This window comes from Oryx dammah, unplaced genomic scaffold (assembly GCF_014754425.2).
Source record: "Oryx dammah isolate SB20612 unplaced genomic scaffold, SCBI_Odam_1.1 HiC_scaffold_2, whole genome shotgun sequence".
Taxonomy (NCBI): Eukaryota; Metazoa; Chordata; class Mammalia; order Artiodactyla; family Bovidae; genus Oryx; species Oryx dammah.
The window spans coordinates 17,261,188-17,398,625 of NW_024070186.1; the positions used below are offsets into that span (position 1 = coordinate 17,261,188).

Sequence of the window (137,438 nt, forward strand, 5' to 3'; positions counted from 1 at the left end):
GGTTGCATTTTGGATGCCTGAATTTGAGGACTGAGACATGCTTTCTGCAAAACCTTGAATACTAACATGGCAAATTCTACATCTTCATTCAGGAAAGTTAGAAAATATTCTTTGTAATAAGTCATGGTGTTTTTTAGCCTAGAGTCAATATACTCACAGAGAGCACTCAAGTCCAATAATGATAGGGATATATTCTATTGTGTGTTTTCACTTTGATGCTAACTCTTAAAGCATTAAACATAAGCTGAGATTTTAAATATTCAGGTTTGGCTCTTGATCTCCAATATTATTAGACCAGGCTGCAATCAAATAAGGCAGGAGGTTCCTGAAGAAAGAGAACCAAATGTGGCTTTCTTGACATTAGAGAAGTCATTTCTGGTCTAAGCTATTTTTTGATCTAAGTCTGGTCACAGTGCTTGCCCTTGAACAAGTCTCAGTAATTCATGAACAACAAAATGGAGGAATAAACTACTATTATAAGGCAAGCAAAGTAACAATAGCAAAGATAACATATCAGTTGTAAAGACTCCCAGTTCTGTTTCAATGGTAAAGATTAGCCTTGAGCTCAACCACAAGATCAAGTGGAAACAAAACAATGATGGTGCTGACCTTGTCTGACAGTCTTAACTTCAGTCAACTAAGGCTTGGACTCTGTTGACTGCTAAAACCCCCTCATGAGTATGCACATGACCTTAGCTTAAACATTCCCCAATTTTGATGTTCTGGGAGACACGGCTTTGGGGAAGTTTCCCCTTATTCTCCTTATTTGTTGCAAGTAATAAATCCTTCCTTCTCCCACCTTTGGCTTGGTTGTGTCTTTGGCTTGACCCTACTGAGAAAAGAACCAGTTTTCAGGTGTTAACTACAAATTGACACTTGCCAAGAGCATTGCCAACGACTGAACAACAAAGGCATTTGCCATCTGCCTGTGTGGAGACTGAACCCTGTGGTGCTGCAGCTGTTGACCGTCTGCACCTCCCCAGGTACTGCAGGGTGGAAAGAGGTACTCTGTAACGCCTCCTCAGACAACCATTAGCCTTTTTGCATTTCTTTTTCTTGGGGATGATTTTGATCAGCACCTCCTGTACAAAGTCACGAACTTCCATTCATAGTTCTTCAGGCACTCTGGCTATCAGATCTAATCCCTTGAATCTCTTTGCCACTTCCACTGTATAATTGTAAGGGATTTTATTTAGGTCATACCTGAAAGATCTAGTGATTTTCCCTACTTTCTTCAATTTAAGTCTGAATTTAGCAATGAGTTCACCATCTGAGCCACAGTCAGCTCCCAATCTTGTTTTTGCTGACTGTATAAACTTTTCCATTTTCAGCTGCAGAGAATACAATCAATATGATTTCAGTATCGACCATCTGGTGATGTCCATGTGTAGAGTTGTCTCCTGTGTTGTTGGAAGAGGGTGTTTGCTATGACCAGTGTATTCTCTTGGCAAAACTCTGTTAGCCTTTGCCCTGCTTCATTTTGTACTCCAAAACCAAATTTGCCTGTTACTTCAGGTATCTCTTGACTTCCTATTTTTGCATTCCAGTCCCCTATGATGAAAAGGACATCTTTTGGGGGTGTTAGTTCTAGAAGGTCTTGTAGCTCTTCATAGAACCATTCAACTTCAGCTTCTTTGGCATTAGTGGTTGGGATTACTGTAATATTGAATGGTTTGCCTTGGAAATGAATAGAGATCATTCTGTCTTTTTTTTTTTTTTTTTTAGATTACATCCAAGTACTGCATTCTGTACTCTTTTGTTGGCTATGAGGGCTACTCCAATTTTTCTAAGGGATTCTTGCCCACAGTAGTAGATATAATGGTCATCTGAACTAAATTCATCCATTCCAGTCCACTTTACTTCACTGATTTCTAAAACATCAGTGTTTACTCTTTCCATCTCCCATTGACCACTTCCAATTTAACTTGCTTCATGGACCAAATTTTCCAGGTTCCTATGCAATATGGTACTTTACAGCATCAATCTTTATTTCCATCATCAGTCACATCCACAACTGGGCATTGTTTTCGCTTTGGCTCCATCTCTTCATTCTTTCTGGAATTATTTCTCCACTTTTCTCCAATAGTATATTGGGCACCTACTGACCCAGGGAGTTCATCTTTCAGTGTCATATCTTTTTGCATTTTCATACTGTTCATGGGGTTCTCAAAGCAAGAATACTGAAGTTGTTTGCCATTCCCTTCTCCAGTGAACCACATTTTGTCCGAACTCTCCACCATGATCCATCCATCTTGGGTAGCCCTACATGGTATGTCTCGTGGTTTCACTGAGTTAGACAAGGCTGTGATCCATGTGATAAGTTTGGTTAGTTTCTGTGATTGTGGTTTTCATTCAGTCTACCCTCTGATGGATAAAGATAACAGGCTTGTGGAAGCTTCTTGAGGGGAGGGACTGGCTGTGGGGGAACGTGGGTCTTGTTCTGATGGGTGGGGCCATGCTCAGTAAATCTTTAATCTAATTTTATGTTGACGGGTGGAGCTGTGTTCCCTCCTTGTTGTTTGGCCTGAAGCCAAACTATGGTAGGGGTAATGGCAGTTCAGTTTAGCTCAGTCGCTCAGTCGTGTCTGACTCTTTGTGACCCCATGAATCGCACCACGCCAGGCCTCCCTGTCCATCACCAATACCCGGAGTTCACTCAGACTCACATCCATCGAGTCAGTGATGCTATCCAGCCATCTCATCCTCAATCGTCCCCTTCTCCTCCTGCCCCCAATCCCTCCCAGCATCAGAGTCTTTTCCAATGAGTCAACTCTTTGAATGAGGTGACCAAAGTACTGGAGTTTCAGCTTTAGCATCATTCCTTCCAAAGAAATCCCAGGGCTGATCTCCTTCAGAATGGACTGGTTGGATCTCCTTGCAGTCCAAGGGACTCTCAAGAGTCTTCTCCAACACCACAGTTCAAAAGCACCAATTCTTCGGTGCTCAGCCTTCTTCACAGTCCAACTCTCACATCCATACATGACCACAGGAAAAACCATAGCCTTGACTAGACGGACCTTTCTTGGCAAAGTAATATCTCTGCTTTTGAATATACTATCTAGGTTGATCATAACTTTCCTTCCAAGGAGTAAGCGTCTTTTAATTTCATGGCTGCAATCGCCATCTGCAGTGATAAGAACTTATGCCAGCACTGTTGTATTCAGTGCCCCTGACCTGCAGCAGGCCACTGTAGACTCACACCTCCACCAGAGACTCCTGGACAGTCACAGGCAAGTTTGGGTCAATCTCTTGTGGGTTCATTGCTCCTTTCTCCTGGGTCCTGGGGCCCAAAAGGTTTTGTTTGTGCCCTCCAAGAGTCTGTTTCCCCAGTCCTGTGGAAGTTCTGTGATCAAACCCCACTGACTTCTAAAGTCAAATTTTCTGATGGTACTCAGTCCCTTTGCCAGATCTCTGGGTTGGGAAATCTGTTGTGGGTCCTAGAATTCTCATAACAATGTGAGAATTTCTTTGGTATAATTGTTCTCCAGTTTGTGGGTTATCTGCTCAGGAGTTATATGGTGGGGCTAATGGGGACCTCCTCCAAGAGGACTTACACCACACGTCATGCTTCCCAGGTCTGCTGCAGCCAGAGCCCCTGCCCTGCAGCAGGTCACTGCTGACCCATGTCTTGGCAGGAGACACTCAAACACTCAAAGGCAGGTCTGGCTCAGTCTCTGTGGGGTTTCTGGGTCCTGGTCCACACAAGGTTCTTCTTGAGGCCTCCAAGCATCTCTAGAGGGTGTGGGGTTTGATTCTAAATGCAATTTTACCCCTCCAACCATCTTGTTGGGGCTTCTCCTTTGCCCTTGGATGTGGGGTATTTTTTTTTTTTTTTTTTTGGTGGGATCCAACGTTTTCCTGTCGATGGCTGTTCAACAGTAGATTACACTTTGGAGTTCTCACAGGAAAAGAGATGAGTTCACGTCCTTCTACTCAACCATCTTTGTCAATATACAAATGCAAAAAGGCAAAATTGTTGTCTGAGGAGGCCTTACAAATATCTAAAAAAGGAGAGAAGCAAAAGGTAAAGGAGAAAGGAAAGATATATCCATCTGAATGCAGAGTTCCAAAGAATACCAAGGAAAGATAAGAAAGACTTCCAAAATGATCAATACAAAGAAATAGAGGAAAGCAATAGAATGGGAAAGACTAGAGATCTTTTCAAGAAAATTAGAGATACCAATGGAACATTTCTTGCAAAGATGGGCACAATAAAGGATAGAAATGATATGGACCTAACAGAAGCAGAAGATATTAAGAAGAAGTAGCAAGAATACTCAGAAGAATTACACAAAAAAAGATCCTTATGACCCAGATAACCACAATGGTATGATCACTTGTCTAGAGCCAGATATCTTGGAGTGCAAAGTCAAGCAGGCCTTAGGAAACATAACTACAAACAAAGTTAGTGGAGGTGATGGAATTCCAGCTGAGCTATTTCAAACCCTAAAAGATGATGCTGTTAAAGTGCTGCACTCAATATACCAGCAAATTTGGAAAACTCAACAGTGGCCATAGGACTGGAAAAGATCAGTTTTCATTCCAATCTCAATGAAAGGCAATATCAAAGAATGTTCAAACTACTACACAATTGCACTCATCTCACATGATAGCAAAGTAATGCTCAAAATTCGCCAAGCCAGCCTTCAACAGTATGTGAATGATGAACTTCCAGATGTTCAAACTGGATATAGAAAAGCCAGAAGAACCAGAGAGATCAAGTTGCCAACATCTGTTGGATCATTGGAAAAGCAAGAGATTTCCAGAAAAACATCTACTTCTGGTGTAAGGCCTTTCTCACACCAAGGCCTCTGACTGTGTAGATCACAACAAAATGTGGAAAATTCTTCAGGAGATGGGAATACCAGACCACCTTACCTGTCTCCTGAGGAATCTGTATGCAGGTCAAGAAGCAACAGTTAGAATTGGACATGGAACAACAGACTGGTTCCAAATATGTAAAAGGTACATCAAGGCTATATATTGTCACTCTGCTTATTTAACTTATATGCAGAGTACATCATGAGAAATGCTGGGCTGGATGAAGCACAAGCTGGAGTCTAGGTTGCTGGGAGAAATATCAGTAACCTAAGATATGGTTTTTCCAGTAGTCATGTATGGATGTGAGAGTTGGACTGTGAAGAAGGCTAAGCACCAAAGAATTGATGCGTTTGAACTGTGGTGTTGGAGAAGACTCTTGAGAGTCCCTTGGACTGCAAGGAGATCCAACCAGTCCATTCTGAAGGAGATCAACCCTGGGATTTCTTTGGAAGGAATGATGCTAAAGCTGAAACTCCAGTACTTTGGCCACCTCATGTGAAGAGTTGACTCATTGGAAAAGACTTTGATGCTGGGAGGGATTGGGGGCAGGAGAAGAAGGGGACGACAGAGGATGAGACGGCTGGATGGTATCACTGACTTGATGGACGCGAGTCTGAGTGAACTCCGGGTATTGGTGATGGACAGGGAGGCCTGGCGTGGTGCGATTCATGGGGTTGCAAAGAGTCGGACATGACACGACTGAGCGAATGAACTGAACTGAACTGAACTGAAGATATGCAGATGACACCACACTTATTGCAGAAAATGAAGAGGAACTAAAGAGCCTCTTGATGAAAGTGAAAGAGGAGAGTGAAAAAGCTGCCTTAAAGCTCAACATTCAAAAAATTAAGATCATGGCATCTGGGCCATCACATCATGGCAAATAGATGGGGAAATAATGGAAACAGTGAAAGACTTTATTTTGGGGGCTCCAAAATCAATGCTGATGGTAATTGCAGCCATGAAATTAAAAGATGCTTACTCCTTGGAAGAAAAATTATAACAAACCTAGACAGCACAATCAAAAGCAGAGACATTACTTCACCAACAAAGGTCACCATAGTCAAAGCTATGGTTTTTCCAGTGGTCATGTATAGATGTGAGAGTTGGACTATAAAGAAAGTTGAGCACTGAAGAATTGGTGCTTTTGAACTGTGGTGTTAGAGAAGACTCTTTAGAGTCCCTTGAACTGCAAGGAGATCAAACCAGTCCATCCTAAAGGAAATCAGTCCTGAATATTCATTGGAAGGACTGATGCTGAAGCTGAAGCTCCAATACTTTGTCCACCTGATGTGAAGAACTGACTCATTAGAAAAGACCCTGATGTTGGGAAAGACTGAAGACAGGAAGAGAAAGGGACAACAGAGGATGAGATAGTTGAATGGCATCCTCGACTCAATGAACATGAGTTTGAGCAAGCTCTGGGAGATGGCCAAGGACAGGGAAGCCTGGCATGCTTCAGCCCACGAGATCACAAAGAGTTGGATGTGACTGAGCAACTGAACTGAACTGAGGCACTTTGTGCTCCAGGGAAACTGGTGGAACAAGTCTTTAGATAGTTGGGTGTTTTTAGGAACAGAATATATGATCCCAATCCTTGCATCTTCTCATATCTAGAAAAGCACTAAATCCCTTCAGGGTGACATCAGATCCTCATTAAGCAGAAAATCTTTTGTAAAGTGAGTGCTTAATGTTATTATAGTCCACCTTCACCAAAACCTTATATTTTGACCTTCTTCCCACTGCCTCTTTGGAGCAGTCTGTTAGAGCTATCTGAGGTGCTGCCTCCCAGGATGCAGTCCTCATTTTGCCCCAAATAAAACTTAACTCACAACTCTCAAGTTGTGCATCTTTTTTAGTCAATACATGTAACCACAGGAAAGTCAAACTGACATCATTTCACTTTTGTGTTTCTCTCAGGGATCCATACAAAGACTTTATCCCTTTCAAAGGGGTCTGCACAATACTTAAGTTTGAAACAGTCTTGTAAAGGAGAAGGTGGAGGAATTGGGTGGGAAGACTTGTTCTCAAGTCCTAGGTCCTTTATTCTCTTCCCTGACCAGTTTCCTCATCTCTGGTGATGGTTTTGAATATTATATCAACTAAAACACAAAATGCTATTGTTGCTCAGTTACTCAGTCATGTCCAGGTCTTTGTGACCCCGTAGACTGCAGCACACCAGGCTTCCCTGTCTTTCACCGTCTCCTGGAGTTTTCTGAAACTTATGTCCATTGAGTCAGTGATGCCATCCAACCATCCTATCCTCTGTTGTCCCCTTCTCCTCCTGCCCTCAATCCTTCCCATCATCAGGAAATTTTCCAATGAGTTGGCTCTTTGTATCAAGTGGCCAACTGTAAATTATAAGGCCCTGTAGAATTGCAATGTCCACTGAATTAATAATTCAGTGCCAGCACAGTAGAATTAAATGTTACAGAAGTTTTCATTTCAATTCGCTGTGTAGGTGAGTGTGTTTATGTGTGCAGTTTGAAAAGGAAAAATAGAACTAAATGTCTAACATTAAAACTATAACCATCAGAGGCCCTTTCATTTCTTATTGCAAAACAAACCAATGCCTATTTTGTCTATTGAAGACATGGTAGTTTGTATAAATTGGTACTGGTATTGAAACTGAGCAGGACCCTGTGAGGCTCCTGGGCACAGAAACCTTTCAAACAGTTGCTAATCAGGGAATCAACCCTGAATACTCATTGGAAGGATTGATCCTGAAGCTGAAGCTCCAGGACTTTGGCCACCTGATGCAAAGAGCCAACTCATTGGAAAAGACCCTGATGCTGGGAAAGATTGAAGGCAGGAGGAGAAGGGTATGCAGAGGATGAGATGTTTGGATGGTATTACCAGTTCAATGAACATGAGTGTGAGAAAACACCAGGAGACAGTGAAGGACAGGGAAGCCTGGCATGCTGCAGTCCAAGGGGTCCCAAAGGGTCGGACAGGACTGGCTGGCTGAACAACAACAATGGGGCGGGGGGTGTGCAGAGACAAGGGAGGAACAACCAAGAAACAATAGTGCAACACTGGGACAGGATCCTGGTTCTGCCTCAAAAGATACACATACCAATATCTCTGAGCTCTTCCCAGAACTACAACCCTCAAGAAATGGAAGTTGTCAGCATTCTTGGTTTCAGAGCTCATCAAAAGGCACCTGAGGCCAGATTAAAGGAGTGTCCTGCATACCCTGATGCTTGTCAGCAACCCCACTCTTAAACCGTTGCTGCAAAACTCCTCACCAAGTCCTCCCTAGTAGAGGGGACAGTTTTTTGGGGCATGAGTCCACTATGTCCCCCTTTGCCTGGCAAAGCAATAAGTTTATTCTTTTCTACTCTACCCCAAACTCCATCTCTTAGATTTGATTCAGCACTGGTGCACAGAGGCCAAGTTTTTGGCATCACTATTTTGGAAAAGACCATTTATTAATTTTGGAATCCAAATGAAAATGAGTTAAAAACAGCTGGTGGGGCTGGAGGGTGTGGATCAGGGCATCTATTATCTTTCTCTTTTTTTAAGAGCTTGATGCCTTTCTTACACCAGATCTTGATTCTGGATCATGGCCAAGGGCACTGAGTATGTCAGAGCCACTTGGGAGCAAGATGCTTACTCTATTAGTTGAGTACAAAGTCAATCAACAATCCACCATCAAAATATAGATGTAGCTTCTAAACATCATTTGGCTTCCCAATGATATGCTTGTGCTGGAAGCACAGAAAACCTCATCTAAATGCCTAGATGTTTCCTACCCAGAGGCAGAAAAGAGACACCATGATTTGAAGCAATACAAAAACTTTAAAGGGTCCTTCACAAGAAGGATGTTGAATGTTCTTCTTTTTCCTCAATCTTCTGAATATTCTAATCTTTCCTAATAGAGTAGAAATCATTGCCTCTTCACAAAGTATTTAAACACATTTTCAAAACAGGGTATGAATAAGACTATTGAAACTGAGCAAGACCCTGTGGGGCTCCTAGACATGAAAGCTTTTCTGTCCCTGGTTTCTTGTTTGTAGGGAACAGACTCCAGCCTTGATGACCTTCGCTGAGTCCCAGAGGGAAGATTTGAACAGTTGCTCATCAGGGAAGGGAGAGGATGCAGAGGCGAGGAAGGGACAACCAGGAAACAATAGTGGAGACTTGGGACAGGTTCTGGTCCCACCTCCAAGGACACACACGACCACATCATTAAGTTCTTCTACAAAACTAAAACCCCCAACAAATGGAAGACATCTTTTCCGTCTACCATCTTGGGCTTTTTGGCTGGAACCCTGAAAATTAGACTCATAAAAGATTAACAAGAGAAAAACAGAAGTTTATTGGTGCATGCAGCCTCCATATACAAGAGTGTGCGCTTAGTCGCTCACTCATGTCCAACTCTTTGTGACCCCGTGGACTGCAGCCTGCCAGGCTCCTTTGTCCATGGAGATTCTCCAGGCAAGAACACTGGAATGGTTTGCCATGCCCTCCTCACCAAATACAAGAGGTTGGTTAGAATTTGGGTGCGTATAGCATCTTAATGAAAGACCACACATTTTTATAGAAGTGATGAGACATAGAAAAAGGACTTTGAGCTTGTAGAGAAGGCAAATTCTGAGCAGATGAATATATGGGGGCAATAACAGAAGAAAAGGGCTACTTGGTAAAGTGAGTCACTTGTAGATTCCTCTAAGGCTAAATCTGGTCTGTTAAGCATCTGGAATTGTCTTTAAGGATTAACTTCATCCTAGTAGTGAGGGAAGGTGAGGGAGGGGCATCTTTACAAACTTATGTCCTGCTTTTAGGCAAATAGGGGGAGGGCAGAGAACTTTTCTTATATCTATTCTATCTTCAGCTCAAAACACAGCTTGTGCCAAAGTAGTGGATGGCATATTTTGCTGCCCTTCAGTGCAATAAGCCAAGTGTAACTATGCAGTGATATGCTTGATTTCTTTTTTATTTCAATATGTAAAAACAGAGGTGGCAGAGGATGAGATCATTAACATCACTAACACAATGGACATGAATTTGAGCAAACTCTGGGATATAGTGGAGGACAAAGGAGCCTGACATGCTGCAGTTCATGGGGTCACAAAGAGTCAGACACATATAAAAATGACATATATAAACAAAAATATATAGATATAAAAATTATGTTTTTATGGAAAAATATATATTAATTACATAGGTGCTGTGGTTGAGCAGGAAGATTTTAGAAGTATTTTTGTTGGAACTTATTTAGCAAATACTATAGGGCATCACCAGTCCACCAGAGGTTCTCAATTAGGTATCTATCATCAGATAACAAATGACACCAAACAGGAAGTTCAAATAATCCTTTGGTTTCTTCATCCTTCTAAAATGATGGGAAACAGCCTGGTACACACACACACACACACACACTCACACACACACACACACATTTTTCTGGATCAGGAGCCACAGAGGACCCAATTCATTAGCCATGAGAAACATACCTGCTATCCTGAGGCACCTTTCTGGTCCCTGAGGAATGTCCCAAAAAGAGCAGTTAGCCAACACAGCTTTCACGGGACTTCTGAGTCACTTAGAGAGGTCACCACGGAAACAAATAAATATACTTCTCCAGAAAAAGGGATAAATGCTCAGAGCAAATTGCTGTGGGAACCCCTAGGAGAGAGAGACTCAGGAGGAATCATATGAGAGTTCTTGAAACGCTGCTAGTATTTGAGCTGAACCATAGGAATGCATAAGCTTTTAGTAAACAAAGAGGAAATAAAGTATTACAGAATCTAGAAAATAAGCAAAGCAAGTGAGTGTATTTCACGAATTTCTTTCCTTCAGACACTTAACAGTCTTTTTATGAAGCCTGAGTTGATTTTTTTTTTCTCTTTTTTCTTCTTTATTTTTTAATCGGAGCAGAGTTGATTTACAATGTGGTGTTAGTTTCAGATGTTCAGCGAAATGATTCAGTTATACACACACATATAAATCTGTTCTTCAGATTCTTTTCCCTGATATGCATGTGCTTAGTTACTCAGTCACGTCCAACTATTTTCAACCCCATGAGGAGCCCATCAGGCTCCTCTGTCCATGGGGATTCTCCAGGCAAGAATATTGGAGTGGGTTGCCATGCCCTCCTCTAGGGGATCTTCCCAACCCAGGGATCGAACCCAGGTCTCCAGCATTGCAGGTGTATGCTTTACCATCTGAGCCACCAAGGAATAGCTTATTACAAGATATTAAATAAGTTCCCTGTACTATACAGTAGGCACTTTTTAGTTGTTAATAGATATTTACTGTGGAGAAGGAAATGGCAACCCACTCCAGTGTTCTTGCCTGAAGAATCCCAGGGATGGGGGAGCCTGATGGGCTGCCGTCTCTGGGATTGCACAGAGTCGGACATGACTGAAGCGACTTAGCAGCAGCAGCAGCAGCAGCAGCAGATATTTACTGAATGCATATAATGGGTCAAGCACTACAGGCCCACAGATCAGGAAAAAACACCACTACTGCCTGAAAGGTTCACAGTTTAGTACAGTTTCTCAGCACTAGAAACTGGCTTTGGGGCTGGAGAATTCATTGCTGAGGGGGGCCATCCTGTGTGTTATAAAATATTTAGCAATGTCCATGGTCTGTACTCACTAGATGCCATAAGCAGGGTCCTCAGAGTGAGCGCATAAAATGTTTCCAGACATTGTGAAATTCCCTTGGCTTCAGGGACTGGTACAACCCCCCACCAACTCCCCACCCCAGTTGAGAACTATAGCTCTAGGTAAAAAAAAAAAAAAAAGAGAGAGAGAGACAGCAGAGGATGTGATGGTGGTGGTGATGCCTGATGGAGACATGCAGACAAGCCCTCCCCCCACCTTGCCCCCTGCAGCCTGAAGGACCAGAGGTGGATACCACGTAGAAGGGTAGCAGGACCCGAGTCTTAAAGAATAAATGTATATCATGAAAATAAAATTTCAGAGAAGAATGTTGTTTTTAGAGTAGTAATGGCCTAGTCATATGGAGATACCTGGTAGGATCCTGAAAATTCTGGGGCCACATGAATAGAAGTGAATGTTGAAGCCCAAGGTTTTAGTGAAATTAGGAGAGAGCATCCAGAAAAAGGAGAAAAGAGCACAGCAAGTGGGGAAAGATGTGCCAGGAAAACGATCCCTCAAGAGAAACAGCAAAGAAGAGAAGAGAGGGGGAGCGTTTGTAGCAGTGAAAATGGCTAGATGTTTGGGTGTGGGGAAAACTAAGAAGAAGCCTCTGGGTTTTGTCAAGAGGTCACTTGAGGACCTTACAGGGAGCTTTCAGAAACCAGAATGTAAAGGACAAACATGGGAAAGAGGCTGGTGTGAAAGGGGATGGAGAGGGTGATTTTAAAAGGTTGTCAGATTTGAAAGAAAAAAATGGATTTGTTTAGAAGAGTGAATGCATAGAGTTGTTTGGAAACCAAAGAAACAGAACAGGAGCTAAGGGAGATTCCAAGGGAAGGGAACGCACTTCATGAGCAGGGCGTCCAAGGCCTCAGAAACAAGAGATCAAACAGAACTTTTCCTTTAAAAGGAAGAGTGTCTGCTTGTGCCTCAGGGTAGGATGTAGTCAGGCCAATGCTCCTGTGGCAACAGCCACAAAAAAAAGTGGATAAATTACAGAGTTATCTTTGCCAGGCATCACAAAACTGTGCTAGCGATAAGAACTAGAGGAACTGAGATTCCATGTATGGGAAAACAACCATTCGGAGGTGAAATGATGGTGGCCATCTATTTTCCTTTGGGCATGTTCTGTTCCTGGTGGGTGCTGAGGATAAGACAAGCAGAGGGCTTCTGCTGAAACAAAGAGAAGCAGCAAGGCATCCAAGGGCAAAAGAAGCTGCTGTAACAAACTGGAAATGAGAGGGGCAGTGGAGACAGGTCAAGATCTATAAACAATGAAGTGGCTTCACTTGTATTCTCTTGGGGCTTAAAAGACAAGGTCTTTCAGAGAGTCTGCCTCAAACACAAAGCTGATCTTTCTGGAAGATGTTGCCAGATTTTGAAAAATGTGCCTGGAGGTGCGGCAGTTAAAAACATGTTCAGAGATGCCCTGATATTCTTCCCTCAGTGGGGCAAATTCCCTTCAGTGACTTACTTCCAGGGAAGAGTATGTGGCAGACATGATGGAGTGTGACTTTCGAGACCAGGTATTAAAGACACAGTGATTTCCATCTTGCTTTCTCTCTTGAGTCACTCCTTCTGGGGAAAACCACCTGCCATGTCAGAAGGATACACAAATGCCCTATAAAGAGGCTATATGGTGAGGAAATGAACAACAGTCAGAGAGAAAAGAAGAGCCCAAGTCAACAGCCAAGTAACTAAATTTGTGAGGAACTCTTCCAGCTCCCGTCCAGTCTTCATCTTGAAGGAAGCTGAAGCCAATGCTTTTACTACAAATTTGTGAGACCTCCAGTCAAATGACTAAGCTAAACTGCTCCCAAATTCATGACATATAAACTGAGATAATAACTCTGATTGTTTTAAGCCTTTAAGTTTGGGATAATTAGTTATGCAGAAATAGATAACTAATACATAAGTAAACTTGTTCAGTTACTAAGTCGTATCCGACTTTTTGCAGCTCCATAGACTGCAGCACACCAGGCTCCTCTGTCCTCCACTATCTCCCCGAGTTTGCTCAAATTCATGTCCCTTGAGTCAGTGATGCTATCTAACTATCTCACCCTGTCACCCCCTTTTCCTTTTGCCTTCAATCTTTTCCAGCATCAGGGACTGCAAGGAGATCAAATCAGTTAATGTTAAAGGAAATCAACCCTGAATATTCATTGGAAGGACTGATGCTGAAACTGAAGCTCCTGATTCGAAGAGCCAACTCATTGGAAAAGACCCTGAATCTGGGAAAGGAAAGAGCTAAATTGAAAGCCTCTAAAGGGAAGAACTGAACTTTCTAGTCTTTCAGGGCTGAGATGAAGATTTGCTGGGCTCTTGATCAGAAGCCTGAAATAGTGGTGAAGCAGATCTAAGCTGAGTCTCACTAAAATTGCAGCTCAGCAGCTAACTCAACTCACTCTCAGTTAAGCTAAGGTGATCCATCTCTTCTCTGCCTAACAAAAAAGAAAAGCAAGTCATTTTTGTGAAAGACAACATCACCTAAATCTCTACTGTTCTTTAGCATGTAATATGTGTTTAAAAAATTAGATGTGCAAAGAGGAAAGGTCATATTGAGACAAGAGGGAAGGGGCAGGGCACAATCTTTTTCAAAAAAAAAAAAAAGGACATACCAATGAGGATAAAACATAAACAGGCTAGAACCAGCTAGATCAAAGATGGTGGAAAAATTGACTTCCAGTAGACTTTCAGCCTCATTATGTGCTCATTGTAAAACATAGGGCTTCCTAGGTGGTTCAAGTGATAAAGAATCTGCCTGCCAATGCAGGAAATATGAGCTCAACCCCTGGGTTGGGAAGATCCCCTGGAGAAGGGAACAGCTACCCACTCCAGTATTCTGGCCTGGAGAATTCCATGGACAGAGGAAGGAGCCTGGCAGGCTACAGTCCATGGGATTTGCAGAGTCAGAGAGGATTTAGGATTGAGCAGGTAATACATTAGCTAAATGGCACACCCACCAGCACCTCAGTACCAAGGCTCACCATAAAAGGCCAAAATGTAGGCAATGACCTCATTCCTGAAAATCGATGCCCCCTTCCTCAAAATAGTGGAATATTCCTCCCTCTCATTAACCTATGAAATCACACGGGAGTTCCATGGCAGTCCAGGGGCAGGATTCAGTGCTTTTACTGCCATGGCCCTGGCTCTAATCCCTAGTCAGGGAACCAGGATTCTCACAAGCTACATGGTGTGGCCAAAAAAAGAAAAATTACCCAGCCCATAAAAACCAACCACCCCATATTTCAAGGCCACTCTCACTTCTGAGACAGACTGCATTTTGTCTATGGGGTGTGTATCACTGTAAATAATCCTTTCACTTTTCTGTGGCTTGATTTTGAGTTCTTTCCTGTGTGAAGCCAAGGACCCTCACTCGACAGCCCATCCCAGGGACTCACCCAAACCTGGGACATGACCATGTTCTGGGCCCCATTTTCCTGCAACAATAAAACTAATAATCAGTAGGAAAAAAATCATTGAATGTAGAAACACAGATAAGCTGGATATTGGAAATTGCAAACAAGGATTTTAAAGTAATTGATATGTTTCTTTTGCTTTCCAATCCCCTATGATGAAAAGGACATCTTTTTTTGTTGTTCATTCTAGAAGGCCTTGTGGGTCTTCATAGAAATGTTCAACTTCAGCTTCTTTGGCATTAGTGGTTGGGACATAGACTTGGATTAGTGTGATACTGAATAGTTTGCCTTGGAAGTGAACAGAGATCATTCTGTCTTTTTGAGATTGCAACCAAGTACTGCTTTTTGGACTCTTTTGTTGACTATGAGGGCTACTTCATTTCTTCTAAGGGACTCTTGCCCACAGTAGTAGATATAATGGTCATCTGAGTTAAATTCACCCATCCCAGTTCATTTTAGTTCACTCATTCCTAAAATGTTGATGTTCACTCTTGCCATCTCATGTTTGACCACTTCCAATTTACCTTGACTCTTGGACCTAACATTCCAGGTTCCTATGCAATATTGTTCTTTACAGCATTGGACTTTTTTTTTCATCACCACACACATCCAAAATTGGGTGTTGTTTCCACTTTGGCTCAGCCTCTTCATTTCTTCTGGAGCTATTTCTTCACTCTTCTCCAGTAATATATTGGGCACCTACCGACCTGGGGAGTTCATCTTTCAGTGTCATATCTTTTTGCCTTTTCATACTCTTCATGGGGTTCTCAAGGCAACAATGCTGAAGTGGTTTGTCATCCCCTTTTCCAGTGAGCCACATTTTGTCAGAACTCTCCACCATGACCTGTCCATCTTGGGTGGCCCTACACAACATGGCTCATAGTTTCATTGAGTTAGACAAGGCTGTGGTCTGTGTGATCAGTTTGGTTAGTTTTCTGTGACTGAACTGTGCTTTTGAGCTTTTGAACTGTGGTTTTGGAGAAGACTCTTGAGAGTCCTTTGGATTGCAAGATCAAACCAGTTAATCCTAAAGGAAATCAATCCTGAATATTCACTGGAAGGACTGATGCTGAAGCTGAAACTCCAATACTTTGGCCACCTGATACAAAGAGCTGACTCATTGGAAAAGACCCTGATTCTGGGAAAGATTGAAGGCAGGAGGAGAAAGGGATGACAGAGGATGAGATGGCTGGATGGCATCACTGACTCAATGCACATGGGCTTGAGCAAACTCCAGAAGATGGTTTAAACAGGGAAACCTGGCATGCTGCCATCCATGGGCTCACAGAGTCAGACACTACTGTGCAACTGAACAAGATATGTTTCTTTAAATGAAGGAAAAGACTCATAATACAAGTCAAAAGGTGAAGAATTTTTCCAAGGAATTTAAATTCATAAAAAATCAAATGAACATCTAAAATTGAAAAAAAGATATAATAACTCAAGTTGAGAATAGGTTTAACAGTGGATTGTACACACAGAACCCAGTATTTGTAAGATGGAAGAAAAGCCAATGGTAATCATATGCATTACAAGAAGAAAAACAGTGGGAAAAACAAATAAGAGTATAAATTACATACAGGATACTCTCAGAAGGTCCAACATATGTATGTTGTAAAAAGGAGAAAGAAAGAGGGGAAATTGGGCAAAAGTAACAGAAATAATGGCTGAGAATTTTCCAGCAATGAAAAAGGAAGAGAGATATTTTATCTTCTGAAATATTGGTCAACAAAAGAGAAGAGAAGAGGAAGAGGAATTCTGATGTTGCAGTGTAAGAAGCTGTATCTTCTCAGTGAAGCAGGACACAGGTTCACCTTTAGAGAGTGAGGCAGTTTAAGGGAGTAAGTGTAAAACCTGGGAAGAACAGAAAAGGGTACATCAGCCACTGGAGACAATTCAGTAAGGAATTAACTAAAATAAACTACAAGAAATGTCAATTTGCAAGAAGGTTATATAAAATAATTTTGTGATGAGAACAATGAATATGACTGAGTGTCTTTTCTAATAGCATCTAAAGGCTCCACATTAAGACCATAAAAGCATGTGCATGCTCACAGGCATACACACACACACACACATATTTAATCAATGTTAGGCAGAAACAAAATTGGAGGTGAAGAAATGAAACAGGAATTGAAACTGAACCCTAGTAAGAGAAGAGTGACAGTGGAAGTGGTTGATCATCTAACCCATCCCAAGTGGGGAAACTAAGATAAAAAAAAGATTGATAAACTGGGAGAGCCAGGGCAGGTTGCAGGACTGCTGGCTTGATGGAGAAAAACAGGGACATTCAGAGTGAGACAGTGGAAGAGAACGAAGGTTCCACATGGTGAGGAATTTTCCTTCTTTGAAGGCAGGGTAAATCTTGGTGGTTATAAGACCCAGAAAGCAGCCATAAATAACATTTTTTGAAATGAAATGGACGTGAAGATTTTTAATGTCAAAACAATTGAAAAGCTATGAAGCTGAAAGTTGCTTCATTTCCCTAGACCTGAGGAAAGAGCCCAGGTGAAACTCCTGCACTCCCTGCATTTTATCGCACCCTGCAGTTTCTTACCTTGAGCCAAAACGTAGTGTTTTTACTGGAATTCTCAGCTACGTTTCAATTGTAAAGGAAAGTTTCATTCTGCAGGCTTCCTTGCTGACATGAAGCAGTCTTTTAAAATGTCTACTCAAACTGTTAAAAATAGAGAAATAGCATTCTTTAAAAAGTCACTCTGTTATAAATGCTTGCCTATTTTCCTTCTGAGCCCCAGCTAAAGATAACATGCAAACTTACAGAATTTGAACTTCCAAAAAAAAATCCACCCTGGCTCTTGAAATTTGAAGTGGCAAACATCAGGTCAGCACGTTTCGAAAAAAGAAGCAGGTAAGACCATCCTGCTCAACCTAACAGCTTAGCTTATCCATTAAACATCAGCACTGACAGAAGCAAATGGGCTTCTCAGGTGGTGCTAGTGGTAAAGTACTTGCCTACCAATGCAGGAGGCCAGGATTAGATCCCTGGGTCAGGAAGATTCCCTGGAGGAGGGCATGGCAACCCACTCCAGTATTCTTACCTGGAGAATTCCTTGCACAGAGGAGCCTGGCGGGCTACAGTCCACAGGGTCTCAAAGATTCGGACATGACTAAAGCAACTTAGCACACACGCACAGAAGCAAATAGTTGGAAAACATAGAGAAAAGATGACTTGGAAAATGCAACAATGATATCTGTGTCCACCACCCCACAGACTTTACTCTGACTTGACAGTTAATGCTCCCTCTCTCCTATGCCTTGTGGAGTTACTGGTGATACTTTGTGAAGCATTAGTGTGGAGATATTCTATGGACGTGTGGTGATTGTAAACCACTTGGAGCATCAGTTAACTCTCCAAGGCATGTTAGATGCCTCTCAAAAGGGATTTAACCACACATCTATAGAGATGTCTTAATCCTCCTACACTCAGTCGTTCAGTCATGTCTGACTCTACACAACCCCATGGATTGTAGCCCTGCAGCCAGAGGATCTTCCTGACCCAGGGATCAAACCCGTGCCTCCTGCATCCCCTGCCTTGCCAGGGGATTCTTTAACACCGAGCTCCTCAGATGAACTCAACTCTGAGACCCTCAGAAGTGTTACTTCTTTTCGTGGAACTTAGTTTCTTACCCTTGTTTCTTTAAATTGAGTGCTTATAGGCAAAATTGACCTTTCTCTCCCTCTTTTTATTGAATTATAGTTGATTTAAAATGTGTCAATTTCTGCTGTACATCAAAGTGATACAGTTATACATATATGTATGTGTTTTTTTTCTTATATTCTTTTCCATTATGGTTTCTCGTAGTATATTGAATATAGTTCTCTGTGCTACACAGTGAGACCTCGTTTTTTATCTATTCTATATATAAAAGCTTATTTAGTCTCCTAACCTTAACCTCCCACTCCATTCTGCTCCACCCACGTCCCCCTTGGCAACCACCAGACTATTCTTTCTGTCTGTGAAAACCTACCTTTAGAGCCAAGGACAGAGTCCATGGATGCACATAATTTTTTTAAAATATTACTTCTAACTTGTTTTATTTTTTCAGGTACCATAACTCCCCAAGGTCAGAACTTACTTTAAAAAATCAAAGCGGTGTTTATTGAGAGTGCTAAAACTAGAAAGAAACTAATTTTTCATAGGCTTCATTTCATTTCCATGACATTGGCCTGCACTTCTAAGTTTTAAAGACATTAGTAAGCTGCTAGAAATAGTTCCTTGAACAATAGCTGAGAGAACATGACCACCTTTTATCAGCAGGAAACCTGACTATCCTTACATACATTTTTTCTTTTGTACCATAATAAATTCATTTTACAAAATTCACCTTGGATTTAGGACTTTGGAACAGTGCTAAAGCAAATCCAATGGAAATTTATAAGGGCTTAGGTAAATATTTTCCTAACTTTGCACCAAAGTGACTAATACACAACCTTTAGTTTTCTTAAATCATTATCTCCCCATTGATAGGAGATAGATTGTTCTAGGCTCCCTTTAAGCTCTAACTTAGAGCCTTTGTGTGGCATAACTTCAACAATATTTAAAAACAGTCTCTCTTCTGCCCACTGCAAAGTCGCAATAAAGTCAGTGAGTACATCCCTAAGAAACCACCACCTACATTATTGATGGCTTTGCAAGCAAAGCTTTTCTTATGTGCCCTTCCCATATTAAAGGTTTCAACGGTAAGCCTGTAAGTTAAAATCTCACAGCATGTTAGCTTACTAACAATTCTGCCTTTTTTAGAAAATGTTGCAGGGTCTGTTACACTAGCCCATTGCATCTTGACAGCTTGCTTCTATTTTTAGCAATAAGAACTTCAAATTTTCTCTAAGATCATCCTCCATAGCTAAAGCGAGGAGAACTAAGTATTGACGCTTATATCTTTACGTCGTTTAAACGCCATGTTCATCACTTCCTCTGGATTTTATTTCTTTTTGGCTGTGCTGGGTCTTCCTTGCTGCAAGCAGACTTTTCTTTAGTCTTCCTTAGTTTTTCTAGTTGCAGTGTGTGGCCTTCTGTTTGTGGTGACTTCTCTTCTTCTGGAGCTCAGGCTCTAGGGCGTGCAGGCCTCAGCAGTTGCAGCTCCCAGGCTCTAAAGTGCAGGCTCAGTAGCTGTAGTACATGAGCTTTGTTACTCCATTGGCATGTGAGATATTCCTGGGTCAGCGATCAAACCTGTGTCTCCTGCACTGACAGGCAGATTCTTTACCACTGAGCCATCAGGGAAGCCCCTGAAAATCACAGTTTTAACACAGTTCCTTAGAGCTGTAGTCTGAGCCAAGCATGTTTAAGAATTATGGATGAGAACCCTGAATTCAAGCTTCAGAGGGAGTGGAAAATAAAGGAATAAAGCACCACATTCATCTTCTCTAAAGACTGATTATATTCCCTGAGGGATAATTTACAGTGTAACACTGGAGTAGAATAAACATTCATGTGAGTTTGGGGACCAGAACACCAGCTTTCAAACACATCTGGGCCTTCGGGCCAGTTGTGGCTTGGGCTGGACTTGACATTAAATTTAACTTAGAGTTTTCTATGATCTCAGAAACTAAGTCTAATCAGAACAGTCACTGAAGGACTTGAGTTTCAAAACAGATTTTCTCTATGATGCAAAACACCCCAAATTAAGATACCTGTGTAAAGTTCCAGAAAAGATAGGTTGCCCTGCAGTGGTCTTTGAATTCCATGCTTGGGGCTGCTTCTGTCCTATTACAAAAGTTTGGACACAGCTAATCCTCTCAGGCAGCATTCATTTGGCAAAACTCACTAGAGGCTTGCAAAGAGACAGGTATTAAGCTGTGCCCAGAGTACATCATGAGAAACGCTGGACTGGAAGAAACACAAGCTGCAATCAAGATTGCCGGGAGAAATATCAATAACCTCAGATATGCAGATGACACCACCCTTATGGCAAAAAGTGAACAGGAGCTAAAAAGCCTCTTGATGAAAGTGAAAGAGGAGAGCGAAAAAGTTGGCTTAAAGCTCAACATTCAGAAAACGAAGATCATGGCATCTGGTCCCATCACTTTATGGCAAATAGATGGGGAAACAGTGGAAACAGTGTCAAACTTTATTTTTGGGGGCTCCAAAATCACTGCAGATGGTGATGGCAGCCATGAAATTAAAAGACGCTTACTCCTTGGAAGAAAAGTTGTGACCAACCTAGACAGTATATTCAAAAGCAGAGACATTACTTTGCCAAGAAAGGTCCGTCTAGTCAAGGCTATAGTTTTTCCTGTGGTCATGTATGGATGTGAGAGTTGGACCATAAAGAAGGCTGAGTGCTGAAGAATTGATGCTTTTGAACTGTGGTGTTGGAGAAGACTCTTGAGAGCCCCTTGGACTGCAAGGAGATCCAACCAGTCCATTCTGAAGGAGATCAGCCCTGGGATTTCTTTGGAAGGAATGATGCTAAAGCTGAAACTCCAGTACTTTGGCCACCTCATGAGAAGAGTTGACTCATTGGAAAAGACTGTGATGCTGGGAGGGATTGGGGGCAGGAGGAGAAGGGGACGACCGAGGATGAGATGGCTGGATGGCATCACGGACTCGATGGATGTGAGTCTGAGTGAACTCAGAGATGGTGATGGACAGGGAGGCCTGGTGTGCTGCGATTCATGGGGTCGCAAAGAGTCGGACACGACTGAGTGACTGAACTGAACTGAACTGAACAGTTCCACCGCCCTCTCCCATGTCTTCGGTGTTGGCCCTCTGTCTTCAAATTCTGGAACATTTAGCCCCCTTTTGAGGCCCATTCGGGGATGCCCCATTCAATTCACATCTGAACCAGAAGAGTTGTTTTTTATTAACATTTAGGTCTAGTAATAATAGAAACAATAGAGGGGAACTGTAAATACATCCGTACCAGATAAGATCCTACTGTGGGCCAGTGCCAGACCTGGGTGTCTTGGAGGAAAGGCAGATAGCCTAGTTCTGGTCTTTAAAAAATTAGTTGTCCTCAGCATCCAGAAGTGTGTACCTGAGACAATAAATGAACAATATGAAAAAAATAAACAGAAAAAAAGTTGAATATGCCACAGTCTCTGCTGGATATGTACTAAGTATGGGCAAATTAGACAAGGTAACTCACACAGTGGTTGTTGCTATTGTTCAGTCGCTAAGTTGTGTCCAACTCTGCAACCATTTGGACTGCAGCACGCCAGGCTTCCCTGTTCTAAATCATCTCCCAGAGTTTGCTCAAATTCATTGGGTCGGTGATGCCATCCAACCGTCCCATCCTTTGTCACCCCCTTCTTCTCCTACCTTCAATCTTTCCCAGCATCAGGTTCTTTTCCAATAAATCAGCTCTTCGCATCAGGTGGCCAAAGTATAGGAGCTTTAGTTTCAGTATCAGTCCCTCCAGTGAATATTCAGGGTTGATTTCCTTTAGGATTGACTGGTTGGATCATCTTGCAGGCCAAGGGACTCTCAAGAGTCTTCTCCAGCCCCACATCCAAAAGCATCGATTCCTCGGTGCTCAGCCTGCTTTATGATCCAACTCTTACAGAGCAGTACATTTGTAGAATAGTCCAGACATTGACTATCAGGAGAAAACCATGACTCAGATCTCAACAAGGACATAGGATCCCAAGGTCCATGAGGAACAGCCAGTAGAAAGCACAGAACAGATGGAGAAAACAGAGGACACCAGTCAGGATACCCAAGTAGACCCACATCTGATTTTTTAGAGCAGAACCAGCCCAAGGCATAAAATTCAAAGATTTTTGCAGTGCAAACTGCCATTTCTGGAGCTTTTCATATGTATCTTATCCTTCCTTTTCCACCAGTTTTGGCCCCAGAAGTGACCTAGACTTGACAGGGTGTACTCCCTTGGGATGGCCCAGCTTTACTTCTTTGTGGCCCAATAATGTGAAGGTAACAGTAGTTTCCCAAAACACAAAAAATTCTTCAACCCCTGACCCTGGGATTTAAGTGCATTCCCAGGGATCAAAAGGAGAAGGAAATGGCAAGCCACTCCAGTATTCTTACCTGGGAAATTCCATGGATGGTGGAGCCTGACAGTCTGTAGTCCAGGGGGTGACAGAGTCAGACACGACCAAACACACACACAGCACACAGCAGCAGCCAGGGGTGAAGAGCACTAACAAGCCCCCAAAGTCTCTACGTGGTCTCTGTTTGGTACCCAGAGCACCATTGCTCTGGGACATTTCTGACTGGACACCCACCCTCGTTGGCCTGTCATATCCTGCATAACAAAGTGGCACATTTAATATGAATAGATTTTCTAGTTACCTCATTTGCTGCTTAATGACCTACTGCAGATAATCTTCAGAACTTTTAATATATCAGATTAGCTATACTCCATTGATTTCTAGCCTGTTCTTTCTGAGAAGCATTTTTACAGACTCATTAGTCAACCATCCAGTCTTTATGGAGGAAATGTATTATCAGAATCTCTCTCCTTTTTTCAAACTGGAGTATAGCTGATTTCCAATGTTGTGCTAAGTTTCTGGTATACAGCAAAGTGATTCAGTTATCTAGAGAGATAGAGATATTATTGTTGTTGTTGCTTAGGCACTAAGTCATGTCCAACTCTTTTGCGACCCCATGGACTGTAGCCTGCTAGCTTCCTCTGTCCATGGGATTCTCTAGGCAAGAATACTGGAGTGGGTTTCCATCTTCTGCTCCAGGGTATCTTCCTGACCCAGGGATTAAATGTGAATCTCCTGTTTGGCAAGTGGATTCTTTACTGTTGAGCCACCTGGGAAGCCTAGATATAAAGATCAACAGATACTCTTTTTCCATTGTGGTTTATTACAGGAAACTAAACAAAGATCATGGCATCTGGTCCCATCACTTCCTAGCAAATAGATGGAGAAACAGTGGAAACAGTAGCAGACTTTATTATTTTAGGCTCCAAAATCACTGCAGATGGTGACTGCAGCCATGGAATTAAAAGATGCTTGCTCCTTGGAAGAAAAGTTATGACCAGCCTAGACTACTGTCTAGGTTAAAAAGCAGAGATGTTACTTTACCAACAAAGGTCTATCTAGTCAGGACTATGGTTTTTCCAGTGGTCATGTATGGATGTGAGAGTTGGACTATAGTGAAAGCTGAGCACCAAAGAATTGATGCTTTTGAACTATGGTATTGGAGAAGACTCTTGAGAGTCCCTTGGACTGTAAGGAGATCCCACCAGTCCATCCTAAAGGAAATCAGGCCTGAATATTGGTTGGATGGACTGATGTTGAAGCTAAAACTCCAATACTTTGGCCACCTGATGCAAAGAACTGACTTATCTGAAAAGACCCTGATGCTGGGAAAGATTGAAGACAGGAGGAGAAGGGGATGACAAAGGATGAGATGGTTGGATGGCATCACTGACTCAGTGGACATGAGTTTGAGTAAACTCTGGGAGTTGGTGATGGACAGGGAGGCCTGGCATACTGCAGTCCATGGGGTCACAAAGAGCTGGACACAACTGAGCAACTGAACTGAACTGAATTTCCCTTTTGATAGGTATAAGAGACAAGAAACACCCACAATAGAAGAGCAGTGTTGGGGCAACTGTGTAAAATTCCAGTGGCTGCTGTAATCAATTTTTCTCTCACAATTCTGGAAAAGTAAAAAGATCAAGGTGTTGATAGAACCACATTCCCACTAGAAGCTCTAGTAGAATCCACTCCTTGCATCTTCTAGCTTCTGGTGGCTCCCAGAGCTCCCTGGTTTATGACAGGATAAATCCACATCATTCTGTCCCTATGACCACATGGCCTTCTCCTCTTCTATCTGTATAATCTCACTCAGCCTCATTCTCTTATGGACAATCAATTTCCTTCATTATTCAAACTATCTTCTGAAGTAGGGTTAGGGTTAGCTGGCTCAGTGTTAAAGAACCCACCTGCCAACACAGGAGATGCTGGTTTGACCCCTAGGTTGGAAAGATCCCCTAGAGAAGAAAATGGCAACTCACTCCAGTGTTCTTGCCTGGGAAATCCCATGGACAGAGGAGCCTGGCGGGCTGCAGTCCATGGGGTTGCAAAGAGTCAGACACAACTGAACAGGTGAGAAGACATACAAACACGTGAAGCAGGGCACACTATTCTTATGATTCACTATGACTCATGCTAGATAGACCTACTTATGTGTACCAAAGCAATTATACCACAGAACTGAATTCAAAACCTTTGACATGTGGCATGTAAAACATCTGGACTTCTCCTTTAAAATACAAGATTTTACTGATTTTCTATCATATAAATGCAATTGTATTCTGATTCTGAATTGTAATATTACCAAATTGTTGGTTCTTTTCTGGGTGGTTATGCTGTACTTCTTTTATTTTCTTGACACTATCTGGTCATTTTATCCTGTTTATATCATTTTTATGTCCTTAGAGAATGTAAAAATGGTGTCTTCATGTAAAAAAATTAATAAAGACCCTTATCACTGGCTTTGCCCCCCCCACTCAGATAATCCATCATGATCACCTTATCTCAGCAACTTTTACTTAATTATATCTACAAAGACAACTGACCAAAATAAGATCATTCACAGGTTCTAAGGATTAGGATGTGATATACCTTTATAGTGACCATCTGTCCCCATTTTCCTGAATTGGAAGGATTTTCTAAGACTTGGGACTTTCGGCACCAACATGGAGATTGGCCACTTACCCCACTCTGAGAGGCAGACTTCAGAAGATGAAAATCCTCAGGCAGAATGAGGCAGTGATTCTGCAAGTGTGGCCCCCACACCAACGTCATCATTATCATTCCTGGACTCCACCCCAGACCTATGGAATCATAAACTTTGAGGGTGAGGCTCAGAAATCTGTCTTAATAAGGCTTGAGGTTGATTTTAAGATACACTAATGTGGAAGAATCACTAGAGTAAGATTTGAGTCTTGGCCAAAATTTGGGCAAAGGAAAAAAGCTAACTGGAACTATGGCTGTCAGCTCTGGCAATACCTTTGAATCACATGAAAAGTACTGATGTAAAAACACTGATGCCCAAGCCCCATAATTGGTCCAGAGTGAAACCTGAACAATGGTGTTTTTCAGCAACTCCCCAGCTGATTACAGTGTGAGCAGGGGCCAAGAACCTCAGCCACAAGACTTAATCCAGAGGTAGCAATAATGAGTGTGTTGAGTGTGGGCTTCAAAGCAGGTTTGCCTGTAGCCTCTTTGTGCTCCAAGCCACAGAATAAACAAAACCCTGCTTTCCTTTTGAATATAAAAAGACTGAAAGACCATATTTCTTTGGTCTAGCTACAGATGGATGAAAAATGTAATTTCAGGGTAATTCAACATAAACAGGAGTATGTGAATAGTTTAGGCAGGAAAAGGGTCCCAAGTTAAGACAGAGTAAGGTAAGGATTTAAAGTGCAGGAATAGCAGAAATTCTGAATCTTTGGCCAGTACATGTGTGTCATATCCAACTCTGTGTGACCCCATGGACTGTAGCCCGCCAGGCTCCTGTGCCCATGGGATTCTCCAGGCAAGAATACTGGAGTGGTTTGCCATGCCCTTCACCAGGGGATCTTCCCAACCCAGGGACTGAACCTGAGTCTCTTATGTCTCTTGCACAGACAGGCAGGTTCTTTATGACTAGCGTCACCTGGGAAGCCCAACAATGAATCTATAGCAAGGGTGGAGACTATTTCCCATACTTGGTGATGTGAGCTCACTAGAGAATTACAGCCAGTGGACAGATGCTATCCTCTGCCCATGTGTCTCCAGCCAATGTAGCAGTATGTTGACAGCCATCTTCCCCCCACCCCCATAATCTAAAATCAAAGGATCATTCCACTCAGGTGTACCTTATATGGATGGAGCCTGAGCATTTAAAACCAGGAAGCTGGTGATGAAGATTTGGGAGCCAACTGAGAGATGCCCTGGATATAAAAAAAGATTATCCTGAAGCAATTCCTCCATTTTTTAGTGTGTGGGAGGAAAAGGAAGACTCAGGGGAGGAAGAGAAGAAATCAGCAGAAAGGAGGAACAGGGAAAAGGGGACAGAGGAGCATATATCTCCTCTGGGAATATCTCTGAGAGGACCCAAGCCAAGATCCTCATCAGTGACAGGAGGAGGGATGGGAGTGAGGGCTGGTTCACAAAGGTCAGGTGAGTAAGTGCTTTCAAAAAGTGTTGACAACTTTTACAAAGAACTATGACTGTGAAGGGACAGGTCTTAGGAAATACCAAGGTCATGATACTTTTAAAGACAGAGCAGATCTAATCATATTTTATACAGGAAAAGGGGACTATGACGAGGGAGAGACTGAGGGTTCAAAAAAGAGCAAGACATGAAAGCCATAAAAATGTCCATTGACAGATGGATGAATAAAGAAGATGTGGTACATATATACAGTGGCATACTACTCAACCATAAAAAAAAATTGAAATCACGCCATTTGCAGCAACAGGGATGGACCTAGAGATAATCATGGTCCAACTCTCACATCTGAACATGACTATTGGAAAGACCATAGCTTTGACTGTATGGACCACCGGAGGCCAGCGTGAGGAACTCCGCCCATGGCAAAGGTCATGAGGAAGGGGGCTTGGCATATGCAAAGGCGTGATCAAGCCTCAGGAAACCCCCTGCTCCCGAGCATCTACCCCCAAAACCAGAGTCTGTTTTATGCTCTCACCTACACCTCTGACTTTACGGGGGGCTCTCCCCCATAACCATTTCTCTCGGAGAAGGAGTTAACGTGCAGCTCCAAGTCAATAAAAATTCCTGGGCATGACAAGAGTGTTTCAACTTATGAACTCTTCTGAAGGTTATCTAGCCCGCCTGTATAGGTTTGTCCAGCCACATGTGATTGTTTACAGCCTCCCAACCTGAGAGGCACAAGATGTTTTAGACTTACTAAAGGCAAATTCTTTGGGGGAATTAGAAATTATTAGTATGGTGGGTTGGTTAGGAATTATATTGATGAAGGGTTTTTCATTTGTTATGCCAATAATTGCTGCTAATTCCCCACCCTGGGTGGGACAAGGGTGTCTCAGGTCAAACCTCTCTGCTGGCAGACTAGCTTGTGTGTCATACTCCTGCCATACACACATGATTGTTTACTACCTCTCAACCGTAAACAGCACAGAGAGTCTGAAGTATTTTGAAAGTCTTAATTAGCATAGGGCTTTTCTCATTGTTGAGTCAATGATTGCCACCAGGCCTCCATATCCTTAGGCACCTGGGAATATATTAATCAATGTATTTGGAATATAGAAAAGGAAATATAGTAGTTTTTAAGGTTAGCAATACTAGACTTTTTGAGTTAATGAATTTTCTCTTTTGTAATAGTTAACTGTACTTTGTTATAAATCACTATGTCCTTGCTATGTAAAACTGTAACTTTATCACTATCTTAAGACTAAATAGATCTTAAGGGGAACATTGGTGAAAGGATTTTCATTTGTTGGGCTGATGTTTGCTGCTAAATCTCCATATTCCCTGCCCTTATAATGAATATAACTAACATATAAGAGAAATAAGTATTACCCTTTAAGCATATAGGAGAAATAAGTATTAACTTTTAAGATTAATCATGTTAACCTTGGGTTAAATAAATTCCTTTCTTGATTGTAACTCACTATACCCACACCCCATAGGAATGCAATTTTATTTGGAAGGTGGTACCTGGTTTAAGAAAAAACACCCTTGGAAAAAATAAGTTTTTTGATTATCAGAAAGAAAGGGTCATAAAATGTCAGCAGGCCTCATAGCCAGAAGATGATGTAAAACCCCTAAGATCTTTTTTTTATGTAAGGCACCTGATTTTGATAAAGGTCAGGACAGCTGACCCCCGTGTGACTCTGTATTCATCCCTATGTGTAACAAAAGGTATATAAGCAAACCCAAAAATAAAGAAATTGGATCAGTTTCCGGAAAGACTGATTCCCCCATGTCGTTCTTTCTTGCTCCCCGTTTTTCTGGCTGAATTCCCATCTGGAGTGTGGGTGCTCGCCATGTCTACTTACTTGTCCCGGTTTTCAAGCCCACGCAAGAAGGAGCCCCTCCTTGGTCTCCTAGACAGCATATTAAAAAGCTGAGATATCACTTTGCCAACAAAGGTCCATTGCCGGGGTCCAGCCCCAGTGGATCCAGAGTGATTCGAAGGTGGGGATGGAGTCGGCATCCTTGGAAATAACTTATTTAATTACAGATAGAGAGGGATTAGAAAATTAGCAGAGAAAAAGAGGCTGAATAACTTGGTTTACATGGAATACCAATCACCACCTATGTAGGCCGCAGGCATCTTCCCGTTCTCCTGAAGGAGAGGAGGCACTGAGCACCACCACCACCCCCACCCCACCCCCAACCCCCGCCGGTCCGATTTTAGAAGCCCAGGCAAAATTAGCAGGCTTGGTGGGTACCCATGCACCAGATGGGAATTTGGCCAGAAAATAGTAGGAGAGAAAAAGATGCTGAATAACTTGGTTTATGTGGGATACCAATAAAATTCCAAGACAAGGAATTTGCACCATCTACGTTGGGCCATTTTGTCTAGGTTTTTCATAGTTTCCTTCCAAGGAGCAAGTGTCTTTGAATTTCATGGTTGTGGTCATCATCTGCATATGATTTAGGAGCCCAAGAAAATAAAATCTATCAGTGCTTCCACTTTTTCTTCTTTGTTTGCCATGAAGCTTATTCTATGGAGAGACTGAAGCAGAGAGTATATGGAGCTGAGGTCATAGTACAGACTGAATTACAGAAATTAATCAAAGTGACACACTGGCTGCTAAGACTGTGGCCTCCTTTCCCACCTTAGTTTTGAGAACATGGGCTGCCATGCTTAGACTCATCCTCACATTAAGGGGAATTTGAGGATTTTTCATCAGTTCTGACAAAGACCTACAGATAGCAATGATAAGAACCCCCCAAGTTTCTCTTAGTTGAATCCCCCAGTTAATGAGCTCTGCCCATGGATACTCTATTTATTTATTTATTTTTATTGAAGTATAGTTCAATTCCCTGGTGGCTCAGATGGTAAAGAATCTGTCTCCAGTGCAGGAGACCTGTCTGTGTTCAGTCCCTGGGTCAGGAAGATCCTCTGGAGAAGGAAATGGCAACCCACTCCAGTATTTCTGCCTGGAGAATTCCATGGACAGAGGATCCTGGCAGGCTATAGTCCATGGGGTCACAAAGAGTCAGACACAGCTGAGTGACTGTCACTCACTCACAAAATTGAATTACAATGCTGTGTTAATTTCTGCTATACAGTAAAATGACTCGTTATATATGTATGTGTGTGTGTATACACACACATTTGTTTCCATATTCATTTCCATTATGGTTTATCACAGGATATTGAATATAGTTCTCCATGCTTTACCGTAGGACCTTATTGTTTATCCATTGTATATACACTAGTTTGCATCTGCTAACCCCAAACTCCCAATCTATTCCCCCTCCTTCACAACCACATATCTGTTTTCTATGTCTCTGAGACTGTTTCTGTTTTATGGATAGGTTCATTTGTGTCATATAAGGGATATTATATGGTATTTATCTTTCTCTGTCTGACTTACTTCACTTAGTATGATCATCTTGAAGACTCTCCATGTTGCTGCAAATGGCATTAGTTCATTCTTTGTTATGGTTGAGCAGTATACCATTGTATATATGGACCATATAAAGATACTTTTTAATGAACTGCACTTCAAGTATGAACTGACAGCCAAAGATCAGGAGACATCTGACAGAAGCATCTAGCATCCAGCGTTTCTCACCCTCCACACTGCTGACATTTGAGGCCAGATAAGTTTTTGTTGTGGGGAAGGGTGTGGGCAGCCTATGCACTGTAGAATGCTTGGCAACATCCCTGACATCTACCGACTAGAGAGGGTAGCACCCCTACTCCAGTGGGAGCAACAAGAATATCTCCAGATGTTGCCAAATATCCCCTGAGGGTGAGGTCTTCCTCCTTCCAGCCCATCGGCTCAGTGGAGAGTCACTGACATAGTACAAAATAGGAAAGGCAAATCCTAAAACAAACAGGAAAAAGCAAACTAAGGTGAGGCAAGAAGGAAAATACATCTTTGGAAAGAAAAAAAACTGCAATTAACATCCTGATAAACACAGGTATGTACTGTTTCATAAAAACAAGAATAGTGTGATTAAAAGCAAGTACAGCAAGGCAACAAAAAAGCTAGGTCTCAGAAATTAAAGATATGAGATCAAAATGGAAAAGACAATAAAACTATTGAAAGACAAAGCAAAAATTCAGTATAAAAAGGAACAATTTGAGTCAGTTCTTAATGAGGCGGATGAACCTAGAAACTATTACACAGAATAAAGTAAGTCAAAAAGAGAAAAACAAATATTAGATATTAATGCATATACATGAAATCTAAAAAATGGTACTGAACCTATTTGAAGGGAAGGATGGAGACACAGATATAGAGAATGAAAGTGAAGAAAGTGAAAGTCGCTCGGTCATGTCCTACTCTTTGTGACCCCATGGACTTTACAGTCCATGGAATTCTCCAGGCTAGAATGCTGGAGTGGGTAGCTTTTCCCTACTCCAGGGGATCTTTCCAACCCGGGGATAGAATCCAGGTCTCCTGCATTGCAGATAGATTCTTTACCAGCTGAGCCACAAGGGAAGCTTGATATAGAGAATGAACTTGTGGAATTGAAGGGCATAAGACTCTAGTTGGGAGCTTAGTCATAAACATTCGGCCAAAACACCTCAAAGCATACCACTGTCAATTGTCAGAAAATGGCAATAAAGAGAGTCTCAAAAACAAAAATTGAAGAACAGACAAAAGTTTGGATATCATAATGGTATTTGATTTATTTTCAGCAACAAAGGAGCCAATAAAATAATAACACTTTTGAAAATTTTAAGAGACTACCAAATGTTAACAAAGATCTGGAATTATGAGAACTCCCATACATCGCTGATGGGAACTTGAAATATCACAGCCACTGTAGAGAGAAGTTTGGGGACTTCCCTGGTGACTCAGTGGTAAGGAATCTGCCTGCCAAGGCAGGAAACCCGGGTCTGATCCCTGATCCTGGGAAATCCCACCTGCTGAGGAGAAACTAAGCCCGTGTGCCACAACTACAGAGCCTGAACTCTAGAGCCTGGGATCCGCAACTCCATGCCGCTCGGAGCTCCCTTTGCATATTCTAAACTGAAAGAACTGTTATTATTCCCAACTGTGTCTTCCTGCCTCTGTGACTGCCCCCTTGGACTATCCTACCCCCTGTCTTCACATGTTCAGTTTCTGTGCTCTCTTCAAGACTTGTACTTCTCCATGAAGCTTTCTTTAGGTTGAAATGTATCTCAGTCCCTCGCTAATCTTCATCTGTCTGTCTGCCACAGAACATGCCACATTTACCTTCTTTGTGGGTATGTCCATATATCCATTAAAAAATCAAGCTCCTTGCAGACAGGTGGTCATGTCTTCATATTGTGTTTTATCAAAGCAGACCTGAAAGACTCATACCTAATTACATCATTCTCTCTGTGCCTGGAGAATTGATACAAAGCCTCCTGAGTAGCAGGTACAAAGTAAACTGGTGCCGACTCAGGCCCTCGGGTGTCCCCTTTCTCCATCCATGAATGGACCATGCACTCCAGCACCAAGGATGAGATCTACTGCATCTGCGCAACTGAGGAAAGATTTGCCAGAACTTTTAGCAAGAATGTCCCCTAACAATACCCTTGTCAGTGCTTCCCAGGTGGCTCAGTGGTAAAGAATCCTCCTGGTCAATGCATGAGACATTAGTTCGATCCCTGGGTCAGGAAGATCCACTGGAAGTGGAAATGGCAACCCACTCCAGTACTCTTGCCTGAAAAATTCCATGGACAGAGGAGCCTGAAGAGCTACAGTCCAGGAAGTCACTGAGCGCACACACACACATACACACATACATGCCCTTGTCAAGGGCGTGGGGAGAAATATTATCTCTTACATCAAAACCAAGCTAGAGGGAAGTTGTTTTCTTTCCTACTTGTACTTTTTTTTTCCTCTCAATTCCTGCCTCTCTCCATGTTTTCTCAGGTTCCTTTCCACCCCTCCCACCCCCCATCTTACCCTTCCTTCAATATCACTCTCTTCTGGACTTTATTTCCTTAAAAAAACATTTATTTATTTGTCTCAATGTGTACAAGACAGATCTGGATCAATAATCATAATGAAGTACAAAATTACACAAACTTGTTTTTCCTTCCTTGGACTTCTGCAAGCCAGCAGAAAATTTTCCAGGACAGAAGGGGCAGCAGGGAGAGAGAAAGCAACCCCAGTGCCCTTCTCCCCACAGGCTGTGAATCCAAGGCTTTCCTGCTTACAAACACTCTGCGTCACTCTATTCAGACAAGGTAGTTTGGATCCACTTCAGACAAGCTGCCAACTGATGTTTTGTAGCTTGATGTAGATGATGCTAGAGCTGCTAAAATGTAGTTCTGTGAGTGGTCAAAATAGAAATAAACTCAGAGTGTCCTCTCACCCAAAGTCAGTCATTGTGCTTGGGGGACGCATCACACTCCACAAGCCAGCCTGTCTTCTTCAGCAGATGAACATAACATTTACTTCAATCAACTTGGGGTATCTGCACTGTCATCCCTGTTGATTGGTGTCCTCTGATTACGGGCCTGGGAGGTAAGAATGTTGGCTGCTTCATCATTGTCCACTGAGTTGTCCTTGAACAAGTCATTTCAGGGAGAAGAAAGATGAAACCCTTTCCAGATTGAAGGAAAGTCACCCTGTAAGCACTTTGCTCCAGCCAGGTCAATGCCCAGTGATGAGTAAATTTCTGAGAATAGACTTGGGAACATCTTGGGGAGGGTAACAATTGTCCCCACAAATACCAGTAGCCAGGCATCAGGGCAGTTAGAGATTGCATCACACAGGAGCTAAAGGCACAGGTCCTGAAAACAGTCTGCTCAGATGCAAACAGTGGTTCCCCCATTTACAAATGATGTGGGTCATTGTTCAGAGGACTCTGTGCTTCTATTTACTTACCTGGAACTTGGATAACAAAGAGCTTTGACCTCATAAGTCCCTTGTGAGTATTAAAATGATCAAAATGAGGTTGTCCTTGCAAGGTCCTTAGCAAGACATCTGGCACAAAGGACACATTCCTTGAGTATTAGCTGATATCAGAGACTGGCCAGATGCCCACCACCTCTGTCTCCTCCCTCTGGGCAAACAGAATGACTGTATTTCCCAGGTTTCCTTGTAATCAGGGCTGTGCATACAATTAGTTCTGGGCAGTGAATGTGAGCGGGTTCATGAGCCACTTCTAGGCCTGATAATAAAACAAACCATGTACAGTGTGTTGAAGAGTGACTCCCAAAAAGACCAAAAGTCCCAACCCCCAGAACCCGTGATGGTGACCTTATCTGGGAAAAGTTGGTCTTTGCAGATGTAATGAAATCAAAGATCTTAAGAAGAGATAATCTGGAGTTTAGGGTAGGCTCTGAGTCAAATGACAGGTATTTCTAGAAGTAGAGAGAGAGAGGAACACAGATACACAGAGAAGAGGTCCAAGTGAAGATGCTGGCAGGGATTAGAGTTATGTGTCTACAAGCCAAGGAAACTCAAGAATTGTCAGAAGCACAGAATGCTAGGAGAGAAGCATGGAATGGATTCTCCTTCAGTTCCATAAGGAACCAACCCTGCCAATACCTTGATCTTGGAGCCTGGCCTTCAGAACCATGAGACAATAAAATTCTATTGTTTTAAGCCCCCAGTTTGTGTCAAATTTTTTAATGGAAGCCCTAGAATCCACCTGCAATGCAGAAGACCCCGGTTTGATTCCTGAGTTGGGAAGATCTGCTGGAGAAAGGAAAGGCTTCCCACTCCAGTATTCTTGGGCTTCCCTGGTGGTTCAGATGGTAAAGAATCTGCCTGCAATATGGGAGACCAGGGTTCGAGCCCAGAGTTAGGAAGGTTCCCTGGAGAAGGGAACAGCTACCCACTCCAGTATTCTGGCCTGGAAAATTCCATGGACTGTATAGTCCATGGGGTTGCAAAGAATCAAACACGACTGAGCAACTTTCACTGGGAAAATAAGACATCAGGGAATCACTCAAATTCTTTCTCTCACAAGCAAACGACCCAAGGAGAGCAGAGTTACCCATGACATGGAGCCAGAATCCTTGAGTCACCTGGTGGAGAGCTGCCCAAGAGAGCTGAAATGTTTGTTAGACTGTACAGGAGTGAGAAACATACTTCTTATGTACTGAACTGCTATGATGTGGGGTTGCTTGTTATAGCAAGCATTAACCAGCTAGCATTAACTATGCTGACTAATACAACCATTATGATGACAAGACCAAAAGTAGGAATCCAGGTGAGAGAGAAAGAAATCCTGAGAGCAGGAAAAAAAAAAAAAAAGTGAAAATAAAAAAAGGCAGTCAGTTCCTCCTCTTCACTTTTAATGGTGTATCAAGTCCAGGGTCTTAGGAATTCCACAGTGGTCCCAGTGGTCAGGACTCTGCATTTTCACTGACCAAAAAAAAAAAAAGATTCTCAGTCTTTCTCATACAGACACAAACAAAACCCTGCTGGTCCCTCATTATCCTCAAAACCTGCTGGAGCTACTGTTGGCTTAGAGACACAGTTAGACCACTTATTACACACCAGGGCTGTAAAATTCAAGACTCCCATGGAGAAGCACAGACATGATGCCCTGGGCAGACCTCACATGGAGAAGGAGTGTGGTCTCAGGCCAGAGTCAACCCAGGGGCACACCCAGGACTGAGTTAACCTAGCTCGGGAGTCCAGGTTAAAGTGAGAGAAAGATGGTACAGTATAATCTGTCTGGAAAACAACTCAGTTTGTCAGATCTCTTATTAAGAAAACTGAGGAGTCATAGCCTGGGACTTAGAAACTATAGGGGAGAAAAAGAGAGATGGAGTTTAGGAAATTCTGAGAAGTCACAGTGCAATCCATATCATCCCAAACAGAACAGATTTGAGCTGGAATAGTTTTTCAATGTCCTAGGACAGCATAGATTCAAGACTGGCTGTGCTCTGGGCATACTGGATGCCTAGAGTTTTTGTCCATCAGAGAAGTATCACTATAGGTATCAAGGACCCTCCTGGGAAGCAGCTACCCTCTGGCAGAGACCTTTGAGGGTGCAATACTGGACCAAACATGAGGGAGCAAAGACCATTTGGAGAACAGTCTGCCTTGAGGGTAGGAAAGCTGAGAGAGCCTCCACAGAAAAGCAAAGAAGCAAACATCTGGAAGGAACAGAGAAAGGGAGACCTGGGGAGTATCCCTGGGGGAAGGATGGATGTTCCTGTGCAGAGGGCACCATCCCTGCTCATCCTGAGATCCAGAAGCCAGCCCTAGACATCAGTGCATCCCAGAGACCTGAGCATCAAGTCACAACTAACCAATAAAGAAAGCAATGTCCCTGAAACAACCTGAAATTGCTACTCTCTGACCTGAAAAAGCTGAGGCGTGTTTGCAGGCAATTCCCAAGGACCAGAAGGAGGCTTTTTGGCTCAAGTTCTGGAGATGAAGCGGGTGAGGTTGCTCCAGAAACAAAAGTCAATTCTCCCCCCTTTTTAAATCTTAAGAAGCTGATTTCTTCAAGCAAGGAGGTTGTGACAAATATGATATAAACAAAACATATCGTCCATATGGTCCAGAATTCTTAAAACCTGGAGTTTTGGCTAAAAATGCCCACGTCTCCATTTCCATATGTCTTGGATTGGATTCACCCAGAAGCAAACTCTGAGACAAAGATTTGGATGAAAATGGTTTGTTGGGAAGGTTATCCAAGGGAGCGTGGGCAGGAAAGTGAGGACGTGAGGCAGGAAGGAAACAAAGCCAATAAAGAGAGTGTAGTTGAGCAGGTCACTACCTGCTATTTGGGATTCATCCCCACCAAGGTCTCCAAAAAGCAGGATGGTCCATTCTCCTAGTGATCCCACCTGAGGAGCAAGGAGATAGGCATAGTTGTCCCCCAAGCTCCATTGGGCATTGGCTGGGGACTGCCTTGGGCAGCAGTGACACCCCAGGGGCTACGTGTAGGCTGGGAGAAGCCCCTGGGGAGTCGCGGAGGCTTGTAGGAGGCCATCAGCATTAACTGAAGTGACCTGTGCGGGGAGACACAGGCAAGCACAGAGAGCATCGGTCTGGTCACATCAGTCCCACCTCCCCAGGCCACACACACCAAGGGAAGCAGACAAATGCCAACTGTCTGGGGAACTTGAGCCATAGCCTTGCCCGTCTCTTGTAGTTAGGTGATCCTTGTGGCAAGGACTGTCCGTCCTACATCTATCCTCCCAGTATCCTTCCTGGAACTGGAACACCATGGTGATCCATCTTAAACAGGAAGGAATAATGGCAGAACCTCGAGGTGGAGGCAAATGAGACAGAAGGAACGTGTTTCTGATGGCAGGAGCTATTCTCCCAGCCCCCCAGGAGGCTTCACCTAGACTGTCATGGCGAGACAGCCTCTGGTTGAAGCCACTGTTATTGGGGGTCTTGTTAAAGCAGCTGAGCTGAAATCCTGATTGCCACCCATCCTCCCTTCCGCTCTTCTGAGACCTGGACTAAAACAACAATGGAGTGGCCCCATAGTTGTTTGTTTCTGAGCTTTTATCTGCTTCCATCCCCAGGGAATTTTAGCAAAAGGTTGTGCAACCTGGCCAGCGAGGGGCCTCCTGAGGCCTGGCTGGTGAAAAGCACAGCCTCGTGTCTCTGATGAGGAGTTGAGCATGGGTTACATCATCCGTGTCTGGGGTGAAGCTTCATCAGGGGTCACACTGGCCCTGAAGGACTCTGGGCTGGGCCATGGGATCACAGATCAAAAACTCCGTGTCTTGGAATCTTTACTTTATTTGTTTATGAAATGCAGGGATAGTTGAGATCCCTGTGGAGGCTTGAAACATTGAATGCTCTCTGATTTACAAGCAGGAAGCCGTAGCTGGGCGTGGGAGGGCCAAGTAAGCAAGTGCTGGATTAAGAACCAGAGAGTTCATTTAGACTCAGACAGTCACAAAAACCGCTCCACAAACAGCTCCTTGGAGTCACCATCACACACCCACCTTGGAGGTTAGCAAATTCACAAAGGACCCTGATTCCTGCTGTCCCATCCACCATTCATCTCCACAAGGAGGATCCACTCAGAACTGACTGCAGTAGAGGTCAGCGAGGCTGAGGAAATAACAAATGCTGCAGAGTCTGCATCGACCCCTTCCCCACCTGCAGCTCTGCAGCCGCAAAGCCATTCCCTCAGCCGCTGTGTTCATCACCTTGGCTTGGTGCCCTGGTGCAGCAGAGGATGCTGGCTGGCTGGCAAACAGATCACACACAAAAGAGCATGGGTGACCCCTGAACCACCAGAAGATCCAAGTGACACCAGAGCTGGCGCTGGGCCAGCCTCTGCAGCAGGACATGGTTGGGTGTGGAGTATGTGCATAGCTGTGTGGGCATGCTAATGCCATGACACTCTCAGCTCACTTCAGCCAACATCTGCCCCCTGGAGGGGAGCCCAGGTGGATGTGGATGTGACGCTGCCATGCAGCTTCCATTCCAGAGACTGCCCTGGTGACATAATGATCTGCCAGTTGGCTCAATGGCCTCACCACTCGGTTCACAGTCTTGGACCTCAACAGATTTCTACTCGATGCTTTTATGTGTCTGCCCTGTCTTTCTGGTGAGTGTAAGCTCTGGTCTCCCTCTCCCTCTACCAAGAGATTCTCCATTAGCTGTTGCTGTGTTGTTCAGTCCCTGAGTTCTGGCCAACTCTCTGCGACACCACACTCCTCTGTCCTCCACTATCTCCCAGAGTCTGCTCAAATTCATGTCCACTGAGTCAGTGATGCTGTCTAACCATCTCATCCTCTGTCACCCACTTCTCCTCTTGCCCTCAATTTTTCCTAGCATCAGAGTCTTTCCCAATGAGTTGGTTCTTTGCATCAGGTGGCCAAAGTATTGTCATTTGAGCTTCAGCAACAGTCCTTCCAGTGAATATTCAGGGTTGATTTCCTTTAGGATTGACTACTTTGATCTCCTTGAAGTCCAAGGGACTCTCAAGAATCTTCTCCAACACCACAGTTCAAAAGCATCAGTTCTTCAGTGCTCAGTCATCTCCATTAGCTAGGGTGACAATAATTAACACATGCATAGTAGGTAAATTACAAGACCACACCAAGTGCTAAGGGTTGTAAGAAACAGCACAGAAAGCATCACTCTATGAGTTTCCTATGCTACTGTAACAAGATACCACAAACCAATACCTTGAAATAACAAAAATTTACTACTGCAGTTATGGATTTGGCCAGGGCTAAGTTCCTTTTTGAGGCCCTGGGGGAAGAGCTGTTTTCTTGACTTTTTCAGCTTCTAGACATGACCTCCATTCCTTGGCTCACAGCCGCTTCCTCCATCTTCAAAAGACATCACTCCAACTTCTCTACCATCTAAATTATGTCTTTTTTCTGATGTGATCCTCCTGCCTCCCTCTAATAAGGACCCTGTGATTATGCTGGGTTCACCCAGACAAACAGTATGATCTCCCTACCTCAAGACCCTTAACTTAATCTCTTCTGCAAAGGCTTTTTTGCCATGTCAGGTAACATATTTATATTTTCTGGGACAAGAACATGAACTTCTTTGGGAACAATTTTACTGACCATCCCTGTTGGAATTCAGAAGCAAAAGAGCCTCCTAAGGGATTGAATGGATAAGGGAGGCATCATGGGGACCCTTGAAGATTGTAGAACCCTAAGGCACACTATCTGGATAATAAATTGGTGTTCAATGCCTAGGGGATGCAGGTGTCAAAGACTGCAGGCTCTCATGTCAGACCCAGATGAGAAACTCCACTTCACTCCTCACTAGCTGCATGACCCTAAGCATTTCCTTACTTCTTTGAGCCTTAGTTTTCTCATCTGTAAAATGGAGATAGAGCACTTCTTTTACATTATTAAGATTAAATGATATTATCTATATTATATTAATATATATAATCTATGAATTATATATAGTGAAATTATATATAAGTGAAAGTGAAAGTCACTCAGTCTTGTCTGAAGTCACTACAGACTGGGGACTGTAGTCTGCCAAACTCTTCTGCCCATGGAATTCTCCAGGGCAGAATACTGGAGTGGGTAGCCATTCCCTTCTCCAGGGGATCTTTCCAACCCAGAGATCAAACCCAGGGTCTCCCATATTGCAGGGAGCCTTTACCAGCTGAGCCACCAGGGAAGCCCAAGAATACTGGAGTGGGTAGCCTATACCTTCTCCAGGGAATCTTTCCAACCCAGGGATGGAACCAGGGTCTCCTTCATTGAAGGCAGATTTTTTACCAGCTGAGCTACCAGCAAAATATAATCTATATTATAGATTAAGTGAAATTATATTATATATATATATATATATATATATATGTTAGTCTGTATAACCTATGGTATATAGATCAGTCAGTTCAGTTCGGTCACTCAGTCATGTCCAACGCTGTGTTACCCCATGGACGACAGCACACCAGGCTTCCCTGTCCATCACCAACTCCCGCAGCTTGCTCAAACTCAGTTCCATCAAGTCGGTGATACTATCCAGCCATCTCATCCTCTGTCGTCCCCTTCTCCTCTTGCCTTCAATCTTGCCCAGCACCAGGGTCTTTTCCATTGAGTCACTTCTTCACATCAGGTGGCCAAAATATTAGATCTTTAGCTTCAGCATCAGTCCTTCCAGTAAATACCCAAGACTGATTTCCTTTGGGATTGACTGGTTTGATCTCCTTGCAGTCCAAGGGACTCTCAAGAGTCTTTTCCAACACTACAGATCAAAAGCATCAATCCTTCAGCACTTAGCTTTCTTTATGGTCCAACTCTCACATCCATATATGACTACTGGAAAAACCATGGCTTTGACTAGACAGACCTTCATCTGCAAAGTAATGTCTCTGCTTTTTAATATGCTGGCTAGGTTTCTCATAGCTTTTCTTCCAAGGAGCAAGTGTCTTTTTTTTTAATTTTTATTTTTACTTTATTTTACTTTACAATACTGTATTGGTTTTGCCATACATTGACATGAATCTGCCATGGATGTACATGAGTTCCCAATCCTGAAGCCCCCTCCCACCTCCCACCCCATATCATCTCTCTGGATCATCCCCGTGCACCAGCCCCAAGCATCCTGTATCCTGTATCAAACATAGACTGGCAATTCGTTTCTTACATGATAGTATACATGTTTCAGTGCCATTCTCCCAAATCATCCCACCCTCTTCCTCTCCCTCAGAGTCCAAAAGTCTGTTCTATACATCTGTGTCTCTTTTGCTGTCTCGCATACAGGGTTATCATTACCATCTTTCTAAATTCCATGTATATGTGTTAGTATACTGTATTGGTGTTTTTCTTTCTGGCTTACTTCACTCTGTATAATCGGCTCCAGTTTCATCCATCTCATTAGAACTGATTCACATATATACTTTTTAATGGCTGAGTAATACTCCATTGTGTATATATACCACAGCTTTCTTATCCATTCATCTGCTGATGAACAACTAGGTTGTTTCCATGTCCTGGCTATTATAAACAGTGCTGCAATGAACAATGAGTATACTACCCAAAGCAATCTACAGATTCAATGCAATCCCTGTCAAGCTAACAGCGATATTTTTCACAGAACTAGAACAAATAATTTCAAGATTTGTATGGAAATACAAAAAGCCTCGAATAGCCAAAGCAATCTTGAGAAAGAAGAATGGTACTGGAGGAATCAACTTGCCTGACTTCAGGCTCTACTACAAAGCCACAGTCATCAAGACAGTATGGTACTGGCACAAAGACAGAAATATAGATCAATGGAACAAAATAGAAAGCCCAGAGATAAATCCACACACCTATGGACACCTTATCTTCGACAAAGGAGGCAAGAATATACAATGGAGTAAAGACAATCTCTTTAACAAGTGGTGCTGGGAAAACTGGTCAACCACTTGTAAAAGAATGAAACTAGATCACTTTCTAACACTACACACAAAAACAAATTCAAAATGGATTAAATATCTAAACGTAAGACCAGAAACTATAAAACTCCTAGAGGAGAACATAGGCAAACCACTCTCCGACATAAATCACAGCAGGATCCTCTATGATCCACCTCCCAGAATACTGGATATAAAAGCAAAGATAAACAAATGGGATCTAATTAAAATTAAAAGCTTCTGCACAACAAAGGAAACTATAAACAAGGTGAAAGACAGCCTTCTGAATGGGAGAAAATAATAGCGAATGAAGCAACTGACAAACAACTAATCTCAAAAATATACAAGCAACTCATGCAGCTCAATTCCAGAAAAATAAATGACCCAATCAAAAAATGGGCCAAAGAACTAAATAGACATTTCTCCAAAGAAGGCATATGGATGGCTAACAAACACATGAAAAGATGCTCAACATCACTCATTATTAGAGAAATGCAAATCAAGACCACAATGAGGCACCACTTCACACCAGTCAGAATGGCTGTGATCCAAAAGTCTGCAAGCAATAAATGCTGGAGAGGGTGTGGAGAAAAAGGAACCCTCTTACACTGTTGGCAGGAATGCAAACTAGTACAGCCACTATGGAGAACAGTGTGGAGATTCCTTAAAAAATTGCAAATACAACTGCCATATGACACAGCAATCCCACTGCTGGGCATACACACTGAGGAAACCAGAATTGAAAGAGACACATGCACTCCAATGTTCATAGCAAGTGTCTTTTAATTTCATGGCTGCATTCATCATCTGCAGTTATATAAATCTATATTATATACAATTATATATAATATATAATAATATAATCTCATTTAACTAATAAATTAATATATAATATAGATTATATAGGTTGATGTATAAAATATATGAAAGTGAAAGTATTAGTCACTCGGTCATGTCTGACTCTTTGCAACACCATGGACTGTAGCCCACAAGTTTCCTCTCTGTTCATGTGATTTTCCAAGCAAGAATACTGGAGTAGGTTGCCATTTCTTTTTCCAGTGGATCTTTCTGACCCATAGACTGAAACCACATCTCCTGTGTCTCCTGCATTGCAGGCAGATTCTTTACCTGCTGAGTCATCAGGTAATTATATATATATATATAATCTAATTTAATCTTAATGATCTTATAAATATATGATTATTATAAGATTATTGGGCTTCCCTGGTGACTCAGAGGTTAAAGCATCTGCCTCCAATGCGGGAAACCCGGGTTCGATCCCTGGGTCGGGAAGATCCTGATTATTATGATATATATGATTATTAATAAATGTATGGTATTATTATCTTATAAAAGATGATAATGTGAAAGTGCTGCACTCAATATGCCAGCAAATTTGGAAAACTCAGCAGTGGCCACAGGACTGGAAAAGCTCAGTTTTCATTCCAATCCCAAAGAAAGGCAATGCCAAAGAATGCTCAAACTACCACACAATTGCACTCATCTCACACACTAGTAAAATAATGTTCAAAATTCTCCAAGCCAGGCTTCAGCAATACGTGAACTGTGAACTTCCAGATGTTCAAGCTGGTTTTAGAAAAGGCAGAGGAACCAGAGATCAAATTGCCAACATCAGCTGGATCATGGAAAAAGCAAGAGAGTTCCAGAAAGACATCTATTTCTGCTTTATTGACTATGCCAAAGCCTTTGACTGTGTGGATCACAAGAAACTGTGGAAAATTCTGAAATAGGAGGGAATACCAGACCACCTGACCTGCCTCTTGAGAAACCTATATGCAGGTCAAGAAGCAACAGTTAGAACTGGACATGGAACAACAGACTGGTTCCAAATAGGAAAAGGAGTACGTCAAGGCTGTCTATTGTCACCCTGCTTATTTAACTTATATGCAGAGAACATCATGAGAAACGCTGGACTGGAAGAAGCACAGGCAGGAATCAAGATTGCCAGGAGAAATATCAATAACCTCACATATGCAGATGACATCACCCTTATGGCAGAAAGTGAAGAGGAACTAAAAAGCCTCTTGAAAGTGAAAGAGGAGAGTGAAAAATTTGGCTTAAAGCTCAACATTTAGAAAACTAAGATCTGGTCCCATCACTTCATGGCAAATAGATGGGGAAACAGTGGAAACAGTGTCAGACTTTATTTTGGGGGGCTCCAAAATCACTGCAGACGGTGACTGAAGTGAAGTGAAGTGAAGTCGCTCAGTCGTGTCCGACTCTTTGTGACCCCATAGGCTGTAGCCCACCAGGCTCCTCTGTCCATGGGATTTTCCAGGCAATAGTCCTGGAGTGGATTGCCATTTCCTTCTCCAGGGGATCTTCCCAACCCAGGGATTAAACCCAGGTCTCCAGCATTGTAGACAGACGCTTGCAGCCATGAAATTAAAAGACGCTACTCCTTAAAAGGAAAGTTATGACCAACCTAGATAGCATATTCAAAAGCAGAGACATTACTTTGCCAAGAAAGGTCCGTCTAGTCAAGGCTATGGTTTTTCCTGTGGTCATGTATGGATGTGAGAGTTGGACTGTGAAGAAAGCTGAGTGCCAAAGAATTGATGCTTTTGAACTGTGGTGTTGGAGAAGACTCTTGAGAGTCCCTTGGACTGCAAGGAGATCCAACCAGTCCATTCTGAAGGAGATCAGACCTGGGTGTCCTTTGGAAGGAATGATGCTAAAGCTGAAACTCCAGTACTCTGGCCACCTCATGCAAAGAGTTGACTCATTGGAAAAGACTCTGATGCTGGGAGGGACTGGGGGCAGGAGGAGAAGGGGATGACAGAGAACAAGATGGCTGGATGGCATCACCAACTCGATGGACATGTGTTTGAGTGAACTCTGAGAGTTGGTGATGGACAGGGGAGGCCTGGCGTGCTGCAATTCATGGGGTGGCAAAGAGTCAGACACAACTGAGTGACTGAACTGAACTGATAATATATAGACTACAGGCTTCCCTGGTGGCTCAGAGGTTAAAGCGTCTGCCTCCAATGCGGGAGACCTGGGTTTGATCCCTGGGTTGGGAAGATCCCCTGGAGAAGGAAATGGCAATCCACTCCAGTATTCTTGCCTGGGGAATCCCATGGATGGAGAAGCCTCGTAGGTTACAGTCCACGGGGTCGCAAAGAGTTGGACACGACTGAGTGACTTCACCATACCATATATACTATATGTATATAATCTCATTTAATGATAATCTTATAAAATAGATTATATATATATATATATAAAGTGCTCAGTGGCTTGCTTCAGCCTGACACACAGAAAGGTCTCTGTTCCCTCTCTGCCACTCTGGGGAGCTTATTAGACTCATTTTACAGAGGAGGAGATTGAGGTCAATGGAAGTTATGGTTCTTGCCCAGGATGGCATCAGTGGTAGTAACTGAGTTAGAGCCCAAGCCTGGCTCTCCTGACGACAGGTGCTCCTGGGAGGTTAAGTTGAAAGAAGGAACTTTGTTTCACATGGAAGAAAGGGCAAAAATATATGCTAAGCAGAATCCTGGATTTGCAGTGCTCAGACACCTGCTGTTCTTGTGTCCACCATGGGCTTGGGGATTTGTTTGCTTTTTTTGTTGTTAGGAAAGAGGTGGCCTACAAATGTACATGTCTTGATGCCCATCTGTCCTGATTCAATTGTATATCTATCCATTGCCAGCTGAAATGATTTAAAAAATCCACCAAACATCTTTCTAAAACCCTCTTTAAAAAGAAAAAATGGGCTGATTTTGAACTTTGACCAAATCAGGATCAGTCTTTCTTGGCTGTTGACTGAATGGGAACAGAAGATTTATTTATGTCTCTCCAATGTGGATGTCCATCAGATACAATAAGAGCTGATTTCTTCAGAGTGCTCACAACTTGAATACGTATTTATTCATTCACTCTCCTGACAAATATTTACTGAGCAACTGACCTGCCATCAAAGGGACGTCCCTGACCTCACAGAGCTGAGAGAAGATACCAATCACAGAAGCACATAAATGCATGTGAAATTGAAGCTGTACAAAGAACCCCCAAGAGTAGGACCTTGTAGAGGGGGTGGGGGTGCCGGGGTGGGGCTTGCAGCAGAAACGGAGGTGTGTGTCCTACACCCCCTGAGCACATGGGCGGACACACTTCCCGCTTCCCTGGAAAACAGGTGTGGCCACTTGCCTGTGTTCAGAGCAGAGGAACTTCTGTGAGTCACTTCTTGACCTGGCCCATTACACACCTTTGATGCCATCTTCCACATGAAAAACACTGGCGCAGAACACCTGCCTCAGGCTCTACAGTGAGTGAAAAATGATCTTCCCTCAAGTGCAGCCTCCACAATTGGAGGCTGAGCTCTTCCCGCAGTTAATTTTATCTCAATTGCTCCAGAAGGGAATGTGCCAGCTCAGAACTAAGGCATGATGGGAGGTGTGTGTGTATGTGTGTGTGTGTGTGTTAGTCACTAAGTCATGCTGACTTTTTGTTACCCCCCCTGACTGTAGCCCACCAGGCTCCACTGTCCATGGGATTTCCCAGGCAAGAATACTGGAGTGGGTTGCCATTCCCTTCTCCAGGAGATCTTCCTGACCTAGGGATGAAACCCAGGTCTCCTGCATTGCAGGCGGATTCTTTACCATCTGAGCCACCAGGGAAGCCCATACTAGGAGGTAACCAGATGCAAAGACTAAGGGGCACTGACATGGAAGGTGGGAAAGTATGTTTGAAGAACTGAAACATCCAGAAAACAAGGGGAGAGAGGGCAGGTCTCCCCAAGGCATATCAAGGAGATTGCCTTTCTCCTAAGAACACAATGAAGCCAGGGTAAGGTTTCAAGTGTGGGGACAGGGAGACAAGGTGACATGGTCAGATCCACATTTGTAAAAGAATACTCTGGCTGCTACAGGGGAACATTCTCGAGAGACGACTGTGGACACAAAGTGGAGGAATTGGAGGAACAAAGAGCTGATCCCAGCGCAGAGTGGTGTGGCTCCCTCACAATTAGCAGCTCGATCTAGCCCTTTGGACCAGCAGATCACTAGAGAGGGCGGCACAAGTCTCCTGTCTCAAGCTGGCCCTGCTCCGTGTGTGGCTTCCAGGGCACAGTGGACGGACAGAAGACTGGGACGTGGGTGGCCATGGCAGCAGAAGAGGGAAACCCGTGGTCAGGGTGATGTTTCCAGCATGAGTGGGAACCCAACGGTGGAGACTCTGCTCAGTCTAACTCAGCAATGTGTTTTCATCTCCATTCAGGCATCTCCATGCAGCAGTCCATCACACACGTCAATGACAACCTGGTTTGGGACAAGCCAGTTATCTTGTTGGAGCTCGGTAGTTCATCCCAGAGGTGAGCTAGGAGAAGATTCCTTAGTTGTTGTTCAGTCACTTAGACGTGTCCAACTCTTTGCAACCCCATGGACTGTAGCCTGACAGGTTCCTCTGTCCATGGGATTCCCCAGCCAAGAATACTGGAGTGAGTTGCCATTCCCTTCTCCAGGGAATCTTCCTGACCCAGGGATCGAACCCTCATCTTTTATGTCTCCTACATTGACAGGTGGATTCTTTACCAGTAGTGCCACCTGGGAAGCTCTCTTTAGTTGAGGGTCTATAAGATAAAAATCCTCACATGAAGCCCTGAAAGCACTAACAGAGAAACCTTCTCCATCCACTCACCCTTTGTGAGCAATCACAAGTCGTGTGATGACATCTTTCTAAACTCTTAGCAAGCCCCTGCAGCACTGGCACATGGAAATAAGGAGAGAAATCTCCATAGTCAGGTCTGATTTCACAGGGCAAGGAGCAGAAAGTGGGCAAGTTCAGTATCATGCTCTTGACTAGCCTCTGGTTGTTTTATCCATAAATCCTGATAAAGTCCCATTATTATCCCTGCCCTGTGGACCCCTGCTTCTCAGGAGGTCACATCAAGCAGAGCAGCCTTCATTCATATTGAGTTAAGCATCTGTTAGCAAAAGGACAGACTATTTGGAAAAGGGCAATGTGACAGCCTGTAGAGTCCAGTGCCATGGCCACAAGGAAAACATCAGAGCAGCAGCCAAGAAGAATCAGAGGTGATAAGGATACCTCAGAGCCCCGCAGTCGATCAGCGGGGTTGTGGAGCCAGTCCAGCGAGTCCTTCAGTCTGTTTACATTGCAGTAAAGGGCTTTCAGAACTGGTGAGCCCTGCTCCTGAGAAGGTGAACGCTGTAGACTGGATGTTTGTGTCCCACCAAGAATTCATAGGGTGAAACCCTAACTCCTAATGTAATGGAGTCTTTGGGAAGTAACTGCATTTAGAGCAGGTCATGAGGGTGGACCCCATGATGGGATCTGTGCTGTTTTTTTAAAAAAATAATTTATTTATTTAATGTTTGGTTGTCCTGGGTCTTTGTTGCTGCACGTGGGCTTTTCTCTAGTTGTGGCGAGCGGGGGCTACCCTCTCGTGGTGTGCAGTCTTCTCACTGCAATGTTTTCTCCAGTTGGGGAGCACAGGCTTTAGAGCACACAGGCCTCAGTAGCTGTGGCATGTGGGCTCAGCAGTTGTAGTTCCCAGGCTCTCTAGAGCACATGCTCAATAGTCATGGCACATGGGCTTAGTTACTCTGCAGCATATGGGATCTTCCCGGATCAGAGATCGAACCCATGTCTCCTGCACTGGTGGACAGTTTCTTTACCACTGAGCCACCAGGGAAGTCTGGGATCCATGCTCTTACAAAAAGAAGAAGAGACACTAGAGCTTTCTTCCCACCATGTGAGGACACAGCAAGGAGGAGGAGGCCTGCTTAGAGAACAGACTTGCAGTTGCCAAGGCAGGGGTGGGGGGTGGAGTGAGAGTTTGGGGTAGCAGATGCAAGCTATTATATACAGAATGAATAACAACACGGTGCTACTATATATCCCAGGAACTCTACTCAATACCTTGTGATAAACCACAATGGAAAAGAATATATGTTGTTGTGTTGTTCAATCACTCAGTCCTGTCTGACTTTTTGTGACCCCATGAACTGCAGCACACCAGGCTTCCCTGTCCTTCACTATCTCCCAGAGTTTGCGCAAATTCATGTCCATTGAGTTGATGATGTCATCCAACCATTTCATCCTCTGTCATCCCCTTCTCCTCCTGCCTTCAATCTTTCCCAGAATCAGGGTCTTTTCCAATCAGTCAGCTCTTTGCACCAGGTGGCCAAAGTATTGGAGCTTCAGCATCAGTCCTCCAATGAATATTCAGGGCTCATTTCCTTTAGGATTGCCTGGTTTGATCTCCTTGCTGTCCAAGTGACTCTCAAGAATATGTAAAAGAAAAATATATATGTGATTAATATATACATACATGACCTAAGGAGATGCTCACCTCATGCATGAGATGGTCTTTTTCTGTCACTTGAAATGGAAGAAATCCCTACACCTCCCTCAAAATGCAAGGATAGAGCATAAAGAAGACAAGAATAAGGAAAGGAGCTCAAAACACAGAATAGAAAGTTATTGTTATTTACAGATGATAGACAGGTCTGTCTACTTGGAAATCTTAACAAATCCACTGAAAAATGATCAGATATTACATATGATTTGACAGACTTTTTTTTTAGGGGGGGGGCTCCAAAATCACTGCAGATGGTGATTGCAGCCATAAAATTAAAAGATGCTTGCTCCTTGGAAGAAAAGGTATGACAAACCTAGACAGCACATTAAAAAGTGGAGACATTACTTGGCCAAAAAAGGTCCATCTAGTCAAAGCTATGGTTTTTCCAGTAGTCGTGTATGGATGTGATAGCTGAACTATAAAGAAAGCTGAACATCAAAAACTGAAGCTTTTGAACTGTGGTGTTGGAGAAGACTCTTGAGAGTCCCTTGGACTGCAAGGAGATCCAACCAGTCCATTCTGAAGGAGATCAGACCTGGGTGTCCTTTGGAAGGAATGATGCTAAAGCTGAAACTCCAGTACTCTGGCCACCTCAAGCAAAGAGTTGACTCATAGGAAAAGACTCTGATGCTGGGAGGGATTGGGGGCAGGAGGAGAAGGGGATGACCGAGGATGAGATGGCTGGATGGCATCACAGACTCGATGGACGTGAGTCTGAGTGAACTCCAGGAGATGGTGATGGACAGGGAGGCCTGGTGTGCTGCGATTCATGGGGTCGCAAAGAGTCAGACACGACTGAGTGACTGAACTGAACTGAACTTAACCAGCTTCAGCATTTATGCTCCTTCCCATTAACTGGCTCAGGTCCATGACTATTGGTTCCGACTCACAAGGATTGATGCTTTTGAACTGTGATGTTGGGGAAGATTCTTGAGAGTCCTTTGGACAGCAAGGAGATCAAACCAGTCCATCCTAAAAGAAGTCAGTCCTGAATATTCACTGGAAGGACTGATGCTGAAGCTGAAACTCCAATACTTTGGCCACCAAATGCAAAGAACTGACTTATTGAGAACTGACTTTCCCTGATGCAGGGAAAGATTGAAGGCAGGAAGAGAATGGGATGACAGAGGATGAGATGGTTGGATGGCATCACCGACTCAATGGACATGAGTTTGAGCAAGCTCTGGGAGTTGATGATGGACAGAGAGGCCTGGCACACTGCAGTCCATGGGGTCACAAAGAGTTGGACATAACTCAGCAACTGAACGGAACTGAACCTCTTGGGTCAAGCACACACCACCTATCCAAAAGGCTACAACTGAGAGCAGTCCCATGAATTAGGTTGAGTCAGGAAAAAAGGGTGTTGGTGATGGAGGCAATGACTGATTCTTTACCTTGTGGTCTGCCATTGGCTTCCCAGGTGGTGCTAGTGATAAAGAACCCACCTACCAATGCAGGAGGCAAAAGAGATACGGGTTCAATCCCTGGATCAGGAAGATCTCCTGGAGGAGGGCATTGAAACCCACTCCAGTATTCTTGCCTGGAGAATCCCATGGAAAGAGGAGCCTGGTGGGCTACAGTCCATAAGGTAGTACAGAGTCAGACACAGCTGAAATGACTTAGCATGCACACGTGCACTACCATTAACAATCTTCCACTTAGCAGACACCCACATGGAGACATTTTAAATTCCTAACATTTTCCCATACACCTTGCCAAGTAAATTTTATCATCACCTGAATGGTATGGAAACACGCTGCTCAAGGTAGAAAGCTTCTTTGTGGTTGCTTGGCTGACCTGTAGGTCAGAAATGAATCTAGTTCCAAGTCCTGCCTCCTGGCTTGCACAAGTTTGAGTACAAAGCATGCCCCTAGGCTCAAGTGTGCTAATCCAGTGAATCTTTGGGTCTGCAGAGCTCAGCACCTTCTCCTCCTAGGCCTTGCCCTGATTCTCCTGCACCTGCCTATCACCCACACTATTATGTGGTAAATACAGTAGCTCCCACTGTCTTTCTGATGACCACTGTAGGTAGCAATTCCTTAGGAAGACTTCAGTATGAGTCTCCAAGTTCAGATGAGCTGTCTCTCCTCTGGTCCACTGGAGCACAAATCTCTCCATTTTACTATCTACTTATTGGTGCCTCTTCCCCACCAGTCTGCCACCACCGTAACAGTGCCAAGTACATACATGTACTAGGAGTTCAGTAAACATGTGTGAAATAAAACTGACACCACATGTTGTCCCACTCGGACACACCCTGGGAAGGGAAAGTCCCCCTCCTCTCTGAGGTGAACACTGCAGCCTCAGGAGCAGAAAGGTCCCCAGAGACTGGAGCCACAAGCCTCTGCTCCTTCCTCTGGCTCTACGAAGCCATAGACAGCGCACCCAATCCCCATGCAGACGGGGCATTTTGGAGTCTCCCCATTGCTGTTGACTAGCATTTCAGACTCTCCTGAATCCACCTGGGAAGTAAATTAAATTCATTCCTGTTACTCATAGGAAGTCAGATACACCCTTGTCCTGTGATTGAACCAAGAAGGTGAATCAGAATTCTTGAGGGGCCTCTCCAGCCATCACAGCCCTCACCCCAGCCTCTTCCTTTTGCCTCTAGGGGCTTTGTCAGTGTGGAGGGAGTGATTCCGGTCCAGGAGTCCCTCCCTAGGACTCCCCACTGTGCATGGAGAATCCCCTCTAGGGGGAGCAGCCTCACTATAAAACCAGTTGTTTCTAGATTTCTTTTTTTATTGCATTTTATTTATTTATTTTTGGCCGTGCTGGGTCTTCACTGCTACACCAGCTTTTCTCCAGTTGCTGCCAGTGAAAGCTACTCTCTAGTTGTGGTGCTCGGGCTTCTCGTTACAGTGGGTTCTCTTATTGCACAGCATGGGCTCTAGATGGGCAGGCTTCAGTAGTTGCAGGCTGTGGGCTCTGTAGTTGTGGCTCCTGGGCTCTAGGGCCTGCAGGACTCAGTAGTTATGGGCACAATGGGCTTAGTAACTCTGTGGCATGTGGGGTCTTCCCAGACCAGGGAGGGAACCCATGTCTCCTGCATTGGTAGCAGATTCCTGTCCCATGCGCCAAGGAAGTCCTGTTTCTAGATTTCTCAGAGCCAGAGAGAGTGTTGGCCATCAAGTGCAGACTCATCTAGTAAGGGGAACCGCACTTCCTTTATGTGAAACATTCAGAGAATGAGGGCCAATGGGATTGCTGGGAGGACTGGATGTAGAGGGAATTCATGTGAATGACTTAAACACTTCTATTTGCTCCCAACTTTCTTCATGTTGGTGCTCCAGGTGACTCCAGAGAAGACAGGGTCCCATTCACAACCCACTGTCTTCATGATGCTTTCTATGGAGCGTCTGCTCAATCCACTGTCCTCGTCCCAGTGGGGACCACAGGTTGTCAGGAGCCCCGAGGAGCCCTGGCTGGTTGCTGGATGATTCACAATGATCCCAACTTGTGCTTCTCTAGTTGGAAACTCATCAGAGGAGCCAAAGTCTCCTGGACCGTAACAGGCCCAGAGGGTGTCCAGTAAAAGGGATTTGTGTACACAAGAGAATGAATACATTTGCAACTGAGTTTTTCAGACAGTCTTTCTCAGTCTGTACCTTGGAGACAGTGAATGGGGCCTTGACAGAAGAGCTATGAGTCATGGCCCTGCCCACTGCTTGCTCCCACCATGCTTTACACACACACACACACACTCCCAGGTGCACATATGTGAGAGGGCACGTACACACACTACACACACACACACACACACACCACGGTCCCTCCTCTCTCTAAGATTCACCACTCTCTGCCTCCATCCTTGGTTAATTGCTGGCAAAGGAAAGAAGCCGACTGGCCTATAGCAGTACCCTGTCCCAAGCATCTTGGGATGAAGACAAGATATAGCTTCCACATCAGGGTCTCACATGGCAAAGCCCAAACCACACCAGACTTGGGGGCTGGAGGTGCCTGCCTCCTGGGGCCCCAAGGCAAATACACACCTGGCTCTCAACTCGGAGGAATGTTCTCTGCACATGACAGCCCTCTCATTCCTGCCCACCCTTTGGGTGTGGGAAGCAATTTATCTATGAGGTTTGCAAGGGAAGAGATGGGGCATGAAAGAACCCACAGCTTCTCTCATTTGCAGGATGTGCTAAATAGTCTTAACAGGTGGCAAATTACTACCTGAGGAGTGTAAGGAGTTGGGGGGCAGGGGGCCACCTCGCCATAGAGCCCCACATGAGTGAGGAGAGGCAGGTGAGTGGTGGAAAGGCTCTCAGTAGTGGGGACATCCCCCCTAGGGCACTGGAATGTGCCTGCTGCCTAAACCTGGGTGACATGCCCAAATAGACCCATTGCCCTCCCCCTTCAAGTTCTTCTGCATGAGTCACAATTCCCCAGGAGCCCTCTGGTTCTTTGACTCTCCAGGATCCAGGGCTCTAACCCCATGGTAAGAAGGAAATACATTGCCCATTACCAGTCAGTGGTAAGAACTCTCCGAACTAGACAGGCACAGCTGAGCACACATCTCCCATTCTCAGCAGGAAAACTGCTCGCAGAAGGCACCGTGTTTCAGCTCTAACTCTTGGAGGGAGAGGAAAATGGGCATCTAGCCTGCAGTCACTTCTAACAGCAGTAACTTTCCAAGTTAATGTAAAAGGGGAGACAGAGGCAGACACTTTAATCACGCATCTTAACTCCATTTTATTACAACATCAAGGAAAATAATTAGTTGCAGGAGGAATGGTCCTAGAGATAAACAGAGATTAAGCTGCTCACAACTGCATTGTCTACACCTTCCTACAAGGGTATAAATATCACGGGTCTCTGTGCATGCATTGCGGGACTGCGGTGCACATGGGTATCATGTGATGAGGACTTCTCTTGAGGGCGCTGTTCCTTTTTAATTTCTTGGTGGATGATGGCTGAAGGTGGTGTCTCCTGGCAGACTAGGAAGGGACTCTCCCGCTAGGACTGGGACCCGGCCTTTTTCTTCTGGAATTTTCTGAACTGAGACTGGATGGCCACTGCCGCGCGTTCTGTCTCTGGCGCGTCCATGTCAATGTCGAATTCCTCTTGAACCTTCTTCTGCCCATCTGGAGCAAGAAAAACACAAACAGAAGGTGATCACTGAGCAGTGAGCAGGAAGATAGTGGCTCTGGATCAAGCCAGGCTCCAGGCGCCACGTGGCACCTCCCCCAGCACAAGACCTAATTTGCAAAGTACAAGCCAGTGGAGCATGTCCTGGGCTTCCTCGGAGCTCAGAAGCAGCCGTCTTCTGACTGCCTAGTCGCCTCCCCTGCCAGGGAGGGATGAGGAAAGTCAAAAACACAGTCTCAGCATTGTGGATACTTTCTGTACCAGTCTCTGTTCCTTGGGGCCCCAATTAACATCGGGATTAACATATACAGAATACTATATACAAAATAGGGTCTCCCTGGTAGCTCAGTTGGTAAAGACTTCACCAGCAATACAGGAGATCCAAGTTCTATCCCTGGGCCTGGAAGACTCCCTGGAGAAGGAAATGGCAAGCCACTCCAGTATTCTTGCCTGGAAAATCCCATGAACAGAGAAGCCTGGCGGGCTACAGTCCATGGGGTCTCAAGAGTCAAACACAACTTAGTGAGGAACCACCATATATAAAGTAAGTGACAAGGACCTACTATATAGCACAGGGAACTCCGCTCAACATCTCGCAATAACCTATAATGGAAAAGAATCTGAGAAAGAATATACATACATGTGTATGTGTTTGTACTTTGCTGTACACTGAAACAAGCATAGTATTGTAAATTAACCGTACTTCAATTTTAAAAAGCTTAAAACACCAACAGTGCTATTATTTTCCTCTGCTTTCTCATGTAGATACAATTTTTTTATATTTTTTACTGATTTGTATTTTTTTTATCTTTGGTAATATTTATTTTTAATTGATTGCTGAGTGCTTTACAACATTGGTTTGATTTCTGTCATATATCAACATGAGTTCGCCATAGGTGTACATTTGTTCCCCTCCTTCTTGAACCTCCCGAGATACAATTTAAATAGTGCTACAGCTAATGGATCCAGTGGTAGCTTTTGCTCAGAACAGCTCCAATTAACAGAGGCACTGAGCTTCTATGCACACACACGAGAGATTGACTGAATGAGGGCTTCTGTTTCTACCATTGTCACAGATGGATGATACCATCCGACCTTCACAATCAAGCTGGACTTGCACATCTTAACAATTTGTTTCAACGATGTAGGCTTCACATTTGTTTGCTGTGGCAGGGGGCTGAACTCATTCACAGTTAAGATCCTTGAAAATAAGATCTGTGCCACTGTGAAGTGATCACCTGTATTGAGTCTCCCTTTGTGCTGTGTACATTTCTAGCCAAATATAAGAAAAATAAATAAACAAACCCTCTAGTCACAGAAGGGAAGAATTGTTAATACTCCAGTTTAGTGGCAGCTGATCATCAGAATCATCAAAGGAACTATTTTTTAATAGAGTCATGAGGACCCACCCAGACTCAGGCTGCCTCTTCACAGCTACAGCGGAAGCACTCCTTCAAACAAGACCAAGTTAGAGTAATCAGCATCCCTGGACAGAGGGTCATACAGCCTTACTTTCTAAAAAACGCTCTCGGGTGATTTCCAGATGCAGCCAGGGTTGAGATCCAGCTACTTGGCTTAAGATGAAGTAACAAATAAGGTCCTGGGGTTAACTCCTGAAAGAACTGGAGGCAGAACCCCCCACTCAGCACCTGGGCTGAGAACATCCCTGCCATCCTGGGCTCGTACCTGGAGCAGAGGTCAGGACAGCGTGTGGAGCACATCCAGCTTGGGGATGGAGAACCGGGAGCACTGGAGACAGGACAGGAAGCCCACTGAGGGAGCACTGCCAGGGCTTTACTCCTTGACCTTATCACCAGCATCCTGAGTTCATCACTTAACCGGAGTGTGGTCCAGCCCTTCTCCATCTGTCTTACTTTGTGCCCTTGGATGACAGTATTCAGTCAGCATCCCCAGCACAGAGGATCAAGGACGCTGGGGTTATGTGCAAGTGACACAGGTTCCTTCTCTCCTACTTACTCTGTTCTGTTTTCTCTCTCTCATAGATAATGTTAGATGATAGTTTAGATAGATGGATAGATAGATAAATAGATATGATAGATTAAATAGACGTCTGTGTTCAGTCACTCAGTCATGTCCAACTCTTTGTAACCCCGTGGACTATAGCCCACCAGCCTCCTCTATCCATGGAATTCTCCAGGCAAGAATACTGGAGTGGGGTGCCATTTCTTCCTCCTGGGGATCTTCCCAAACCAGGGATCAAACCTTTGTCTCCTGGATTGGCAGGAATATTCTTTACTACTGCGCCACCTAGGAAGCCCATAGATTAGATAGATAGATAGCAATAGATAGAAAAAATAGGTAGATAGATGAAAGAGAGAGAGAGATGTGTCTGGTTGCATAACTTTTCCTTTGCAGATCCTTAAGCAGGCTCCCCTCAGTTTTCTCGGAGACCAAGCAGGTTGCGCCCGGAGCCCTCCAATCCCATCTCCATCTGGGAGGAGAAGATGCTGGCTTTGTAAGCCTTACTGGACTGATTGGTCCATGACCTAAATCAGTAAAATTGTTTCCCTCTGTCTCAGATTGACCACCGAGATTTTGAGCAGCCTGCTGTCCATGGATTATTTAGGAGTGATATTCTTTAACCCATGGGACCCCAGATGATACAGAAAATTGTAGGATTGTCTCTTACTGCATTGGGTAGCCATCTGCACTTTAATCCCCACTCCAAGTCCCTTTCTTCAGAGATTCTCTAAGGAGCAGAAACATTAGGAAGGACAGGAGTTTCCTGAGGCTCAAATTCATCCTTTAAAAACATTTTACCTAGGTTATCACAGGTTTCCCAGGTGGCTCAGTGGGAAGAAGCTGCCTCCCAATGTAGGAGATGTGGATTCCATCCCTGGATCGGGGAGATCCCCTGGAGAAGGGAATGGCTATCCACTCCAGCATTCTTGCCTGGGAAATCCCATGGACAGAGGAGCCTAGTGGGCTACAATTCTCAGGATTGCAAAAGAGTTGGACACGACTTAGCAACTAAACAAAAACAAAAATGATTATCACAAGAGCGTGTGACTGGAGCGCAAGCATCTATCAAACCAGCGCATGATGGCCCCAGCTCATCTGTCCTCAGCAGAGAGCAGAAGCAGTATCTTGTGCACTGAATCATCACCAGATGGTCTGGAGTCCCAGGTGCTTCTCCTCCCAGAGGATCCCTTGTATCTACTGTACCCTGATTGCAGAGGGGGAGAATGAGATCTGACTCAAAAGAAGATGGGAGATTTTCTCTTTCAGAGTTAAAATGCTGCGGCAGCCTGAAGCTTTTGAGCAGCCTGGTTCGCCTTTTACCTCTTACAATAATGGAAGAAAACAGCAATATTATTTTTTGACACATGATGAATGAAGATGTGGAAAATTATGTATATTTAGGGAATATGTAATGAGACAGTAAGGACGGGTCATAAAAGTGGATTTTGCAATTATATCTTCGACTAATATCTTCAGCCAAAGTGATTTATAGATTCCTCCTTCCTTTGAAAAATATTCCAGTTTTTTAAAAAGAAAACCACTGATGTTTCAGGAGTCTTTACTTTGTAGAGTCCAGCATTTCTTGAAGGTCTGCCATGGTTAGTGCTTCTGCTGAGCTGCCCAGGGATGTTCAAAGCAGGAGGAGGACTCAGATTGTGGTGAAAAAGAAACAATTAGAACTGTTGACATTGACACAGGGTTCAATGCAAATGATGTGAGGGCCTGGCAATGGGTCCATGTCATCCTGGGAGCTAGAAAAAAAAAGGAGCTCTAAGCACCCCACACTCAGCAGGAGTGAGGGAATGATGGAGAAGGGCAACTGAGGGACCACAGCCAGCGCCCAGTGCCCACGGCCCTGTGGACATCCCCTCACTGATGCCAAGGCTCCCTCCCATGACCTGGGTGATGGTGACAGTGGAGGGGTGCAGGAGGGCTATATGAAATCTCCCTTTGCCATCACTCCAGGGCAGAAGAGAGATGCCGACCAGCAGCATCAGCTGAAACCCAGAGGTAGGACCTTGGCCTTGCCTGCGGGGGAGAGGAAGGGCACTGGAGGGAATGGGTTCCCTCCAGGGCACACCCTATCCACTACCCCCACATTACTACTCTTCATGGGGCTGCCTCTGTCTTATTCTACTCCCTGCTCTACTTCCCATTTGGTGGTCCATTACCCCATCTGAGCTCCATAAGGCCAGGGACTTCATCCATCTGGCTCAGTGGCTCCCCCCATCAGCGGCTCACACAGCGCCCAGCACATAGCAGGTGTTCCACAAGTAACCAATGGTTGATTGCAAGTGAGTCCATTGATTGATAAGCCAGGCAGCTGTCCAGTGCAGGCCTTTCATTTCCATGCGGCAGGGAGTCCTCAGCCGCCTCTTCCACCCCAGTGCTCTTAAGGAGGGGTCTGGGCGGCAGGGCACAACAAAACCTCTATGGGGCACTGACTCACCCAGCAGCACGGTGAAAAAGAGGCAAGGTTTCTCTCCTGAATGGAAAATGTGCCAGAACAGTGCCTGTTCCTAGCACGAGTCCAGAGGAATAATAAAAGGAGGTCTCAGGCAGGCAGACAGCACCTCCAGCTTGCTGTGGGGTTGGGCTGACCCTCTCCCAGCCCTCAGACCCTCCCACCTCTGATAAGGCTGCCAGCAGAAGCAGGGGTGTAGGTCCAGACAAGAGTGGATTAGGGGTGTCTCTGCCTGCTCTGGGACCCTCAGGAAGGTTCCTAGCTTCTCTGAGTCTCAGTTTGCTCATCTCAAACATGGAGAGGTAAAACTGCTTTTTAAAGAGCCTGCCCTGGGAATTCAGTGTAGCCTAGTGGTTAGGATTCCCAGCCTTCATTGCCGTGGCCCAGGTTCCATCCCTGCTCCGGGGACCGATATCCTGCAAGCTGCGTGGCATGGCCAAATAAATAAATAAATAAAAACTCCAAGCCTGCTCCACCTAGTCACAAATGTCATGAGTAAATTCAAGGCTGTGGTGTAAATTAAACCGAGACCCACTGGTGTGGGGCAGAACTTGCTAAGTCAGCAGAGGATATGGGCAGTCATGTGGTTCTTGGCCGGGCCATCTGCTCAGTGGTGAGACTCACAGATGTTTGGGCCCCAACGCAAAGAGGGAGGGACTGCTTTCCATCAGGGCCAGCCACATGACCACCAAACACAGCCAGGCCAGAGCCCCAGGGCATCAGACCCCACCCAGTCTTTGGGGTGGCAGCTGGCGTTTGCTGGGCTTGTGTTGGGATGGTCCTCACTCAGCAGGGCAAGGCACATAGAGTCCTCCACCTAAAGATGACTTCTGGGTCCTGCAAATACACGCCCAGAATAGTACAAGAGAAAAATGCCACTAGGCCCCACAGCTGGGAGGCCCTGAGGGCCTCAGGCTCTGCACACTTCTCCACCAGAAGGGCCAGTAGATTCTGGCAAGCCACACAGGGGACCGATGCCACCCTCATTTCCAGACCTCCCTGCAGCCACCCTTCCTCCAGTGTCCTCCGCCTGCTGCCGCTCCATGAAGACCATCTGCCACTCACATCTGCACCGGGTGGGCTGCACCTGGCATTTCTGTGTAGAGTCCTGCTACCTGGAGTGGACAGCACACATCCCATCCGGCTCCTGACAGTAGCTTTTGAGCCTGGGCAGGCAGTATTTCACCAGAGCACCGTGTAAACTGCCCAGGACTGTGCAGTTCTTATCATTTGTTTCTCTCCGGGGTCCTAGAACTTTAGCATTTTTCTGTGTCCTCCAGGAAGGATTTCTGAAGCTGAATAGGAGAATGGTCAACAGATGATTCATTCAAATCCACTGGTTTGATAGAAAAAGATATTGATTGCCAACTCCCCTGGAGCATGAGAGAAAAACCACCTTCCTGACCGTGGAGCTCCAGAGGTATGAGCAGGACTCCCCACGAGCCCTTCAGACTTCACCCAAACACTGTCAGATCCATTACCTGGAGCACCGGGTCTCAGAGACATGAGCAAGTCTGAGGAGGTGAGGCTCACAGTCTATCAGGCAAGGCAGCGGCAGTCTCAACCACAGTATCTAACTATCTGCGTCATCTATCTGTCTGTGTTCCTATCCATCTTCTCTCTCAGAACGAAAAGCACAGCTGTAAAACCATCCCAAACAATTGTACTCTTTTCCCCAGGCAGAAACATCATCAACCAACCAAGGCACAACGCCGAGCACTGTTGATGGCCCAGCCTGATGAAGAACCAATGCTCCCTGCGGCTCAGACTTCCGTGACCTCCCCACCAGGAAGGAACCTCATTCTACTCAGACTTACTTTGCATGGCTCTAGACCTTCCCTGGTGGCTCAGTAGTAAAGAATCCGCCTGCCATTGCAGGAGACATGGGTTTGATCCTTGGGTCAGGAAGATCTCCTAGAGGAGGAAATGGCAACCCACTCCAGTATTTTTGCCTGGAAAATGCCATGGACAGGAAAGCCTGGCAACCTACAGACCATGGGGTCACAGAGTAGGACATGACTTGGCAACTGAAACAAGTAACAAGGTGTTTCTTACACTCTTTTCCTGAAATACAGCCTTCTTCTTGCAGAAACAGACAGGAATGGCCCTGCTGTTTTGCATTTTATTACACCATGAGAAAATTTTTAAGGAAGCCCTTCTTGAAAATAGCATTGTAATAAGAACCAGTCTTCACCAAGCATTACATGGATTCTCCCTCATAGACATAAGCGGATTTTCTTTTATAGATCATTTGACAGCAAATGGAAAATCGAGAATCATAAATATAAAAGGAAGGAACTGTTATCAGGTGAAGACAATCCCAAATAGATACTACAAGCCTCTGACATGGCCATGAAAATCCAGCAAATAGGAAAACTGTTTGAGAGACAAAAATTCCCTTTGTGTGAATTCATCTGGATAAAACACAGATCAGCCCTACAGCCCATTGAAGTTTCTTGGTAAGGAGCCGTATCAACCTGTAGTAGTGTGTTAGTCGCTCAGTCGTGTCTGACTTTGCAACTCCACGGACTGTAGCCGGCCAGGCTCCTCTGTCCACGGGATTCTCCAGGCAAGAATACTGGACTGGGTTGCTATTTGCTCTTCCAGGGGATCTTCCCAACCCAGGGATGGAACCCGAGGTTCCCATGTCTCCTGTATTCCAAGTGGATTCTTTACCTGCTGAGCCATTTTAGCTGCATCACCTCTATAAAGGGCCTGTATCTAAATACAGCCACATTCTGAGGGATGGTGTGGTGGGGGGCTAGGGGTTCAGGGCTTCAGCATCTGAATTTGGGGTCAGACACAATTCAACACATAACAGCACCTGATCTAACTTTGGGGCTCTCTAGTCTTTATTATTTCTTCTGTTACCTATCAATGGGTTGTGCTAGGGCTAAAGAATCCACCTGCCAATGCAAGAGACATAAGAGATGTGGGTTTGATCTCTGGGTCAGGAAGATCCCCTGGAGGAGGGCATGGCAACCCACTCCAGTATTCTTGCCTGGAAAATCCCATGGACAGAGAAGCGTGGTGGTCTAAAGTGCATGGGTCAAACAGAGTTGGACATGACTGAAGCAACTTAGCACGTACCTGTCAATAACTACTTAATTTTTTAATGAAACTATTTATTTTGCATTGGGGTATAACCAGTTAACAAACAAATGTTGAGACAGTTTCAAATGAACAGCAAAGGGACCCAGCTATACATACACGTGTCCTTTCTCCCCCAAATGCCTCTCCCATCCAGTGCTAGGTTTTAAAGTAGCTTCCTGTTGTATGCATTGTCTGGCTCCTTTGGCCAGTTATGAGAGCTGCAGGAAACGTCCATGGTCCTCACTTTACAAAGGCTCAGAGACCATAACCTGCCTCACTGGAGAGCCCCCGGTGAGTGCTGGCCATGGGCTGATTCAGAATCCAGGTCTTGCTCCAAATCTTCTTTTTATTCCCCCGTGTCTTGTCACCTTGAGTTCCCTAGAGTGAGACCAAGATGACAGCCTGCTGTATGGACCAGTTACTATTGCCCAGGGAGAAAAAGGAAGTCTCAAATAGTCCAAGTCTAAACACATGGTTGGGTCTACCAGTTCAGAAAATCTGTCTGTTTACCAGGCAGTCTGGGAGAATTCATATACCAAATTCAGTCATTTGATAAATGGCCCAGAAGGCCTCCTGCAGGCCTGTCCCTGTTCTAGGGGCTGGGAGAGAACAGAGGACAAAACCCTGCTCTTTTGGAGAAACAGATAATAAAAAGGTAAGTGTATAGATAAGCAATAGAGTTTCAGAAATTCCTCAAATAAAACAGGGTGCCGAGTGGGAGAAGGAATGTGAGTGCTTTAAGGTACCTGGTGGGCCTCCCAGGTGGCTCAGTGGTAAAGAACCTGCCTGCCAGTGCAGGAGACATGGGAGACTCCGGTTCGATCCCTGGGTCGGGAAGCTCCCCTGGAGTAAGAACAACCCAATCCAGTGCTCTTGCCTGGGAAATCCCATGTACAGAGGAGCCTGGTGCGCTACAGTGCACGGGGGGACAAAGAGTCAGACATAATTGAAACAACAACAACAAAGGCCTCTGGGAAGGGGACAGGGGAGGTCGTCCCCAAAGCTAGCCTCACACTCACTTGCCCAGACAAAAGGGGTGACAAATACCACACTTTTTGAAAAATTATTCTTCACTGCTTGAAAAAGTATTCATCCTCCCAGTCCCCATCCAAGTGGCAGACTTCTCTCAATTAGCATGAGTTCTTTCAAAATTAAAAGACACGCAGTCATCCAGGGCAAAACAGAGCTCTTCAGGGATCCTGCAACAGCTCTGGGTGTGATTTTAAGAGTTTGAAATTCATCCTCATCCCAAAATATATGAACCCCCATGCTTGATCAGAAGAGTTCTTATTTTTGTTTCTGAGTTTATGGTGATGCAAAGTCATTGCCTAGAGATACTGGCAGTGATTCATGAACACAGGGGCTTGTGTATACACACACACATGCACACACACACAGATGTAAAGTCTTTCGTTTACACATTTATAACCCTCCATATTTTTGGATTTATTTTATAGAAACAAATTACCTCCTAAGGCCTAATCCCCTAGATCAGAAATTTGCACATAAGCAGTAAATTGGGATATAATTGTCCTGAGTGGGAGTTTGCCTTGATTAGGAGGCAAAGCACAGAGCGTACTATAAAAGAACCTAAATTTTAGTATGCCATCAAGAAATAACAGTCATTTAACTTAAGTATGCCTTGCAAATGGGGTATTTTAATGCCAAGTTTCTTAGAATGTCCTACCTTCTTTCAAAGTGTAATGTTAACTGGGAAAGAATTAATATCTGTCAGTTGGGCTGCCCTTGATACACAGTTCCAGAGGCCTCTGAACTAGCCACTGACCCTCTCTAGCACCAGGGCTACAGAGTGACCCAGGACAGCTAAGGTGCCTTCCTTCATCAGGACCAAAACCCAGCCCTCCAGGCAGGGAAAACAGAGCCACAAATAAGAAAAGCAAGAATTGGGATTTTTATCCCTTAAGCCTCAAATTGGATCAAAATACACCCAGAGAACAAGGCAGCTAGTGTTAGAGAAAAGGTCAGCTCCTCCCGAGGAAAAAAAATAGTAATAAAAATAAATTAGTATACCTAGTTCATCACAATGCTGGCACAGAGCATCCTATGAAACGCTAGTAAAAACAAAGACAACACGTTCTTTTAAAAGCTGGAAATGAACACAAAGAGGCCCCAGCTCCCTCAGCCATTTTGCCCGAGTTAAAACAGAGTCTCCCTTGCTGGGCAGCAGCGTGGAATGCAGCAAGCCAGCTCCGAGCTTCGGGCCATTTCTTGCTTCTGCCTGCTGGCTCGGGATTTATTGAACAGGGGCTGCTGGCGCGGAGAATTGCAATTTTCCAGGTCTCTGCTAAGCAGCAGAGATTAATGAGCAGGGTCAGGCATTAGTGGCAGCAGGCAAGGGGGGTGCTTTCTGCATTCACCATGTTCCCTCTCGCATCAAATGAAAACACGGTTCTCATTCCTCCTAACTTTCCCGTTACCAAGTCAGCACCCTTCTGGTCCTTACAGCTTTTTGCAAGAGAAAGAAATTCTCTTTTGCCCTAAAATAGAGGCATTTTGAATCCCATAGTCTCCAACGCTCACCTCAGGCTTTGGTGGATACAAAGCTCCCCCAACTCCCTCCTTTCTCTCGATCTCATTATCTTATTTCTCTGACCCCTACCTGGATGCACCTTGCTCAAATAAGATTACTCCCAAGCTGTGGCATTTAGGTAATCAAATAAGTGCACATCTGTGGGACTCAATGGAAAAGAATAAGTACTGATGAGATCAAAAATTTCCCCAAACTCATTAAGTCTAGGAAGAGAAAAACAAAACAAAACAAAACAAAAATGATATAAATATTGTTGAAAACAGTTTTTCTATTGGAAAGGCAAACTCAGTTCCTATTTGCATTAGTCTGCTTAGGGCTGCCGTAACAAACTACCACAGTCAGAGCGGCTTAAATGGCAGACATTTATTTGTTCCCACTCCTGGAGGCTGGAAGTCCAAAGTCAAGGTATCCACAGGCTTGGGTCCTCTGAGCTCTCTGCCTGGCACACAGATGGCCGTCTTCTTCCCGGGTCTTCACATGCTCATCCCTCTGTGTATCTGTGTCTTGATTTCTTCTTATAAGGACAGCAGACATCTTGGATGAAGGCCCACCCTAATGACCTCATTTTACCTTAATTACCTCTTTAAAGGCCATATTTCTAAATATAGTCACATACTGAAGCACCAGGGCTTAGGGCTTCAACAGAGGCATTTGAGGAGGACACATAATTCAGCCCATGACGCTGGCCAGAATGCCTACATTTCCTAGCATAAATTAAAGAAAGGCTGATGAGTTACGGTGAGAAACAGCTTCACTAAAGAAGCCTCAGATTCAAATCCCAACTAACTCTGTGTGGTCAGATTTGCCTTTCTGGGATTCGCATCCTCCCCCGTGTTTGAAATGGAGATAATGATAAATGGAGGCTGTTTCTCTCGCAAGATATTTACCAGAGTGTACCGGGCTGCTTCATAATTTGCAAAGACAAATGCAGGGTTATTCCCTGGTGGTAATAGATGGGGGCCTGCAGACTGGCTCACCCAGCACCCCTCCTGCCACCTCCCCCCTCCACCGCAGGTGTCCTGGGAGTAGAATTCTGCTGCCCAGGTGTTGTGTTGTTATTTAGTCCAGGTGTGCAGGCGTGCATGCATGTGTGCTCAGTCATGTCCGACTCTTTGCGACCCCATAGACTGTAGCCCACCAGGCTTCTCTCTCCATGGAATTTTCCAGGCAAGTATACTGGAGTGGGTTGCCATTTCCTACTCCAGGGAATCTTCCAGACCCAGGGATTGAAACTACGTCTCCTGCACTGACAGGCAGATTCTTACCACTGTACCAGGTGGGAAGCCCTAAGTCCAGGTGTAAGGCCAGTCAAACAGATGCAGTGTGGCAAGATCTGAGAAAACAGAGGTGAGCACCAGGGGAAGCAACCAAATAAGGCAAGAGCCCCCTCCGCAGGCACAGAAGCAGAAACACCTAATGGGGCTTCCCGGGGCAGCCAGCAGACACCCCCTGTCCTGTGCCTGGACCCACAGACCAGGCAACAGCAACAGTTCTTGGAAGATCGTCTGCTGGAAGAACGTGCTGTGTGGCTGCGTGTTTCCGTGGGCATTATCCCTGGCTATGAATGGCCAGGACCAGTTTCCCTGCCTCCCAGAAATTCTGTAATACATAGATAACCTATAATAAACCTGTTTTGGCTAAATCTTGCAAGAGTGGTATCTGTGGTCCATGCTGCTATCTCCTGCAGTCATCCCTAGCTTACGTGGGGCTATGGGAAGAGAGGAGTGTTAGGTAATGAAAGAGATGATCCTGTGTGTCTGGGGATCAGATAGCAGACTTCCATTTCATTTGCATAGAAGATTCTTTAGTATGCACTGGAGAACAACTTGAATGAAAGTGGGTAAGTAACAAACCTCTGGGAGATGTGGATAACACATCAAATGTTCCTTTCCTCTTCAGAGCACATGGAAAGAATGAAAATTCCTTCCCAGGGATTAACACCTAACTTCCTTAACAGTGAACCACTTAGAAAAGCCACTGTTTGCCTTCCTTCACACTCTGAAGACTTTGAACTGACTGGGAAGATGGAGAACAAGAGTCATCTGACACCTTAGACCTGCTCTCCATGCAAGCCAGCCACATAGGTAAGGGCTCAAGAAACTCCATCAGCAGAAATGTGTTGTGGCCAAGTCTGTTTCTTGCCTCTATTTACCCCCTTTTTCTTAGTTATAAAACCCCTGACTTGGGGCTGAGCACATGACTACCCAGAACAAGATTTCCATGCTCCTTGAAATTGAGTGACCTAGGTTCTGGTCAATACAATATGGGAGAAAGAAATCTCATTAAAAGAAAGCTAACCTGGAAATTCCATAGCAGTCCAGTTGTTAGGACTCAGCACTTTCACTGCTAGGCCCAGGTTTGACCCTTGCTGAGGGAACTAAAATCCTAAGTAGCAGGGCCAAAAAAAGAGAAAGAAAGAAAGGAAAAAAGGAAAGAAGCTAACCCTTGGCCCTTTTTACTTACTGCTATCTGCTTTCTACTAGCTGGAATGCAGATGCTATGGCTGGTGCTCAGGCAGCCATTCTGGAGCATAAGTCTTATGCTAAGGATGACAAAGCAGTAATACAGATGCTTAATGCACCTTGAAATCATCTTGATTGTTATCAACTACCTATCTTCAGACTCCCTTTATACAAGTGAGGAATAGACATTATAGTTTAAGCTGTTGCTATTTTAAGGGTTTCAGCTTCTTACAGATAAACCTTATCTACTTACACATACATAATAATGTGTATAGCTCATTTGAAAACATTTTGTTTCAAGCTGATAATAAAAATTCAAATATACATCCCTGTGCATAGTTTGGCTTCACTTAACTATATGTTTTTTTTTTTGATATACACATCTGTTCAATTTCTGATATGGATGGCCATTTCTTTATAGCACTTAATACTTTTAAAAGCTCAGGTTTTATTTCTGCAGAAATATTGCCTGCATATGTGGTAACCTTTGCCAACCATCACTCTCAGGTGTCCCGGATTCATTTATTATTTTTCTCCTCCTGGGGCATCAGCTTCTTCCCTCCACTCCCTAAAAATTTAAGAAATGAACCTGAGTGAGGTGCAGCTTCTAGGCATGTGTACTCCCATCAGGGTTTAGCTCACTCCTTCCATTCTACTCCAGGCTCATTTTTTTCCTTCTTTTCAGAGTTTTGGAAAAATTTGAGTGCTTTCCTTTCTTTTATGTTACCTGGTTTTACCATTTCAGAAGGGAAGAATTTCCTCAGGCTCTTTTCCCCCAGCTTTTAAACTTCAAAATATTAGTTTTAAAGGATTAAACTGAAAATTTCACCATGATGGAGAATTCTCTAAAGTTCCCCAGTTTGAAATAGAGAGAAAAGTCAAATACAATCATAATCACAGTACATGTTCAAGTAGCCTCAAAATATTAGTTCATCCAATATTTAAAAGAAGAGACATCACTTTGCTGACAAAGTTCCATATAGTGAGAGCTACGGTTTTCCCAGTATTCATGTATGGATGGGTGGGCTGGACCATAAAGAAGGCTAAGCACCAAAGAATTAATGCTTTGGAGTTGTGTTGCTGGAGAAGACTCTTGAGAGTCCCCTGGACAACAAGGAAATCAAACCAGTCAATCCTAAAGGAAATCAACTCTGAATACTCATTGGAAGGATTGATGCTGATGCTGAAGCTCCAATACTTTGGCCACATGATGTGAACAGCCAACTTACTGGAAAAGACCCTGATGCTGGGAAAGAAAGGGGGCAAGAGGAGAAGGGGGCAACAGAAGGTGAGATGGTTAGAAGGCATCACCAACTCAAAGGACATGAGTTGGAGCAAATTCTGGGAGATGATGTATGACAGGGATGCCTGGTGTGCTGCAGTTCATGGGGTCACCAAGATTCGGACGTGTCTTAGCGACTGAAAAACAGCAATATTAAAAACTTCATTTGAGCCCATTGAGTATCTAACTTCCATTGCCCCATCATTCTAGACAGTTTGACTTTAAAAGAGAAAGGAAGGCGTTAAGGCAGATGGAATGCATTCTACTCTGTGCAGGAGGAAGAAGATTGAATAGGAGAAAGGCCAAGACAAGCCTTAGGGCTCTCATGGAATTAGGCAAGCTTTATGAAAAATGTGGAGAGCAAACAGCAACGTCGGTTGAAAAGTCATCATGCAGATGCCAGAAAGGATCGAAGCTGTTTCCAGGCTTTAGGACCGTGGTTCTCCTGCCCTCCCCTTTGCCCTCTGCACCAGGCACTGGCTGATTAGAGATGCCTTTCTCCAGCAGCGTGGCAGGCGTGTCTGCATCCTTCCTGGAGCTCCGCCAGCAGATGAGCAAGGAGCTGTGTTGTCTCCCCAGGAACATCCCACTTGGGCTCTTCAGCCCTGCACCTCTAATCCAGGTGGACAGCTGTTTTCCCAGGTGGATTTTCAAGGATTACAAGCTTTCTTAGATGCACAAGAGTATTGGACAGATGCGTCCACTGTGTATTCAGCATTTGGGTGCAAAGTTTTGAAACGGGGGTCTGTGAAGCCAAACCAGAGCCTGGATCCTAATGGGTCCAGCTGCAGCTGGACAGACATGTGTCCGTTTCTGCTCACCATCTCAAACCTGAGGTGCGATCAGCCTTGATTTCCCCATCTGGTCATGCTTCTTGTGCTTCCTGAGGGTCATAATGACAAGGACCAGCTCTTCACAGAGGTGTGTGTGTCTGTTCATAACTGTCTATATTTGTGTGTCATCAAAGACATGCATTCAGCTCCAGGAACTGCTGGCCCGAGGGTTTAAACTCCATACACTCTGTCTCCTGATCCCACAGCCTCAGTCTCTCTTTCTTTCTTTCTTCCTTTCTTCCTTCTGTAGGTTTTAGGCAAAACTATATCCCTTCTATTTGCTTTTTTAAAGTGATACTATCTTGAGAGCTCATGGCCAGGGACTTGCTGATTTGTTGGAAAGAGTGGTTTTAGAGGCATGCCATTTTAAGCTTTGGGCTTTGTTATCCTCCCTACCAGGAAGATAGATTCACATATTTGTAAAAAGAGAACAAAACTGAACACCCAAGGAAGGGTAAAGTGATGTGGTTTCTGGGTGAAGTAACTCAACCACATAGAGTATGTCAGATTCTCAAGGACTAGCTCTCCGTAGAGTCTGTTTAACTTTTAAGCATTATTTAGTAGCAATGTTCTGACAAGTAATCCCAAGAAGAAATAGAATAAGAAGGGCTTCTCAAGTAGGGGGGAAAGTGCTAAAGCTCCAGGCTCCTCTCCTCCTGGTTGAGGTGAAGAGCATCTGGGATGAATCCAGACGTGGGCTGTGCTTGGTCCCACGAGCCATCGTGAGTGTTTAACCAGGACCTTTATGCAGCACCGCGACAGGAAAGCAAAGCCTTGCACTTTCCACAGACAGACCAGCTGGCCCCTCCCCCTATCCAGAAGCAGAATATTTTTATTTCAAGAATTCCAAACTAGGCCTTCCCTGGTGGCTCAGTGAGAAAGAATTTGCCTGTCAATGCAGGAGACATTGCTGGTCTGGGAAGATCCCCCATGCCCCAGGGTAACAGAGCCTGTGCACCACAGCTCTCAAACCTGTGCTCTAGGACCCAGGAGCTGCAACTACTGAGCCCATGCGCCCCAGCTACTGAAGCCCGTGAGATCTAGAGCCCGTGCTCCACAACACTGACAAGCCCCTGCGCCACAACTAGAGAGTAGCCCCTCTCTCTGCAACTGGAGAAAAGCCTGCATAGGAGTGAAGATCCAGCAGAGCTAAAAATTAATTAATTAATTAATTAATTTAATTTACAAAAAAAAGAATTCCAAAAAGGAAATAATTTCCAGTGTCAGGCCACATGATCAAAAAGTAGTCAATTTTGAAATAAAATTTTTAACAAAACGTATTTCAAAAGATCAGCCCTGACCGATCATCACTTGAAGAATTCGAATCATCAACAGAGGTGGTAGAAGCATTACTGTCTAGATCACACATGGAAGCAGCGATAAAATATCCATTTTTGGTGGCAGCAGCTCAAGGGAGCATTAAATAGAGGCCGATGACAAGAAACTGAGGAAGGAAACCAATTTAGATAGAATGTTAGCGGGGGAAAAAAGGTCTAATGTCAGTCTGTTGGAGAACGGAAGTCGTCCCCAGAGCCACAGCATCTGACCTTTCGCTAAAGTCATTTCAAGCTGAACTGAGGACTGACACAGCAGGGACTTCTATTTTGCCAGCTGCAAATGGCCAGGGAGACCCAGCAGGCGGCTTACAGCCCAGATACCTAATTGGAAAGATTTGTTTTGTTTTGCTCACCTCTGCGATGTGTGAACAGGAAAAGACTGAACATTTTATCTGCAACTTGCTCCTAATGTCTTCAAAGATCCTATGCTAGTCTTCCTGACACTAATCTGGCTCATAATTTCAAAATTTGTTGCTGTTCAGTCACTAAATCATGCCTGACTCTTTGCTACCCCATGGACTACAGCACACCAGGCTCCCCTCTCCTTTATCATCTCCTAAAGTTTGCTCAGATTTATGTCCATTGAGTCAATGATGCTATCTAACCATCTCATCCTCTGCCACTTCCTTCTCCTTTTACCTTCAATCTTTCCCAGCAAGAATTGGAATTTTTATTAAATGATGCTTTGCTGTCATTTAAGATGTCAAGGCCTGGATGGATAGAAAATGCAAGTGAGGGACTTCCCTGTTGGTCTAGTGGTAAAGACATCCACCACAGGAGGCACAGATTCAATCCCTGGTTGGGGAAGTAAGATCCCACATGCCATGTAATGTGGCCAAAAGAAAAAGATATTTAAAACAAGAATGAAAATGCAAGTGAGACATTTTTCCAGAAGTAGCTGCAACTCAACATTCAATTGCCATGGCACCAGAGAGGATACCAGCTGACAACCTCAGGTTCCATCATCCCAAATATGCAGGGCACCAGAATGGAAAGGGTTACAAAGTTTCAAAAGGAAATCAGAATACTTTCTGGCTGCAACAGCACAGTAACAATTTAATTTTAGGGGGTAAAGAGGTGCTGACAGCAGCCTCTTTATGTGCACAGGTGTGCCCATTTCAACCTTAGGAGGCCACCCACCTGTCATGCATGGACTCGTTGTCTACACCTGTCCTCGCCTGGAGGCCGGTTCCCAGCCAGGCAGCCTCACCATCAGCCTGAATGCACACCACAGAAACATCCAGGGAAATAAGCCCTCTCTTGTTTGGCAGTCAGCTAGTTGGAAGTGCAGTTTGTCCAGATAAAAGGCTGAATTTTTCCGTTTTCACCCATTTTTTGGAAATAGTTACATTATTTGTTATCACAGGTTCACAGCCTGTGAGAATCCAATTCTAATTCTGTCCATTGTACCTACTTTCCCCTCTACTGTCTCCACCAAGAAATAGCATCCTTTTCTCCTTTGAACTCACAGGCAGCATTTCCTTGATATGAACAGAAAGTAAAATCAAGAGAAACCAAGCGTTCTGCAGTGTTCAGGGAGAGAGAGAGGATCAGAGAGTGTCCAGATTAGAGGAAGTGTCTGAAGACACCATTGTCCCACAAAGAGGACACTGGAACCCCAAGAGTGAAATGATTCACCACGAGTGACCCGCCAGCAAATGGCCAAACCATAGCACAGGGACTAGAAACTTTGGGGGTTCATCCTTCCCCTTGATGAAAAAGCTGAGACTCAGAGGGGTTTTCTGGGCAGACCAGACAGGTGAGGAGGCCCAGAGGTCCTGCAGTAAGAGGAATGGCTAAAATGTAAAGAACCTTCAAAGCAATCGACTAAGATGGAAAAGGGCTTCCCTTGTGGCTCAGATGATAAAGAATCTGCCTGCAATGCGGGAGGCCCACCTTTGATCCCTGGGTGGGGAAAATCCCCTGGAGAAGGGAATGGCATACCCACTCCAGTATTCTTGCCTAAAGAATCCTATGGACAGAGAAGCCTGGCAGGTTACAGTCCATGGGGTTGCAAAGAGTCAGACATAACAAAGCTCTCCAGAGGAGGCAGTGAGGTGTCAGCTCTTCCAAGGGTAGACCCAGTGAAAACTGGGTGCTAAACATTTCTCTATTCCTTTCAGAATTCCTAGGAAACAATTATCAAGTGTGACTACCTGGGAGGAACATTTAGAGCGCTTTTCGTGGCCAGGTAATGTATTATCATCTACAATAGGCATTTTCATGAGCTGTTTCTGACGACCCAGCCCATTTTTAAAGCTCGCTATAAAAACAAGGTCTTTATGGACTGGTGGGAAATGGAATTTTGGTGAGCACACATCAATTCAAGCTGGCAAAATGTTAATGTTTGCCTTGAAACCCTGAAACCCTGAAGCCTAAGAAAGGTTGGATGCAAGAAGCCTCATCTCACTGCAATGAACACAATTAGTAATCACTGTGCTGTGGGAAGTAGGTCCTGCATGTAGGATGCTTGGGTCTGAGCTGATTGTGATTGGGTGAGTCCAAAGGGAGAATGACTTCCCTCGCATTAGCACCAAAGCCATGAAAGCATCTCTCTGACATCTGAGGAGACTCTGCTCTCTAAATGAATGCCAGAGTGCTGTTCAATTTTCAATTATCTTCAGGGTCTGGGATGGGGGGAGAGTAGAGAGAGGAAAAGGTGCTTTGGAAATATTGAAGAAGCCAAGCACAAAAATAGCAGCAAGCTTTCATTTCACATAACCACAAATTACTGGAAGGAGTATTCCCATAAACACTGTGACTGAGCCCATCTCGTCCATTGTTTGTCCATTTCCCATCCTTCCCCTGCCCACCGCCCCCCCAACTGTCTGGCTCTATGGAATCAATACATATTTCAGCTGATTGTTGGTTGATTCAATTTCAGATCCCAACAGGCAAAAGGAAGGTGGCAGCTGGGACAGCACAGCTGTGGTAAGAACCCAAAAGAACACCTGAGGATTGACAAGAAGCATCTACTCCTCGGTTCACTTTTTGAGAGAAAGGGGTAGTCTTCAAGACAAACATAATTTTTTCATGTCTTATTGAATTAAATCTAGTAATCTGCAAGTAATCAGGCTTCTCACTCATAGGTAGCAAGTCCTGTGAAGGATAATAGTAAATACTCTATCACATTAATGCTGGAAAAAGCCAAGTCTGTAAATGAAAGTGAAAGTGATAATACTCAGTTGTGTCTAATTCTTTGCGACCCCGTGGACTATATCCCACCAGAGTCCTCTATCCATGGGATTTTCCAGGCAAGAACACTGGAGTGGGTTGTCATTTCCTCCTCCAGGGGATCTTCCTGACCCAGGGATCGAACCCAGATCTCCTGCCCTGCAGGCGGATTCTTTACCATCTGAGCCACAAAGGAAGCCCAGTCTATAAATAATTGCCCTTTAAATTCAGTGATCCCACAGCATGGGTTAATCTTCTTCCCTCTTGAACTTTCAAAGCCTGGCTTATATTAAGGGGCTCAAATTCTCTTCTTTTGGGGGACTGTCTTCACTGTGGTCCCCAAAGAGCATTTCTCCAGGGTGTGTGAAGAAGCAGAGAGATGAAGATTTCGATTCCTGGTTTGTACGTCATCAAAGGAAAGAAATGGTCATTTCTCATAGTTTTTAAGCAGCTGATCTCACAGTCATGAGTCCAAAGTTGAATTCAAAGCTCTGGGGCCCAGGAATCCAAGAGCAGATCTGCTCCTTGATGTCTCCCCAAGACAGGGACGGCAAAAGTTAGCATCTCTACCCTGCATCACTGGCTGGGAGAGAGTACATCCCAGACCAAGAGCCCTGGCCCCAGGCCAGATGGCAGCTTGTCCAGGCCTCCCTTGGGGAACACCTGGAGTCCTGACGGCCCCCCATCTCCCCCCTTTCTGGGCCAGGGTGGCTGGGTGAGTTATCCAGAGACACAGTGGACTCCATACATAGAAAGCAGCACTTCTAGAAACCTGTGTGGCTTCCAGCACCAGCTCATTGAAGGGAGCCTGCCCCGCCCCATCCATGTTTGGACCCTGGTGGCCCCAAATCCCAAGAGGCAGAAGCTGCCACCCTCTCTCCTTCCTGCTCCAATAATCCGGACTTCTGGGGGCTTTGCCTCCACCCCCATTTCCGGCTGGCCTGCATCCACCAGGGCTTCCCTTCAGATGGGGTTGAGATGCTCATAGCCTGCGTCCACCCTCACTGCCACCCTGGACACATCCCCAATTAAGTACCCCGCATCTCGGGCCACCTCCTAAATGACACCCAAGTTGGGCTTCGGGGCTATAACTGACTTCACAAACATGTGTTAACCTTTACAAGGAGAGCCCAACTGCTCCAAGAATGTCAAATATGTCATCCTTCCTGAAAGGGGCTTCCATTGTGACTGGGCTGGCAATCAATCTGCCTGCTATGTGGGAGACCTGGGTTCAATCTCTGGGTTGGGAAGATCACGTGGAAAAAGGAAAGACTACCCACTCTATTATCCTGGCCTGGAGAATTCCATGAACTGTATAGTCCATAGGGTCACAAAGAGTCGGACTGAGAGACTTTCACTTTTCCCGAAAGGTCTGACAGTTTCCCTTTTTTAAAAAATATGAAGCCAACCAATGACACAGCAGTTAAAATAAAAGGATGATACTGATACACTGCTTTTCTTTCTCTTTTTTTTTTCCTGAAACCAATCCAGTATCGGGGTTCAAAAATCACACCTTCACCATCTTTGTAAAGCTACCATCACTTACAGTCTAACAGTTGACATTTTTAATTAGGGAGGCTGAGAGGAACACTCAGGGCCTGACCAAGAGCCCATGGGGAGACATGCAAGGGTAAAAAGCAAGACAGCCCTCCCCTCTCGCCCCTCCTGACTCACCACCCACCCTTTCCCTCAACATCATGCTGTGGCTTTAATGGATTCATACCATAGGTGGTACCAGAGGTGATCAGAAGACAGAAGAAACAAGATCTGGGTATTTATTTGCCTCCTTCTCTGCTCAGATTGTCAGGTAAAACACAGACTGTTCAGTTCAATTTGAATTTCAAATAAACAACAAGAAAAAGTTTAGTGTAACTATGCCCCCAGATATTCCATGGGATATACTTACACTTTTTTTTTTTTTGGCTTATCTGACATTGAAATTTAACTGGGCATTCTGAATTTTTATTTGCTGAAACGTGGCACCCATAAAAGTCTGTAAAACAGCCTGAGGCTGGGACTTCTCTGGTGGTCCAGTGGCTAAGACTTCGTGCTCCCAGTGGAGGGGACCCAGGTTTGATCCCTGGTTGGGGAATTTGATCTCACATGTTGCAACTAAAGATCCCGCATGTCAAAACTAAGACCTGGTACAGCCAAATAAATAAATAAATAGCCTGAAGCATAGCTGCGCCCTTCAACAGAAGACCACAGACCTTGTCAGGCTGCTCCCCACATAGCACCCTCTCCAGTTTCTGGTGCTTCCCTGCACGTTCTGCTATTCTTAGTGTGAGATGCTACATTGTTCTTTGTGGGTTCCCCTAAACTGCATGAAAGTGGAAGTTGATCAGTCAGGTCTGACTTTTTTGGACCCCATGGACTACACAGTCCATGAAATTCTCCAGGCCAGAATACTGGAGTGGGTAACCTTTCCCTTCTCCAGCAGATCTTCCCACCCCAGGGGTCAAACCCAGGTCTCCGGCATTGCAGGTGGATTCTTTACCAGCTGAGCCACAAGGGAAGCCCAAGAATTCTGGAGTGGGTAGCCTATCCCTTCTCCAGCAGATCTTCCTGACCCAGGAATCAAACTGGGATCTCCGGCATTGCAGGCACTTTTGCAAACGGTCCTTTGGAGTTGACCTTCTTTGAATTACTCCTGTGGAAGTTGTCCTCTGGTTCCCCTCAGAATCATTACTGATACATTTATCACTAAGGACATCCCGCTTCACTCTCCCAGCATCACTTTTTTAAAGTTCCCCATCCCCAGATCTGAGTATCACCTGTAGCATATACTGCGTGTGTGCATGCTAAGTTGCTTCAGTCATGTCCGACTCTCTGCAACCCCAAGGACTATAGCCTGCCAGGCTTCTCTGTCCATGGGATTTTCCCAGACACGAATACTGGAGTGGATTGCCATGCCCTCCTCCAGGGGATCTTCCCATCCCAGGGGTAGCACATACTAGGTGCTCAGCAAATATTTCCTGAGTGAATGGATAAATGAATGAGCACAACCAGGCTAGAGTCCAGAGTGCTTTGCAGCGTTCCATTTCTGGTAGTTAAGGACCCAAAAGTCCGCATCCTGAAGCGATCCTACCCTAGTGAGCAAAGAATAGAAAGCGATCCAGGATGTTCTTGGAGAATGGTGGAGTGAGAGGAGGAGGAACCGAGGGGTTAGCAAAGAAGAACAATTTACCTGTGTCCCAGATAACTATTCCTGCAGAACCGATCACCCTGAGTTAGTAGCTTCAGCACAAGAACTGAGTGTCCTCTGCCCCCAGTGCTGTAGTATACCAGGCTTGGCTGAGCTTTTCTTATCTTGGATGGAGCCTCCCACACGACTGCAGCTGGATGGTCCCAGGGCTGGGGTCACCCAAGAACCTTCACCCACATTCTTGCCCTCTGGGAGGGGAGAGCCGGCAGAGTCTGACTGCTTGGGCACCTCTCCAGGCCGTTGCCCATGGACTAGCTGGACTTCCTTACAGCATGGCAGTTTAAGGTAGTGGCTCTTCTTTTTTAATTTATTTTTAAATTTTTTATTGGAGCATAGTTCTTTTATAACATTGTATTAGTTTCTTGTTGTTGCTATTGTTCAGTGACTCAGTCATGTCTGACACTTTGCAACCCCATGGACTGCAGCAATCCAGGCTTCCCTGTCCATCAGCAACTCCTGGAGCTGGCTCAAACTCATATCCATTGAGTCAGTGATGCCAACAAACCATCTCATTCTCTGCCACCCCCTTCTCCGCCTGCCCTCAACCTTTCCCAGCATCAGGGTCTTTCCAATGAGTCAGTTCTTCACATCAGGTGGCCAAAGTTTTGGAGCGTCAGCTTCAGTATCAGTCCTCCAGTGAATATTCAGGTTTGATTTCCTTTAGGATTGACTGGTTTGATTTCCTTGCAGTCCAAGGGACTCTCAATTGTCTTCTCCGGCACCACAGTTCAAAAGCATCCATTCTTTGGCTCTCAACCTTCCTTATGGTTCAACTCTCACATCAGTACATGACTAATGGAAAAACCATAGCTTAGACCGTACGGACCTTTGTCGGCAAAGTGATGTTTCTGCCATTCAGACAAGCAAATCAGCTATACGTGTACGTTCATCCCTTCTTTTTTGGATTTCCTTCCCATCTACTGGAACCTCTTAAGTGGTAACTGGCTTCTCCCACAGCAAACATTCCCAGAGGGAAAAAGCAGAAGCTTCTAGTTTCCTAAGGTCCAAGCCAGGAAACTCATAGGCCCCCCTCTGCTGCATGCTGTTGGCCTGGGGAGCCTCAGCTGCCCTGAAGCAAGAGGAGAGACTTAGAACTCTCCCTTCACGGGCAAGAGAGTCTGCAGCAATCTTTCATCCTCTTCAAGTCTGACCCCAAACCAGGAATCACACAAAATCACAACCAGCACACAAAGTGATCCAGGAATATGTGCCAAGGCCATTAAAAAGTAAAGAAAACTTTAAAGAGAGGGAGATTTTACCCCTTGACTTGGAAAAGTTCTTAGATGTAAATTTTCATACCTAAAAAATTCCCAATGATCTATCTGCTTGCTTAAACCAGGGTAGCAGTTTAGAATGTGCTGGGGGTAGGGGGGGTGGTGGAAACGTATTGATATTGTGAAATGAATAATACATAACGAATTGACTTTCTTGGGGGGTTTTGCAGTGCATGGCACATGGGATCTTAGTTCCCTGACTCATGAGCCCTGCAGTGGAAGTGCAGAATCTTAACCACTGGACTGTCAGGGAAGTTAATATTGAACTGTTTTTAAATAGGAGTTTGTATGTGGTACCACTCAGGCCAGTTACATGGCAGGCAAAATGTGCAGGGACCCTAGGGAAGTGACCAGGCTTGACTGAATGATTAGCTTAATAAGTTTTAACAAGGAGCCCAGGTTTTCTTTCTTTCTTTTTTGGCTGTGCTGGGTCTTCGTTGCTACATGTGGGCTTTCTCTAGTTGTGATGCAACTAGAGAGGCCTTATTGCGATGGCTTCTCTTATTGCAGAGCACAGGCTCTAGGCACACAAACTTCAGTAGTTGTGGCTCCAGGGCTCTAGAGCACAGGCTCAGTAGGTGAGGCTCACGGGCTTAGTTGCTTTGAGGCATATGGAACCTTCCCGAACCAGGGACCAAACCCATGCCCCCGCATTGGCAGTCGAATTCCTATCCACAGCACCACCAGGCAAATCCGAGGAGCCTGGGTCCTCAGTTTTTCCCTGGACCCTACAACTGATACAGCTGGCCCTGTCTTTGGTCCTTAATAGAGAGAAAGTGAGGTAGGAGGCAGCAATTGAAGGAGAGCTAAGGCTGAGCTTGTAGGGGCTTGTCTTCCAGAGCATGGGCTGGGTGACCTCGTGCCAACCTTGAGACAAACTCAGCTGTGTGGTGACCCACTGCCTTTGCTCCCCTGTCTGCCTTTAAAGCGGAAGGCACCTGCCCTCAGTGAGGCAAAACCACACTGATGCAGCCGGTTTGCTAGACGAGGTTTTAGCACAGAGCCAACAAAATCCACTATCACATTCTGAAGTCACTCTTAAAAAAAGGATTCCAGATAAAGAAGATGTGAAACACACACAAACACACACACACACAGAGGAATACCACTCAGCTGTCTAAAGGAGTGAAATTGTGCCATTTGCAGCAACATGGATGGACTGGGAGGGCTTCCCAGGGGGTGCAGTGGTAGAGAGTCTACCCACCAACACAGGAGCTGCAGGAGATTCAGGTTCAAACCCTGGGTCGGGAAGATCCCCTGGAGAAGGAAATGGCAACTCACTCCAGTATTCTTGACTGGAAAATTCCATGGACAAAGGAGCCTGCTGGGCTACAGTCCATGGAGTTGCAAAGAGTCAGACATGACTGAGCATGCACTCAGGCACGCACAGTTGGACATGGAAGGCATTATGATAAGTGAAATTAAGTCAGAAAGAGAAACACAAATACTGTATAATATCTCTTATATGTAGAAGCTAAAAAAATACCACAAACTAGTACATGTGACAAAAAAGAAGCAGACTCACAAATATAGAGGACAAACTAGTGGTTACTGGTGGGGCAAGGGAAGGGGGAGGAGCAACATGGGGTAGGGGATGAGCAGGTACAAACTATTAGGTATAAATAAGCTACAGAATACACTTTACAGCACAGGGAATACAGGCAATATTTTATAATAACTATAAATGGAGTATAACCTTTAAAATGTGAATTGCTATTTTGTACACCTGTAACTTACATAACATTATACACTATTTACTTCAATTAAAAAAATTTAAAGAGGATTCAGAGCTAATTTGTTCCCAGCTTGTCAGAGTGAATAAAAAGTGGTCACTTCCTGAGTATAAGGGACCCATTTAGGAAAGAATAAAAATTGTACTTGGAGTGAAATAGCACCATTTCCTGGCTGAATTGTGTAAATTGAGCCAAATCTTGGCAGTTAATTATTATTGATTGGAAATGCCAACTCATTACTGATTAAGAACATTGGAAGAAACCAATTGCGTTGCATGGATTTTACAGAAACTCACAACAACCCTCTGGGGCTCTCCCCAAAGCCACGTTCTAGGATCGCTGATGAGAGCTTTCAGGTGAGACAAGGGATATGTCTGCCTACGGGTCTGGGTGAGTCTGTGGTTGCTCTGAGGATGCCTGCAGACCTTCACAGGCACAGGAGACTTCCTTGTTCTGCGCAGCTTGGACAGGAGAGCAGGTCCCATCTAAGAGGAAGTCCAGTGCCTGAAGGCAACTCAGCCCACTCTCTTGCCTAAACACACTAACTCCCAAGAAGGAACATGACCGGTGAGCTTCTCTAATGCCTTTGTAATCACAGATGCACCCCTCTGATAGGAACCCTACAAATTTCAACATCTTATCATGGAGCTCAGGCTGCGGGTGTAGTGGATTCTCTCTTCTGAAAAGCTGCTTGTTGTGCAAATTAATTTTATACATAAAATTATGAATGTATCACCTGCTGCTTAAAAAAACAAAACATATTCAAGTACCTGAGAAGTATTATGTCCATACAAATAATTGATAAGCAGAATAAGAAACATTCCTGTCTCCTGATGAGGGCAAAGGATACATCATCACTCTCCAGGTACAAGCTCATAATTCATAGGCTTCAAAAGATCTTCAGTAGGAATTCTTTCAGCATAATTTATAAATTCACATGGGCCTTCTCCGTACAATACAAAAACTCTATCTTCAGTTGATCTAAAGCTATCTAAAATTTAATCTCAAAGAAAAAAAAAAAGAAAGGAAGCAAGGAGGGAAGGAGGAAGGAAATACAGATAAGCCCACAAATTAGAATATTGCTTCAATGTTTTACTTTTGGAAATTAACGGGCTGTCCCTATAATAGTCTGTGACCACATATGTGCCAGAAGCTAGTTAATTAAATTGATGAGATGATACTGCTGTTGAGACCATGGTTTCCAGCTTGGCCAAGATGTAAGTCTATTAACCTCCTTCAGTGCTATGGACTCAGACCACAGCCCAACCTAGTTGCCCATTTACACCCCAGACCTCTGGTCAAGAGAGAACTCAGGACAGCGTGAACATGGAGATGAGCTGGTGTGTTTGGACCGCAGGCCAGATGACCTGCCATCTTTCTTGTGATTTATGCAACCTTGGGGCCTATCTCCTGACTCCCCAAGGAACTTGAGCTGACATAGCCTCCCCCACTCCCCTCCCAAGTCTGTCATGGAATCGGTTGTGCGTGAGAGCATTTTAGGCTATGCAAGCACCTACAGACATAGAGAACTAGAACCAGAAGCATAAAAAGCTCCACGTCTATTAACAATGCTTCAAGCACATTTACACCAAAGACAGTGGATTAGAAGCATCATGTTTATCCACAGTATTTACTAGCACACTGAAGTTATTATAAGGCTCAACCTGAAGCAGGGGTGTAGGGGGATATCAATCAATCAGTCACTCAGTTGAGATTGTCAGTAATAAATTCCCTGTCAGCCCTAATCCCTAAAATAACCTTTGCAAAGAATCAATTCACTTGTTGAACAATATTACCCATTGATCAGGTCTGTGTGGATACCCTGATGGTTTAAAGGCCTGGCCTTCTAAGCAATTCCAGTTTCATTCTTTCCTCATCTGGATCAATATCAGAAGCAACCTTGTGTATCCATCCATAGCTTCCTTCTGGAATAGAGAAGCTTCGGAGCATTCCAAGCTCATAACACAAAGGGCACGTCCTGTGAATAGTATTCGAGAGCCATGTTAGTACAATATTTCATCCATTCTTGTTTTGAAATTTTTTCTGGTTACTTCAAATATAGGAAAAGAAGGAGGAAAGGGCCAAGTGACCCCTGATGGAGACCAGAGTGATTTGATGTTTCACACTGAGAGCTTTGTGGCGTTCAGGGCAGCATGCACGATGCACCAGTCCAGGTGAATTCAGGGCTTCCTGCAGGTTTTACTGCTCTACCAGGAAGCAGATTTAGAACTTTCTGTTCTGGGAATCGTTGCACACCTCAGTGATTGATTATTTAGAGACATGTTTTTCCCATAGCCAAATGCAATTTAACCAGCATGTCTCTGAGACCCATGGCAGCTCAGCATTCCAGACTACCATTTTCCCTGTTTCAAAGGGCTGAGAGGCTCTGCACGCTGAGCTTCCACCTAAACTCATATTGAGATTCATGCAGAATTAACGTATTACATCCTCAGAGTAGAGGGGAACTGCACAGTGCCCTGGCTTCCAGGCCCCCGCTCACAGCAGCCTACCGAAACGTCCAAAACCTCCCCACCCAGCCTCAGGCACCATTGTCCCGTATTTGAAGCAGAACCAAGTCACATCTCTGCCATAGACAGTAACAAGGCATGATCCCTCCGTAGCCTTTGTGGAAATTGCATTTTCTCCTCTTGCCTTCCAGCCTAACCTCCCCAGACCAAAGAATCAGACCAGCCCTGCAGCATCTGCTGCCAGAACTGACCTTCTCTCTTAAGCATGGTAGTGAGCATTCAGTCAGCTCCTTTTTGTCCCCAGTTCCAAAGGTGTCTCTCCCTACTCCAGGCTGATCATCCATCCTGTGTACAAGACCTTGCCCCACACACCTCTACAAACCAAGGAAAGGAGCCAGAGGAAATGTAGCCCAGGCAAAATCTGCCCATGTCGATTTGTGGTCATGGAAAGGTCAACAAGATGCCAAAAGAAAAAATGGGGTATCTGCTGGGTGCCCTGGAGCCAAACGGGTGGGTGGAGGCAGCATGGAAGGTGTTTTGGGAATAAATATTTGAACTGTAGTTCTTATTTGAAAAATCAGGCTCAAATTAATGCTGCTGTATCTGTCTCTATGACTATGAATACAAGTCATTCTCAATCAGTTTCTCCACATACTTGATAGCAGAAAAATAAAATTACAGTGTGTGTGTCTCTGTTCTCTCAAAATCAAAGGTGAGATAAACTTAAATGTGATTTTTAACTTTATTCATATCAAGGAGAAGAGAGTACCCATGTTTGACCTTATTCATTGTTAATAACTATAATCTCATCAAAGCAAACTAAATCTTGGACGCTCCTAGTACAATCCCACACCTACTAGAACCTTCTCAAGCCATGACCTCTTTTCCAAAGAAGAAGCAGCTATCCAAGTATGGTGCTGTATTTTTGCTCAGATACTCAAGAATCCGCCTGCCGATGCAGGAAACGTGAGTTCGATCCCAGGTTCAGGAAGATCCCCTGGAGAAGGAAATAGCAACCTACTCCAGTATTCTTGCCTGGAGAATCCCATGGACAGAGAAGCCTGGTGGGCTATAGTCCGTGGTCTCACAAAGAGTCGGACACGACTGAGCACGCACACAACACAACAACTCACATCTCAAAGAGACAACAACTGGGGTAAGCCCCACAGGTATTTCAGAAAAATACCTTCCTTCTGGGTATTTACCTACAGCCAAGACTGGGTTGGGGAATTCTCTTATCAAACTCAGGTATGCCCATATGCCTTTCACATCCAAATGCAGACTTTTGGAAACAAATATATCACAGCTCACTAAGTCAAGAGAAATCCATTCCAGTTTTAGAAATTCAATCTAGCTTGGGTAAGCCTCCAAGCACTAAAAGTAAGCTCCATCAGAAGTTTATTACTCATAAATCTTTCCTTCAGATTGGAAGTCATCCAGCAGCCACTCTCCTTCCAGTATTTTCCCACTTTTGTTCATCAATAAAGAAATTTAACTCTTACAGTCTCTCTGAACAATGAACATCAAGATATAAGTCTAGAGACACAGCCAAATTATTGTCTTACAAAATGAATCCTTTTGGTTGTGCCCAACCCTGAGTATTCGTTGGAAGGACTGATGCTGATCCTGAAACTGAAGCTCTAATATTTTGGCCACCTGATGCAAACACTCAACTCACTGGAAAAGACCCTGACACTGGGAAAGATTGAAGGTAAAAGAAGAGGGTGGCAGAGGATGAGATGGTTGAATGGCATCACCAACTCAATGAACATGATTTTGAGCAAACTCTGGGAGATAGCAGAGGACAGGGAAGCCTGGTGTACCGCAGTTCATGGGGTCACAAAGAATCAGACACAACTGACTGAACAACAACAAACTGGTGACTAGTGGGGAATAATCTGATTCAGATGATTGTGTCATGTTTGAATTGAATGTAGCAGATGAATTGTAACCGGAGCTCTGAAGTGGCGTTTCACTGAAGTGGAGAGTTATATGGGCTTCCCTGGTGGCTCAGACAGTAAAGAATCTGCCTGCAAGGCAGGAGACCCACGTTCGACCCCTGGATCAGGAAGATCCCCTGGAGAAGGAAATGGCTCCAGTATTTTTGCCTAGAAAAATCCCATGGACAATGGAGACCAGCAGGCTATAATCCATGGGGGTCACAAAGTGTCAGACAAGACTGAGCAACTAACACACGCACATAGGGAAGTCCTATGTGCAAGAAAATGAAGTTCTTAGCCAAAACTACTCAATCACAAAGGCACTTTGTTCAAATAAGAATGAAAATCTCTGAATTATCAAGATACTAATGAATTAATTTTTTAATTAAAAAATAATACAACTCTAGTATTTCTGTGGGAAAAATATGTCTTCATGCTGCAGGTAAGATGAGGACTATCTGGGTTGTGTATCCAGAGGCTGGTGTACTGGAGAATAAGGACAAGTTCAAGGTTGTTCTGTATAGTACGGGGTGGATATATGTTAAATTTCACATCAATAAATACCATGCCAACAACAACGACACAAAAATAAATCTTAGAAGAATCCAGATTCCTAGCCAATGACCCTTTTGAGATAATATTTAACAGTATTTCAGCAGAGCTCAAGAGTTTAGATCCCACTGGAGTTTAATGCATCTGACTTGTGTCTTCTGTAATCCAGATTAGAATTTCAAGGCACCCTAAATTCACTCCCATGGTCTTCACTATGTGTATGTTTGTGCTCAGTTGTTAAGTTGTGTCCAGTTCTTCGCACCTCATGGACTGTAGCTCACCAGGATCCTCTGCCCACAGAATTTTCCAGGCAAGAATACTGGAGTCAGGTGTCATTTCCTGCTCCCAGAGACCTTTTCGATCCAGGGATCAAACTCACATCCCTTATGTCTTCCAAAGTGGCAGACAGATTCTTTACGATTAGCACCACATGGGAAGCCCATAGCCCTATAGTCTTCACTGGTGGTGGTGGTCTAGTTGCTAAGTCATGTCCAAGTCTTGTGACACCATGGACTCTGGCCTGCCAGTCTCCTCTGTCCAAGGGACTTCCCAGGCCAGAATCCGGGATTGGGTTGCCATTTCCTTCTCCAGGGGATCTTCCCAACCTAAGGATCGAACCCATGTCTCCTTCATCGCAGGCAGTCTCCTGCATTGCAAGCAGATTCTTTATCAACTGAGCCATCAGGGAGCCCCCTATAGTCTTCATTGCTTTGTGCTAAATGGAGACCTCAAGTAAATTTATAATATTCGAATTGTAGTCAACTAATGACATTTTGGGATGCTCATTTTATAATTAATTGACTACTATTCTGATCTCATAACATTATGATAATCTGTGCTTTGTATTTCTACTCTCATGGGTCCCTGTTTCTTCAAAACATGTAGATAGCTTCATTTGTATTAATAGGAAATATATATTAAGATAAAAGATCTCTTGAGACACCCATGATGACAGAATAAAATGAATTGAATTTCAATGGGATGTAATATTAGGTTAAAACAGAAATTCCAAGATGATCTTCTCATATTGCATATTTAAGAATAAGGAACTAGGCAGCTTAGATTTTTAGGAAAACATTTAGACCACTTCTATAAAACTTTACCCCCAATTTAATATTTTAATGAAATACCACATATGTATATCACACATGAGCAGTTATATCTGAAATTAAGATAGAACATGTTAATAACAATTTGAATGTAGAGCCATGAGTCTTTATCAAATAATCTTTAACCATCCAATAGTCTTTATCAAATGAATAGCTTCTAATATCTAGAATTATATAAAGAAACACTTTATTTGTAGCATCTTGAATTTTTCCTTTCTGTTTACTTTTAGACTTCCAGAAAAGACATATGCATTTTTCACTAGAGTAAATCCATTTTTATTGGAAATGAATTTCATGCTTTATAATATGAGAAAGCAGTGTCTTCTGTAACAACTGATAATCCCCTCGGTGCAAAGCACTGAGCACAAAGACTTGCTTTCAAGGACCTGTGGATGCCAAGGGAAAGCCAGGCTGCAGAGCTATTGAGCACAAGGGACCCTGTCCTGCCTTGACCTCCACTCTGCCAGACCCCAGACTCCAGGCTCCTCCCACATTAGCCATGAGTTCCTAAAGCAGCAGTTCTCAAAGAGTGGACTGGTTACCCTGAAGGGACTTCCTTCCTTTCAGGGAGCCCATAAAATCAAAATCACTTTTATGATACTAAGGTATTATATTATCTGATACTTTCAAATTATGGTGCTGGAGAAAACTCTTGAGAGTCCCTTGGACAGAAAGGAAATCAGACCAGTCAATCCTAAAGGAAATTAATCCTGAATATTCATTGGAAGGACTGATGCTGAAGCTCCAATCCTTTGGCCACCTGATATGAACAGCTGACTCATTGGAAAAGACCCTGATGCTGGGAAAGATTGAAGGTAAAAGAAAAGGGCAGCAGAGGATGAGATGGTTAAATAGCATCACTGCCTCAATGAACATGAATTTGAGCAAACTCCAAGAGATAGTAGAGGACAGGGAAGGCTGGCATGCTGCAGTCCATGGGGTCATAAAAATTCAGATATGACTGAGGGACTGAACAACAACAACTTGTGTGCATGCAAAGTTGCTTTGATTATGTCTGACTCTTTGCCACCCTGTGGACTGTAACCTGCCAGGCTTTTCTGTCCATAGGATTCTCCAGGCAGGAAACTGGAGAGGGTTGCCTTTTCCTTCTACAGGGGATCTTCCCAACCCAGGGACTGAACCCACATCTCGTGTCTCCAGCACTGGCAGGCAGGTTCTTTACCACTAGTACCACCAAACAGCAACAACAAGGTATTATTTGCTTTTTAAAATCTTGTCCTCTCATAAGTACACACTGGAATTTTCTAGAGGCTACACAACACATATTACAACAGACTGAATGTAGAAGCAGCTGTCTTCTAGGCAGCCAGACATTACAGCTATTTGCAAAAATACAGAACTCTTCCACTGTCTTGCAAATGTATTTTTTTCTGTCTTGGAAAATATTATTACTTTTTATTTTTTAAAATGTTATCTATGATAACATAGGTTTGTCACTTTGTTTTTAATGAACAAACAAATAAACCCTTTAATAATTTCTCCATTTTAATTTCTAATATGAGAATCACAGTAGATATAGCCAACAAATCAGAAGTTCTTTGGGGTCTTTGAGAATTTTTAAGAATGGAAAGAAGTTGTGAGAGCCAAAAGGTTGAAAACTGCTTCATGAGGGCATCTCTGAGAAGACTTTTGACCCAAAATCCCGTGATACCAAGGTTGGCAGATTCCATGGATGTTAACTCCATTGACAAGATGGACATGAATCTATGAACCCAGAAAATCAAGAAACTCCTGTGTGACAGTCCATCCTTCTCTGAGCAGCTCTCATTTTGCTCCTTTCTGCTCTCTGAACTCCTTGCTAATAAACCCACCAATCCGCACCCACCCAAAATGGGAAAAGCTGTGGGCATCATAAAAGGCTTGCGAAAGAGCGCATTTCCTCCTACACTCTCCCTAAGCCCCCAGGTCTGATCAAGACATTCTTGGGTACCAGTCCCTCTTTTTATTAATACAGTGAACTTTTCACCCCAGGGGTCACCACCACACAGTCCCTTTCCAGGACAAAGGCCCAAAGCAGGTGAGTGAGTCAGCAGCCACAGATGAGTGACCCACCACAAAATGTTCTAGAACTTTAGACTTGCTCAGGCCCCATTCAGATTCGAAACGGAGGTTCCTAAATGGTTTTCAGGGCCCTAAGGAGTTTTTACAGCTGGGATCTGAGATTGACATAATCTACAACTAGATGAGCAGCATCAGCTTAAATTCCATCCAGCAGGAAGCAAGGAGTAGTTTTCCATGAAAGGTGAGTTCATTTTGTAATAAACAAAAAGTTGGAACACCCAGGGTCAGGGAAGATCCTGGAGAAGGGAGTGGCAACTCACTCCAGTATTCTTACCTGGAGGATCCCATGGATTCCTCCACCAGAGGCTCCTGGTGGGCTATAGTCCATGGGGTCACAAAGAGTCAGACACAACTGAGTGACTGCACACACATACAGGAACAGCCAGAACTCAGCCTCACCAGGACCACAACCCCAACCCTGGGTGCTTACTGGGTTTTTATTCTGGTGACCAGTCATCCTCCACTACAACCGCTAAAGGTGGGGAGCTGGGCTTCTTTCCAGCTCTGTTGCCTTCAGAGTCCATGCTCTTCCCTTTCCCGGCCACATCCCAGCTCCTCCACTGCCATTCTGTTTCAACGATAAAATTTAATGATCCTTCCTACAATTTAAGGCTGAGGTGGAGACTGGAATGGAGAATGTAAACGCTCTGGTCTCTGCTATTACTTTTATCTTCTGTGAATCCGTGCAGCGACACTGATCCAGGACCTCCCCCAACCAGCACCCTGCTCTATGTACGAGGGAGAGCGAAGCAAGTTTTAAACCTCCTTTCCTGTGAAGTTGAGCGCTTCACAGTTTTCAAAGCACTTCTCTCATTTGATCTCATTTTATCCTCACAACAACTCGGGTAATTCTCACCACCCCTAATGAAGAAAGCAGAGAACTATATTTGCATCGTAATTATCATGTTGCCCATGAAGCAAACTGATCTTATCCTCTGCGTTTAGCTCAGTTTTTGTTTTTTTTTTTTTAAACCAGACCATGGTGGCCACTTTGAATTGCTAAAATCCACTCTACACCAAAGTGCAGGCATAGATAGTGGCTGATTTGGCTGAAAGTTATGATCCACACCTGCCATGTGCCCAAAGCTACAGACAGGAAATAAGTAAGTAGTTAGACTATTCATGGGGTCTTACCATTTTCACCAGATGGCTTGTCTTTTCCATTGGTTGTCCCAGCTCCTTGTCGCTAAAGGTGTTAAAAAAGAAAGAAATTGTTATCAGTCACTTTCAGGATTATTTATGTCTCTTTCATTGTTTCCAATAAGTCTTGCATTATATCAATTTCTATGTCACTTTGGCTCAAGATGGTTGAGGCATGATGTTTGTGAGACCAAGAAAAGATCAGTCCAAGACAGGATGTTTTGAAATGTCACAGACTGCCTCCCTGGACCAGAGCCACTGTTCTATGAATTCAGTTCACTAGTCACAAGGGATAGCAGACAGGAGGCTGTTGATGGAACATAGCATCAACGGAAACACGAGGGAAGCACCAAAGAGTCTGCGCCAACTGCGACAAGATCAGAGAGATCACTTTTGTCAATGATTACACTGCCACATTTTTATTCCAAATCACTATGTTCAATGTCTCATCTTCAAATATATGGTAACCAATTTTAAAAAGTCCCTTGTCAATGGCCAGAATCTCCTCTATCATTAGGTTACTTTTCTGTCCCTGTTTATGCATATCTTGTGTATTTTCAATTTACCAGGTTGACCAAAAGGAATGTTTTATGGTTAGTCTTGAATCTTTGGGCAAGATTCTCTGGATATGTGGCCTGAGGAGCTACATGCAAAATATTGCATATGCAGGCATATAAGCATGTTTCCTCAAAGCTTATCCAGAGACTACTTTTAAATAACATGCTGTTCAGAATTGTTCTAGTCCATGGAGAGAGAAGTATTTTGTCAGTCCCGTTTTCTGGTCGTCATTGGAAAACATGCTGTAAGTTGAGAAAAATAAAGTGATTGTAAACTCTCTAGCTTTCAGGTGCAGAAAAAGAGGCCAAGCAGGGAGCTGATTTGTCCAAGTTCATGAAGCTGACTGGTGGTGCAGTCAAGGCTGGAGACTGGACTTCCTGCCAAGCTTAGTACCTTGCAGGAATAGTCATCATTATGTAACTCTCTGATGGGATCCTGGAAAGAGAAGCAAGGCAATGACCAAGGAGAAAATCGATATAGGTGACTCCCATCAAGGATCAGAATGAACTTAAAATTTATATTTGAGTCCAAGACTTCAGCCTAAAGCAATATTAAAAAAAATTATTAGTTCCTATTATTGTCCAATGTTGTCATGAGAAATTCCTAGGTCCTTGGCCAACCCTTGATTAATAGAAGCTGGATCATCTGGAAAAATCTTTCTTGCATGTTCTGATTACTGTAAATAAATATGGCAAATGAATGATAGAGACTTATGTGAAAAAATTTAACCATCCCTGTGTACACTTACTATCTGGTGCAGATGATAACTCAAGAGAGAGGAAAAGTCAAGCCTTCCATTTATTACAAATCTCACCACACACATCACACACACACACACACACACACACACACACCCTATGTACACACAGACTCTATCTCAGTCAATGAGAAGTACAAATGCCCACTCAGGTCAGGAGAGTACTCTGCTTCATTCCAAGAAGAAAAACCACCTCTCTCTGGCAGAAAGTGGAAGGAAAGCCTAGATAAATGTGGGTTCCTTCTTCTTATTTAATTTTAAACATTTTCTCAGAATCCAGACCTGCCCGTGTTCCCATGGAAGAAGAAGGTTGCAGTACTGGCCAAACATCCATTGATCTTCAATAAATTTCTTCCGCTTCGTTCCCTGTATCATAGCGTCTTTATCTAAAGCACTCAACTTGTAACACATCATCACCTTGATTTAAACCAGATTTCTTAAATACAGTAGATTTGTAAGTGAAAATGTCACTTTATTCTCGCCTGTGTTTACTCAGTTTCATTTTTTTAAAACAGGAAGCTGGTAAATTTGCTGTACAGGATGGAAATCTGATCACCATTGTGAAGGATCAAAAGTGACACAGCAGCCAGTTACGGGTTGAACCGCTCCAAGGTTTAAACTCTCCATCCTTCCCCACATAGTTCATAGAAGACTCAGAAGACATGGCAAATTGCACAGAATAAAAGGACAGGGTTTTAGAGCTGAATAAAGCAAATTCAATGGCATACAAGTGCAAAATAGGTGCACATCCAGCTCCATTATCTTTAAATGCCTTAAACACTGACACCTTTCAAATGTCCCGAATACTTCATTCCGTAAAAGATCACCTCTAAGAAACCTGAAGAAAACCAAAATGAAACGTGCACTGGGAAAGAAAAGGGGTTCATTTTCTAAGAATTTCTAAGATAGAAGTTTTGTGTCAGGTCTTATTTGATGGAGGCAAAATGAAGCTGATAGATATCATAAGGAGCTTGTGTCTCGCATCAGAAAATGATTCCTACAAAAAAGAACTAGTCATCCAAAACATCTTGTTTCAGAATTCTTTCAGACCTGGTGACATTTTTAAGGCAAGGCTGAGAACAGTGAGGGGAGCAGTCAAGAGGGCCCTTGTTCCTGTTCCAGGGGTTTCCAGAGTCATTACTTGTGATTGTTTTATCACTAGGGAAGAAGCTGAAACTCCCCTGAACCATCTGGAGGGGGCCTGAGTCAAGCTGGGGCTCAGGGTGCCGAGGCCAGACAAGCTCCAAGTGGTCCTGGGCATTATGGGCTCAGTGAATTACGACAGCATCCTTAACCAGGTAGATACCACCATGGTCCTCATCAGCATCACTCTACACACTGTATCCCCAGGCACAGAGGACTTGCTCAAGGTCACACAGCTGGGAAGTGGCAGAGCCTGAGCTCCAACCCAGAGGCTCTGGCTTCTTAGTTGACCTTTTAACCACTGAGCCTGCATATCCTCTAGTATCCTTCTGAGCCTACCCCACCTCCACACAACACACCAGCAGGTGGGAAGATTGCTACATGGAGGGCAGACAGCACCACAGAGAAAAACAGCTTAAGAAAAAATGCATCACCATCCAACACCCTGCTTCTATCACCAACAGCAAGTGTGGGCTTCCCTGATGGCACTAGTGGTAAAGAATTCTCCTGCCAATGCGGGATACGCAAGAGACCCAGGTTCAATCCCAGGGTTGGGAAGATCCCCTGGAGGAGGGCATGGCAACCCACTCCAGGATTCTCACCTGGAAAATTCCATTGACAGAGGAGTCTACTGGGCTACAGTCCAGGGGTCGCAGAGAGTCAGACACCACTGAGCACACACACACTGATGGCCTCTGAAGAATTTCTCAGGAAGTATAAGAGCCCTGTCTAAGAACTCAGCCCCAAATGTTAATATGACAGCATTGGAGCCTCCTTCTTCTGCCACACAAGCAGGAGCCTTGAGGATGCTGGGGGACTCTGTGGAGCAGCCAGGAGGGAAGGGGATGTGAGCCAACAAGGCAGAACCATGGCCAGGAGAGGTGTTCTCTGGGTCCTCAGTCCTTAAATCCTCACCCAGCAACTCCCACGGGTCTTGGGAGGGAGGTTTCCTTCCTCAATGATGTTAACTAGTACAAGGATAGCATTTCAGAGTTTGATAAATCCCAATCAAGTAAACAGACTTGTAGACACAATGGGGAAAGGAGAGAGTGGGACAAATTGAGAGAGTAGCATTAAAACATATACGTTGCCATATGCAAAATAGATAGCCAGTGGGAATTTGCTATATGACACAGCGAGCTCAATGCCGCACTCTTTGACAACATCGAGGGGTGGGATGGGGTGGGAGGTGGGAGGTTCAAGAGGAGGGGACATATGTATGCCTCTGGCTGATTCATGTTGACGTATGGCAGAAGCCAACACAACATTATAGTGTAATTATCCTCCAATTAAAAATAAATGAATTTTTAAAAAGGAACGTAAATGAAGAATAAGCGTATATAGCTTCTTCTTACAATCCAACATAATACTAAGTACTCATAAAAAGGCAGGACTGGTTTTCAAAAGTATGATTCTTAAAGTGATTTTCCCTGTCAGTCCACTGACACCAAGGGCTACGGGGAACTGACAAGGAACATGTCTTAGCTTGGCTTCCCAGAAAGAAAAGTGCAAGGCAAGAGCTGTTTGTGCTACAATTTAATTGGGGAGGGAGGTTCCAGGAATGAGTGGAGAGGACGGGCAGTGGAGCCCAGATAGCCATGCAAGGAAATGGCATCAGGTAGGCACTGCCAGGGGCACCCAGACCCCAAGACTGTGCCCTCCAGTGATGCTCGAACTGTGTTCAAGGACAGACTCCCAAGATCCATCAGCTCCCATCTCTCACTGGTCCAAGACGTGCACCATGGAGCTGAATTCCCAGTGCTTCTAGTCTGGGCCATGTCTCCAACACGGTGTCTGCCCAAGGACAAGGAGGACACCCCTGGGAAGGAAATGGAGACACACGGCATGGGCAGGAGGTGACATACTGTCACTTAAACCTGCCTAAAGCCTGCAGAGCCCACGCTGGCTGCCCACCCACAGGGCCCTCCCTAATGGGACCTGAAGTGACACAGGAGAGGTGTCTGACTCAGCACATCAACTTGGCTGGTTGTCTTTGCAACCAAGTTGCAAACTCATGGACAGTCCTTTCATATTAGAAACTTCACTAGTGGAACAAGCCACTCCAATTTTCTGGTAAATAACCAGCTTTGGCGCCACTTCTTCTTGTATTTTGAGCTCAGAGTGTGTGCAGTCACTTTTTGCTACATCTAGGGGCCGGGACTCATTGGAAAAACTTTGATGCTGGGAAAGATTGAAGGCAGGAGGAAAAGGGGGCGACAGAGGATGAGATGGTTAGAAAGCATCACAAATTCAATGGACATGAATCTGAGCACGCCCCGGGAGATAGTGAAGGACAGGAAAGCCTGGCGTGCTGCAGTCCATGGGGTTGCAAAGAGTCAGAGAGGATTCAGTGACTGAAAAACAGGGGCCATGCCCACATCAGAAAGACCCGTCTCAACAGTGTTGGTTGGAAGAGAGTGTGAGGTCATCCTACCCATCACCAACAGACTGAAGCCCAATCCTCCTGCGTGACCATCACAAGCCCCCACGTCCTCTGTTCTTCCTTGTGAGATCTATCACATAACCTTTGTGTTCTTGGAGTAATTATCAAGTCACTGGCTAAGGAGAGTGAAGTGTTCACCCACCATGGGCACAGAATTTAAGATGGCATCAAGAAACTCGTTAATCAGAACAAATGCTGCCTGGGATCATGTTTGCATGGAATCTGAAGGAGAAAAAAAAGGCAAGGTCATAGGAGCAGAGAGTGAAATGGTGGTTGCCAGGAGCTGGGGTAGGGGAAAAGGGAGAAGCTGGTAAAAGGGTACAAATCTAGTTATGAGCAAGGTTAGCGGATCAAATGTATCACATGGTGACTATGGTTAATAACACTCTGCTGTAAAATTGAAATTTGCTAAAAGAATGAAACTTAAGAGCTCTCACCAAAAAAAAAAAGAAAAGGTAAAAATTTTAGGAGATGGATGTTGAAATTAAACCGATAATGGGACTCCTTTCACAGTGTACAGATGTGTCAAATTTTCCAGTTGTACACTTTAATCATGTTACAATTTTATTTGTCAAGTATACATCAAAAAGGGCTTCCCAGGTTCTCAGTGGTAAAGAATCTGCCTGCCACTGCAGGAGACGTGGGTTTGATTGCTGGGTCTGGAAGATCACCTAGAGAAGGAAAGGGCAACTCACTCTAGTATCCTTGCCTGGAGAATCCTGTGGACAGAGGAGCCTGGCAGGCTATAGTCCATGGGGTCACAAAGGGTCAGACATGACTTAGCAACTAAACAACATACTTCAACAAAACTGGAAAAAAGGCAAATATTAATATAATATTTTAGAAAATCAAAACTACTGCAAAAAGTCATGATAAACAAAATACCCACATTTTGCATTACCTACAAGACAAGACAGATGCGAACCACTGACATTTCCTTTTGCCACACTCTTGTGTGGCTCACCCAGGTGCTGGCCATGTTTCCCTAAAGCAAATAAAAGACTCAGGAAGTTGAGTAATTTCATGGATTTATATAATTATTCTAATACAGTCTTTGAAACCTTTCTTCTGCAGCTTTCTCAAGGGCCAAGACTGTGGGTTATGATTCATGCTGTCATTTTTCAAGTTTTTATTCTACAGTTTCTAGAATACTGCAGTGGAGTGTCTTGCCTTTCATATTTTGCTGTTGATACCCTTAAAATCGGTCATGCCAATCGTATGTCTTATAGGACCCAGAATCACTAAAACCTGCTTCCTCATTAAAGCAGACCCAGAACACTGGACGGATTATGTCCACTTGGAAAACCCATTCAGCCAGTACATACTGTTTTCATCTTTAGGATAAAAAACAAATTCCCATGAAGACATTTGCTTTTCATTTCAGAAGGTTGGAGAGAATGAAATGTGAAATGAATTCCAGAGGGGCACAAATGATAGTTCAAGAATATTTTCTGAATCTGCACCCACTAAGTGGATAAATCTGTCTTCAAGAACTTGGCTTGTTTCTTAATTTGATGAGATATGACTGCAATACTTTGGCCACCTGATGTAAAGAGCCAACTCATCAGAAAAGACGCTGATGATGGGAAAGATTGAAGGCAGAAGGAGAAGGGGATGACAGAGAATGAGATGGTTGGATGGCATCACCCACTCAATAGACATGAGTTTGAGCAAACTCTGGGAGATGGTGAAGGACAGGGAAGCCTGGCGTGCTGTAGTCTATGGGGTCACAAAGAGTCAGACACAACTGAGCAACTGGACAACAACAAAAGACTCAAATAGAGGGTGACTAACTTCAAAGGCCCCTTACGGTTGGGGAACAAATTGCCTTCTGCAGCAGTAAGGGTCCCAGGGCATCCCCAGGGTCCCCAGCATTCCCAGAGTCCTACAGCTCTCCATCCCTTCTTCTTCCATCTTCCCAAGCAACTCACCCATTGTGCCACAAAATTCTGGAAAGAGGTTCATGCATGAATTTGCTTTGGCAACACTGGAGAAAAGACTACCCTCATGGCACCAGATCCATGGGAAAAAGGACAGAAGGGCCCATAAAAGTCTTTGGCTCCTGAAGGCATTTTTTCTCATCCTCCTTATCAAGCCATCAGGGTAGGAGAGGATGTGAATGAGCTCCTCACAGCCCTGGGGTCAGCCTGTCAGTGCTGCTGCGTTAGGAAAATTCCCATTGGAGGACTTTGGTCTCGCCCAAGTTAAGAAATAAAAGATTTCATGCAGAAGGAAGATGGTACCACACAGAAACTCAGATCCACAATAAGAAAATAAGACACTCCAGAGAGGTTCCAAAGAAAGCTAAAGTAACACTTCCTAATTGCTCTAAAAATCACTTCCTAAAGAAAGAGCCAGCCAAAATTTTGTTAAAGGACTGGATAGTAAATATTTTAGGGTCACAGGCCAAGTGGTCTCTGTTGTGACTACTCAAGTCTGCAGTTGTAATGTGGAAGTAGCCATAGACAATATGCAAACACTAGCTGTGTTCCAATAAAACATTATTTATTTAAAAAAAAAAAAAAGGTATATTCACCACTGTGAAAAACCATTAGCAGTGAAGTCATGGATTCAGTGTCAGACAGAGGCTGCGAACAACCCAGGGGATGACTGGCTCCTGGACTCACAATTTACTCCTCTTTCCTTGGGCCAGGCACTACGCCAGGCCCAGAGGGTCCCCAGGAGAAGAGGGATATGTTCTGACTTTGGTTGGCCACAGCCTGGAGGGAGAGAGACTAAACCAGTCACCTCAGATGGTGGGTAAAATAAGACCCAAGTTCAAGGCCATGGGTTAGGGTCCCCCAGCTCACACTGGAGTGAGTAGGGGGTCAAGGACAGTTCCACATTTTGAGGGAGGGGAATGAGTCACAGCGACCCCACAAGCTGGGCAGAGCTGGGGAAACTCCTTACCAAGCTCCTTCCTGAGAAGGAAAGACGGTGACCTCCGGCTCCTGCTGTCACATGTAAGGACCTGCCATGCAGCAAATCCACTCTCCCATCCACCAGTCAGTGACAGCGTTTTCCAAAAGAGACATTACTTGGCATTATCAAGTATGGCATAACTGTCTCAACGGAAAGGAAAGTATGTGTTTCAAGGCATTTTTTAACATTTTTCTCTCTGTCCCCAATGTCTGACCTCTGTTGGATTTTGTCTGAAGTTCCAGTATTTGACCATCTGATGAAAAGAGGCGACTCATTGGATTAGACCCTGATGCTGGGAAAGATTGAGGGCAGAGAATGAGATGGTTGGATGGCATCACCAACTCAATGGGCATGAGCTTGAGCAAACTCGGGGAGATGGTGAAGGACAGGGAAGCCTGATGTGCTGCAGTCCATGGGGTCTCCAAGAGTCAGACACGACTGAGTAACTGAACAACAACAATCAAAAAGTTACAGAAATTTGGCAAAAGAATGAAAGAAACATCCACCCCACCCCCAGAGTTGCTTAGAAGCTCTTGTCAGCAACTGCTCCTTCACACAGTCCCTCCCATGGTGATGACTTTGCTCTGAAGTTGTTTCTTCTCCATCACTCTGCCTTCCTTTTGTGTGGCTGCAACCTGATATTCAGATTGCTGATGGCTCAGGGATTCTGGCGCCCCTGAAATGCTAGCATCGTGACAAGCGGATCCTCAAATGGGTCATAAACAAGGGGGGAAATGCCAATCTGTGTGTCTTGGGGCTAGAAGACTCTCAGAGACCATGAAGGCTCAGATAATTGCAATATTCTTTGCAGAATCAATATCCTGCTCACAGCTGCTAAGTCGCTTCAGTCATGTCCAACTCTGTGCGACCCCATAGATGGCAGCCCACCAGGCTCCTCCGTCCCTGGGATTCTCCAGGCAAGAATACTGGAGTGGGTTGCCATTTCCTGCACACAGGAAAGAGGGCAAAATGGAGAAAGGGCCCCAGAGTTCTCAATCCATCCTTTGAAGCTGTCTTTTGAGGACCATGTTTATAAAGAATGAAACAGAAGTGTTTCTATGGTATTATATTAAGGCATTTTTCTATGGTGTTATGTTTAATTTTTATTGATGAAAGATTGTGAGTCTTTTAGATGAAATACCAGATTTTAAATGGATAGTGCTGGGAAACCATGGCGATCACACAGTGAAGTAAGATTAGCAGCTGGGTTGGCCAGCACAGGCAGCTGATGTGTGCTCGGTGCCACCGCCGAAATGAAATCAGCGGTTTCTCAGCAACATGAAGGGCACACCATGAAAGGCCTCCTCTAAAGCAAAGGCCTCGAATTTGTCTGAAGAGCAGAAGAGACTTTGCTGCCAACATAGTGTGATCAGAACACAGCTGATGTATTTTCTTAGCACTGATCATTTTAAAATCATCTATGATTCTCCTGGTAATATTCCAAACACTGAACATTTTTAAAATCCACCAATTTAATCCCTAAAGGTCAGGAGAGGACTTCCGCTGGAAGGATTTCAAAGAAAGTCAAAAAGTTGGCTAAAAAGAAAATGATGGGATCTTCATGACAAAGGCATTAACCTTTATAATTCTTCCTAATTCTTCCACCTTCTGATATTACATTCAGCTTGGAGCATTTTTATCCTGACCTTTATGTTAATAGAAGCAATTAGCATGGCTGTGGTGAGGCAGGCCATTTATCCCTCATTTTTATTTTTATTTTTACTTTATTTTACTTTACAATACTGTATTGGTTTTGCCATACATTGACATGAATCCGCCACGGGTGTACATGAGTTCCCAATCGTGAACCCCCCTCCCACCTGCCACCCCATATCATCTCTCTGGATCATCCCCGTGCACCAGCCCCAAGCATCCTGTATCCTGCATCGAACATAGACTGGCGATTCGTTTCTTACATGATAGTATACATGTTTCAATGACATTCTCCCAAATCATCTCACCCTCTCCCTCTCCCTCAGAGTCCAAAAGTCCATTCTACACATCTGTGTCTCTTTTGCTGTCTTGCATACAGGGTTATCCTTACCATCTTTCTAAATTCCATATATATGTGTTAGTATACTGTATTGGTGTTTTTCTTTCTGGTTTACTTCACTCTGTATAATCAGCTCCAGTTTCATCCACCTCATTAAAACTGATTCAAATGTATTCTTTTTAACGGCTGAGTAATACTCCATTGTGTATATGTACCACAGCTTTCTTATCCATTCATCTGCTGATGGACATCTAGGTTGTTTCCATGTCCTGGCTATTATAAACAGTGCTGCGATGAACAATGGGGTACATGTGTCTCTTTCAATTCTGGTTTCCTTGGTGTGTATGCCCAGCAGTGGGATTGTTGGGTCATAAGGCAGTTCTATTTGCAATTTTTTAAGGAATCTCCACACTGTTCTCCATAGTGGCTGTACTAGTTTGCATTCCCACCAACAGTATAAGAGGATTCCCTTTTCTCCACACCCTCTCCAGCATTTATTGCTTGCTGTCTTTTGGATCGCAGCCATTCTGACTGGTGTGAAGTGGTACTTCATTTTGGTCTTGATTTGCATTTCTCTGATAATGAGTGATGTTGAGCATCTTTTCATGTGTTTGTTAGCCATCCGTATGTCTTCTTTGGAGAAATGTTTATTTAGTTCTCCAGGGATTGGCGGTTTGTCTTACTGAAATTCACTTTATACTTTATCCTATACCTATATATTTTAAATGAGTATTTTCTACCCTTAAAAACTTTCTCCATGCCCATTTTCTTTTTCAGTAGTACTATTTTCTATTTATAAAAGTGAGATAGGGCCATAATGAAAATCTTAGAAAATAAATACATGAGGAGGAAACACTTATAAAACACTTATAACCCAACTATTCAGAGCTAATCTATGTTAACTATCCTGTCACCCTCAGAAGTTCTTTTTTAGGATAATCTAAACTTCAATTCGGAGAAGGCAATGGCACCCCACTCCAGTACTCTTGCCTGGAAAATCCCATGGGTGGAGGAGCCTGGTGGGCTGCAGTCCATGCAGTCACTAAGAGTCAAACATGACTGAGTGACCTCACTTTCACTTTTCACTTTCATGCATTGGAGAAGGAAATGGCAACCCACTCCAGTATTCTTGCCTGGAGAAGCCCAGGGACAGAGGAGCCTGGTGGGCTGCTGTCTACGGGATCGCACAGAGTCAGACCCGCCTGAAGGGACTTAGCAGCAGCAGCAGCAGCAGCAAACTTCAATTATAAGATTATAAACATGTCAAGGCTCATCAACTATACAACTAAAAAGGATAATTTTTACTGTATATAAAATATACCTTAATAAAATTGATTTTTAAAAAAGAAAGAAAAGAATGTCCTGTTATCAGGCTGGCCAGGCTCTCCAGCCCTTTCACTTAGCAGCTGTGTGACCCTGTGCATGACACATGACATCTCTAAGCCTCAGTTTCTGCTTCTATAAACCGAAGATAACAATACACCCACATCATTAAGTTGTGAGAATTCAATGAGATTAAAACATTCACACTGCCTGGAGGAGATCCCTGAGAAAGTCAACCTGCAAAGTAATGCAAAAGAGGCTTGGAAAGACAACTGACTCTTTGTCCCCATTGTATTTTTCTTGCAGTACGTTAACAGTGGCCCAAGGAGCTCAGCAAAACTTGAGGAAGGAGGAAGCCCAGCCCTCGTGTGCAGCCAGATGAACCCTGAAAAAGGGATTCCCTCGGCTTCTTCTGCACCTGCTCAGTTTCTTCTTCATGGAGAAGTCAAATAAATATGATTAAATTAAGCATGTATTTCACATGTCTATGTGAGAATCCAAAGACAGAAATATTGGTATTTATGATCTTTTTTTTTTTCATAAAGTATGCAGCCTTCATCTGCTGGTTGTTAGGTTATGAATTTCAGTTGAATTTTCCTCTGCTTCCGCTGCGCGTGTGTTTGTGTGTTTGGTATAAATCATTGCTTTTATTTTTTTCTAGGAAGAGAAGATGCAAGAAGCGAATAGATATGATCAAAGAAGGAAGGTGGAAGGAAGCTGGAAGGACCTAGTGACCCCTTTACGTGTGTGCCCCTTACCTGATCAGCAGACTCTCCCTGAGCCTGAGGTTGAATAAAAGGACATGTGGGTTGACTCAACCTGCCTCAGCCGCCTTTGGAAACCCCATAGATGTGTAGGATGCTAGAACAGGGCTCCAGGACGCTTCAGACAGCGCTCTCTCCATAATTCACTCTGTCCAGGTGTCCTGACTTATTTTATGTGTTTAACTAACTTCACAGACTCTTGCCTGGACACTTGGTAAGAAAGGCAAAGCTTAGTCTCCATGCACTGACTGCTTGTGTGGAAGCACAGATGCTGACTCAGCCCTATCCGCTACTCCGCGTGCCTCTCCGGGAGGGGCTGTTCCAGGCTTTCTTTTCTGGTAATAAAGAAGCAGCCAGGTTTTTTGTTTTTTTTTTTTTTCCCCAAATCAACTGAAACCTAAATAGCTTCAGAACATGGTACAAGTCTGAGGTTGTGTACTTTGGGAAGACAGAGCAAAGCTTTGTCCTAAATCAGCTGTCATGGCTCAAGAAGTGAACTGAATCCTATCCCACTTCAGTGAGTTTGGATGAATATTTGCACACCTATAGTAAGGAAATCTGAGCCTTCTTAGGTGGTGCTGTGGTAAAGAACATGCCTGCCAATGCAGGAGACGTTAGAGATGAAGGTTTGATCCGTGATACAGGAAGCTTCCCTGGAGGAGGGCATGGCAACCCACTCCAATACTCTTGTCTGGAGAATCCCATGGACAGAGGAGCCTGGTGGGCTACAGTCCATAGGGTCTCAAACAGTCAGACACGACTGAAGAGACTTAGCACAGCACAGTAAGAAAATCTATGAAGCAGGCAAAAACAGAGTATACAATATAATTACAAATAATAAACTTTTTACATATGCGTGTGTGAGTATATACTGCTGGTGCTGTTTAGTAGCTTCAGTCATGTCTGACTCTTTGTGACCCTATGGACTATAACCCACCAGGCTCCTCTGTCCATGGGATTCTCTGGGCAAGAATACTGGAGTGGGTTGCCATTTCCTCCTCCAGGGGATCTTCCTGACCCCGCTTCTCTTGCAATAACAGGCAAATTCTTTACCACTGAGCCACCAGGGAAGTCTGTGAGTATATATACATAGATATAAAATACAAGTAGAAAATGAACCCAAAAAAGTGAATTGAGAGAGATCAGAAAATGGTAGAAAAGCTATACTATAGATAAAATAGATAACCAGTAAGAACTGACTGTATAGTATAGCGAACTCTATATTTTGTAATAACATATAAGGGAAAAGAATCTGAAAAAGACATATTTAACTGAATCACTTTGTTGTATACCTGTAACTAATATAATATTGTAAATCAATTATGCTTCAATACAAAATGAATACATAAAATGACTAAAAGAAAAAAAAGCTATATAAACCATTGGATCAGTTGCCTTATGGAAAGCTGAAAATTCTAGCTCACTCTCCACTTAAAACAAAAACACTGCCCCCACCATCCAGGAGCACCAACCAACTCAGTCTAACGCCTCCACTTCCTTCACATCTGCTGCTGCTGCTGCTGCTAAGTCACTTCAGTCGTGTCCGACTCTGTATGACCCCATAGCCAGCAGCCCACCAGGCTCCCCCGTCCCTGGGATTCTCCAGGCAAGAACACTGGCGTGGGTTGCCATTTCCTTCTCCAATGCATGAAAGTGAAAAGTGAAAGTGAAGTCGCTCAGTCGTGTCCGACTCTTCTCGACCCTATGGACTGCAGCCTACCAGGCCCCCCCATCCATGGGATTTTCCAGGCAAGAGTACTGGAGTGGGGTGCCATTGCCTTCTCTGCCTTCACATCTGATACTGCTGCAAATTTTATTTTCAAATCCCTCAAAAATCCAGAACAACATAATTTGCTGGAAAACCAGCCCAGGTGTAACTGAGTTGAAAGTTGTCTTCCAGGGGGCTGTTACAAATGAAGGAAATGGATGCTGCCAAACTGTTTCATGCCTACACAGACCAACCCTGGATCCTACTATGGTGAGAACTTTTACTTCCCAAGTGCAAACATCATCCTTTAATTGACCCTTGACACATCTGCCCTGTATATCCTCTGACATCACACAGGCAAGGAGAGAAGGGTGAGGACATAGGGCTTTAGTGTAGGAAAAGTCTCTGGACAAAATGGGCAGCTCAGAGTATTGATCAGAGTCAACAACCACGCTCAGTAAAGATACTTGAAATCGTAATTGGGGGAATTTTCCACACTGAGGTTATAGCTTAGCACTGATATGGTCTTTTAAAAATGTACACTTTCCAAATGTTTTGAACCAGCTTTATGACTCCATCCTCAGAACAGTCCTGTGGAGTCAGCCAGCATCATTGATTTCTTGTTCAAGCGTGTCCTTGAGTGGGCTTCTTCTGAGCTGGCCTGAAGACTCCATCTGATTCCTGGCTAAGACCCTCAAGTCACCTGCTTCCACTGTCAGGCATGGGCCATTCCTAAAGCTCTGCTTGGATGGAGAGAAATTATATGTAAAAGGCTCCAGACATGACAAAGGACTAATGGAATTACGTTTCATCGCTCTGTCTCTCAGTTTGGTTTGGTTTGATTTTTTTTGCTAAAAAGCAATCAGGCAGCCCCCATGTCCGCACCTCCCTGCCCCCACATTACAGGGCTAGCCTTGTGGGCGAACAACAGACCCAGGGTCCCTCCCTTAGTAGGGCCTGAACTTGGTGTCATGCTCTCAAAACTCTTCACCACATTCAACATGAAACACCACATTTCTGCTTTTCACTCTCCCCCAAATTGTGCCAATAGTCCTGTCCCTACTGCCCCATTTCAGGCTCACCTGGACCTCCCAACTCTGAGCTTCAGTCACCTTGAAAGAGGTTCATGGCAGAGGTGGATGGGAGCAAATGATGATAGGGCTGTGGCTTGTTTTTAAAAGTGAAAGTGTTAGTCACTCAGTCACGTCCCGCTCTTTGTCACCCCATAGACTGTAGCCAGCCAAGCTCTTCTGTCCATGGAGTTCTCCAGGCAAGAATACTGGAGTCCTGCTGCTGCTACTGCTAAGTCGCTTCAGTCGTGTCCAACTCTGTGCGACCCATAGACGGCAGCCCACCAGGCTCCCCCGTCCCTGGGATTCTCCAGGCAAGAACACTGGAGTGGACTGCCATTTCCTTCTCCAATGCAGGAAAGTAAAAAGTGAAAGTGAAGTCACTCAGTCATGTTCGACTCTTAGCGACCCCATGGACTGCAGCCTACCAGGCTCCTCCGTCCATGGGATTTTCCAGGCAAGAGTACTGGAGTGGGGTGCCGTTAAATTTTTTCATTTCTGACGGGGATCTGCTCCACTCCTCTGCTCTCGTCCCATCTCCTTGTCGTAACACTGAAGAGACACAGGAGCAGAGTGGGATCCCCTCGGGGGGCTGCTCATAATCCTACAGCTACTTTACACTGCATTAATTTTTTTATCAGGTGAGAATCCCAAATCATCATCCAAAATTCACCTGTGAGGGAGTTCTCAAATGTAGATCAGCCAAATCTGGTTCTCAGCAAGAACACAGCAGAAAAAGGATGACATGGAAATTCACAAAATAGTGCCCCCAGAATGAACCAAATCCACTTTGAAGCTGGGAAAGATTAAATCTAGATGGAAAAAATAACAGTGAACTTGCAGGAAGGATTTGGTGGAAATACAAATTGACAAATTGCTCTATTTTAAGAGGATATCTCAAAGAAGAAGTAAAATAGCTTTCTGAAGTATAGAATATTGCCAGAAATAATATTTGTGATGTGCCACTCTATTATCTCGATATTTTGACAAGATTTGTGCATATGTGAGAACTGAGCTATAAATACAGGCATGAGACATGCCCTGAAAAAACTCCAAAGACAAGAAAATAATAATGTTTAAAGTTACTAGGTGGGACTTCCCTGGTGGACCAGTGGTTAAAACTCCATGCTTCCTCCACCGGGGGCACATGTTCTATCCCTGGTCAGGGAACTAAGACCACACAAGCCACAGCACATGGCAAAAAAAAAAAAAAAAAAAAAAAGTCACTAGAAGCTCAGATACAAAGTGTGTAATGATATTCTGCCATGCACAAACTCTAATACCCTCACAGAAGGTAGATTACAGGAATATCTAAATTCACGTGGGCATTTCTTATTAGAAGACAGAATTTAACACAATAGGCACAATTGCAAAAATCTTATCGACTGTTCTCATGTAATCTGCTTCTAAATTACTGAACAGATTTATTTTCTCTTCACACTTTTAAAGGAGATGCGATAAGTCAATAGAACCTAACTCGTTATTGATAAGGATGGGGAAAATTCTAACATGTTTAAAGCAATTTATATCACTAAGCAGGAGTTAGAAATCAACTACTATCAGCCCTCCATATCCGACAGTTCCAAATCTGGGATTCATCCAACTGCAGGTTTTAAATATTTTTTTAAAATTCCAGAAAGTTCCCAAAAGCAAAACTTGAATTTGCTATATGCCAGCAACTATTTACTTCACATTTATATTGTATTTATAACTACTGACATGGCATTTACATTGTATTAGGTGTCATAAGTAATCTAGAGATGATTTAAAGTACATGGGAGAATATGTGTAGTTTATATACAAATATTATGCCATTTTATATAAGGAACTTTATATAACGAGCATCTTTGGATTGGTAACCATCCGTGGACAGGGTGGTCCTGGAAGTAATCCTCCTTGGAAACCTAGGGATAACTGAACAATATCCTAATAGTTGTGTATCTATGCATTGGACTTCATGACTGCTAAACACGTGGTTCTAACATACATGCCTTTTAAGATGAACCATTAGTTAGGCAGTTATTCAACCAATATGTATTGAGCCCCTGCTTTTGTCAGCACTGACTCTTTGGGGAAGTTTTCCTGATCATGTCCTTCTTCCCTTCCCCAGGCCAGCATGATGACCTTAACCAATGCTTCCCTGGCACTTGGTTTATACAGCGAGTAGACCTCTACTCTGTATGGCCCCTCTCATCCAGTTAACTTTATGTGATCCTATCTCCCCCTCTAGCCTATAAACTCTTTGAGGGGTGGGGGTCCATTCACCCAGCATAATGTACAACGTATATGGATTCTTCATCAATGTGGTTGAATGGTATGTGCTGGGGAGAAGAAAGAGTGTAGAAGACACAATATCTGTCTTTTAAAGGTTTATAATCTAGGAAGCAGACAGAAATTTGACAAGATAAGTGATTACTGATTACAGACATACCTCATTTTATTATACTTTGCTAATATCGTACTTTTTACAAATGGAATGTTGGTGGCAATGTTGCTTAAAACAAGTCTATTGGCATCATTTTTTCCAACAGCATTTGCTCACTTTGTGTCTCTGTGTCACATTTTAGTAATTCTCACAATGTTTCAAATTTTTTATTATTATTATATTGTCATGGTGATCAGTCATCTTTGATGTGAGTATGGCAAAATGATTACAACTCTCAGAAGGCTCCGGTGACGGTTACCCTCTTTTTACCAATACCTTTTTAATTAAGGTATGCAATTTTTCCTCGTCATAATGCTATTGCACACTTAACAGACCACAGTACAGTGTAAACATCACTTCTATATGCACTGGGAAACAAAAATGTTTCTGTGAGTTGCTTTATTGAGATTTTTGCTTTATCATGATGGTCTGGAACTGAACCCAAAACACCTCCAGGGATTGCCTGTATATGCAGTAGTTTTGACCATAGAAAGGGACTCTGTTCCCTGAGCAAACATTTTCTAAGAGTTTTTATTGAGAGTTCAGAATGGTCTTACACATTCAAACAGAGCCAGGGAGGTAAGGCAAGGAATGAAGGCCACTGGTATAAACTCTAAGTCAGGGAAACTCTGACAGGTTATGCAGAAGAAAACTTTGTGGGCAGAGACCTCCATGATATTGCACAAGAGTGGCAATACTGACATTTACCAACTTCATGTGTGACGGGGGTGGGAGGATTGAGGGGGCTGGAGTGGAAAGTTGAATCTCTACAAGCAAAGTAGAAGCACCAGTGAAGGAGAGAATGACTTTATCAAGATTTCTGTGGTTGTTCTTTTCTAATTCAAGACTGGAAAAGAAAAAAAAGGACAATATTATTTTTAATGTATTTCATGCCCAAGTCCTAAATGGAACTGGGACAGGTATAAAAGTAATTGGGCTATATCTAGGATATGTCAGAAAATGAGCAATTTAATAGGATAGGAAAGGTATAAGTGAAACCTAGCCTGACTTTTCCTTAAGAAGCTCTGTGATTTTGAATAAAATTAGCCTAGGGGCACTCAGTTCCCTATTTTCAATGACTATTTGGAATGAAATGAATACAGGGCCTCCTTTAATTCTCTGAATTCTAAGCAAGGCCATAGAAATGATCATCTTTCTCCAGGTCAAGAGTCTTCAAGCAAGCTGGTCGCACCCCAGAAGGGCAGAGCCGCCCTGTTCAGCCACACAGGTTGTGCACTCTGCAAATCCAGGGAATGCCATTGACGTGAACTGTGGTGCGGACGGCCCCTCTGGGGTTGTAAGGTGCTCAGCACTTACAACCATGCCTGGTGAAGAGAATTCTAGAATGTCTAGTTATATCACTTTAGGATCTAAGATCAGTAAGAAGGAAATCAGATTTTATCAATAACTAATATCTGGATTGATACCAACATCATCATTTGTATGTGGGAAAGAGTGGGAATCCCACAACTGAGGATTGTTCAGAACTACCTCACTCTCCCCCACCCTATTTTTCTAATTGAAGTATAGTTTTTTAAATTTTAGTTGGAGGATAATTGCTTTATAATGTTGCATTGGTTTCACCCATTCATCCATCTCACTTCAACTGACTCAAATTTGTTCCTTTTATTGGCTGAGTGAGATTTCATTATATATATATATATAATATATATATACATTATATAATATTATATATATTATATATTATACACCACATCTTCTTTATCCATTCATCTGTCAGTGGACATCTAGGTTGCTTCTATATCCTGGCTATTGTAAATTGTGTTGCAATGAACATCGGGGTACATAAATTGAAGTGTGAAAGTGAAAGTTGCTCTGTTGTGTCTGACTCTTTGCGACTTCATAGACTATACAGTCCATAGAATTCTCCAGGCCAGAATACTAAAGTGGATAGCCTTTCCCTTCTCCAGGGGATCTTCCCAAAACAGGGATCAAACCCAGGTCTCCCCCATTGCAGGGATATTCTTTACCAGCTGAGCCACAAGGGAAGCCCAAACTGAAGCATAGTTGATTTACAATGTTATGTTAGTTTCATGTGTACAGCAAAGCGATTCAGACATAAGTTGCTTCAGTCATGTTCGACTCTTTGCAACCCTGTGGACAGTAGCCTGCCAGGCTCCTCTGTGCATGAGATTCTCCAAGCAAGAGTACTGGAGTGGCCGCAGTACTGAAGTAGAGCAGGTTCCTTACCACTACTATATATATATGTGTGTGTGTGAGTGGGTGGGTGTGTGAGAGTGGGTGGGTGTGTGTGTGAGTGGGTGGGTGTGTGTGTGTGTTATATTGTTTCAGAATCTTTCCTTTATTATGAGATATTGAATGTAGTTCCCTGTGCTATACAATCAGACCTTGTTGTTTATCTCTTTTCCATATAGTAGTGTGTATCTGTTGACCCTGCTGCTGCTGCTGCTGCTGCTGCTGCTGCTAAGCCGCTTCAGTCGTGTCCGACTCTGTGTGACCCCAGAGACAGCAGCCCACCAGGCTCCCCCGTCCCTGGGATTCTAAGCTCCTAGTTTATCACTCTCCCCCACCTTCCCCTTTGGTAACCAGGAGTTTGCTTTCTACAACACCCTTACTCTTGAATTGGTCTCTGAATAGCACTTTGTGCTGTACTGCACTCCCTTGTGCTCTGGTAAGAGGATCTATATTTATACAGTTTACCTTTAACCAACCTAATCTCCCCATAGTGGGTAAGTGTCTTTAAAAATTCCTGCATAGTCACGAAACAACCCAGAGGAACTTGAGGACATGACGATAAGTAAAGCAAGCCTGTCACAAAAAGACAAACATTGTATAATTACACTTCTGTGTGGTGCTTAAAGTAGTCAAATTCATTGAGACAGAAAGCAGAAAGCTGGTTAACAGGGAGAGAGGGAAGGGAAGGGGGAGATGTTTAAAGGGTACAATTTCAATTTTGCAAGATGAGAAATTTGGAGATCTGCTTCACAATAACGTAAATAGACAACACTGCAGAATTATACACTTGAAAATGAGTAAGATGGTCAATTTTATGGTATGAATTCTCTAGAGGAATAAAAAAAAATTCCTACATAAAATCTTCACAGATTGAAGATAATGTTGACGCTGCCAGCAAAAGGAAACAGTGAAATTGCTACCTAACCATTCTCCTATCAGAATGTCTTCACAAGGGCCAACATGAGCTTAAAAACACAATCAACAAAATCAGCTCAAAAGAAGTACAGTTAACAACACTATTTGAGTTAAAGATTTTTATACCTTCCACCAGCAATTACCTCTCACAAGTATATATGGTGCTTGGAAATCTTGATTAGGGTTAATAAAGCCATCCATCACAATTAACAAAATATCTAGTCTATCTCATCATATTCTTGTTCATTTTAAGGTATATTTTTGTATGTTTTATAGCTGCCCTTACTATATGAGCACATAAGCATGCAGTAAGTGAACTGAAAGTCACTCAGCCATGTCTGACTCTTGTGACCCCAAGGACTGTAGCCCACCAAGCTCCTCTGTCCATGGAATTTTTCAGGCAAGAATACTGGGTAAATTATTATAAAATAAGTAAATAAAAAATCATTGTGAATGCATGCTCCAACTTTTTTTCTGAGAGGATACACTGTCAAAATCTTTGAAGACTACTCTCCTTGAGGATGGATACCCACAGTCACCATGGACACCATTCCATTGGTCTGTCATGGATCCACAGGAGGACTGCAGGGATGGTTTCCCAGAAGTTGATCAGCTTTGAATGTTACTTTAAACACATGTGGATGGTTATTATTAGAATACCAACAGCTAATGGAAAAGTCAAAGAAAAGAAAGGGCAGGATAGCAATAGTTTCACTAGGAAGAGAACAGAATCATTTCAAAACCACCTTGAATTGTTCCAGGAAGGGGTTCCTGTAGCATAATGGTTTGAAGTTTTGCGTGTTGCATTTCCATCTACAGCTCTTTGAGACACTTGAAATAAGAGGGTTCTCAAAGAGGGCTCAACATGCTCCTCCATCTTGGATGTAGGCAGGTTTGCATCAACGCCTGTCTACTTGATGTCTCACCCCTCCCAGATGAGGAGACCACCATTTTGGATGTTCTTGGACTCACAGTTTGACCAGTTTATGGCCTCAGGGATTCTTTTGCTCCTCAAACATGTGTGGGGAAATGTGAAAGAGAAAAGCCTACATACAATTAGCCATCTTGCCATGCTCAAGAAAATAAAGTGATAATTTCCTAACAACTCATAATTAAACAGTGCATGCTAAGTCTCTTCAGTCATACCCAACTTTTTGCAATCCTATAGACTGTAGCCCACCGGGCTCCTCTGTCCATGGGATTCTCTAGGCAAGAATACTGGAGTGGGTTGCCCACTTCCTTCTCCAGAGGATCTTCCCAACCCAGGGACTGAACCTATGTCTCTTATGTCTCCTGCACTGGCAGTGGGTTCTTTATCACTAGTGCCACCTGGGAAGCCCAGGAAAAAAGTTTTCCTTGACCAGGAATCAAACCCTGGCCACGGCAGTGGGAGAGCCGAATCCTAACCACTAGACCATGAGGGAGTGTCAAGAAAACAGTGAATACTCCTTAATAAGGAAATGATACGTTAGGAAGCAACAGTTAGAACTGGACATGGAACAACAGACTGGTTCCAAATCAGGAAAGGAGTACATCAAGCCTGTATATTGTCACCTTGCTTATTTAACTTATATGCAGAGTACATCATGAGAAATGCTGGGTTGAATGAAGCACAAGCTGGAATCAAGATTGCCGGGAGAAATATCAATAACCTCAGATATGCAGATGATACCACTCTTCTGGCAGAAAGTGAAGAAGAACTAAAAAGCCTCTTGATGAAAGTGAAAGAGAGTGAAAAAGTTGGCTTAAAGCTCACCATTCAGAAAACTAAGATCATAGCATCCAGTCCCATCACTTCATGGCAAATAGATGGAGAAACAGTGGAAACAGTGAAAGATTTTAATTATGGGGGCTCCCAAATCACTGCAGATGGTGATTGCAGCCATGAAATTAAAAGACGTTTGCTCCTTAGAAGAAAAGCTATGACTAACCTAGATAGCATATTCAAAAGCAGAGACATTACTTTGCCAACGAAGGTCTGTCTAGTTAAAGCTATGGTTTTTCCAGTAGTCATATATGGATGTGAGAGTTGGACTATAAAGAAAGCTGAGCACAGAAGAATTGATGCTTTTGAACTGTGGTGTTGGAGAAGACTCTTGAGAGTCCCTTGGACTGCGAGGAGATCCAACCAGTCCATCCTAAAGGAGATCAGTCCTGGGTATTCATTGGAGGGACGGATGTTGAAGCTGAAGCTCCAATACTTTGGCCACCTGATGCGAAGAGCTGACTCATTGGAAAAGACCCTGATGCTCGGAAAGGTTGAGGGCAGGAGGAGAAGGGGAAGACAGAGGATGAGACGGTTGGATGGCATCACTGACTCAATGGATATGAGTTTGAATAAACTCTGGGAGTTGGTGATGGACAGGGAGGCCTGGTATGCTGTGGTCCATGGGGTCACAAAGAGTCAGACACGACTGAATGACTAAACTGAACTGATACCTAAGAATCTTAAATTAAAATAAGTGTTATTTATAAATTAGTTTTTGAACATTGGAACTTAGCCACATGGTGTACAGAAAAGTGATTGGCTAAAAAAAAATTTCAAAAAAGATCTTGAGAATAAGAAAAACTTATTTCTTTATCTTTACTCCCTGTTTGGTTAAGATCAATGTTAATGCGTAGTCTATTGTCAATCTCTGGTGTCCTTTTCTCAGGCATTGCATAAAATTAAAATATAATATGAACTTAAGGTTACTGAGAAGACTCTTGAGAGTCCCTTGGACTGCAAGGAGATCAAACCAGTCAATCCTAAAGGAAATCAGTCCTGAATATTCATTGGAAGGACTGATGTTGAAGCTGAAGCTCCAATACTTTGGCCAACTGATGCAAAGAACTGACTCATTGGAAAAGACTCTGATGCTAAGAAAGATTGAAAGCAGGAGAAGGGGATGACAGAAAGATGAGAGGGTTGGATGGCATCACTGACTCAATGGACATGAATTTGAGCAAGCTCCAGGAGTCACAAAGAGTCAGACATGACTGAGCAACTGAACTGAACTGAATGGTTACCAAGAGGATAGGGTTGGGGGAAGAATAAATTGGGAGTTTGAGATTGACATGTACACACTTCTATATTTAAAATAGATAACCAAAAACAACAACAAAGTAACTAGTCACTTCGCTAGAACTTTGGCCATGGCACAGGTGTAGCATTACGGGAGCAGATGACCATTTCTTTGCTGAGTCATTCCACAGCACATTTGGACTGTAATAGCTGGAAAAGCATGGTCTCTGGGCAACCCAGATATAAACTCCTCTGTCAGATCATCATAAACAAGTATTAAAAAAAACTAACATGCAGAAGATATTCCAGGCCACTGGGTGAAAGATTGCACTATGGATGACTTGAGATATTTCAGTCTTGGAAAACCCACCATTGTCCTCAAACTGGAGAGGAAAAACCACTCAGAGCAAAGGACCCCCTGTTCTCTGTTATAGCTCCATTATGGTATGAAAATGGCCCCATTTTAAAGTTCCATCATTTCATACTTCTTGGCTTCTTCCCCTTAGATGTCCTGCAAGGCCATTTTCAATCTGTGGATGATTACCTTCTTGTTTTATGATTCTAATTTGTCTTCCTTTTATTTATAAAGTGGCAGCTTGAGAGCAAAATATAAAATAACGGCATTTAGTGGGTGATTGATTTTTCCATGGACAATGTTATAAATATGGCCACGCGTTTCCTTTTCAGAAATGAATGAGAAGTATTTCAGTGAGATTCTGAAGCATAAATTTAGGTCTATTTGTAAGGCACAAATGACATTCAAGTAGATTGATGCCTGTAATGGGTAACTCATTGTTCACGTAAAAGAGCCCTGAAAGAGATGCTGGTTTATAGGTCTGGACCTTTGATGGGTGTAGCAAGCTTGTTTGGCTTATGTCACAGAACCATGATCTATACAACATTCTCGTGTGTGTGCTCATTCGGGTCCGACTCCTTGTGACCCCATGGACTGTAGCCCTCAAGGCTCCTCTGTCTATGGGCTTTTCCAGACTAGAATACTGGAGTGGAGTGTCATTTCCTATTCCAGGGGATCTTCCCAACCCAGGATTGAACCCATGTCTTTTGCATCTCCTGCACCAGCAGGTGGATTCTTTATCACGGTGCCGCCTGATACATTCAGGTATCCATACCCAAAAGGCACCTATATTAAATCAAATGAACAGCATTTTGCCATTAATTGTTTATACCTCACTTCATTCCAAAGACTGGAAGAATGGTAAGTAGTTTATGAGTAGGGAATATAGGAGAATGGATGCAGACCCCATAGACTGCAGTATCCCGGATTCACGGTTCAATGTTCAGCTTCCAGGAGAACAAATATGAATTGACGTCTTTTGCATATGAATTGTCCTATATTCTTATTTCAAATATAAAGTAACCTGAAAAATTTAAACACACAACTATAATTAAAATATTTGTTTTAATGAATATTAACATTGGCACTCCGTTAACCATTACGGTATGAATATGCAACTATAATTGAACTATTTGTTTTATTTAGTATTAACATTTGGGGCTTCATTTTAAGTATTAATTATAATATTTAAATACACAGCTTGCTTTCTGTATTCTATATTGTGCCTTCAACAATATTCCAGAATTTATGATTTGACTATGATTGGGCGTATGGAGCTAACTTACTAAAGATCAGTTTGGACTATTTCTTATTCACCCTTAACCCCTAACTGTCTAATTGATTTTATATTTCAATACAATGGGCCTTTTTCAAGGTAGAAGTGAGCTCTGCCACATTGGGCTATCATCACTTTTGTCTGAATTTCAAAGTACTTATCTGAAGCAAAATAGTCTCAATGGAGAAAAGCCCCAAACTGAAGGATATTAGAATTCTCCATTCTTCCCTCAGCTCACTATTTTTCTTGACATTTTCCCAAATGTCAAGAGTTCTTTCTATTGAGATTCTTCTGATTTTTTCTCATTTTCTTCGCCAGCCATGAAAGTGTTTATTTGACATGAGTAACAATGCACCAATTTAAAAGAATTTAAATGGCAAACACAAGTTTCAAACCTGGAGGTAAAGAACAAAAGAGAAATTTTTCTCTCCAAATCTACCCAGACCACTAATCTCAACAGTTAGAAAAGAGGGTGCTGGTCTGTTGGTTATAATAACTGACAAATCCAGACCCCCAGAAGCCATTTGATCTGATTCATCCAGTAACTGAACATCCTCAAGTGCCAAACCAGGAGCTGGGTCTGTGGATGACCTCAGAAAGTTCACAGTCCAGGTAGGATAATTCTAATATATAAAATGCAGCCCATACTAGCTATGGTCTGAATGTTTGTGTTCCGCCAAAATTCAAATGTTGAAATCATAACACCCGAAGGTGACGGCATTAGGAGGTGATTAAGTTGTGAGGCTGGAGCCCTCATGAATGAGATTTTGAGATTTTGTCATTGTTGTTTAGTTGCTAAGCTGTGTCTGATTCTCTGCAACCCCATGGACTATAGCCTGCCAGGTTCCTCTGTCCATGGGATTTTCCAGACAAGAATACTGGAATGGGTTGCCATTTCCTTCTCCAGAGGATCATCCCAACCCAGGGATAGAACCCACATCTCCTGTGTCTCCTGCACTGGCAGGCAGATTCTTTACCTCTAGTGCCACCTGAGAAACCCAAGGATTTAACAGCCATATTTAAACAGCCCAGTATAAGAGGGATGCTCTAAGGACCACGGCAACCCACTCCAGTATTCTTGCCTGCATTGCAAGTGGATTCTTTTACTGCTGAGCCACCTGGGAAGCCCATAAATGGAATTAGTGCCTTTATCAAAAAGACCCCAGAGGACTCTCTTGCCCCTTCCAACAGGTGAGGATACAGTGAGAAATCTGCAACCCAGAAGAGACCCATCACCTGAGGATGCCAACACCCTGATCTCAGACTACCAGCCTCCAGCACTGTGAGCAGTAAATTTCTATTTTTTATGCCACTCAGTTTGTGGTATTTTATTGCAGCAGCCCAGACAGATTAAGATAACACTTTAACAACATGATCTTTAATGCACTGTTTTATAAAGATATTAATCAAATACAATATAAACCTGTGCATACACATCCCCTAAAATCTTTCTATTCCCCACTCTGAAGCCTTTTCTAGAGAGTCATTCTAAATTAATGGAAAGCCCCAAGCTTGGGTTCATGATGTTATTCAGATGTTCAAATAGTTCAGTGTGCCCAGTGAACCAAGAACAGAAAGACCCCAAACAAACTGTGAATGCCTTCCACCTCTGAAAACACTTCTGACAGAGCTCTGAAGGCAGAAATTAGAATTTTTAAAAATAATGCTGAGAACGTGTTCATCATAAATTCAAGGCACTTTGCATTACAAAAGCCCATGTTTCCTCTTCATCTTGATCACATTATTCCACTAAACCTCTAATTGTGAGTCATTTATTCAATTTTTCTTTCTAAAAAATATCATACATCTTGCATTCTGTCATTCTTAGAATTCAAGAGAGAAAAACAATGAAACTTCTTAATCCCACAGAGTCTGTTAATGAAATGCAGGATTGGGGAAATCAATCTTAGAGCAATCCATTATCATCATCAGCCGAACAAACACACTTTCTTGCTTCACTGGCCTCTTCCTACTTAGGTAATGTTGAACCTCAGACCCAAGTTGTAATTGGAGTCTTTCTAGACCTAATGTCCCCAGTTAGAACATCTATCATTCTATGATCCAGCAAAATCATATGCATCTTGCTGGGTCTTCCTGTATCTCAGCTGCAGGGCCATCCCCAAATGAGGTTAAAATTGCCTAAGAAGTTGAATTTTCATTTGACCTTTTCTTGCTAAGCCTTTGAGGCCAGCTGCAAAATCCACATTTTATTCAGGTATCCTCAGTATCTGTGCTTAACTGGTCTAAGTTATACAGTTCCTTGCAAACCTATTACTCACACATTGGCATCTGTTTCAGCTTACTATTACATCATAGGAAACATAGAACTATGCTAATTTTCACTTTAGACCTGTTTCATCTTACTATTTCTCTCTCCAAAGGATTACCCTGAATGCTGGTTAGGTAAACCCTAAACCACTGTCATATGCAAATTTTAAACCAATGGCTACCTTTGAAAAATAAAGTCATGTCTTGTCCATCCCCTCTACCCCTGATATAAGTGGCATAGCTTCCCCCTTGCAGTCTCTTTCCAAAACAGTGAGGTTCACTGCTTGTTTCTTGTTTCAGAGATTTAGTGTATCAGGCAAGTAGCTTCTGATTCAGTGCTAAGGATACACTGTGTGTGTCTGTGCTCAGTCATGTCCAGCTCTTTGTGACCCCAAGGACTGTAGCCTTCCAGGCTCTTCTGTCCATGGAATTTTCCAGGCAAGAATACTGGAGCGGTTTACCATTTCCTTCTCCAGGGGATCTTCCCAACTAAGGGCTCGAACCTGCTTCTTTTACATCTCCTGCATTGACAGGAAGGTTCTATACCACCATTGTCACCTGGGATACACATGAGGGTCTAAAGATTTACCCTTTAATTCCTCATTGTGTTCAAACCAGCCCTGGACAGGTGCAGTCCTTTTGTCTCTGCCAATGTCTGGATGAGAGAAAGGCCCAGAAGCCTGGCACCAAATTGCAACATCCCACTGAAGCCGATGCTAGAAAAGAGACCGTGAACAGCAACAAGGAACGGTCAGGAGAACACTGTCCCAAAGGGGTTTCAAGTCTAATTCACAGCTGCCAAGGATGTATAATGCAATGAGGAACACCCCACCACCTCACAAAAAGTACGTGTCATTTTGCAAAGCCACTCTCCAAACGTGCCATTATGCATTACATTTTTGCTCCTGGCTCTACTAAAATCAGTTCTTTTGAAAAGCAACTCAAAAAGACACCTGAGTGAGAAAATGGGACTGACTGTCATTATTGGTGGAACTTATTTCAAATGGTATTATTAGGTCACTAAACAAAGGGAGCCTTTTCCATCTCCCTGTGTGGGAAATCCAGTGGGGAAAGATGAGAATGCATTTTGTAAACTTCAGCCGTGGTGGTTAGGATTTCTGATCCAGCAAATGTACCTAAACCTGCATCTTAATCCCTGCTAAGTGATCTTGCAGCTCATCTCGTAGATTGCTCCAGGCACCTTGACACACTTTAATACCGAAATGCAAATGAGACACCCCCACCAACCACCTCCACTCTGTCACGTTGCCCTAAATTTGGACTTTACTTGCCTTGCTACACGTGAGCTGCTCTTTTCAATCACATGCCATTTCCCCCATAAAGCGTTGTCAAAAGGGAAAAAGAAGATGTTGTGTTGTCCTAAAGTCACCCAATTTGAAGCAAGCTGCAGGCTCAATCCCCTCATGAAAGGCTGCAAGAACTCAGAGAGCACTCCAGGGAGCATTTAGCCATTGGGGAGCCTCTCCTCCCAGCCCAGCTGTGAACCTCAGAATTTCTAGAGCAGGAGATAAACCCGAACATCTGGAGCAGGAATGAGGTGCCCATCAGAATCAAATAAAACCCAAAGTCGTAGGAAAGTCTGAGAAAATCCGCTGCTTTGGCTCTCTGGGGTAATTAGTTACATGGGTAAGTAAATGATCATCTGAAATCCACACCCACCTGAGAGTTATTAAAACCAGAAGCCACGTGGAATTCATCTAACTAAAGAAAAGCTTGAGGAGAAGGGAGGAGAGATCCAGTCCTCTACCCAGAAAGGAGCTTCTGTTCAACTTTATTAAATGTTTTAAGTAGATTTAAGTTTGATTCAAAGGACCAATTCCCACTGTCCAATGAGAACACTCCCAAGAAAGTGGGAGATGAGCCAGGGAGCTGGTCACCCAGAGGACAGGGCTGCAAGTGACCTGAGCAGGGAACCTGTGTCAGAGGGAGAAAGGTAGTGGGGGCGGGGGGCTGGATTGAGGTGGGTGGCAGCAAAGGGAGGTCAAGGTATGAGACACTATGGGAGTTTATCAACATTAAAGGAAAGAGGCAGAGTTCTTGGAAGAGCCTGGCAAGGCATCTGAGAGATGCTGGGGGGCAGGGCCGTGGTTGCAAAACTGCCCTAATTACAGGTTCAGCAGAAATGAGGTTGTGATCCTAATGATGGGTGAGCTCTGGGATACTTGCTGTCTCCCTGAGGACCCACAGTTAAGTGAACACTGCCAAGCTGAGGCATTCTAGAAAGCTCCAGATGCTGAGCAAGGAGACTCTGCTGAAGATGGGGGTGACAGCCAGAGGCGAGAACCAGCAGGAAGTTCCCCACTCCTGAAGAGTCCCCTTTAGCCAACCTGATCGAATACAGGGAGGCCCCTGGGCTGCACAGGTTTCCAAGCCCTTCTACATGGACCTATTAAGTTGTATAAAAAACCCCACTCCACACAGTTGTTCATGCTACTCGCAAGCAAAGTGAGCTGGTGCAAACAGAGAAACTTCTAGAATCTCCATTGAGTCTGCAGAAAGCCCCTCAAGTGAGCATTCAGGACCAGGAGGCCCAGCTTCCTGGCCTCACCCCCCACCCTTACCCCCTCCCTCCACCTCTTTCTCCTTCTCTGGCACCTATCGTTCACATGGACCAGGAAATTCCATGTGCCGTTTGGACATCAAGACCCACCCAAGTCCTGACTCTACCCTTCACGAGCTGCTGGCTTTGAGCCAACTGACCTTGACCTGTGCCTCAGTTTCCTCATCCATCAGTTGGGAATCATAACAGCACCTACTTATTCCCAGAAGGTGCTAGTGGTTAAGGACCCCCCTGCCAATGTGGGAGACATAAGGCCTTAGGTCGGGAAGACCCCCTGGCAGAGAGCACAGCAACCCACTCCAGTATTCTTGCCTGGAGAATCTCATGGACAGAGGAACCTGGAAGGCTGAAGTCCATAGTGTCACACAGAGTCAGACACGACTGAAGCAAGTTGGCACTCACGTGGTAATTCTATTCTAATTCACGGGGTTGTAAGGAAGTTCAAATAAGACAATTAGATACCTCGCTTGGTTCTAAGGATGCTGGGCAAACAGGAGCTGCCATGGCTGTCACCTTGTTGCTGCTGGAATAACCCTGCCTTCCCTTCTTCCATCCATACTTGCCCTCCTCCTTCCCCTTGGCTCCATCCCAAACCCAATTCCTAAATCTCATAATGCTTTGCCTGCTCCATCTTCCTGTCATGCTTGTATCAAAAGTCACCCATCAGGGAAATGAAAGCAGGAAAGAGGCATTTTATTGCTGAAGTTGTTAATTTTACTGTATATATATATATACATATATATATGTGTATATATATATGTAAGTCATTCAGTCATGTCCGACTCTTTGTGACCCCATAGATTGTAGCCCACCAGGCTCCTCTGTCCATGGGATTTTCCAGGCAAGAAATACTGGAGTGTGTTGCCATTCCCTTCTCCGGGGGATCTTCCCAACCCAGGGATCAAAGCTGGGTCTCCTGCATTGCAGGCGACTTAACCAATTGCAACTTAACCAATTTTTGCACTTTATAACAAAAGTCACCCGTTAGACATATGAAAGCAGGAAAGAGGCACTTTATTTTTGAAGTTGTTAATTTTACTGTAGATTTCCAAAAAAGGTTCACCCGTGTGTTAAAAAAAGAAGACAGACAAAATAAAAGATCTAAAAAGTAACGATTTAAGTGCCAACCAAAAGGAAATGAAAGTGGATTTGTCTTGGTTACCAAGTACAAATTAGAGGGTGATGCTATACAACCCCAAATCTGCCTTTTTGTAAAGACAGAGAATACAATCTTTTTAAAAATACAGTGAGCATTCAATTTGCCCCTCAACAAACTCTCCTCTGTGTAAACAGATGCAGCTCAGTGACTCTCAGTTGAAAACTGTAGCCCCTCTTCTCCCAGGGTCTCCTCCATCTTAGACCCACACACCCATACACACAGATCTTTCGTGGTTCATTGGACTTGCATTTCTCTCCTGGTTTTACTGTGATTAACTGCAGGTATAGTTTGTACAGGCAAGATTTCCACAGGATCATGCAATGCAATCCTTCCCTTGCTTCTCTTCCGAGGCTGACTTTCACCAGATGGCCAGCCTGCTCACATTCTGAAAGGTACCCACCAAGGAAGACATGTGAAGACCCACACGCCTCAAGAGGACAAATCTTTGCAAGAGACTAAAAACACTCACTCAGCCTTCTCTCCTGAGGTCTAAATCCCAAAGCACTTTCCAACTCCCAGTTCAATCAGAAGCAAACGATGAATCCCTTTCATTTTGAATTTGTAAAAGTTGCAACTTAACCAATTTTTGCACTTGCCATGCAAGCCCAGATAGGAACAGAGTCAGGCTTCCAGGTAAATAGCTCCAGGGTCGACATGCCCTCACCACTCGGAAGCCCTCCACATTTTCTGAGTGTAACTTTGCCCCGTCTCACGCCCAGGTTTCCCTCCCAGAGTGGAAGCCCCACTCACCTCACTCATGATGCTTTAACAACGGGCAGCTCCGTATCCCCACCAGCCACACGGAGAGCACTGCTCAGGGGTCGCTGCTCCCTGTTCTGGCTTTTCTCTTAAAAAGGGCTGCCCAGTGGCATCATGCTTCCTCTGAGCCAATGAGATTCATTCACCTGTCTGAACGCCTGGCAGATATCTGACAGCTCCCAGGGCCACCTAGTGGAGCAAAGGAGAAAGGCAGGCTGGGTTAGGGCTCCTAGCCCTGCCAGGGAGGGAAAGGACAGATGACAAGACAGTCTAAGTAGGAAGCACAGAGATCATCACAGATTTGTCACTCTTCATAATTCCAATGGGTACGGGGTTGAGATACGTGGAAAATGCACTCTCAGTGTCAGCGAGCAGAAGGTTTGTTTTCGGAAGGAAAAGCAGTTCTGAAAATCCTGATGCTAGCCACCCAGCAACCCCCTGGTTTACTCAGGAGGCGCCTGCCCTTCATAGCACAATCTCAGCTTTCAGAGTTGAACATTTTCTGCTCCTCCTTCTCCAACCCCAATCTGCCAGCCTGCCTGCGCCCGAGGTACTCATCTCCAGCGGGAGGAAGTGAGCAGTTGGGGTCATGGACTTGGAGAGTCACACTGCGATTCCTCAGAGGAGAGCATCCCCCCTCTCCCCAGCTATTCCTATGGGTATGATAGCCTCACCAGTGCTGGAGAAGACTTGGCTTTGACCCTGGAATCTGCCCATCCAGCCTGGCAGTGAAGATCCTTTTGCCCAGGTCTGGACTGCTAAGCTGAATCTCCAATACTTTGGCCATCTGATGCGAAGAACTGACTCCTTGGAAAAGACCCTGATGCTGGAAAAGGTTGAAAGCAGGAGGAGAAGGGGACGATAGAAGATGAGATGATTGGGTGGCATCATCGACTCAATGGACATGAGTTTGCACAAACTCCGGGAGTTGATAATGGACAGGAAAGCCTGGTGTGCTGCAGGCCATGGGGTCGCAAAGAGTCAGACACAATTGAGCGACTGAACTGAACTGGACTGCTAAGACCCTGAGCAGCATCTGCATAGGCCCTTGATTTTGACAAGGCAGATGTTACAGAAGGGAATGCAGCCAATCCTCAGACCTGAGATACATGTGGCTGCCCGTCTCCTTGGTCCATCACTAGTCAGGACACCTGCCTGCAACTTGCTGGCTTCAACTGGATCCAGATTCAAGTAGGAGCCTCAGCATGCTAACAAGAATGCCTTCTCATGGCAAATGCTTCAAAGAATAAGAGTATCACCTCACATGTAAAGGACCCACCAGAGATGCAAGCATATCCAAGTGATGGCTTCCAAACAGCTGGTGTAGACAAATAAATGAGGACCTGGGTCCCACAGTATGATCCTCAGATGCTCCATGGGCTTCACCTGTCACCTAGAGCACAGACACTCTATCCACAGTCACTCGTGGAATTGATGTTAATCAGAGCCCTGTCTCTGACTCTTCTCCATTTCCATCCAGCCATCACCCCAGCAGCCTCTCCTTCCAATATCCTCCTCCACAGCCCCTCCCTCTCTCACCTGACACCCCAGAGGGCTTTCATGCCACCTCTATGCCTTCCTTCTCCAGGCTTTCTGTTCCCAGCAGGCACCCCCTCCTCTCCACCCCAACAATCATGTGAATCCTAATCCTCTCCAAGTTCTTTCCTGATCATCCTTACTCACTGCCTGGGGATGACCCACATGACTGCTTGGGGGTGAGGTCCCACCAACTCTGCCTCACAGCCACCCTGAAAGGCAGATACCCTAGGGGGACCTGGGAATAGTTGGGTGACTTGCTGTTTGAATCCCCACCAGCTGGATCCACAGAAGCTACTTTCTGAGTTTGGAGAAGGAAGTAAGAAGTGGTGACTGCAGGGCAGGTGCAAGATTTAAGAAGGCACTCACTCTCAGGTTCCTGCAAATGCCAGAGCTGCGCTTGCTCAAACCTGAAGGCTGGTGCCTCTTCAAATTGTGTACCCACTTTGGTCCTGGCCCTGCTGGCAGCTCCCCAGTTCCCAAGGGGAGGGTTGATGAGCTTCGTATCAAAGAATAAAAGTGAGGTAAAAGGAGAGAACAGAACCCCTCTGGGCACCACCTAAGAAGATGCTTCTACATGGTTTTTGCAGAGTGTTGGAGCCAGAGATCAAATTGCCAACATCCACTGGATTGTCGAAAAAGCAAGAAAGTTCCAGAAAACATCTATTTCTGCTTTATTGTCTATGCCAAAGCCTTTGACTGTGTGGATCACAATAAGCTGTGGAAAATTCTGAAAGAGATGGGAACACCAGACTACCTGACCTGCCTCTTGAGAAACCTATATGTAGGTCAGGAAGCAACAGTTAGTACTGGACATGGAACAACAGGCTGGTTCCAAATAGGAAAAGGAGTACATTAAGGCTGTATATTGTCACCCTGCTTATTTAACTTATACGCAGAGTACATCATGAGAAACACTGGGCTGGAAGAAACACAAACTGGAATCAAGATTGCCGGGAGAAATATCAGTAACCTCAGATATGCAGATGACACCACCTTGATGGCAGAAAGTGAAGAACAACTAAAGAGCCTCTTGATGCAAATGAAAGAGGAGAGTGAAAAAGTTGGCGTAAAGCTCAACATTCAGAAAATTAAGATCATGGCATCTGGTCCCATCACATCATGACAAATAGATGGGGAAACAGTGGAAACAGTGGCTGACTTTATTTTGGGGAGCTCCAAAATCATTATAGATGGTGACTGCAGCCATGAAATTAAAATATGCTTACTTCTTGGAAGAAAAGTTATGAACAACCTAGATAGCATATTAAAAAGCAGAGACATTACTTTGCCAACAAAGGTCTGCCTAGTCAAGGCTATGGTTTTTCCAGTGGTCATGTATGGATGTGAGAGTTGGACTATAAAGAAAGCTGAGTGCAGAAGAATTGATACTTTTGACCTTTGGTATTGGAGAAGGCTCTTGAGAGTCGCTTGGACTGCAAGGAGATCCAACCAGTCTGTCCTAAAGGAGATCACTCCTGGGTGTTCACTGGAAGGACTGATGTTGAAGCTGAAACTCCAATACTTTGGCCACTTGATGAGGAGAGCTGACTCATTTGAAAAGACCCTGATGCTGGGAAAGATTGAGGGCAGGAGGAGAAGGGGACGACGACAGAGGATGAGATGGTTGGAAGGCATCACCGACTCAATGGACATGGGTTTGGGTAAATTCTGGGAGTTGGTGATGGACAGGGAGGCCTGATGTGCTGCGGTTCGTGGGGTCGCAAAGAGTTGGACATGACTGAGTGACTGAACTGACTGATGGAGCCAGAATGCACATTTCAAGATGAAAACAGAACAGATAAATACAATGAGCAGTGTGAGCTCTGGATGGAAACTTCAGAACCATCGAGCACAGGCTGCCCAAGGAGGCTGACACAGAAGCACTGGGTCTGAGCCCTTGTCTGAGCCTTGTGAACACCAGTGAGCAGGACCACGAAGAAGAAAGAATCAGGAGTCTCTCCATGGCTTGTGACCCCACCTTCTTCATTCAGAGCCACTTCACGAGGGAACTGTATCTGTAGAAAGTCCCTTTTCAGTGGGGAAATTGGTACATTCATTGTAATAATTCCTATTTCACAGAGCAAGATAAATGGGTTTAATATATAATTAAGCATGTACATACGTATCCTAACCACATGAAGCATTTGCAAGCTCTCAAAGCATCTGCCTGCCAGCCCATCCTGACAGCATACTCCTCAAAATTCTGTCCCCAATTTCACACACGGGAGAACACAGATAGGATGCCTTTAGGACTCCCCAGGGGCTTAGGAAGGGGAGTTGGGAAGAGGAAGGTCAAGGTCAAGAACCAGGTCCACAGTGCCGCCCACTGATGTACGACAGACCAGAGAAGGGAGGGCAGGGCTCCCTCTTCTCCTTGAGGTGCAGAACCATACCCTCTGCAGGGACGCCTCAGTGGGTGGGAATTCTGAGCACCCTAGACCTGGGTGGGGGGGGCTCTCCCAGTGGTAGTCTTGGTGGGTCCCGTGGTTTGCAGGCTGTGCTCAGGCAGAGGGGACAAGAGAAGGGACATGGAGCGCCAGCCTGTGATCTGCTGCCCTGGCTCTAGCGCAGACACACATATGGAACCGCAAGAGCTTGGGGTTGGAGAAGCAGTGAACACGTCGTTGCTGGAGCTTCCAAGAAGACGGACTAGGATTGGTGGCACCCAGAGGGTGGGCTGTGGCTTTACTGAGTAGAGCCTACAACTGTTTGGGACAAAGCAGGGGATTATGAAGGTTATGAAAGAGAGGGTGAATGATGTTACAGGCTGAACTGTATCCCCCCAGAATTCATGGCTCCCCAGGTGGCACAGTGGTAAAGAATCCACCTGTCAATGCAGGAGATGTAAGAAATGTGGTTTGGATCCCTGGGTCAGGAAGATCCTCTGGCAGAAGAAATGGCAGCCCAATCTGGTACTCTTGCCTGGAGAATCCCACGGACAGAGGAGCCTGGCAGGTTACAGTCCATGGGGTCAAAGAGTCGGACATGACTTAGTGACTGAGCACAGACGCAAAATTCATATATTAAGGTCCTAACCCCTTGTACTTCTGAATGTGACTATACTTGGAGATAGGGTCTTGAAAAAGGTAACTAAGGCAAACTGAGATCATATGGGTGGGCTCAAGTCCAACAGGACTGGTGTCTTATAAGAAGAGGAAATCTGGACCCAGTCCCATTTCAGAGAGGAGGACACAGGGAGAAGATGTCCTCATTTCATAAGTATACAGGGAGAAGATGGCCATCTACAAGTCAAGGAGAGAGGCCTCAGGAGACACAAGCCATGCCCACACCTTGATCTCAGACTGCCAGGCTCCACAACTGAGAGAAAACAACTTTCTATTGGTTAAGCCTCCCACCCTGCGGTACGTTGTTATGGTGACACAACCAAGTACATGGATGACCTAACAAACCCCTGGGGAAGACTTTCCAGGAATGGCTAGAAGAACTTTGTGGGGAATTTCATTGTTTGGCCATGGCACACAGCTTAACACTCTTCGTTTCCCCAGGGCTGGAGAAGGAAATGGCACCCCGCTCCAGGATTCTTGCCTGGAGAATCCAGTGGACAAAAGAGCCCAGTAGGCTACAGTCCATGGGGTCTCAAGAGTGGGACAGCACTTGGCAACTAAACCACCACCACCGTTTCCCAGGGCATCTTTAGTAAAATAGCTGTCTCTTGTTAATGAGTTGTGAGGCTGTGTCTGTTTTAGAAAACAGAAAGCAGATGCTGAATGTGGCCACAGAGGGAAAATTAAGCCATCCGTGAGAAGTCAGTCCATCTGTGAGAAGTCAGTGCCCACGAGTGACACAGGACACGTCTCCATCATGCTCACTGGCCAGCTCCACGGGCACCCTGACACTGAGTGCGCCTCCATCACGTCCCTAGACAGGCTCTTGGACCACAACTCCCAGCCAGCTGCATCTATGCTCCTGGGGCAGTGGCACCCCAATACAACCAGCCATGAGACCAAGGATGGCAAAGGCTCCATGACCCTTGTCTTGGACTCCCCAAGAACAAGGGTAATAGATAACAAATGGATGGACTTGGACCATAAAACACACTGAGTACTAAAGAACTGATGCTTTCAAATTGTGGTGCTAGAGAAGACTCTTGAGAGCCCCTCGGACTGCAAGGAGATCAAACCAGTCAATCCTAAAGGAAATCAACCCTGAATATTCATTGGAAGGACTGATGCTGAAGCTAAAGCTCCAATGCTTTGGCCACCTGATTTGAAAAGCCGACTCATCAGAACAGACCCTGATGCTAGGAAAGATTGAAGGCAGCAGGAGAAGGGGGCAACAGAGGATGAAATGGTTGGATGGCATCACCAACTCAATGGACATGAGTTTGAGCACATTCAGGGAGATAGTGAAGGACAGGGAAGCATGGCGTGCTGCGGTCCATGGGGTCACAGTCAGACATGACTGAGTGACTGAGCATCAGTAATGTGGTTCTGATGAGCAGTCAAGTTTGAGAATCACTGCTTGAAGCAGTGAGAGGACACACACACACGTATCATTCACTCCTTCCCAACTTCTCAGGCTCACTCTTACCACCTGCCTCTACTTCTATCCCCTGTTAGGATGTGCATAGTCATTGCCGACTCTTACATGTATTAATAACAATCTTATTTAAATAGCTTCAGCACATCTGTATCCAATGACTCTCCTTAGGTCAACCAAACACCGTCTTACATGGTAGATGGAGCCAGAAAACAGAAGCTTAGAACTTTAATTCTTGACATGAGCAATCGTTTGCCTTATGACCTTGGCCAAGCCTCCGCATTCCTCAGCGTCTCATTTCCTGCACTAGTAATATAGAAATATTAAAACCTCACATCTGCCAACCTAAGCAAAAATATATACACTAAACATATTGAGCTGGGAGATAAATTTTGAAAGAACTTCAGGAGAATTAGATCTACAGCTTCATATATTAGATCTGGGGGAATTCTTCAGCCTTGCTGAATTAAAATACAGACATATGGTTCTGCAATTTATGAAAAAATATATAATATGGACAGATTATTTTCATTTTCTTGGAAGCATGGGCCTGCCTGAAAGTGCAGAGTTGGGCCAGGCAATCTTTCAAATCTTCCTTTGGGCTTATTTATAGGGAGACTATATATTGATGACCTAAGGCTTTTCATCAGACTTTCATACCCAGTGCATCACTGGCATACAATGGCAGGAGCTCTGGGGACTTTAAGAAAATCCATCTCCTCTTTCATTTCTCCTCTTTCATTTCTCTGCCTCTTCATGGCTTTTGGTGGCCACCATGTGCAGTCACAGCTCTGTGCTAGTCCCTAACCATGGAGGGTTTCAGGACAGACAGAAAATGTGTCACTCTGATGGAGTGATTCACCAGCCCAGAATCACTGATTGGTTTGCTCCCTTCCTTCTGCCTTTACTGCTCCCCAGCCAGAAGCCAACTGTGGTCCCTTGGTGACTATAGGCCCCCAACCCAGAGTCTGAGGTCCATCTCCACCTTAATGGGAGGCCCCATGGGCTCCAGTCTTTGATTCCCCACCTTGATTCCTGCTGCCTTCAATTTTATTAACAATCCCTCCTGCAGAGTCCACCTGTCTCCAACCCAGAGCCAGGGGGTTACCCTGGTTGTAACTCAGTCAGTTCAGTCGCTCAGTTGTGTCCAACTCTTTGTGACCCCATGGACTGTAGCACGCCAGGCTTCCCGGCCCATCACCAACTCCCAGAGCTTGCTCACTCATGTCCATTGAGTCAGTGATGCTATCCAACCGTTTCATCCTCTGCCATCCCCTTCTCCTCCTGCCTTCAACCTGGTTGTATTTACAAGTGTGAAAATGCAAACTTATTCAACAAACCTCTCCTGGAAGTATTTCTTTATCATAATGCTTCATTCATGTGTGTGTTGTCTGCAAAAATTTAGTCTCTCTTTGAGTTTTTGTGGTTGTTATTGAGTCCCTAAGTCATGTCCAGTTCTTTTGCAGCCCCACAGACCAGAGCCCGCCAGGCTCCTCTGTACACGAGATTTCCCAGGCAAGAATTGTGGAGTGGGTTTCTGTTTCCTTCTCCAGGGGATCTTTCCAATCCAGGGATCAAACCTGGGTCTCCCACATTGCAGGCAGTTACTGTCTAAACCATCAGGGAAGCCCATAATTGGCTATGCTCCAAAATAAATAAAAAGTTTAATTAAAAAAATAAAATAGATATCCAACAAGGACTTACTATAAACAAATATAAATAAATAAATTACTGGCATGACTAATCTGTTGTAAACCTCCTTGACGTGTGTTTTATTCCCTTTTTAAAGAAAAAATAGATTAATGGAAATATTCGGTCTTGGTCTTCCAATGTTTTAGCAAATGTCGCACAGCTGCCATCCTGGCATTGCCGGCTTATTGTCTCTATGCTTTCTCTTCTCTCCCACCCACCCTGTGTCTCTCTGTCTCACTTAAAATAACGTGAGTTTACTTACCCAAACTTCCCCCCCGCCTGACCCTCAGTGAGGTCACTCTTTCCTTACAAAGGCTCCCTGAGAAGGAGAAAGGGGGGATTCTAGAGGAATGGGACAGGTACGCATTGAGTCCATCAGGCACGGTTCCATGGACTTCTGTCATCTCATCTTCTAGTTTCAATTGCCGCAATCTCATCTGCACCCACTAGTATTCTCAAGGTCTAAGTCACTCCCTGTTTACAGATGAAAAGGTCATCTTACAACCTGCAGTCCCTTCTTGCCCAATTAAATGTGCGAATTGGGCCCCAGGGTGAAGCCTCCTGGAAGGCTCCCAGAGCCGGTGTGCCACCCCCCACAGCTCACTCTTTGTTGGAAAGGTCAGTAGGTATTTATGTTCAAAGAGCCCTTTCTCTAAGGCCGACAGTGACAACATTTGGAATTGTGCTTTGTTCAGCCCTTAATTAGTTCCCCTGTCTTTCCTTCCTCCACAGGTGAGCTCCCCCAATTCACTCTCCAGACACTGTCCTCGAAATTTCAAATCAGTGGTTCTGCAGAGCCAGCCCACTTGTCTGGTGTTACAAGCTAAATTGTGCTCCCCAGCTACCTCTTACTCCCACTGCATATTTTGGAGGTGGGACATTTAATGAGATGATGAAGGCAAAATGAAGTCATATAGATGGACCTTGGCCCAGTGTGGCTGGTTATGAGAAGAGGAGGTCAGGACACAGACACAGCCAGAGGGACAACCATGTGAGGACATGGTGGGGAGATGGTCATCGACATGCCAAGGAGCGAGGTCCCTGGAGACACTGACCCTGCTGGCACCTTGACCTTGGACTTCCAGCCTCCAGGCTGTGAGAGGATAAATGTCTGTTGTTTAAGCCACCCACTGCATGGTCCTCTACCATGAAAGCCCAGGTAGACTTGCTCCAGTGGCCATCCTCAGACCCATGCCCTTCCAGGACTGAAGTCTCACTCCCCAGCCGCTGAGTGTCGATGATGGTGATGAACCCAGCCCTGCCCTCAGTCCCCTGGGAGCCTGCCCTCAGTCCAAGGGAGCTGCCTCACCCAAAGCCACAGTGCTGTTCTAATGACATGTACACATCCAACAAGGCCTGGACCCCTTGCCCAATTTGAGACAGTCCTCCAGAGTCCTCCATCCCAGCTCTGAAACTTCCTGTGAGTCTGCTGGAGTCATAGCCCTCATCCTCCACCCCAGTCCTACCCTGGCCTTCACTCTGTGGACCAAAATAAAGTGCACAACCTAAAAGCTGAGAATTACGTTCTGCATGGCAAGCAAAGCTGAGCATCTAAGCTTGGGACATGGCATCTCAGATAGCTCTGAGGGACTGCTCTGAAGAGGTAAGGGTGGAACCAGGATATATAGGACTTTTTACTACAAAGACCAGGTAGTCAGAACATCAAAAGATGACTGCTAATTAAAGATGACATCTCAGGTTGATGACTTCAGCACTCTTGTATGTATGGGAAGACGCAAGAGTGTAGGCTCATGGAGATTCTGTGATGCCAACCTTAAATATCTGGGGGGCTTCCCAGATGGCTCAGATGTTAAAAAAAATCCACCTCTAATGCAGGAGACCCAGATTTGATCCCTGGGTCGGGAAGATCCCCTGGAGAAAGGAATGGCAACCCACTCCAGTATTCTTGCTCAGAGAATTCCATGGATAGAGGAGCCTGGCAGGCTACAGTCCATAGAGTGGCAAAGAGTTAGACACGACTAAGTAACACTTGCACTTTTCACTTTAAATATCTAGAGCCAGCAGCTTGCTTTTCTCTATCTTGAATCCCCTCAGGGTGCACAGTCAGGGTGACTGCCAGGGTGAGGGCTTGGCAACCTATTCATCTTCATCCTGAGTCGCCTCAGGGTTCACCGATGGCATGGCTGTAGAAGCTGATGACTGTGGCATCCTTTGTCTAGCAAATGTGGCAGGAGAAACATTTTTTTACTCACAATTTCCACATGGCTGTGATAACAGGACACCTGTCATACCCCATCACCCTGCGAATATTCTAAACTCCACCTCAGAGTCTACTTACAGGTACAACCTGATACCCAAGTGCTGGGGGCAGTGGGAGACAGCAGACTCTGACCTGGGGTTGGGAGCTGGCCCAGTCGGAAGTGCATGTGCTTGAATGTCCAAAATATGATAACATGCCTAGATCCGCTGGGGTCGGGGTAATGTCCGTCAGGGGTGAGAAGTTAGGAGGATTTGTGAATACTACATGATCAGCCCATGGTCATGAGAGTACCTGGGAGACATCCTCACGGGTCACGTGGGATGAAATGGGTCTTGCATCTCACACAGTGTCTCCATGAGAAACCCCAAGTGATCTAGAAATTAAATAACAGGTCACTTCATTGTTGCTACTCACCTACAATATAACTTTCAATTCCCTATATTCAGACCATCCAACTATTTGCCCTTGAGAAAATGAATAGTTTGTATGGTAGTAAAATTTAAAAATTTGATCATGGTTTTTCTTCTTGGGTGTATAAAATAGTAGACCCCAGTGTCTCAGCCCCTCAAAATTCAATAGAGTACTTTCCTTGTGCCAGGTTTGTGCTGGTCCTACCAACAAAATAAAGATTGTGTGTGTGTGTGTGTGTGTGTGTGTCCCCGTCTGTCTGTCTGTCTGTCTCAAGGGTAGGGGTTGGAGAAAAGGGAAGACAGAAAGTACACAATCATAACAGATTCTCAGAGGTACCCCCTAAACTGAACACAATTTAAATGGGTCATGGAAGAATTATATATGGTGCCCGCTCACTGGGCCTAACGTATATGTCAATAGATGATAGGAAATTGTGCTAAAATCTTTCAAAATGAAAGCAAAAATGATATTAACACTTGACCTCTGCAAAACCTTCCTGTCATTTTAATCATTTCAAGACTGAAAAACATTAGCATTAAAAATGATAAGTTCACTCCATTTAATATAAGCACTTGCTTTAAATAATTCCAAATACTGAATCACACCAAAGAGCTTAATACTGATATAGCAAAAATTAGGAGAAAAAAAAAAAAAAACTCAGTCAATTAAATTCGGTGAAATAAAGTCTTTAGAAAAATTTAATTCTCTAGTTAAGCACCTGTGGGAGTGGGCGCAATGTTTCCACCAGAGTGGCCACAGGGTCACTAAGCTCATAAATGAGATATTCTGACTGAGGCATAATTGTGGAGAAGGAAGCTTAAAAAATGCATGAATGCCATCATATAGTTGGATCTCAGAAGGCAAGGTCATTTTCATTATGTAAAGAAATTAACCAGAAAAAAAAGCTTTCATTCATCCGATGAAAAACAGCTTTTGCAAACAGATGCCTACAAAGCAAAACTATTTTTTAAATTTATTTATTTATTAATTGAAGGATAATTGCTTTGCAGAATTTTCTTGTTTTTTGAATTAGAACATTCTATTCTATCGCTCTGTTTTGGCCTGAATAGTCCGAAGGCCAGAATGTCATTTATAGCCACTCCCTAGCTTGCTGCACACTCTCCCATAAACACATATTTTTTAATGGTAATGGCAATGCCTTTAATAAGATTTCTTGTTGTTGGTTCAGTCGCTCAGTTGTGTCTGACTCTTTGCGACCCCATGGATTGCATGTCAGGCTTCCCTGTCCATCACCAACTCCCGGAGCTTACTCAAACTCGTGTCTATCCAGTCGGTAATGCTATCCAACCATCCTATCCTCTGTCTTCCCCTTCTCCTCTTGCCTTCAATCTTTCCCAGCATCAGGGTCTTTTCTAATGAGTCAGCTCTTCGCATCAGGTGGCCAAAGGATTGGAGCTTCAGTTTCAGTACCTGTCCTTCCAATGAATATTCAGGACTGATTTCCTTTAGGAGTGACTGGTTGGATCTCCTTGCAGTCCAAGGGACTCTCAAGAGTCTTCCCCAGCACCACAGGTCAAAAGCATCAGTTCTTCTATATCAATAAGATCTCTGAGGACATGTAATTCTTCCAGAACTTGTGCATCCTTTGATACCTAGGGCCGTGGAAAAATACCTAAAACTTCATGAAGTACTTGAACTACTGAAAGAGCAACCAGAAACATGGCAGAATACCAGCCCAGGGTGGGTAGAGATAGAGAGACCTGATGAATGGCTATAGGAAGGGGCTTACCCCTGGAAGAAGGGAGGACCCCTAGCAGTGAGGAGGAAGATGACACTCACCTTGTGTAAAGGTTGTCTTGGGGAGGACCAAAGACCAGGAGAGGCTGGAGGAGGGCAGAGGCAAGATACAGAAGGAAAGAGCAAGTGAAAGTTCCCCAGAAGGTTCCCTAAAGAATCACTGAGTGCAGGAGGAGAGGGAAAGAGGTCCAGAGCCAAGGAATGGAAATGATTGGAGATTATGTGTAAATGCATCGCGCTTCAGGTGAGGGGAGTTAGGCAGGGCCAGCAAAATCAGGACCTTGGAGTCAGGCAGCCAGGTAGAGAAAGGAGGCGACTCTGGACATTGATCTAAGAAGGAAACGTTGCAGCTTCTGAGACACTGGATTGTCCTGTTATTCATGGAGAATTCTTACAGATGAGAATTGGGCTGAACTAAGGGGTTGACCAGGAGGGACTTCATGGGCACTAGCACTGGCTGACCCAAAGAGCACTTCCCAGGAATGCATCTTCGGTTACTGACCTTTGTGTCCATTCAGGACATGGGCCGGTGGTTATCATTTGGAGCCACGCAGGAGCTAGGGTCACTTGCTTGCAGAAATCAAGAAAACTAGAGTGCATTTCCGGAGCAGACAAGAAGGACTCTCTCCCTCATCTCTGACACATTCCCCATCCCCAGAGAGATAAAGGGACAATTTTATCCCCACTCACACAGTCGCCTGACACCCCCGTCCCTGAGTTACCCTGGGCCAGGGTGGGAGTGGCAGGTTGTTCCAGGAAACAGGCAGTAAATGACCAGTTCTCCTACACACAATCTCATTCACTTCTCACCACATCCTCACTAGGTAAGTGGTATCCAAGAATAGAAAAGTGAGGCTCGCCACCGCTGAGCACAGCCCACTGAGCAGAGCCAGCAGGTGTTGGTTCAATGCGGGGCGGTCCTCTCCAAAGCCTCAGGTCACCACTGCAGGACTTGGCTTTGGCTCAGGGGCCTCGGCAGCCAGCCTGCTCATCTTCGGAGTCTGTGTGCATTGCCCTTGTCCTCGCTTGCTTTTCGGACGTAAGCCCTGCAAAACCAAAGGGACAGCATTAGCATGAAAACCAGAAGTCAAGCAATGGACGCCTGTGTTTCTGCTCCATGGTTACACACTGATGGACTCTCAGCATCACAGAGAGGTCAGATTGCCAATGTTTCAGCTGCCAGACATCTTATTTTCATTTCCAAAGCACATTCACCCACCTTATGACATTTAATCCCACTTTGATCTAGGCATGATTAGGCCATTTTAAATACAAAAAAAAAAAAAAACTCATAAGGTTCAGAGAATTAAAGTGACCTGTCTATCTTGGTTTCCTATTGTTTCCTATATGTTGCTGCCATGGTGAGGTTTGGGATCATGAGAAGTCCAGACTCTCCTCAATAGAAAATTCCCCCAGCCATGAATGAAGTAGATTCAGACATGAATAACCCACATCAAGACCTGGAGTGAAGCCAGGCCCTCTGAAGAAGCTGGGCTCAGTTCCAAAACACTGGAAGTTATCTGAAATCTTGACAGTCAACTTTCAATCCTTGAAAGTCAACTCCAGAAAAAAAGTTCCAAAAAACTCTCATATCTCAAAAAATTTCCCCAAGTGACTGATGAGCTGAGAATCTCTTTTCCATTATGTAACAGGTACAATCCATTTTTTAAAATAAATTAAGTGTATTATTTTTCATAATGATGGGATCTAATACTTATAATTATGAAAAGAAAAGAAGCGTCGTGTAGATGCCTCTTGCTGTCATCATCCCTTTCAGTGTCTGAGGATAGAATTCTTTCACACATAATGCTGAAACTATTATTTCCAAGTAGTTTAGTGGCTTTTATGAAGATAAAACCTTGAAGATAATTAAGCTGGATTCTTAAGAGGTAGCAATCGAAATACAAGGAAAAGAGCTGCTCTCAATGCCCACAAAGAAATCAATGAGATGAAAAACACCCGCAGGTCATAGTCACTCGATGTGGAAAATACCCATGTCCTTACTTTGAATTGTTGTCCAATTATAATTATGCTTGTCCATTTTGTCAAAATTAGCCACTTGATAAATAGGTGAATACTGGATCTATTTCCAGACAAATACCAAGACTAATTTCAAAGAAGCGTTTCAAGAAAAAAATGAGCTTCTTGGCTGCTGAAGGCCCATGTGGATGGAAGATGACCACCGCAAGCCCAAGTTCATGTGCAGTGGTCCCAGCAACGTGTGGGCTCTGTCTATACATCTGGTCAGCTTTCCCAGAAATCAGTCTGGCTAGGTGTCCACCCCTGGAGGAACCAGCTATGCCTAGCTATGCCTAGGATGCAGGCGCATACCAGAACCATGTTCCTCAGGAGCCCACCCCGAGCCTGACAGGACCAGCACATCCTCAAAAAGGAGGTGGTCAGACAGCTCATCAGCTATGCACAGAAAGAAACACTCCCTTTGAAGACTCAAAATGATTGGGTTCTATTGCCAAAGAAACCTGGGGTTCACCCCAGCCCATGTTCCTATGGAGGAAGCAACTGGCCCTTGGAACAGAATGACTGATGTGGGTCAGGACCACTCCTTATAGGATGCTTAGCACCCTTGGCCCGCCCGGTAAATGCCAAAGGGACACCTCCCCCATCACTATGACTCTGAAATTTTGTTTTAAATGCCTTCTCAGAGCACAGCACTGCATACTATTGAAAAGCACTGAATTTTACTCCAAACTTCTTGAAACACCCAGATATGGTCCCCAAGCCCCATAATAAGGTGCAGAATACTGCAAGCTATTTAGCATAAGACAGCAGTCTCTGCCAGCCTCCTGGTTCTGCAAGATTAAGCAAATACACTCACCTCCCTGAACCGTGGTTCCTCACCATCCAAAAAAAATCAATTTAATGATACCTCCCTGTAGACTTATTTTGAGGATTAAGTGCAATTAAGTATTAGGTTAAACCATGGGAAATGTCTAGTTTTGTAGGTCAATTTCGGTTGTTGTTTAGTTGATAAATCACGTCCGAATCTTTTGCCACTCCATGGACTATAGCCTGCTGGGCTTCTCTGTCCTTGGGATTTCCCAGGAAAGAATACTATAGTGTGTTGCTATTTCCTACTCCAGGGGATCTTCCCGACCCAGGGATCAAACCCATATCTCCTGCATTGGCAGGCAGAATTGGATATCTGCAATTTCATAGGGTTCAGGCCAACATCCCAGAGTTTTAGTACCATGCCTGGCACATTACAAGAGCTCGATAAATGATACATAGAAATCCTACAAGGATGCAAATTAATCTTGGGTTATATACAATAAAAAAGTTACTTCTAGGTAAGGACTTTGTGCCCCATCCCCCAACCTTGGACAGAATACAACCCATAAAGCTATAAACAGTGGTGGGAAGAAAGTGTCCTTTGTGGAAGTTGTAGTTAAATGCCATCTGTGACAGCTCATGACAATCAGAAGAGCGACAAGGAGGCGGCATCCCAGAGGAGCCATCAAGCGTAGTGGCCAGCTGCCCTCCGTTTATGGAAGATACTGGAGGAAGCTATTATCTGTGGTGACTCAGCAGTCAGCCCCAGCAAGACAAAATAAAGCCTTCTTCTCCCCTCCAGAAGCAGACAAGCGGGGCTGGGACTGTAGCCGAAGGGACTGGATTGGGAGATAATCTTCATTTTTAATTGTCTCAGCCTTACCTTTCACATCAGTTTGCATAAAAGAAATCACTTTTTTCTCAAACTCCGCAAGTCCCTAATCACTTGCATACAAATGCCACCTTCTGGCCCTCCAATGGCCGGCAGGTCAGAAAAACCCAAGAGCATAAATTGCCTGGGTACAGTGAGAGAATGTTTCCACTTCCACTTCTTCACTTTCCACTGGCAGTTAACTTTTAATTAAAAGGTAAAAAAGACATTAATTATCGGTTAACAAATTTCAATCTCTATTCAGACAAGGGAATTAATGTGTTTAAAAAAGACCTCAATAATTATTTCTTGCCTTTTAGAAAAGGGGTGATGATAAAGTATATCTCTGCCTCCACTCTTCCCTTCTGGCTTCAGGAATCCTGAGTGCCAGGGCAGCCATTCCCAGCTCCTGGCGGAGGGCTCGAGATTTAGAGACCCCACTGTAGTGCCTGACTAGCTCAGTCAGTAGATCATGAGGCTCTTAACAGCCCCATTGTAGAAAACTTCAGGAGGAAGGGCACCACTCCCCCAGCAGAAAGGGAAGCTGTTGGTGGGCTGGTCACCTTAGGAAGCTGGTCCCCACCTAGACTCCCTTCCAGACCTTTATTCCTGCTTTGCTCCCCATAGAGCTTGGCTTTCTATATGCAGCTAGGAAGGCCACACAGTCAGCTCCACAGTCAGAAGTTGCTAGAGGGCTTTCTTTGGGTGCTCAGTGGTGAAGAATCCACCTGCCAATGCAGGAGACAAGAGATTAATCCCTGGTCTGGGAGGATCCCACATGCCAAGGAGCAATTAAGCCCATTCACCACAGCTACTGAGCCTGTGCTCTAGCACCTGGGAGCCGAAACTACTGAGTCCCATGCTACAACTACTGAATACCATGCTGCAACTACTGAGTCCCTGTGCTGCAACTACTGAGTCCCCATGCTGCAACTACTGAGTCCCCGTGCTCCAACTACTGAGTCCCATGCTGCAACCACTGAGTCCCATGCTGCAACTACTGAGTCCCCATGCTGCAACCACTGAATCCCATGCTGCAACCACTGAGTCCCCATGCTGCAACTACTGAGTCCCAGGCTGTAACTACTGAGTCTCCATGCTGCAACCACTGAATCCCATGCTGCAACCACTGAATCCCATGCTGCACCTACTGA

General features: G+C 44.2%; 1 protein-coding gene across 1 annotated transcript; it reads right to left on the reverse strand.

The window, feature by feature from the left end:
• Positions 1 to 53,759: 53,759 nt before the first annotated feature.
• PCP4 (Purkinje cell protein 4) lies at positions 53,760 to 120,748 on the reverse strand. The gene is made up of 3 exons (XM_040232287.1): positions 120,494 to 120,748; positions 88,857 to 88,908; positions 53,760 to 54,176 (listed from the first exon to the last, which is right to left on the reverse strand). The coding sequence occupies exons 1-3, from the start codon at positions 120,500 to 120,502 to the stop codon at positions 54,049 to 54,051; spliced, it is 189 nt and encodes a 62-aa protein (XP_040088221.1). The 5' UTR covers positions 120,503 to 120,748; the 3' UTR covers positions 53,760 to 54,048.
• Positions 120,749 to 137,438: the final 16,690 nt, after the last annotated feature.

Bases quoted from the DNA above. Each gene is read 5' to 3' on its own strand.
- PCP4 (XM_040232287.1), bottom strand. The intron at 54,177-88,856 runs GTAAGACCCCAT...TTCTTGCTCCAG, and splicing joins CAAGCCATCTGGTGAAAATG to ATGGGCAGAAGAAGGTTCAA.